This window comes from Danaus plexippus, chromosome 4 (genome assembly GCF_018135715.1).
Source record: "Danaus plexippus chromosome 4, MEX_DaPlex, whole genome shotgun sequence".
Lineage (NCBI taxonomy): Eukaryota > Metazoa > Arthropoda > Insecta > Lepidoptera > Nymphalidae > Danaus > Danaus plexippus.
Genome location: NC_083538.1, coordinates 6270415 through 6413301, shown reverse-complemented (window position 1 = coordinate 6413301; position 142887 = coordinate 6270415). Strand labels below are relative to the sequence as shown.

General features: G+C 31.3%; 4 protein-coding genes across 4 annotated transcripts; 3 read left to right on the top strand and 1 right to left on the bottom strand.

Annotated features, from left to right (window-relative positions):
* Nucleotides 1-35766: 35766 nt before the first annotated feature.
* Nucleotides 35767-80718, bottom strand: LOC116768350 (headcase protein). Its single transcript, XM_032659043.2, has 5 exons — nt 79905-80718; nt 63138-63234; nt 41727-41915; nt 41103-41291; nt 35767-41002 (listed from the first exon to the last, which is right to left on the bottom strand). The coding sequence occupies exons 1-5, from the start codon at nt 80492-80494 to the stop codon at nt 40832-40834; spliced, it is 1236 nt and encodes a 411-aa protein (XP_032514934.2). The 5' UTR covers nt 80495-80718; the 3' UTR covers nt 35767-40831.
* A 23578-nt stretch (nt 80719-104296) lies between these two features.
* On the top strand, nt 104297-107574 carry LOC116768469 (phenoloxidase-activating enzyme 1-like). Its single transcript, XM_061524633.1, has 7 exons — nt 104297-104315; nt 104876-105087; nt 105469-105646; nt 105843-105954; nt 106156-106343; nt 106742-106831; nt 107219-107574. Exons 1-7 carry the CDS (start codon nt 104297-104299, stop codon nt 107530-107532), a joined length of 1113 nt encoding a protein of 370 aa, XP_061380617.1. The 3' UTR covers nt 107533-107574.
* Nucleotides 107575-111186: 3612 nt separating this feature from the next.
* Nucleotides 111187-115366, top strand: LOC116768352 (phenoloxidase-activating enzyme 1-like). Its single transcript, XM_032659044.2, has 7 exons — nt 111187-111368; nt 112243-112454; nt 112853-113042; nt 113183-113294; nt 113553-113740; nt 114062-114154; nt 114654-115366. The coding sequence occupies exons 1-7, from the start codon at nt 111317-111319 to the stop codon at nt 114965-114967; spliced, it is 1161 nt and encodes a 386-aa protein (XP_032514935.2). The 5' UTR covers nt 111187-111316; the 3' UTR covers nt 114968-115366.
* Nucleotides 115367-118231: 2865 nt separating this feature from the next.
* On the top strand, nt 118232-119373 carry LOC116778650 (uncharacterized). Its single transcript, XM_061527163.1, has 4 exons — nt 118232-118355; nt 118431-118601; nt 118852-119001; nt 119066-119373. The coding sequence occupies exons 1-4, from the start codon at nt 118266-118268 to the stop codon at nt 119240-119242; spliced, it is 588 nt and encodes a 195-aa protein (XP_061383147.1). The 5' UTR covers nt 118232-118265; the 3' UTR covers nt 119243-119373.
* Nucleotides 119374-142887: the final 23514 nt, after the last annotated feature.

Genomic DNA, 142887 nt, shown 5'->3' with positions numbered 1-142887 from the left:
TGAAAATATTCATTTTCCACTTTCTTAATTACATTTTGGTTCATGTAATCAAGATCAGAAGTAAGTTTTATAAAAAGTTTTTCTATATTAAGCATCATTGTAGTAATATTATCCTTGGGGTCCACAGAAATATCGAAGAGCTGGCAATGGATGTATTGTATGCACGTAAACAATTTCGTGGCGTCATAAGAAGCATACAACTCATGAAATTTAGTAAATAGCAGATTACTAAACTTAGCAGTATATTCAGCTTCTTTCTCCTCCATCCATTTTACTTGGGTTTCATAGTATTCAATTAGTCCGGTCACTTCATTCGCTTCTGATAATATCACAGATTCTAATTTGTCACGAGCTTTAAGCACAGGCTTTAGAATTCTCGCAGAGTAGTTTTCGATTTGCATATAATTCAAACATTGCCTGCTAATGTTATCGAATATTCGTATAAGTGTTTGTGGTTTTTTAAAACATATTTTGGGTCTTTTATTTTTTACAAAAAATTTTTGATATATCTTAATAGATTCTATTGTATTCGACTGCGCTTCTTCGATCACTTTAAAAAAATCAACTGAATTGCTAAAGTCATTTCTATGCTGCCACCAAATAGGAGATATTTCATGTATGAATTTACTATACCTGAATAATGTTCCAAATGATGAGGCCAAAGACAATATCCTATTATTTAGATTAACGTGTACAAAACTTAGTCCATCCAATTGCTTCATCATATCATTAAGCTCAGCTGACTTAGTTTCGGCACAATCTTGCACCTTTTTTGCATTATTGTAATTTTCTCTAACAAAAGTAAAGAAATTTGTTCTGGTTTCATTATACAATTCTGTTATTTCATCATAAAGTTTCGATTCGTCTACAATATTTGTATCGATTTGTATAATCTGATCTTTAATATAAGCAGCATTTGCTCTATACAGTGTTATATCCCTTAAGTTCCTCATGTAAACTTTAACGTCAACATGCTGCCTTAACGGCCGTCCTTCTATAATCTTATAGAATGTATCATCGACGTCACATATGGTTTTAAGTCCAGGAACAACGCACGATTCTGGGTCCATTTTTTTCATATTGTAATCAGCTATTTGCGAATATTTCGTTAGTTCGAAACGAACTTTTGGGAGTAATTTCTTAATTTTTCTAAAATTATTTACCATAAGTTTTTGTTTGCTTCTACTGAGTGATTCCTGCATACGTTTTTGGTCCATAGTTACTGTATTTACTTCGCTGGTTATTTTACTGATCACAATCTTCAATAACTAACAATATATGTTTATGTAATTCTCAAGATGTTAGCTAAACATATAACATAAATATTAAATATACATATAACAGACCCAAAGTTTTCTTTGACAAAATAATCAAGCGTGACAGAAAGTGATAAAAATAATATTATGAAAAAAGGTTGTAATTATATTATATATTGATTGATTTATATTCGATAATCATTTTAATGTTAATTATTTCGTTGATATTAAAAAATATATTTGATTACATTTAAATTACGACTATAACTATTAAATACTCTTACACTACTGGAGAACATGCCTTATAACAGTGGAATGTAAAATCAAAACGGCAAATTGCATGTTTAGTTATTAAGTGAGCAGCCTCCCTCAAATTATCCCGAGGGTCCTGCAAATAACGCGCTTGTCAGTCAAAGTGACGCCGCAAGTGCCGTGACTGACCGCAAGTGACCGACCCCGGATCCCTTAAGAAGTGTTGCTTCTGACACCTCACATGTTACAAGTTTAAAGCGATTTGATATCATTTCTAACTTTGTACACCGTTTCACATAAGTTTGATAGTAATCTTAATTATTGTTCGTTAAATGTTCTTTCTAACTTTTGTTTGTTCGGAATAAAAAGGATTATTTACAAGTACAATTTGTTATTCAGACTATAATACTGGAAAATTATATGTAGTTTACAACGCATTTAGCTTAATCCTCGTCCACCTTATTGTCCACTAAGTCACCAACCGTCACCCCCATAAGACTACAAGATATTTGTTAATTAAATAGACTCACACATAACTGCACTAAGTTCATACAGCAATAACTCAGAGTTATGATAGACATAAACTGTAATAAAATTTTATTCAAGAGTTACAACTTTTCTTGACTCGTTAGAATTTTCTGTGTAAATTAATTTATTCAAAAGAAAAATTGTTTTAAATCTTCTTTATGATGTAAATTTAGTTTCTAGTTTATAAAACCGTTCACCTTTTGCGAGAAAACAGTTGGCGGATTTGTGATGATATTTTATAATGTTTACTACCTTTTTTTTATTTGACTATATCCATTTTTTTGATCGTTATTGATTACTTTTTTGTTGTATTAACTGCTGAATGTTTTAAAATTCATATCAATAAAGTTTCTGACTAATATATTTTCTTTCTAGAGTACTAGAAAATTCAGTTTTATTTATATATAAAATATTTAAGTACCAAGTTATATCAGTAGTATTATAAGAAGCTACAAAATCTGTTAGAACATTTATTATTTATTGAGATAATATTACCAATTATTAGATGTTGTTGCTCGTTTTAATGTATTTTCAAGAAATTTGTTGTTTTTAAATAGCAAGCGATTTTACAATCATAGTACTAAATTTAATCAGCCCCGAGCGTTTATGCAAATATGCTAATGAAATGATTTGATTAAGATCGTATTAAGATGAAATACATGCAAAAATATCTTCAATATCAAAATATATTTGTACGATGTAAACATTAACTAAGATATATTAAATCTACATATAAAAATAGTTGTTATTAATACATAATATTAATTAAATATACCTTATAACATCTTAAGATATCTTTTTATTTGAATTGATGTTTTTTTCGTACATCAAGTTCGGAAATCAAAATATTAATTATGTTGTATTTAAATACTGAAACTCATTATAGAATAAAGCAGCGGACAACTACAATAATTACCGATGCCAATATGAAGAAATACTAAAATATTCGAGAATTGTTCAACAAAAAATAGGTTTCTGAATATGTTGACATTTAAATGAGATAAACATCTTTGTACGACCAGGTTGTTTGTGAGAAATGTACCTTGGTGACTGACTTATCTCAAGAGATTTTTAGGACCGTCTTTTAAATTAAATACACTGAAAATATACTATATATATTTATAGTGTGCTTTGATAAAACAAGTACTATTTATTCCTGTATATAAATTGCAGTGATGCGTCTCCCGACTGAGCGGGCATGACCACAGCCGAATTGAATAATTCAGAGCAAACCAATTAATATCTGCTTGCTTGCTGACCGCAGACGGTATAAGACGTTCCAATTATTCTTGAGGATGGACGGAATAAGTGACTTTAGGTTCGGATCCTTGACCGTTGAAACGAGGGTCATTTGTTTAAGCTTGCCCTTCTCGTTAATTCCTACTCCCTTCTTGTTACGCTTAATAACATCGAACATTGATAATGATTGTTAAATCGTTTTAGGTGATATTATCATAACCGACTTATATATTAAAAATACAGAGTTATTAACAGTAATACATAGTTAATATGTAATAGTGAAAGCCGTTACTCGCATTGAAATGGAACCATAATCGTTGACAACAGCACGACTTCATCCGATCCCCGGCAGTAAAGAGCGAATAAAAACACTTCTATATCGAAACGGATTTGCTCCGATATTGAATCCAAAACCCTTTGATGATACGGTTATAGCACTCGATGAATTTTATTAAATGTCTACTGCTTGGTTTAGAGTACATATTTCAGTTAAAATATAGTTTGAAAGATATTTATAACGAGATATGTAAGAAAGACGAGTTCTTTCATTTATTCCCTGACAACAATGATAATAATAATAACTTATCTTACATAATTAATGTTTTATTTTATTTAATTACACAGAAAACAAGCAGCCTCTCTAGGACAATTATCGTTTAATAATTCTATAAAGATGTATCTTAATGATCTGGTGAAGAAACTACATTTTTTATGCCTTTTTTACTTTTTGTCAACATTAAATTAGCAGTTACGAATTTACCCAATCCCTAAAGCGACTCTAATGTGATTAAATGTCAAATTATCCCAACCTTTCACATATAATAATGCTATGATATAATCGTAGGTAATATATTCCAGCGTTTATGGTCTATACAAATTGTGATTTGAGTCAGGCCACGAACGAACATGGCACTGCGCCAACTGGTAATCGTCTCTTTAATATTCCTTAGAAAGCTAAACTAGTCTTAAATATTACACTATTAGCCATGCAATATGAAACATTTATATTAGTTAATATATGATAAGTTCTAAATATGTAATATAATGTATGCATATGTATTTCACAATATGGTATAACTTGCAAAACAAATTGACAATTTTAGCATACTTAGATATGCATTAAACTCATTGAGAATATTGTAGTAATGAGAATAACCAGTTATTGTAGGGATTTCTTTTATGGGAACAGGGAGTGGTGCATGATTTTTCCTAATCCGCAATCAAAGCTTTATTTGGGGTGGAGGTAGTTCTTAGCGTAATTTTGTCTTGAGTGTACGCAAACAGGCTGAAAATGAGTGGAGTGACTCCATGTTAATTAGACGAAGAAAAAGGTGACCATGATTTTGTACATTTTGGTTGTTTCTGGCACTTAAAAAAAAATTAAAGTGATAAATCTAATACCATTAAATGCTGTACACAAAGAATAATACAGAATATCATATTTAACTCATATACTTTAATTAGAAAAGCAGATTCTATTGCTGTATTATATTGCGAAAATAACAAAAAACATTACAAGAAATATCCTTATGAATGTCATGACGCTTGGTGCACCCAATTTAAAGCTACCTTTAGTCAGTAAAAGCCGGGACCACTCTTGAATCCGTAATCGGTGCACCCTTTCACGATGTCACCGCTTTTTGTAAGGTCGTCAAGATGCTGTGTCTAATTAGGAGAGAATGTTTGAATTTTGTGTTATCCTCTCGATATTCCTGGCTTCTTTCTATAACTCTCGTAATGTTTTATTTCATTCTATATTTAATTCTAAGTAAATGATCAATTTATTCTTTTTTTTTAAATTTCATTCATAAATATTATTATATATAGGTAAATAAAATTGTATCTTTTGAAACAGTATAAAATTTGGGTAAATTAAAGTGTAACATTGCTACAATACCCTAATACGTGTTATTATGTTATAATTACACATCTATAACAATTTCTCCAAATCTAACCACCCGTTTCGGGTCTCGCCTACATAATTGTTTTATAGTTTGACCAGGCCTCATTAATTAGTAGGCGATTCAATTAAGAATACGATAATCAGATTTTTTTAAGCGCTATTAATTCAGAGATCTTTAATTTAATTTCACCAAAGAATTTTTCATTGATCAATGACAGTATCTTCCCAACACGCGATTTTAATCCACGTAGATTACGAATAAAATTATCCAATATTTAAGTTTAAGTAGTGATAATTTCGTGGGATAACACATCACATATGCTGTGGTATGGCAAAGAACACTCAATGATAGTAATTAAATTGAGTAGCCATTAATGACTTAAAAGTTATATTGGCCTTTAACGACCTTAAAGTTTAACAAACCTTAACTGCTAAGTTATGATACAAATGAAATATTCGATATTTAAATTTAAAGGACAAGGAAATCAAAAATAATGCTCCTTGACAAAGACCGTTATAAAATGTGTGAATAATGTACATACGGCCTTTATCAATTGATAATCAGACAATGAAATTATTTTGTTGGTAAAATTCGGTTTTTATCGCACTTCGCAGTGATAAATACTTCATCAAAATTAAGTCGTCATCCGATGTAAGGATAACAAGTAAAGTTAATAAATTTTCATATTATAGTATTATTTCGTTTTTATAAGAAAATTTAAACCGACCCTTACGAAAGTTTAAACAGTTTTCTATATATAATTTAATTTGATGACGATCATGTTTTGTTTGAATATTGCGTATTAATCAATTTGCTAAGTTATTAAGGAAACCTAGCTCAAAGCGTACAGACTCGAACCTTCATAAATACAATGTGCATAAAAAAAAACGTAAAAAGAAGCTATTTTGTGTTTCTAACTTAATATTTGTATGCATGATGTACATTTTTATAATAATATGTAAAAGCATAGACTCCAGAAGCGGCAAACAATAACATTTTAACAATTTCACAGGTCTCGGGGCAATAGAAAAATATTTACATTTTCTTCATTGTTGTTGAGAGTCTGTGTGAAGGTCTGGGAAGCAATAGACTTACTTTAATGTCAATTCCGAACAAAAAATACAATGTTTTTGAATTCTACAGTTTGTATACAAAATAAACAGCTCTATTTATATTCATTGTTTGAGAATATTTACATTTACACATGATAATTTAAAAAATAATATGTTTCTAGACTTTACTAACTGAAGCATGTTACAAAGCCTGCGACGAGGCAAAGAACTTTAAGTGGTTTTTCATTTGTTACCCAAGAAGCGGTCGTAAGCAGAGCAATACAAAAACATCATTGTTTACAAATTATATAATAAAATATAAATAATACAATTAATAATAATGAAACCGGCTCCATTGAGGTCGTGGGAAATGTTTGATTGAGACAGGCATGTTAAACGATTCCGAATGCTCATTGTTAAATAATAAATAGTTCTAAAAGCATTTTATATATTTATACGTCGGTACCTGATGTATGTAAATATACCGAAACCTTATTCACATGGATGGCTATTCAATTCGATCGAAAGGACCGAAGCCAGCCACTTTTAAATATTCCATGTGCGGTCGAGCATAAAATCTACAAAGAAAATGTATTACCTATCTTTTATTGCATTTCTCCCTATTTTAAAACATCAGTCTGCAGATAACACGGGCTTATCATTTTACTGATACTAAGATTATATTAATATAAATATATTTTTTCATTATTTTCTGTACCACGGTAAATGTTTGGATGTATTCCGTATATAATTAAATAAAAGAAATTGATATAAATATACGTATATATCTGAAAAGGGAGAACTAGACTCGCGAAACAGTCTTATCTGGTTAATTAGACTGGCGAAAGCAAGAAATAAGTAGAGCTCAATCAACATTCCTAAGAAACAACCCTTTTTCCTCAGATGTCACAGAATTCTTTTGGAGTCAATTGCAGACGCTTTAAGGGGATCTCTAATTGAAATAAATATTTGCGTATCTAATTCCTTTGGAAACGACACTTGCTTCACCCGTCAATTAGTAATAAAACCCCTTTCGTTTGACGTTTGTGTTACAATTTTATATAGACTCTTAAACAATCTCGAGCGACATTCAGATTCTTATTTCGAAAGTGGGTATTATATTATGTGTAAAGAATTTGGTGCTTCCAGCAAATTAGATTACCAATGAATCTTCAATGTATATTTCCTTTTAAATGATAGCACGGTTATGCTGTAATTAGAAACATTGTTTACATTTAAGCAATGAAGGTTTTTTTCTTATATAAAAGATGATTAATTTCATCTCTTTCATGAACAAACTTTGGCTTAAAGTAAAAGTAGTTATTATAAAATGATAGAGTGACTATTAATATTTATATAGAAAATCATGCCTTAATTTAAGTATCAGTGTACATGACGCTAGATGGCGTTTGTAAGGCGAATTAGTTTTACAAAATTATAAGATTGTACATGTCATGTAAAAGTTCCATCAAATTTTTGCGTTACATCAGAAAGAAGAGGAAGGAAGCAAATAGACATTGAGGCGAGAAAATCATAAACACAAAGCATTGGATTTATTAGAAAATATTAATGAATTATACTTTATAGAATATATAATCCAAGGCGTTTTAAAAATTTACTATAGAAATTTTTGACTCGTTGTATATTTGTTCTCCACCTTTAGTATACGAAAAGGAGTATTTACCGATTCCTATTAGGTTTTATCGAAACCAAAGGCAATCGTATGCTTCTAATGGGATGGTACAATTGAAATTACCCTGCGGAAAATCAAGCAATAAGTATGCATCACGTAAAAGAGACGGTGGCTGATGCTTTCTAGAGATGTCTGGCTTGACTCAATACCATTACTGAATACATTGCGTTCATATAGTTTTTGAATGTATTTTAAATACAATACAACCTGAGTTGTATATTTTTGTTACGTATATTTGACTTACTCCAGCGTTGTAAATAATTACATACAGACTAAAAATATTTACCAATTTGAAAACTTTGCATAATTCAGTTGACAAAAGAAAGCTTACAGGTTTCTCATTTATCATTTTCTGAGATATTGTTCCAGAAAAATATGGTATATTTTAGGGTTGGATTTATATGATATACAAAAACTGTCAGCCCAGCACGGCAGTTCTAGCTCAGTATTAAATACTGTTAGTAAGAAAACATAACTTCTGGTAGTAATAAATTCGTTCTGAAATATATTCAATAAGCTCTGACCAGTCTGCCAGTCTGTGAATAGCGTGAATTTCTTCCCTCGAGTTCTGTACAAAGCGAAATGAAACTGACAAAGGGATCATACGTAGCGAGCAAGTGTACAGAACGACCACTAGCCCCGCTTTACGATTATTTGAGTGGGCTCAGACACTAACGTCCTAATTTATAACGTTAATACAGCTACATGATTGCGGTCCGGCTACATTACTCCGTTGATATTACTGACAATGGCTCCTCCATCATGAGATTGTGGCCACCTTTATCAAAAAATTTATGTCGAGAAAATATAAATTCTATGTCCAACGTCGCAAGGCACATTATTGTACAACAATGCTATTCAAATTAAATTAATATATAACTTTTAGAATATTTTGTCGTATGAAGTTGATCTTTAAAATATAATGAACTATTATATTGAAATTTTATTAAAAGAACTTTTTTCTAAAGGGTAAGTAAAACAGTAATTTTCATTTAAATTCATAAATGTATGAAGCTGCCTGAAAATTAAATACCCTTATTACATTTTGAATTCAAATATATAAAATAAAGTTCAACATATTTTACCATTGTTTAATGGTTATAGCTTACCTTTTGCTATATTCTATCTTCCAATATAACCTTCTAAATATAAGTGCATAAATTGACGATATAATGTACATGTATCTTTTCGAACTACCTATAGTATCTTACTATCATAGTTTCTATGGTATATATATGGACCAGTAGTCCATGAGAGCTGAATAAATTTGAATGGAAATTGGTCCATAGATATATTCGAGTCGAAAATCGTATAGGTGCAACATTTTATGCGGACAATACAACACTCCTGGGATATTTTCGTCGTAGATAGCCAGCCAAATACACTAAATCCTAAAGCCGTCTTGGACAGCTGTTGTTATTATTTGTCCAGAAAAATAATAAATGTTATAATATTGTAAGTTATTACTGATTGGTTTCTGGTGAATATAGATTTTATTTTATTAAACTATTTAAAAATATATCTAACCACCGTAGCTACATAAAAGCGGCCTTTCCAATTCTCGAACCGGTTTTTCCATGAAATGTTTGACTTAAGGGAAATCAATACGTTGGTAACTTTTTGTGTTTGTTATCAATATTCAATATAAAAACTACAATATTTTTAATTTCGATGTTGCGACTATAACCGAACCACGACATTTACTTTTCTTTTAAACCATGACATTTATTCTTCTGTTTACTGGTTTTGGTAAACTTTTTTTCTTAATTGTAGTGAATAAAAAATTTAACAAACACCACCATTGAATCTAAATGTTTCAAATTCTAAGAATCTCAATCGGTTGACAAACAGCAAATAGATTGGTAATTGTAGAAATGACATCTTCAATTAAAATAAAAGTTTAGGTATAGCCACAGATCCTCTTTAACTAAATAAATATTATCCAAATAGTTTTCAACCAACTTCATGATAGCAGTCTATTTTTTTAGCTATGTATGCTATGTGATATTTTTCAAACAAAAAAATAAATCGTATTTAATTTATTAGATGTAAAAAACATTTACCTTATATGCCCTCCCACTTGTGTTACTTGAGCGTTTCGTTTCCATTCTTATATGTTTACGATTACTCAACTCGTGTAAGAAACCGCAACTACTTCACCAAAACTATTATTTCGGTAAAACTTAAAATTTTATACGATTCATATTAATTTTATTTAATTCACAGAGAGCTCCCAATCAAGTTGTTTGGACGACTTTAGAGTATTTATAGTGAAATTAAATTGAACATTTGATCAAAATGCATATAACATAAAGCGTTTAAAGCGCAGTAAGAATGAGTTTTGTTTGTTGCAATCAAGACTCGCGGGGGATTCCGTCGATTGCTTTAGTTTTGATTGTTTAAAACAGAGCAACGAAGCTGACCGTTACAATGTTCGCATGACGATTAAAGATACTCTAGGGCTTGCGAATTCAAACTATCAACTGTTAGACGCCAGTAATAACGAGTTTATTTGTATCTCAATTAGATAAGTGATTTGCTTATATTATGTATCTTCGCACTTTATCGTCCTTAATTGAAACGTATTCTTATGTCCTTTTAATTGTCAATTTGTCACCAATGAATTGAATGGGTACTTTATTTAAAAAGTTTTTACTGTGTTTTATATTTCTGACGATTCTAACGATGTTTCTATTCATATATCATTATTCATCTTATATTTATATCGTTTATATTGACAGAAAAAAGTGGAATCGATTTTTATATAAGTGTTTTTTTTAAACCATGAAAAATTGTTTGTAGAGATAATAAAATATGTAAAATGGCAATTACGAAATGCAAACTGTGTGAACAGACCGATTATTCGCCGCGTATTATGTACGAAGCATTAAATATTACTTTCTTTGTGATTCACGATGATTCACGCGGTCGAGGTCACTATCGAATCGACTCACCGAATGAAAATAGAAACGTATAATTTGTGTAATCTTAGTCGGCTATTACCTCCACGAATCCATCACGATAGCTTGTGCGTCTAACAGTTTTTTTAATAAATTATAATGAGTGGTTCGCATTGAACATTTTCAAGGTTGCCCCTAATAATGTTTTTTATCATATATGAAGTTCAAGTCGATTTATATAAGACTATTGTATGAGATGTACTGTATGTACCAACCCTGGTATTTTCACGTCGAAGTAATCGAGAGAATAGTCGGAATAACTTAAACAATGCGTCTGAAATCTTGTCTAACTGCTTGACATACCAAACGTTCGATTCCACAACACGTCTGCGGTCTCTACCTATTCATCTTGAGCAAGATTCTGCGATAAATAAAATCTTGAAAATGTTTTTCTATTTGCTATTTTCTTTATTCTTTCAAACTGTGTTTGATTAAGCTGTTTGAGTGATACGATTATATTTGATTAGAAAAAACTTTTCGTGTTCGTTTTGCTCTTTCTTTTTACTTCTTTCCCTAAAGAATATAATATATAATTTAGTCCCTGCTCTTAAATTACGTATATGTGTGAAAGATTTAGTACGAGTGATAAAGCTTTTAAGTCATAAACGAAAACAAACATACTTCAGTATTTGTATATTAGTTTATTATATGTTATTAATGTCACAATACATAAAATAACTTTTAAAAGTACTTCCAGACATTAAGTAACATATACTACAAGGTTTAACGAATACAAAGGATAAAACATTAGTTTCATTTACAAAAAAATATGTTTCACAAAGGAGTAGCTTGTTCATACAATTGTCGATGTGAGGAAAATAATATAAGAAATGAGAAATATTATTTCGCTGCTAGTCATGTTATATTTCTTTCCCTCAACTTATTGCGACATCGGATGGAGAACATTCTAAATGGCTATTATTAATTTTACATTTTAATTACTTACACTACTATTACGTATGAAAGCTAATAGTATTTTATTTCATTAAATTTAAAGATACATTTACCAATGAAACTTGAGGTTTAAAGAGAATAAAATAATATATATTTTATATAATTTTGTGTTATTTCGAAGTTAGTGATGGTTGAGTAATTTTTTTTTATATATAAATGTGCATTGATCGAAACATTCTTTAAAGCGATATATATACTTTAATATCATATTTCAAAATACTCATTCGGAGCAAAATTAGGAACACCGGCAAAAAAACACATAAACCCAGGAAATTAGTATTCCCATCACAAGAACCGCTAATAAAGAAAAATTCGTCTTAACACAAAATGGCTCACCTCTACAAGTAATGATGCCAATCGTCGTAAAGCGACAGAATTACGAGCACTTTATCAAAGGCTCCTAATGACGTTGCATAATTTCGTGAACTTATTAAGCTAATAAAGATTCGGAAGAGAAATTTTGAGCCAAAAATGCATTCGTTTGTATGAAAAACAGAAAGGTGAGGTTTGATACTGAAAAAAGTTGTGTAATTTGTTTTGAACACCAATAAAATATTTTCAACTTTCCATGATTGAAAAAATGTAACTAGTTTGGTTGAAGAAACTATAAATTGATTCTAGGATTTACTGTTGTACCAATAACGATATAGCTCCACGTCTAATTCCACGAACGTATCGCCAAACCACAATAGTTAATTAAACCTTGAGTTATTTTATTTCTATTTGCTATATCCATGTTTTAGTCTGATTGAATCATGAAAGATGTTTTGATGTTCTGGGTATATGTAATTTTCTTGCAATACTTTTTTTTTTAACCTACTAAACGAGTAAAATGTAATGTTAGCAACAATTATCTAAAGCGTAAGTATTTTTCTATAACATTTCTGCTCTATAATACAATTTGTTTGGCATCAAAATAATTAATTTATTTTCATAATCAGTTCATGCTAGAATACGATTTAATTTATGAAATATATGTAATTCATATAGAATTATGTTTATACTTTAGTAATACGGAACACATCTAGTCAACATTCAGAGGTTCACGGTTTGTTTTCCTAGATCGACGTGAATTTTGGCAAACTATTTAGAGCAGCCTTAATGGCGTTGAACCTGCAGACGAGGGAGGAGTCGGCCCCACTCGGGTAATGGCCTCGCACCTTCACCAAACACGTTAGCTTTTCAAATGTTAAATGTCAACTCTTCGTTTTTTGTGTCTGATTTTTAGCATCGACTACAAAAAGAACGGGATACTCTCTCCATTACTTATTATATATTTGTAGCGAAATTTTTAAGGGCTATTAAATTTCTATTTGAAATTTTTCATACGCAAATTGAAATATGTACTCCAAAAGGTCGGTTTGCAAAAGTCACTCGGGCTCGCAACGGAAATTAGCCACACGAAAAAATCCAACGTGTGTACGAAAAGGGGTGAAAGTGGAAAGTGTCACGAACGACATTTGGCATTCAGCCACCAGTGGTATTGATGCGGCAGACGGGGATACTAATTTATTCATAAACCTTTAAAAACTTGTCACTGCCTCCCACCAGACTACACTAACGCAATTCAAATACACACCAGCTCTAAAACCATTTATAAATAATATCCAATTCCACGAATGAATATTTCAAAATATATTTTTTTAAATGTACCTTACCCAGTGGTTGTAGCGCCGTTTCAAAATATAAAATCTACTAATGTACATAATACGTAGAAAATTATTGAAATAGTGATATTATTTATAAAATTTTGATATATAAGGAAGGTAAATATGACTATATATACTTACAAAAGTAATAATCAATTTCCGTTGCATTTTGTCTTCTATATAGCTCAAAAAAAAAAATTATTACAAAGTTAAAACAAAGAAAATACTGGATTTTTTGGATTGCCTCTACATGTGTACAATCACTTGTTTACAAGGCGATCATATTATGGCTTCTCCTTGACCAGGTTCATTCACAATTAATGGCTGTTTCGTGATCAACTCACTTTTCACGGACTGAGGAAAGTTTTATGTCTTCTCGGACTCTGAATTAATGGTATATTTATAGTTAATCTATTAACTTTTATACGTTCAAAGCGTGTCTGAGTGTCGTTTGTTATAAAATCTTAAATAATAGGGTTACACATGTTTGGCTTCCATTTAAATAACAATAACAGACTAGTTTCTTATATTTGACATACATATATTCGATATGAGAATGGATTCTGATAAAAAAAAATTCTTATATCAGCCGTAAGAAAAACTTGTCCACTAAGTTTTATTAATAAAATGTATCAAACTTTACTGCAAATAAATGGACCGTTATCAAAGTCCTAGCAAGTATATTACTCCAGACAAAATCAATTTTCTCGCAATATTATTTATTGCCACATAAATAAAGAGAGAATAATTTTCTTTAAAATTATATCGCTTCTAACTAACGCTTCATCCATCAAGTAGTTTTTCCATTAAATTCAAAAGTAATCTCTTACAAAGTGTATAACTGTAATTTCTATATCGGAGACGAAGTTCAATTTGATATTGAGGTAAAGGTAAAAATTGTGGGACAATTGTCGTGGGACGAAGAATTATAGTGAAAAAGTCACGAAGCCAGCGTTTTGTCTAGACGAGCGATGACAAGGAGCAGTCCGGAGAGCGCCTCGTGACGCTAAGCCGGTGTTATTAGATTTTGATGAGTTGTTGACTGCCATTTTTAACTTCTTTTCATGATTTTGTTGGAATCTTTTCATTTTTAATGCACGTGATATTTTTTACATGATTTATGGTTTAGACTCTTCACTATTTACGGCATCCTCCCAATGGTGTACCGAACTAATGTTTTTTATGCTTTAATTTTTACATAATCTGAATAAATTATGGGTAGTAATGGTGATATTTGATATGAGAATTCCTAACGTTGTTATGATTACTTTAAGAGGCGTACTAAATTAAATAGGACGTAAACATTTTACACTCAGTATTCCTGAGTTTGATACAAGTAAGGCTTGCGCTCACGATATTGATATAATGCTAGACGACCGCACTCAATTTCCGCGTGGAAAATGGCACTTACAGGGGGTTATTCAACAAGCTAAACACCAACGGATTATGAATTGTAAAATGATACGGTATAAAGCGGTTAATAATATTGCGAGTAACAAAATTAATTTCTGTGTTTATAGTTCTTTATTTGATTCGTGTAAAGCTTTTACGTTTCAAGTAATTTGCCAGATTTTTTTTATGATTTGCTTAAATAGGACCTCGACATATAGACACTGGCTGTATATGGTATTTAAAAGTTGCCAAGACCATTTTGTAACAGCAAATGTTGATCCACAAGATGTTCTTAAATTTAACAGCTATCCAAATAATGAAGGTAGTAAATGTGCTTGAAAAACTTACATGTACTTCAAAAAAAATATTTAAGTTATAGAAAATTATATAATATCACAATCTAATGATGATAATGTATAGTTATTACCCTCTTTGCAGTTTATGCTACCGTATTTTCTAAACATACCAGTCAAAAGCATTTGCAGAGAAATCCGCGTTAACTTTGAAATAAAGTAAATTGATCAAGTAAATTGATCTTCAAGTAAATCATATCCGTATTTGCAGGACTTTTACTCGATCAAGTCATTCATGTACACACAATAAATAACAAATATCAATGTAGTAAAGAGTGCGATATTTTATCGCAAGTTCATATCGTGGGGTGCGGTGGTAGCGACCGTCGGCGCCGCCTCTGATATGTGACAGTGCGATATGTTTCGGTTCGTGGCACGTCGGAACCCGCAGCGAAACAATGCGCACCCAAACAGACATGAGACTAACATATATTGAATGTTGTTTTAATAAATCATTACTATTACTGGCAATTATATATCTTATTATATACAATTCTTATAAGTACTTCTTGTATATAGTATTTAATATTTATATTTTATACTACACTATAGTTTGACATAAATGTAAAAATAGTTTTTTCTTTAATTTCATGGCTCACTATCAACGTGCATATTTCGTTTAAGCCTGGATCGCAGTATCCTCAAAGGCTAATCCGGATATCGTACGTGGATAATGTGTTTGCCGTCCGTCCACTGATGCTATCAATAAAGCTCTAAAACAAGTAAAACTTTAAATTTAAACCATTATATATACACGTTAAATAGAAAACTTTTAAAGAATTAGTATTTAGACGCACAGCTCTATTAAGGGATTATATATATTCTATGTGCATCCCATTTCTTTTATTTTATTTTATTTTGTTTGTGACATAAAAAAATATATAAATAAAGTTATTATATATAATCAGTAGTTGTCATTGGCACAGCAAATATGCAGAATGCTTAATGATTGTGACATAAAAATTATACTTGGTGGAGAAATTCTTTCTTGTTGTAGATAATACATCAGAATAAATAAAAACATACACGGAGCACGTAATATTATAATGATTTATGTTTCCCACGTTTAGAAACGCTGACGCACAAGTGCAGTGTACAATTCACACAACACCGCCAAAAGCAATTAAGTTTAAGCAAAATCATATTGTATTACGTTTCAGTGAAAGACGAAATCGCGTATACTATTTATATTTATGCGATGTTGTGATGGCTGCGGCTTATCGGACGCATTGTGTGTGTACGTATACATTGTTCTAACGCGTCCTACCGTGACACTGACAGATTTATAATAAGTCTAGCAAAATCCAATGGCCATGAAATGAAGCAGATTTGACCTGGTACGTAACCTTCACACTGAACATGGAGGCTATGAATACGACTATATTACTTGAAGTGATAAGTCATTTTCTAATTGTTTGTAGATTATATAAGTGCTTTATTTAAATTTAAAATATTTTATTATTATTGTTATATTCAAATAAACTGTTTAATTTTATTTAATGGCGCGATACATTGTATTGAAGCGGTTTTTAAAATATTTACATATAATCAGCCAAGTTATTTAATAAACATTGATATCATCGGTGTTTGTAACATTATAGTACTTTATTTATTGTCAGAGATTATTATTAAATGAAGCTGTATGCATATATGATATACTAAATTATATTTAACCTTCATCGGATGTGCAGTAATAGACATAATTCTCCTTTTATTTTAAATATGAACTAGGCATATTCTGTTGGAAAATGTGAATTATATTTTAAAATATAAAAGTAGATGTAACAAACTTTGTTTCAGATAAGCTATAACAATTTTCCAATCGCCTAATAACAAATTCGTTATAGTGGATACGGAGTCGAAAGCAGATTTTGTTACTAAGAGCTGTCTACAAGCTAAATACTCGCTCTGTTTATAAATATAGCAGAGTATAGTTATTAAAACAGTCAATAAATATTTCAATTAAAACTAATCATATAACAAACAACTATAAATTCAGGAACCGTTTAATAATATTGTTCTATTTAATTGTTGAGTGAAGTTTGTGAAGTGAAAACAATTTTCATCTTCAGAATATCAAAGAAGATATTACTTATATATAAAAAGTGAAACAATCGAAAAAACACAATGCCTTTTAAGTTCTTTGTTAAAAAAATTTGATCTTTTAATCTGTATATCTGTTGGTTCACGCAGGTCTCTTTTGTAAAATGGTTATGGAAAATTACACAGGATACAAACATATAGTTTTTATACGTAAACTAGGTACCAGCCCCGGCTTCACACGGCCTCTTTATAAAAAATATAAAATAGCCTATTTATTTTTGAGAATTATTAAACCTTTGATAACTTTCAAATGGTACGCCCGATTTAAATGATTTAAAAATTAATTTACAGTTACTGATGTAAGCTTATAAACGAAGTAATTTATTTTGATAAGACTTAGAACCGTATTTATGTAAATAGCTTTCCAATAAACGCTTTAGGAATGCCAGTTTTTAAAAGTTGTAAATTGGATATAGTATGTTATCTTTAAGAGATAGACATATGCCAGCGCGGACTTTTCTATAGACCTATATAAAATACACAATTCCACCATACATTGTTTTGTTATATCTCAAAGTATTTTGGCAGCGTTTTCGTTAAAAGCTGACGGACGGCTCATTTTTTCCCGACATCTTTAACAAATATCGTTATTGTACACACAAATAAATACAAAACCTTAACAATTTATATATTAAATCCGCTTGACAATTTGTGCAGTAGTTTTTCTGTTTATTGCGAAAAGACAGACAGACAGACACGGCGACTTCCTTATTTTATAATATATATAGACTATATCTGTCTCGATATGAGATCAATATTAAGCAATTTTAGTTGACCTTTGTAAATTTTATTCAACATTCACCAATTCTAAAAACTCATTAATTTGAAAACCTTTGAATATAAGGAATGAGTAATATTGGTTAATAAACAGTGAGTAAGTTTAAAATTCCATTCATAGCACTGAACGTTCATAAAGCTAAGGAATCCCTTGGAAGTTGTGTTTTAGATAATTTAATACTATACATAGTACAGATAGTAAACAGAAAAATATAATTAAAAATAAGATTGATATGAAATACCTAGTATATTTGTATATATATATATATATATACTATAACTTTTTTATATAATCTCAATAATCTCTCAGCTATATTTGATAGCTAAATCAAAATCCTAACATTCATTTGACTGAAACCCTCATTGTTTAGTTTGTATGTTATCAAAATTATTGTGATAGTGAATAATAATTTACGTTAATTCCTTATCTAGACAGGAGCCGTGAGCTTTTAAAAGTATATAAATAACCCTTTATCAGTGGAGCCCGTTGCGAGTTGTATTTTATAGTATTAAATAAATTTGTGTCGTATGTACGTTAAATTAAAGAACAGTTTCCTATATTCGTTATTTAATTTAAATGTCTTATCTATGTATTTTAAAGTACGTATACACCATATTAATAACGTTGTAAATAAAAGACTCAATTACTCACTTTACATGTATTCTATTGCCGAAGTTGGGATGTTTTTCTAATTTATTTATCCTTATTTTCGCTAGGAATATCATATACCATAGAATCTGATATGAAAAGGTCTCAAGAATAAATTGTACTCTTTATATCTGGGATGCATTGTAACAGCAAACAAAGACATCGCCGCGGGGCGGAGGTTGTAAAAATAAAGATAATTAGTAAAGGCATCCCGTATCCGGACAGCTGACAAATTCACCTGTGTCGGTGAAAGGGTTAAGGGAAAATGTCTCTGATGAGTTTTATATACAGTATATAAGACAGCTGTACATAAGACAGATGGATATTGTTAAGGGAAGGAAAAAGAACGTCATAATAATTTTATGAATTTTTAAGTAACAAATGTTACCTTATACGGTTGGGACTTTTATGTAATAATTTAATCAGGTATATATTGTATTAAAATGTGGAGTTCACTTATTTTAATTCCAAATAAATGTTGTTACAATAAGCGCGAGTCTTTTTTTTTTGTTTATTATTATAGTCATCATTGTTCGAATAGAATACAATTCAGCGGGTATTGTACCTCTAAGTATTACTCAGCTATCGATTCGTAGCCAATACTTAGAAAAAAATAGGGATAAAAAATATATTTATCAAATAAATGTTCCATCGTGCAACTAATACGATAATGAATTCGTTCGTACACGTTTTAACGGCATCTTCAGAACAACGTTGATCGTGGAAGGCGTGAGACTAAGTCACGTCAGGTATGAGGTACCCCAGTCCATTATTGTTCGATAGCTTATCTTCGGATTAAAACTCATAACGTTACAACATAACTTGCTAACCGTAAAGTATCGCTGAGTAATTGACTTCATAAGTTGTTGATAACAAACTTTTGTCTTACAACTTTTCACAAGAGGGCCATTAAATGCTACACGAATGTTCCATGTAACTCATGTTCTTATGAACGTATGGTATTTTAATCATATTTTTTTAAATAAATATTTTTAATGGTACATATGTAATAATGGAAAACCAGACGCGATTATAATATCGTGTATATATCGAAATACACGAGGGCCGCTCGTTAATAAAGAGAGTAGCTACATAAAGATCTTAAGTATTTTAGAAGAATGTCTGTTAGAAATTCGAGATAAGGTATCAAATTAATTTTTAACAAAGCGCCGTAAATACAGTAGCGTTTTTCTTTTGTGGCGCATTACAGTGAAAATTCGTTTTGAAATTCAGCGTAACGTTAAGCCTCCATCCATGGAAAAATAATGATTTATTTATGTCAATGGGCTATAGCTCCGGGCGGTGTTTTGCCGCTCAAATTGGTTATTGTTCGTATAAACTTCTTTTATTACATTGTTAGTAAAATGAGAGCAGGTAAGTCTTTTTCAATTACCCCCTACTTGAGATAACAATGCTGGTATTTGATGACCAATCAGGGATTTTTTTAAAGAAATCCATACGCCGTTGTATGTCTTCGTTTCCTTTTATAATAAAAACTTAAGATATCAGGAGTTTTATTATAAAGGAGACATATTCCAGCGTCTAGACTTTGCCGTGTGTGAAATAACCTGGGAATTGTACACTAATAAACTTTAAATGTAAGGTATAAAACTAATAGCAAGTCACCGTCGTAAACTGCTCCAGTAACAGCGAACGGTAGTGTCCTCTGGAAGGTAAATCGAAACGACCTCACTCTCCTTAGAAATAAACACTTAATTGAAACCTGTTTAAGATTTACTTCAGACTCTAAAATTATAGTAACAGTTTTCATTGCCACATAACGTTTGTTTTGAAATTCCTTTCTAAGCATTCAAAACTATATTGTTATGACATATTTAACTGTAGTTGTCATTGTAAATAATGATGGTATATATTTAACATGCTACAACTTAAAATGGTCATGTTATATAATAATAGAGTGAATGTTTGTTATATTATAAAAAAGAAGGAGGTAATTTAACTGTATATTATTACCATTATATTTGTATTCTTCTTTCCTTGGCAACCAATTTTGATCCTTCCAATATTTACCCAAACGAAGGAGACACAAGTGGAGATAAATACCCCTAAAAAATGACATTGACGGTAGAGTTTTAGGAAGTTGATATATGTATATATTTTCAAGCTTGATACTATCGGTCTCTCATGAAATAGCATACTTTATTTATAAAGAAGTCAGTAATAAAAATCTTTTTAAAAAGTATTTAAGTTTTAACAAATAAGTGTTTTTTTACTTAGTATACTGGGGGTCCCAAAGAAGGCGCTTGATAAACCAAGAACACTTCTCAGTATCAGTTAATATCAACAGATCAAATCCAGGTGTTAGCAAGTAAGCAATAACTGTAACGAGAATCGTATAACACTTTAGGGAGCGGTTAGCGATAAAACCTTTGGCTTAAGGATTCCCGGCTCACGTGTAATGGTCATCTTAGTAATATTAATACTATCTGCGTGACTGAGCTTTGTTCTGATAAAACGCTAGTAAACAACGAAATGAAAGTTAAGAGGATTCTATTTAAAGTGTTAATATTTAAAATCGAAACGAAGTCACAATATGGATTTAAAACCAATCAATCTTCTATTTTAATTAACTAAATTGTTAAGGTTGAAACAGGTTCAGCAGCCAATTGTTTTTATTTATAACAGATATCAATTTTTAATGGGATCGCGTCTGGCTGTGTAATGTAGCACCATCCATTGCCGATACATTTGAATTGGAAGATATTATCACCGGCACTAAATAATGATATCGCTTGTGGACATATCCCCAAATTGAATATCAAACGGCCACCTCACTATTTTACACAATATATTTTGATTAACTCCATTTAATTGGACGCACCGAAATGGTTTTGTCGTATTAGGATCAACTAGATCCCTGAACTGTTTGAAATTTATTCTATGAATTGTGTAGTAATAGAAATAAATGTTTGCAATCATTCAATTCCCGATGTATTCTCTATTGTATAGATATATAATGGTTTATTTAATTAAACTTATCTAACGCGGTTCCATTTGAAATACAATTTCGTAAACCAGATCAATACGTTAGCTGTTTTCTCACAAAGCTGTTAGAAGTTAAATTCAACAATCCGATGATTATTAATTCTGGTAGCTCTTAGCATGTTTCAAAATGTTGTATGTTTGATTGCGTTTCTGTTCCACATAAATTAGTATCCTTGCACAATATTACCTGTAAAGCATTAAGGGAAACAAGAAAATTTATTATACTGACATATTCATTTAAATAAATTGTAGATTATAGCTTTACACTAACGTCTAGTCGGGTTTAGATATTTTAAATTTCACATTAAACATTACATAATATTCTTAAGTTATGTGTATTTTTAATATCTTTTTATATTCACAACCAATCAAGTCTAAGAAAAAAATAATAGGAAATATAAATTTTAATTTAAAAAGAAATTATGAAAAATCACAAGTATCCTAGCAATTTATTTTAATTTCACCGGTGTTATTAATATATATAAAATTATAATCCAGAAATAAACAGAAATTTTTTAGTTATTTTTATAATTTATTTGACTATATTTCTTTAAAACTAAGTGTAACGTGCGACGCCGGCAGATGGCGGGCGCTAATGACGTCGGCGTCGCAGCATTAAATTATTTTTACGATCTACCCGCGCCGCAATCTAACATAACCTTGCTGTTCACTAGATTTAATAATGAATTATGAGTTTTGAAAGCTAATAAAAACTGTTTGTAATTTGTAAACAGATATTTAAAAAAGCCACAACACAATCTCCAACAAAACTATACTGAAAAAAATGTTCTATTGCAAATGTAAGTATTTCATTTTATATTTTCAAATGACCGCCTTTTTGAAATGTTTATGACCTTTATATATGTATTATATTTAATTAAGTTTTGATGTATTTTCACTATTAAAATTAATTTTCCTTTCAATTCATTTTTAAAGGTAATGTAATTTTAGAGTACTTAATATTAATATAAAATTACTGTGATATTATGAATCTCATTGATATTTAAGTACAATTATTTAAATAAAAAATTACCTAACCTAATATGGATGAAATGAGAAGAGTAGATTGTAGGAGCAATATAAATAGTATCTATTAAAATAGTAAAAATTTCTACATATAATACAGGAATCTTTACGTAGTTGAAATTCAAAAGTGTATTAATAAATATCTCCAGGGTCACTCACTAAGTAAAGCAATAAAACCAATATCACGACTTTGCCGTAAACTGAGTTATTAAGTTGGAAACAGCTGCGTCTGAGATGTACATACGTGATCAAGTTTAATGATAATTAGAACTGTGCCGGACCCCATTTTATTTTACAAGTGAATAGATTGAGCCACGTTTTTGTCGTTAAACCGTGCGTAAAAACATTTGCATGAGTGATTGAGTTTTATTTGATGACAGGCTTACGAAGAAATTCTTCTATAAAATATATTATCTGCAATATCGCAGTGGTGACGAAGAAAGTTTTTTGTGAAATGGTTCAGAGCAAAGATCTTCTCTAAGAGGTTTAATTTTCGGTAATAACTATCTGCCTCATTTAGTTTTACAGTCGAAAGCAAATCTTAGGTTTTAATTAAATAGTATGCCAATTAATTATATTTTATATGTATTTATAATTGTTTAAGTCTAAACTTTTATAAAAAATATTAAGCCAGTTGTATCACTACACAGTTTCCAATTTATGATATTTGTAAGTTCTAAAATTCCAATCCTATCTCAAAGCACATGTTCGTCCGCTCCAAACATGCATTGTTCGGAGTAAAAAGCAATTTTGGCAAAGCAAGCTCTACTAATACAATGAAAATGTAATTTTCAAAATAATATTGTGTTAGAGAGTCCTCAAAGGGCTATAAGACTTGCACGAGGAAAGCTATAAGACGACAATTAAACGCTGCACCAGCCAGATAATCGCTACAATAACAACATTTCGTGCTATCTAATTACAGCACATTCAAGTACCAAAGTGCATAAAGACCTGTATCCAAAGATGGACGTTATATTCTCAAGAAAATTAAACGTTGAAATACATCCGAAATTTTACATATAAAAAAAATTTACACCAGCTTTTCCGATTGCAGCACAAGTTTTAGAACACCCCATTACATAAACGTTGAAGAATATTGAAGCAGTTCAGGTTATAATATACAAGAAACTACGAATAGTTTGAGTAAATGCAATTGAGAACCATTTCAAAAAACAAATAGACAAGAACGAGCTCTATCGAAGAAATAAAGGAACGATTAAAAAAAAATTGCTACATAAAACACTGAGCTACGTACCGCCTCTGACCTTTCGGATAATCCGACAATATATAAATATTTTTTTGCTATGGTCAATAAAGTCTTTTTTTGTTTATTTATTGCGTTAAATTTTTGTCTGTATAATTTATCATAAGTCATTAGTATAGAGCCTACACGTGTATTCTTTGTTCTTTCTTACAGGCTCGCCTTGAACCCATCGGTATCCAACCATCAAGCATTTTATAGATCTGATACCCTATCATTAACTCTGCCCCGACACAAAGGCATAGCAACGAAAATAGTTTTTTTTTTTTGTTTACCATCATGGCATAACAATAATTAACCTAATATTTAAATAAGTCTACTTCAATATATCTGTTAACAGTACAAAAAACTGAAGATGTAATTATTAACACAATATTGTTAGTTTTTTGTTTTTTCATAATAAAAAACCATATAAGTATAATAAGGTAAGTTACAACGATATTTTTGTACTAACATACATATAAATTGAGTAAATTTAGTATACGAGAAAAACAAATAGCAGTCATTTGACTTATTAAACTAAGGACCGTACGGTGTACGCGACAATAATATTTTTCGTTTTTCATTCGCCTAATAATATTCCTAATTAGGTAAGCTTCGAACACGTGACATATAAACAAGTCACTTAGCGGCGCTCATACCAAGCGGTGGGTCTTGTCTAATGGTATGTCAAAAATTGATATACGCTTGATTTACGCGTATTAGTAATGTGATCTGTAGAGAGTTGTTATATCAAATTACGATTTTGATTTCCGTATTCTTTAATCTACGCTTCGTTGGTCTGTTTTTTAATGATTTAAAAACTAATAGGATTTGGTTGTTAATTATGTTATTCATATATTTTAGTAACTGGTTCGCTACTTTCAGTATTTGTGTGAAGTAAGACACGATCTTGAAAAATTGAGCCTTGCATTTATAATGCCACGTAAGTATATAATCATTATTTTAGGTTGTTTCGAGATTTAAAACAAAAAAGAATCTATGGGAGGAGGACTCTAATTCTACTAGGAGGTAATACAATATATTAAAAGTATACCTTAATTATATTTAATTAATATAATTAATTTAATTAAAATCTAATATACTATACGCTACGTATTCTCTGTTGCTACACTGGTCTGTAATTCATTTATTTCCTATGTTTTAATTGTTCTTGTTTAGAAATGTTACATTTTTAAATTAAACAAAGGAGGGCGTACATTCGTATCTTACGATTACTCTTTAAAATTTCCAAATGATAAGTATTGTAAAAGATATAATCGAACAATATAACGAGATGTACGTACCCTGGAGCGTTGAAAAAGTTTTTATCAGTTCTCACACGTGAGAACGAGGCCTTATGACAAAACCAAGTAATGTTCCCAAATGCACGTAAAGGAAATAAGAAGAGGCTCTTATGAACTTTAATAGCCTGTTAGATTAAATTTTAAGAATTAAACCCCTCTAGAATGTCTACCGTTCTCCCTGATATATTATAACAAAATTTTATTTAAAACTAGAACTTAAATTATTTCCCGAGCTGAAAACAAGAGCCAGTAATATAAAAAAAAAATACGTTATATTTTTAATTCACTTGTATTTTTATATATGGATTTTGAACTCAAACAGAAGTTGGAGCAAACTTTCCTACGTCCCTGGCGTATAATTTTGACATTTCTATTCATTTATGTTTTCCTGTTACTGCTCGAGTTCGCCAACATGAAAATGTTTGTACCGTTTTTTTATCTAGCCTCAAATGCTACTTCGAAAAGCTATATATTTTAATTTTGTTAGCATTAGGTGATACTGTAAAAATAACAAAAACATTGTAATACAATAAAATGAGAGCACTATTATTAGGTACACTCGGCAGTCGTAATATTTCTTAACGTCTGTTGCAGATAAACAAAGAGGATAAATATGTTATAAATAAAAAAAGTCTAGCGTCTGGATGGATTCAATTCAATGATGGAGGTCTGAAAAGAACTAATTCGGTCTACAAGTTGATACGGGACCATTAGAGTGATTGCCGCATCACATACTTTGCTATACGTACTGCCTCTTAACGGATTGAATTTTATACGAGACGAGTTCATACGAGGATTAGGTGTATTATATCATTTTGATCTGTACGATTTCTGTTATAGTGGCCATTATGAAAATGCGTTCAACTTACTGTATTATAAGTACAAGAGTAAATTCATTAGTCATATATTATTGCTAATTAATTAAATAATTTTTCCTTCTTTATAATTGATAGAATTATTTTTTAAGCAATAGTTATTTCGGCCTTAAAATTTTTAATGAAATAGATGCTATTGTTTTATAAAGTGTGATGTGTGAAAAAAAATACAAATGTATGTACTTTATGTACTCTAAGTGTATTTTTTATTATTCTACGTAGATATAATATTTTCAAAGTGCAATAAGTTCAATTTAAAAGAGAGCAGTCTCCAACACTCGCTCCTCGAGTTCCACTAAGAGTTCTTTACATGCATTTTATGCCGGCGCTCCCTTATCAGGTTGCTACATTTGGCCCGCAGGCGTCGTCAACCTTCGCAAAATATTTACTTGTGAAAAGCATTCTCGCTTTATGCGCAACTTTAACTACAGGTGAAAATTGAAAAAGTTTATGTTACGACCAGCTTTAACATCTCTAAACGGAATGTCGAAGTCTAATTTGGTTGTAAGGTTGTTCGTGGAATTGGACTCGCTTTACGGCCAATTTGATATTCATTTTCTTGGAAATATATCTACAACTACGGTTAGCACTACATTTGCTAGATTTTCTTTCGTTTTCCATTAAAATTATGTAGAACAGCTGATCTGAGATAAATTAAAATTAATTTTTTAAGACTCAGATATGGCGCTTTCACTGTTACCGCGAAAGATGGCGGGCGATAATACAGTTATTAGAACAATTTTTAAGGCGGAGTCACAGACGCATCGAGCAGACGCGAGTTGCTCGTAAAAGTGAATTATTATAACCACGTCCACTGAATTTGAACAATCGCTAGTTTAAGCAAACATTACAATATGAGCTCTATTATAAAACACATTTAAGACTTATTTTCATTCGCATGATATACTTTTCAAGGTTTTAATTTTACTTTTAACAAATTTAATGCTTATATCACATAAATAAGAAGCTAGTATCTGTCAGAGCAATCACATCTGACGTTTATATTCGTTGATTTAAAGACCCTCGACTTAAGCTCGTAGCTATGTCGTAAATTGCTCACCGTATACAAATAAAAATATGTTCAAAAATAAGAAATAGAAGATTACAGCGTAAACTTATATGATAAGTAAGTAATAATATGTCTAATAAAATAAAATATATCAAATTAATGCTATAAATGTTAAAGTATCTGGGAATGAAATTTATTTGTTAATTTTCATTGTATAGAACTACTAACTAACTAGAAAAAAAATGTATGAAATTTAAAAATATTGTAAATTTTATATGTCGTACTGAATTCCAGAAATTAATATACTGTAAGAGCGTCAGAACAGATGATATTGGTTTAGATTTTCTAAAGAGTATGAACAAGCACATATACAAAGAAATTTACTTGAATTTCATCTAAAATATATCTAAAAATATTGGATGTTTAAAAAAAATTCCTTATGCTTCTGTTTGCTTCGTTTTATTCAATTCCTGTCAGCAACAGACGGACACTCAATTTATTGACGTGTCTAGAACCTTCTGTACATCCTTAATAGACGGTACTTAAAGTATTTTTAGTGCACTTGTATTAAATAAATTGGAAAAGTCACAAATGAGCAAAGTCCGGGACACGACATAAAAAATTGATTAAGGACGATTTTTCCTGATTGTTAAATAAACGTAATTAAAACTTTTTGGATTACATTTTGCCTGATTTCTTTTTTAATTTGCTTCCAACTTGGCTAATTCCGTCAGCGCAACGGGGGATGACACTCCCTATTCAAAGCCTGTTATTTAAAAAAAAGAACAATGAAAGGGTAACGGATATTACTTTCGAGAAGCATTTTTTCGTTAATAACAATACGGAGAGAATGCGTCTGGCGATTTTTGAGTATTTTTAGTGAAATATGTTCTAAGATAGTTCGTTCATAGAATTTTAATTTTCATCATTGGATATTTATTGTGAATTTTCTCCATAGCACCAAGTACTAAAAGGTTTGGTGTGGTTTTTAAAGACCATTATACAAATGAAACTCTTTGTAAAAACGTAAGAATTTAACTGAAACTTGTCAGAGATATATCCAAATTGGGGTATTTTTTTATTTCAGCTTAATATATACTAGAATTAATTAAGTTAAGAAGTTAATATAAATAATAAGGCCATAAAATATAATTGGATTGAGGTAAATTATTTCTATAGATAAAAATAGATAAATGTATTATGTTTTCGTCATAAAAACTCTGTTTCTTGAAATACAATGTAAGACCCAATAACCCAAGACATCGCATGTAAAATTTTGTTTTTTCTTTACATATATACTGTATATATATAAAAATATTTTAAAGTAATCAATAATATTAAACAACCTAGTAAATTAGGAGTAGTATTCATCGAAGTTTAAAAAATTTCTCAACTTGTAATTTATTTCGCTGCACTAAAAAAACATTATTCCATTGACACTAGGCAAAAGGAATGGTAGGAATGGCATGTCTTAACAAGATGGACACCACACCTTTCCCTATCATCTATTATAGATACTATGATACAGTGTTATGTTAAAATATATGACCGATATAGACCCCATTTTACACCGTTCAGTGGCTTTACGATATACTTTCGCTGACCGGCCGCGGTCCAGAAGTACGCGTGTATCATAAAAACTTTATAGACAAATATAAAGTCCGGGGTGTTCATCAAGACATGTCTATGGGACCGCTTTTTATTACTTGTCACGCACCATAAACGGCCGATAGTGCAGGCCGAATTTTTTTACGAGTATGAAATCTATTTATTGGCTGAAACAAATGATAACGCGCCCCTCTAAAAGTGCGTTGCCTGCTTTATAGCATGTTAAACGTATTGCGTAATTTAATGACGAAGTAATTGCTCATATAAAGTTTAAACTAATTAAAACTCAGGTCAAAATATCTTTGAATCTTTTATAAATCGAAATATATATATATATATATGTTTTTTTAGATAATATCTATCACAAAAAACTTAATTTCATTTAAATATATATTTTTTCATACAAATCTAAATTAAATGCGCAAACGTATACTATATTTGTAATGAACATCGTGAAAGCTCTTTACTGTGTCTTAATTAAAATATTCTTTTGTTATTCTAATCGAAACCAATCATCGCTCGACGCCACTAAATTAAGAGCTCAATAATTGGAAACTAAAACAAAAACACTTTTGTAAATAAAAACAGCACGTTTCCAATCAAGTCGGTAAACAAACTATAGTGTATGTACGTAAGCAATAAAACTGTTTTACGTGTCTGAAAGCTGCTAAAATACCCGAGGTGTCCTTATCCATCGCCCAGTTTATCACCGGCCTCTTTATGATTCGCAATTTTCTATAAACTCCCTTATTTTTACGTTATATTTGTGACCCGTGGCGATGCTTTCTACTTATGGAAGTAAGAAAAACCCTGTACTATATATGATATTATAAGGTAAACTCATATAACTTTATTAATTTTTATCATAATTCTCGACGATAGGAACGAGTTTTAATTAAATACCAAGAATAAATATTTTAATAAATACGTTTTTTTTTCTATTCTATTGAGTAATCGGCGGCAGACGTGACAAATGTATTGTACGTTCGAATGCGTGAGTAATGTCTTTATATTGAAAAATATTTATAAATGACTAAAGTCATAGGAATATTTTATGGCGCAATATATCATAGTTAGTTGACATTTTCTTCTTATTTCATTAATGAAACGATTCTATGAATACTAAATGTATTGTTTGCTAAATAAATTTAATAATATACAATTAACGATTTGTTATAATAACTTACCATGTATAATGGACTGGAATTGTCTATGCAATGGTCACATTTATACGTGAATAAATTAAAGTCTAAACGATTCTTGAAATTTCATAAATTTATTTATACAACCAGGTAAATGAATTAGAACTGCTATCTATTAATGTATGATAATTTGACGCTAATAAGGAACGTGTAACAAACTGTGTATAGGGAATTTTGGGACAGATTTTAACTGAAGATAAGCTTACTTTTACCTCATATCCAGATGACCTGACAGATGGAAAGGCTGCATTTAAATTAAATAACAATACACATCAACTGTACGAAGTACTCACCATACAACATGTATTATTGAACATATTTTAATAAATTATTAGCTTGAATAACACTATAAAACAGACATCTTGTGTACAAATAACATAAAAAAATATATATATCATTTAATAACATAATATATTTTATGACTAGATTTTGTCTGTCACTTCGTTCGCTTCTACGAAGTTTTAAAGTACATTTCAGTTTCTTCGATAACACTGTGTTTATTCCAGTATAATATTTAAATTTATAACTACATCCATTAGTTATTGAGGTATTACGTAACAAATAGACACACATCATTAGCATTAATTATACTGGTATTAAATTCTAATAAATGGAGTACCCAAGCCCGATCTGTCAAATCATTTGATAAGAATTAAGTTGAAGCCAGACAATTCAGAGATGACTAATAATTTTATGACTAAATTTGAGACCGATAGCGACTTTAACAGGCCAAGTTAGTTATTCGTCTTTAATATTCAGTTTAAATATTAGTTTGATTTAATAACTTTAAAGTGATATCTCGGCATTGCAAACAGATTGCAAAGAAAACTTTGTTCTTTTAGAATAATTTAACATTACTCATTTTTACACTTTATTATATTAACACAACAAATAAAAATTGGCACTACAATTATAGATTTATGTTCTATTAAACTCGATTTAATGCTGTTTTGAATGCCGTAGCCATGTTTTTGCTCACATAAATATGTGATAGTTGAGGTCGGGTGAATTTAAATGTCTTCCATTAAAATCGTATTAAAATCACTTAAAATAATATAGAGTAAAACATGTTTATTATCCTGATTTAGATTTTATATTATTGCTTTTAAATCAATTAGTGATATAATTGCTTAAAGGTGGGTGTGGTGGCCACCTTGCACGATAATTAAAATTTTTTATGATCAATGTTAAATTTATGGTGCATGAAATGAAGGTTTTATTTAAAAAAAAGCTCAAAGTACCCACACCTGTCCCCGGAATATTATTCGTACCTTGTAGGTATATATGTCATGTTTATTTTATTATAATTTTGTTATTGTGAAGTCAACTGTCAAATATTCTCATAGTCACATGTACCTACATACAAATAGAATTTTCGCGAGACTGTCAAAATAAATAGGGAACCAATTTGTTTAGCTTCTATCGACGCAACTATAATATGCTGTAATAATAAAGCGTAATTTATATTTTTTATATCGGCTCAAAAAAGTCGGACTATCATTACGAGGTTATTGTTATTAAAAATATTATTTAATTCTTAACATAACAGGTCATATATTACAATGATATTTGGAGATAAATATGAAATCTCTATAATTTATATGTACGTTTCTAATTTCAATAAATTCTTATGATGCAAATAAAGAAAATCTTCACTGAATTATTTAATCGGACTTCTAGAACGTCCTCTCGAGTGAATTCCCTGGCCTCTGATCACCTAATAGCCTGTACAATGGACATCTAGACGTTATATGATACTCGTTATAACAGAACATACTGTTTTATTGTCATATCAAATTATTTTAAAACACACACCCTCGGATATATCTAACAGTATAAGAATACAAACGGAATTCCATCGTTTCAACCGCTATATTTCTATCACGTAATCACATTAGTACCCGTCTGAATTAGCCGAATCTATCTTCGGTCGAATCTTATCTTAATCCTTTGCAAGGGTGTAAGGTAGCTTGTTTTAGAGAGGCCATTATTTACTTTAGAGAAAGGTTGCGATATTTATTAACCATCAGAGCATAAGCTTCTCTGCTTAATACTCACATTACTTAGATAAACAACATCTGATAATTAACGGGTATTAAAATTTCGTTGTGCTTATGATTGTAGGTACCTTACAATTCTACATAAGTGTAGGTCTACCTTAAACTTACAGGGATCGCAAGAAAGTCAGTGATTTTTAAGATAAAAATCTTTTATTATTATAATTATCTGCTTTTTTTGGATATAAATTATTAATAATCCAAATATTTATAAGTTTTTTTTTAAAGCACATAAGTCTACATTTTTCTATATAAATAATTAATCTGTAATTTAAGCCATGTGTGAAACAAGTTTTATTTTAGATTTTAGTATTAGGCAACCCTTTCCAGTACGTTGCCCCTTATAATAACTGTCAAGAGCTAATCCTTTTAAAATTAATTGGTTGTAAGCAGTGTTTGAATTACTATACTAACTAATTCAAAACACTAGTTTTACCCGCGTCTTAGTTAGCGACTTATCAGCTAAGAGATTACCTGGTAAATCGAAGTTAAACTGTATTATAAATTAGTCATTGTATTGTTATATAAATAAAGTTTAAAATCGCTCAACTCTACGAAAGGACTGCGAATATACACAGCAAGATAAATGTTAAATTCTGAGACCAATAAATACAGACAGTAGGTATGGATCTATTCAAAAATTTCAATGAAAGCCTTCTTTAAAACTTGGCAAAACAATAGCCAAGATTGTCACATTAGAAACATAAATAATGGTTTTGCCTATACATAGTACATGTTAATGTACTTGTAATGTATAGGCACTATTAAAGTTAAGGACTTGAGGGATTGCTTTAAAGAAATAGATTCATTGTCGGAGTAATAAATTACTATATAAAATAATGTAGTCCTATCCACTGGACGTATTGACGGCAGATTTATTTCACATACAAGTAAATACTTTAAACGGATATTTACTTTATACTTATTGATATAAGCCAAGAAAACTGTGTTGTTTTCTTTTGTAAAACGGTCGTATTGAAGACTGTATTCAGCAAAAATATCAATACAGATCCTATAATGTTTTGCTCTAAAATGTTTGAGCCAAATATTATCCGGACTCATTCGACTGTGATAAAACATCTAAAATTCGTTTAGTCGAACTTTTATTTATGATAATAGTAACCTTACTAGTAAATAATGTGATCAATTATTGTTTACATAAAAAAATCTCGAGTTGACAATCATTTTTTATTAATTTTCTTGTACTTCCACAACAAAGGTTTGGGTTTGTGTATAATTAAAACAAAATTGTATATATTTTAAAATTTTTATTATATTTTTATAAAGGTTTTATTGTATTGTAGGTATAGTGTCATTTGAAATATATTTCGATACTAATTAGCATCCCAATTAGATAATGTGTAGTAGGCGATTACGTATATATAACAAAAGAAAAGTTAAAAGTAACGGCTGGGCGTTTACAAAGTTTAAACGAAAGCTTAAAATTAACCAGTAGTTAAGAATTAGTGAAAATCATATAAGTATTGGGTTATTAATTGTGCATTAACTAAGGGCAGGTAAAATAATATTATACTAACATCATACTAAATCAAAGAGCTGCTAGAGTAACATACATTATATGCCTATACGGCACGCAATATTCATATCTACGGAATTGTAAGGATTTATTTGAACTATTTGTTACATAATAATTTTTCTTTGTCGAAAACAACAGCCGTTTTGTACCAAATGTAAGAGCCACTGACTCCGGCCGTGCCATCGATAAAGGTATTAAAAAAACCGAATTAGAAGTTAAATACAACCAACATTCCACGTGAACATAGAAGAGGCGAACTCTATTTAAAATAATTTCCAGTTAATAACAGTTAAACAAAATTGGACTAAACAACAAGGAATTTGTACTTTGGGAGATGTGATATCATAGAGAATCGACTAGGTCCTCATCAAATGAATATTAAATACTTAATGAACATTGTATTAATAATATATAATATAAGCAATATAAAACGTAACATAATCGGAAACATTAGACAATAATATAATTCTGCTAAATAACTGAAGTAATTCAGGTTCATCGCCAGAGTTGTAATGGAGCAATTTGAACTCGCTGACACCATTGATTAGACGAACGATTCATTCGCGAGCCGATGAAGTCGACTAGAAACGGCTTTTATTTCAATGTTAGATCAATACAGGACCGTCCACTACAAAACTGACAACGAGGAATTGTCTAACAATATCATTAATCCAATAGAATAAAACACTTGGCTAAATTTTGTACCGAGAAATGTATCTAGCGTTGTATTAAAATGATATGCTTACGAACAGAGACAGCGACACTTTGGTAAAGATCACAACTACACGATGCTGCCCGCTCCTACGTAAAATAAAACGATATAACCATCTCTTGACCAGTAACCCACTACACATTCAGCTATTGATCAGTGTTGGCCGCTCGCTCGGTTCTGCTTCATCGATATCATATTAATAATAAATGTCACAACATCAAGCCGGTATAAAAAACACTAAGCCTACTAAACCTACTACCTGCGAAAACTCTTTTAAAGAGTGACCTTACATTCTATATTCGTAAAGTAACGCGAAGCCCGCCTCTGGGACGGGCGCAATATCAGGATCCGTATAAAATATAACGATTCTTTTTTAATCTCCTTAGTTTTATTACAATTTTCTGAAACAACCTTAAACACTAGATCATGCTTTACCAACATTACAAAATAGACAATACAACGCTCACTATCATTAAAATCAGCTTTCTCAATACTCGTTACAAAATGGTAGTCATTTCTTATCATAAACATTATAAATCTTACGCGACTCTTATCAATTTACGCTTTCATTGTGCCAATTCCTTATGCATCGTCTGCAAAATTTATAAAAATATACATACAAATGTATTCGAGTCATTTTAAAAAATAATATTAATTTTTATAGTATATAAGTTATATATCATATTTTTAACGATTCTTATATAAAGCGCTTAAACTATACACTTAAAATTAATCAATTGGCGTTTCTGAGCTTCTCATTCTAACCCTCATTACTTTCGAGCCATATTCCAGAAAAATTGTAAGTAAACGAGAGATCATCGTATTAGAATACATAGAAAAAATGATAAGACCACACCCTATATGAATATTAACGTGAAGACGAAGATCACTACTCTAAAAATTAAGATACTTTGATAACACTATCAATATCCATTCGTTCAGACATACACAAAGAAATTATATGCGACGCGATGGTTTATAAATTAAACGCGGAAACTCGCAAAACATTACAGCATCGGTTTAAAAAACGTATCAGAGATTAAATTCATCATTAAAGCGAATCGTAAAAGTAACGGCTTCAATGTTCAAAATGATAAGTTAATTTTAAAAGCAATTTAAACATTTACAAAGCATCTGATCAGAAACGCACGATGGGCGAAGACATCTTAACCTAGACATAAAGGACCTAGCCTCCGAATGTCGAATCAAGAAGTGATCTTAAAATCCCAAGTAATTTAAATTATCCCGGGACCCGAGAGGACTTCTTAAATGACAACCGGGCGGTCTCATACAATACCTATTATCGCTGTGATACACGTACGAATTCACTCGTATTATAAAAATACTACATCTACGATTTCAGTAAAAAAACGTACATTACTTGGTTTATCATAGACATTAATAGAAAAAACGTTATCACTACTTATTTTTATTACGAAAGTACAAAAGTTTTTTTTTTTTTTTTTATTACAAATTATGACACTCATACCCTGATACACCCCGCGCTTTACGTAAGTCTATTTGCCACGCAATAACTTATATTATCATTAACCAATTCGTAGGATTATCACCAATTTTACCACAATTCCGCATTTCATTTTTTATGTTAAATTCTGAGTCGCAAGCTTGGTTTGTGAAATATCGGTCCCACTTCAAGACAATCTGGCCAGCTTAATATCTCTTAAGCTAATGTCTTTAAATATTGAAAATAGTTTGTAAATGTTCAGTCGGAATATTAAACCAGTTAGTTATCTATGATTTTTTGTTTTAATCGAACAGTCTTTTATGTATTGTTCTCAAAGTGGTGTTTCCCGAAAAAAATTCTGTAACGTATTACCCACAATCACATCGCATTCATAACTTTTGTGATACAAAAATAAATTTATTGTATTTATCTCGTGACACTAATTGATAAATGCGATGGAGCGCGACACAAGCCCTAAATACAGTTAGTACAAAAGGTTACACACTACTTTTATGTAGAAAACATCGAATATCAAAATATAATTAACACATGATTTGCTTTCACTAACCAATAACAGCCGTATACTATAATCAGCCAATGCGTTTGAATTATTTGAGCTTTAGTTCTGGGTCATCGAATCTTGACTCTTTAAACTCCCAAATTCTTAATACGACCACATTAACCACACGAGGTGACAATATTACTTATAGTTAAGCGACCCATAATTATTTTTAATCACGGACATTTTTACGTTTCCGTTAAAATTTATTTTAGAAATTACGAGGATAATTTTAGAAACGACCCGATTCTCTTTTGCAAGCGCGACCTTTTAAGATCTATGTCAATTTAGGACCACAGAACTTATTTGGAACAAATTATGTTTATGGTGTGAACAGTAAGAAGTATGGGGTGGGGTTATAGAGTGTATTCAACGTAACGATAGCGAAGTCGTTACTTCCTAAACACGCACGCTGCCTCGCGGCGCCTATGACCAGAAAATACACGAATATATCCTCTCATTAGAGATTATTAGCGATAAGTAATGAAAAGAATATACGATGACTTAATATAAATGTGACCACAAACACGCATCCCATTCGCACACTATTTAAAGGAAACTTACTTAGTGAGAATTATCGATAAAAGTAGGTTAGACTTAAACCAACCTAGGTTAGTGAAGCAAGATAAGACCTAATTCAGCAAGTATTACGCCGATGGTATCTACGGAGTGCTCCTAGACTGTTCTAAAACATGATAAATTACGATAAAATAAATATAAAATGAAAAAATCAATAGGTCTAAGATATAGTTTTATAATAAGTAACAATTTTTGTCCCTAATTTATCAACATAAAACAAAATTTCTTTAAAATAAAATCAACGGTAGTCACACGTTTTGTTGAAACAACCACTGTTCCATATCATATGATTCACAGCAACTATTTTGTAAAGATTATCTAGATCACTGATATTTTTAATATGTATTCGATTTATTATATAAAATTTGCAAAAGTAACAAATCCTTTCTTTGTACTTTTAAGCAATTCACTAAATTACACCACATTTAATTCAACATTAAGAAATACGAATGTCGGTGTCTAAATAAATTGTCATTAATTACAAAATTTAACAAATATGTGCAAATAAACTAAGAAGTCGGCAACGTTGTGTAATTACATTTATTTAAACTGAACAAATAACTAATCGAGTAGAATATGAATAATAAAACGTACTACCTTTAAATCTGAAGTATAATGTAGGAAAAGTCAAACTATTAAAATGCCTCCTATAACCTATACAACCTTCGTTTCGAATCGTATCCATTTAATGTTTTATATGTGTAGCCGGTTATATTAAAACCTTTTTAGTTAAAGGAACCCCAGCACGTTTCTTATTATTGATAAGATGGAAGAACTGTCAGTTGTTACGATTTTTATGAACTGGTGATTCTAAATTTTATAGTTCGACTTAGGAAAATACTTAACAATATTAAATATAAAATTACACGCAATTATATAGTAATTGAAGTAAAAAGGTTGTTAAATTATTATATATTGTACTAAAGAGGGTTAAATCAATATATCATATCACAAAACAAACTCAAGAGGAAGATAAAAGATGTTCAGACTATCCGCTATCCCGTGTTTTGTACTTCACGCCTCAAAGTACTATGTATCGAGTTATTATATAGAAGATATTTGGAAACATATAGGAGCCTTTATATAAATTTTTCTATTTTAGTATCTAGAGAGGTAATGTCATACTTTTCATACTTTATATAATATAAAAAGATCCTTATTGTTTGGGAGGACTCTTTATAAACTCGTAAAAGTGGATATTTCATAATCCAATATATCGTATTTACTTTGTTTTGTACCGGAGTGAGGGTATATGACTTGATGCTTCGCGTCATAATAATCCTTTATAAACATCTACTTAGATGGCTCTGTATTGACTATTAAACAATATGTTTCTATAATTTGTGTCTTCGCTAAATAGCCGAACTGTAATGTCATTTCACTTATTCATTTGTACATGGCCACCATCAGATGATCTGGTTCTTTTTTTTTTTTAATATTTTCCTAAATATACCAACAACAGCTCGTCACTTTTTTTTAATTTTTTTTTTCAATAATTTTTTTTTTTTTGGTTGCGCACATTCATAAAATGCACATTAAACTTTTTAAATATAATTCTATATTCGAACGAGCAAACTTCGATAAAATTAAAATTGATTAACATATGACATGACGCTACAGCTCGGCGAACGTTAAAATAATTAGGGATATTTGATATTGTTGTCTATGTACTATCGATTTATGGCTAAACTAGTTATATGTTATAATATATCTCAATAAACACTTTGTAAGCATCTGCGTGTAGATAAACGGCATTATTTACAATACTATACTGTGCTATCATACTTTCGATATAATTCTCAATCTTAAGAGTAACTTCAAGCAAGAGAGTACAAAATTAAAAAAAAAAAAAAACAAAAGAAACGAGAGGTATTTTAAGAACAACCACACTCAGCGAACTGGTTACTATTTTAGGCCGTACTATTGTACTGAAACTCTCATGTCCAATAGCGAGCCAGTTCGCCGCCACTCAAACGTGCCTGATGACGAATGACAGATGAGGTGTAGTGATGCGGATGACGTGACGTGATGAAGTGTCGTGATAACGTGATGGCGTGATGTGATTAGGTGTGATAGCCGATGATACCCTACGGATCTACCAACTACGCAACATGTATGAACAGTCGTATCAGTCCAAAACACATGCCCCGGAATCGTCCGGGACAGCGATTAGTTTAGAAAAATGTAAATGGCAGTTTTGATTTAGAATAATGCAAAAATTTTTACCTATATAAATCATCAAGTCTTCAAAGAATTATTGCCTACGGTGAACCTTCGTCCACGGATATCACGTTACCCTAAACGTTAAGGATATAAGCGCCTACATCACCGCACCACTTGGTCACAAACCGCTACGCCCTAAACACGCACTATTACTAAGAGTTTTATCACTTGTAATCACTTTGCGAGTAATAAGTATCAAATGTATAAAAAACTTACCTAAACCGTAACTTTAAGACGTTAATGAGTAAATGTGCATTACTTATACGCTTAGTAATATGAAGCGCTATTCTTATAAATAAATAGACATCCATGATAATTATAAGAAAAAACCTTAAGTCTAAATTATGACGTAGCCAAGAAATATCCCAATTAAAGTATATATATATATATAAAAAAAATTGCTTGTTTCACATAAATAAATGCGTTCAGTGATAAGCGGAGGGAGACCTTATAATTTTAACATGCGTTCTGATTATTGAAGAATTTTTTCATTTGATATGGCACGATTCCAAATATAATGATATCACTATACACTCTTCATTAAACTCCGCTGATCACTGAATTGATTAAATCTTTTAAGTAAAAACAAAACAGATACAAACGTTACCTACGATGTAATACATATCGACAAGCTAATCGTATTATTGGTGACACAGCAATCACTTAATATTAAAATCCCCCTACCATTAAGTGAAAATGTATGGAAAATAAAAAAAAAAGTATATATAACTAACATGGCATCCGTAACCCCTTCTGTGAATGCAATGCTATTTGGTGGGAGAAAAGAAAAATCGCGATAAAACTACAAAAATATTGTATAACACTTAAGGTTAAGTTTAAAAGTTTAAAATTTTGCTAAAATAAAACATAACTAATAAACTAAATTGAACTAAACAACACACCACTCAAACCCCTATTACATAGGGTTCATATCAGTATCACTGAAATTGAAGGTAATTTCAAAACAATTTTTTTTTCTCTTTCATCTCCTTCTGAAGGAAACGTCGCGGCCCAAAACTCAATGGAAAACAAAAAGAAATGCAATTTCTGGCGTCACTAAACATACCTCTTATCAATTATTATTTTTATTGTTAAAATCAACATCTAACTATTTTAATCAACAAAGTGCAGAATAAAATTAAAATAAAATCAATAGTATGATCTAAACCGATACATAAAATTATTTTCAATAATACCAACTTAATTTTAACAAAAATTATTCCTAGCGCCTCGACGAGGACGCACAAAAGTTCATAAACGCACTGGTCCACATGGCACGGCTTACGCGATTTGGTTCAGATAATCGATGAAGTCGTTGGAGAACAATTGAAGATTGGAGGGTTCACTTAGAGGTTGGCGACGAGGGGCGCCGCAGGAAGCCAGGGGCACCGGCTTAGGTCGGAGAGCGGCCAGATACCGCTCCGCCAAAGACTCGCCTAGACTCATGGCGAGCGTTTCGGGGCTCAAACCCAACAGAGACAAGGATTCGGTTATACTCGTCAAGGCTGGCGTCAAGAACTTGGCATCATCTATTATCGGCTCCGGCGCGCGGGCCATGCTAGTGTTGACGACGGGGCGCAATGCTGGCGGGGAACGACGCGGCGATGGCGCCACCCACGTGTCAGGGGGGGTGCCGGGAGATGGCCCCGGCACCGCCGTTTGTTATGGCCACTGCTGGAATAACGGGAACACCCGTTTGGTGAAGCAGTAGGACAACGGCTTAACGAAGTGCGTGTCCACCACACGACAGTGCGGGCATGTTAGTGGATGCGAATAGTCGGAGTAGTTCAGCCGCTGGTGTGGATGGAGAAGCGGCTTGTAGCAGTTGTTACACTGATGACAACAAAGTATTCGTTAGTAATTTAAAAGTTCGGATGGATAATATATGCAGAAGTAAAAAAAAATTATTTTCATATATTTGCATGCAATTTACCTTCAGTCTTTCAGCGCAACAAGGTGTCGCCATAAAGATGTCATAAGAGTACATGGTACCGAGCACCAACGAGGAGCCATCCCACTTTTGCCCACAAAAACGACAGCGAATTGTGCGTTCAGGGTCACATCGCTCTAGGCATCCCATGCATACGCAAGTTAAAAATTGCGTGCGTCCTTCCACTTTTACCTAAGAAGAAAAAGCACAAAATTATATTTTCCTTCAAACAATAACTTTATTTAAGTCCTAATTAAATGTTCTATATCATTAATAATCCGAAAGTGGAACATCTAAATCCCATCTCGAAACTGCTTACATCGGGGATGTAATAGCGAAGGGATGGCATGCTAATTTTAACATCAAACAAACACGTAAGTATCCGTGAGCTCACATTCACGTCGTAATTCACTGAATAAACAACACCAGTCGAGAAGTTTTAACTGAGATGGAACGAACGCTCCGGATATTTTGTAGACTTAAGAAAACTTTTACAAATCTCATTTAACTTTCGAACTGTTTCAACTTCTATCATTTAAATGATTCATATACTATTGAAATTGCAATCACTCCTGTTAAAATATGTAGTTTGCCGACGAAATTGAACAATTTTATTTCAAAACTTACCTCAACAGCACTGCTGGTATGCTGTCGAGGGCTAAGGAAGAATGTGCCATCCACTAAAGGATATCGGTCGAAGACGTGGAGGGTTTCCTTGCACAACGCACATGATACACGGGGCTTGTGCTGTCCAGCCAAGGTGGATAGAATGAACAAACGTGTGTCATCGTTGCCATGGTTGCCTTCATCCTCAATCTGAAACAATTACGGATAATACAGAACATGCTTTTTTACTTTCAAACTTATTCTAATACATTGATATTTTTCAATAAACAATCTCGTCTAAAATGTTAATAGTATTAATGTTATCGCCGATTAACATATTAATTAAAATTCTTTTATAAACAATATTTAAAACAAAAGTTTCTAAAGGGTATATATATCAAAGCACCTCAATCTCTTTGCTATATACCAAGTTAATGACTGCATAAAGTTAAATAATGAAAGCTGAAAGTCAATTATGCTGAATTCAGAGTCGAAGTCAAACAAAGGCTCACAAGCACCACAGTGATCGATTGTGAACACAATCCGTTCACGTACGAGCAATTTGTGAAAGCGAATAATAATGAAAGTTTAACAAGTTGCTTCTGCGTCACAGAACTTAATTAAACATATCAAGAACGGCAAACCTGAATATACTTATTATAACATAGGAAATACATTTATCGTGATTTGCCGCGAGGGTGTACGATGTATTTTGTCGCATTATAATGATGTATCGATACATGTGCAAGGAACATTATCGACAAATCGACACTGTAAATTCGCATACCAGCATGTTTGCTGTTAACGTTCCTATTATTCTATTATTAGAATGACGTCGTGACACCAGGGACACATAAAACGTCTCGACGAGAGCGTTGACCTACGCAAACAAACAGAGTATGATTTGCAATATAGGATAGTGCAGTTTGCCAAGAGATGAGGGGCTACCATCCAACCACTGCAAGTGTAAATGCACATATGTATGTACATATGCTAGCAAATTATCAGTACAATAGCCAGTAAGGATCATTAAAGTGACAACTTTAGATCAGTCATAATTGGAACGACAACAAAACAGTGGTGTATTTTATAAATGATAGAACCATTTGCGGCAGGCGCGTATGATTGATTTGTCAATTGTCGTCAAGAGCCACCTGCTAATATACATATCTAGATTATTAATAAGGGAATATGAAAACTTTCTAAACATGGCCCTGTTAGGGTAATGAAATATCTAAGTACGATTCTAATCAATGAAATGGAAGCAAAAGTTGTCGCCTTAGGACTAATGAGTAACAATTAAATTGTTAAGTATCGCGTTTCAACGAAACTTTAGTGAGGTTCCAGGTCGTGAACGGTGAACTCTCCGAATAGATCCGAAGTTGCAAAATTTACTACTCGGTTACTGCAAAATTAATGAACAATCTAAAGGAGACTGTTTGTTCAGCTAATCTAAAATCATCCCATGTCACAACCAATGGTTTGTTCAGTTTTTTACAATTCCACAGTATTCTAATAATTTATATTTACAAAAAGATTTAAAAAAAAACTATTAATATCAATATATTTCACGAATATTCCTAAAAAGCGCTAACGTTATCAAAAGTAATTTATGGAGTTAATATTTTTACAGAATCAGAGACAAACTCACAGTACTTGGACATTTAACGAACGGAAATATTACAGCCCGTTTCGCTCTCAGCGGAAACGGGTGCTTATCAACAACCGCAAAGTGACTGTGTATGTCTCCATATGAATTTATCGTAATGACTTCATATCAGATATCTAAATTTCTAATTACGTTACACAATCAATAGCCTAGACATCTAACACGTTTATGGTAATATAAAGTGAAATAGACTAAAAGGACTCTCAAAGAACGCGCTTAGTAATTTTTTTTCCACTGAAAAGTAATTATAGATTCGTATAATCGTTTTTGTTGTTTAAACAACAAAAGCGTCAAGTGGTCGCTTCAAAGGGAAGACGAGAGGAATAAAGCACTCCAACAGTCCCTGGCATTCAACATGCCACAGAGCGAATGTACACACATTAAAACTTGATAAATTAAGGGAGACGTAATAATTAAAGTAGTATTTGGCAGAGCATAATGAAGACAAATTGTGACCAAATTTAAGAGTAAGCACAAATATCACTTATGAAGATAAACAAGAATTTAATTTTATGCTTTTAATAGAAACAGAGCTTACAACGATACCACTAAAAGTACTACGTTTACAGAATTAAATGAATAAAAATTATACGTGAAACTTAAATTCGTTGATAATAAAATAATGCTTAGGATAAATAATAATATTTTGGACGTTTATAGCATAAATGGTAACGCTGACAAGCGTACAGACGAATTTCATTTTTCACAAACAATATGTCTGCTGGCGATATTTGCGGTTCTCAATAAATACATTTTTCTCTTGATGGTTTCGTTACGTTTCCTCTATTTGTTATTGTCTGAGAGCTTTGCTGTATTTTTTTAATGTTATTCTTTTCTATTGTTATTTATATTATAATACAGCACTTTATACCAAAGAATTCGGACAGAATATAAGCAATAAGCTGCGACATAATTAATATTCGCGTCACATCTCAAGTGTTTTATGGTGAATGTTAGGGATCCAAATCCAGACGAATTTGAATAACGCAGCAAAACGCGTGGATTGAAGTATGTGCAAAAATTCAATGTGCCATATTATACGAGATATTCTCTCGCGTGAATTAGTCTCACGTCCCAAAGATTCCATATTCCAAGAAAGAGGTTTCGTGTCGTAAATTCCATGATATTGTGACTCCAAAATGCGTTTTAATTTTACAACGCTCTCGACTTATTTTATCGAGAATTCCAAAGAGCTTTATATCATATATCTTGCATTTTAGCATCGTAACACTTATGTTATAAATTAATTATGTTTCAAATAAAGCGAATATGTAATAAAAATATTCCTAGTCGGTATTGAGGAGATTAATAAATTGAAAATTATTCCTGTAAAATATTCAAAGTGTTTTGACGCGTCCGTGAGGCGATCTGGCAATTTGCCTGGATCGGTTCAATGACAGCCAGTTTGCGATACCATAATAATTGCGAACCAAGAAATAATGTTCTAAAGGGAAATTTTACCTAAACGACCAGAGATCAAATAATTCCTAACGATATTCAAATAGTTCAGTCTAAGTAACATGAAAAACTACTCAACTCAGCTTCATTTTTAACTCCATTTTGCGTTTGGTTGTTAGTTAAGCATCACATTAGGTAATGGCTTATTGTTAAGTTTTTCTTTGATGTTATTTTTTACGAGTCTTTGAATGCATTAGAAAATAAACCAGTCATGTCATGCAGCAGTGCCAAGAGCGTTTATCAGGGACATAAATAAAGCAATTAATTATTCAACATCATATTTCATATAAAATGTATGTTTTCATGCTAAATATAATTTGTACGTAACTAATTCCTTTGTCCGATTGTTAATATATAAAACAATGTATGTATTGATGTAGGTCAAGGAATACAAACTCATGAGTAATGGCGAGTATTTATGTTGGAAGTTTTAGTTTCAACAATAATGTTATCGCTATTATTTCAACAATAGTAAAATGAACGAAAAATATATTTTATTCAATCAACGTTAATATGAACTAGGCTGGTATAGGATTATCGAACGCGAATGTTATGACAAATATAAATTATGATATAGCACATCTCATCCGCATCTGCAAACAGACCGAACATTTGCTTTGCTTCAGCCTCGAAATTTATTTGTTTTCCAACATCCAATATGTCCCCGCGCTGTGCGTCACTTGCATAAATCAACATTATTTTAATTTTATTAATTTATTTATTTCATAGTTTGATGAAGTTATGTTTTTTGTATATTTATGCATTCGAGGTCCTTCTATCTTATATCTAATATTACACGATTTCTTTATTATTTTTATCATCACAATACCTAAATAAGTTGTCATAATTATGACCGATAACATACTAGTCGTCATAACAGTTCAAAAACAAAAAGATTGTGAAAAAAATCCTTAATTTTCAATGACGCATTTTTGATTTTTCTCTAAAAACTCTTCAATTTAATTCATTCTAAGCTATCAAAGCGCCTGAGGGAATTCACTTGATAAGTGACCACGTGCGTTGCTCAGCTGAATCAATACACATGTGGTCAATAATCATTACACGACAACCATCTTGTAACGTGCAATATCTGCTAACTTCTATTGTATACTAGAAACTTTGGTATTCTCATTAAATACTTGATTTATTACTCACACGCCCTTAATTTCTTTACATACTGAGATTTACCGGGACGTTCAAAATTTAGACTTACTTTACTGTTCACTTTTAAAAAGAACTGGTTTCGATTTATTTAAGAAATAATAAAAACAACTTTAAATAAACTATGCATAAGATGACTATAGGATAAATATCCAATTATCTTTATTTAATTGAACAGTTCGTATTATATGATCTGTTTCTAATCTCATTTTCTCGATGGTTTGAAAGTGGATAAACTTCGATTTACCGAATTAATTGGCTGTCTGCTGTTCTCAGGCAATAATCTTTTATATTATAAATTAAATTATATTACAGCTTTTGTGATTAAACTATTCAAGCTTATCTTATTCTTGATCTTGAGTTGTCATTTAGTAATTAAAATGAATAGGTATATTGAAATGTTGGAAGACGTTTTAGTGTTAACTTTTCTGTACAAGTTGTTATCTTAGTACGCATGTATAGATTACAAATATGTCAGATTGTTATCAGGGACCCCACTTATGTGATAATGATAGCGGTGTTTGGTCTAAAGATTGTAGTATTTTTATGTACATTACTAGACCTTGAAGTTTTCCTTCTTCGAATACGATGAAGATTTACATTTTAAAAACTGTTCCGTTTCTCTTGGTTTCGTAGCTAAAACTACTTTTATTTAGTAAACAGTTTAAACCAACAGTAGATGATAAACTATGAGAAACTTTAGGACTAAAGCCCGGCTTAACCCAATAGACAGTCATTTTAAAATCATTATTATTTACAATAATATGTATGTCCTATAATTTATTCAGTGATTGTATCTAAATAGGTTTTATTAGTTTCCCATAACCTATCAGATCCTGGAATGTTAAGGACTCGGCGCTATATAATATAATTTATTGTCTATTCAACAAACAACATGACTTTATTAGCAAAACTAACACAATAACTTTGAACGGTATGAATAATGCATTTAAATGAATGTCAGATATTTTTAGATTTTATAGTCTGTGATCTTTAAACTGTTTGATGACAGGTTATAAAAAATATTCGCAATTAGTCCGTCAGACAATTGGCTGTCAAAACGGGCGGTAATGAATTTGACAATGACATTGACGTAATTTGATCCTTTACAGATAATAAAATCCGATATTTCATCCACAGCCTGTCAGATTGTTTAGTACTTATGGTAGCTTTACACTATTTAGAAAATTATAGTCTATATAAACGAGACTGAACTATTCATGCATTAAGTATGTTATACTCCTCATGATATATATTTAATATAATAAATTAAACAAAATGTTATCGCTTTCCATACGGGTGTGTTGAGATAACCCTGCACTCTGTTATGTCACCTTCTCTACTTTTATCGATGTTTTGCAATATTGCTAACAAACAGCCTTGCGAAGCTAATATCAGACTAAAATAAAAATGACTGTATGATAAAGTTAAAAATATAGTTTATAACAGTATATGTTATATTAAATTAATGTGGTAGTCGTTATATAAAGAATGTTGTTATGATAAAAGGACTATTGTAATTCATATATCTTTTATCGCGTTTTATTTTCAAGGCAAAGATCAAATGGAGATTACCCTAACGAGTTTCGGCTACTAAAGAATAGAAACAGCTCTTTTCTAGATGCTTCCGTGCCAGCCTTCAACGCTGTCATTGCTTACATCCTAACACCGCACAAAATAGCAGAAAATTATCATTTATTATAACAAAAAATTCAAGCGTTATCAATTAAGAAAGTGGAGAATAAAGGTGATACAAATAATATTATCTTATGCAGTATTACTTATAATTGTTGTTATGATGTTTTTATAAAACAGACCCGACAGGTTATCGGTCGAGATAAAACGCGTTTCAACTATACATACATAGTTACATAAATGCGTTTAAATAATACATCAGTTATGTTTTGTTAGTTGTTTACTAAGCTAGAGCTAATGTTACACAACACATTTTTCTTCCATAAAATGACAAACCGACTAACTATTTATAGAATATATAATGATAAGAATTGAAAATATTTACAATAAATGTTTTATCGTAGCCTCGATTATGAAGCGAAAGCTACGTTATTAATAAATTCGTTTCTTTTAGTTCTAATTTACTTTCAGTCCTTTTTATTTTTGCACGTAAGATTTTTAGATTACGAAAAAATTAACAAATATGTTTATTCTCCCTTTTAAAAATATGACTTGAAAACTATTCATCTAGCAGAAGGTTTTAATAGGCACTAGTAAAGATTTTTTTTTTATTAAATTTTTAAGCCACCTTTTCGTATTGTTAATAGAACTTGGAATTAAATTGAATAAATAAGTATTTTGTTATAATCAAAACGTGCATAATGGACGCATATTATGCGTAGGTAAAGGCACGCATACGATAAGCCAAGTATCGCTGGGGATAACGGCCGCTCCAAGGCGAACAAATACACATGGCAACGCAAGTCTATCGTGGCAATACAATAACATCCTTATTATTCGATGATAAGAGCTAATTTCTAATACGTAATTGGTCGACTGTACGGCCCTTGCATAACACGATACAAGTTGTTCTATGTTGCCCTAGTAAATAACATTACTAACGACATAAAATAAATGTTCTTACATAAACTTATCACAAAAAGTGTTCTAAGATAACAAAATTTCAAGAATTATAAATAAAACTTATTGATATGAATTTCATATTTTATTATAACATCAGAAAAATAATAGCTTAAATTATATAAATAAAAATGAATTGAAATATGACAAAAGTTTTATTTAACTTCATTGATATAAATGAAATAAAATATAGAATTCTAATAATTTGCTAAATTAATTTAAAATGAATCTCGTTTAATGATATAAAGCATATATCTCAATTGTTGATTGATCGTTTGCAATGAATTAATGTATGCAATTACTGGCAAATGTGTATAAAACCTTGAAGAATTATGTGACCTAAAAAATAAAGTATTAAATATTACAAATACTGTCATACGTCCAACGATTTCTATCGGTCATTGTACTAAAATAAAACAATGTTATATAACTTGAATTATCGCTCAGATAAAATATCGTAAACGTTAAATAATATTATGGTTAAATATATTTAAAAAGTTGAATACTTCATAAGGTTACTTGGAGTTTAATAAGTCAGATTTTAAAGCTCGTTTCGAAGATATATATTGATAAAAAAAGAATAATAAAAATGTGATAAATGAGTGTGATAACAGTGTGAAATTAGTTTCTGTTCAAATTACTATGTAATATCATTAAGTGGGTATGCAAATGTTTTGTTAAGCATGACACGGTAAAGGCTGGGAGTTTGTATTCTAATTGTGATATATCTGATTGGAAAATACAGCGATGGAATAATTTTATTTTAACATTTAGTGACAATTTTCTGGGGTGAAACAAACTAATCGTTTGTTTAAGTTTATAGCTCCGCTGAATGTGTTTGCATAAAAACGGAAAAAAATATTCCTTCACTGCTGTCCTATCACGAATTTTTCCGTTTAAAAACATTTTAAATATGCAGTGGAAACGCAGCCTAAAGACATGAAAGTCGTAAAATAGAGGTCGCTCAATCACTGGAAGCAATCATTATTGTCACGAAGAAATTTTATCGATACCAAGTTACTTTAGATATTAATACACATGTTATGACTTTACTTAATGACAATGTATTCGAGTGAGTAGTCTATCTATAATAACTGTGACATATAATCATACGTTTTTGAATTGCATTAATTTTAGTACAAAAACTTTCACATTATCTCATTTAAATATTCAATTTGACTCATTAAAAAATATGTTATTGGTTAAAGGATCACAATATTCTGTCTGAAGATGAGGTGTGAAAGCTTATTTAAAATTTTAGGAGTCGTCGGAGTATAAACTCGCGATGTTTAAACTAGGCAGTCAGATCCCTTTTAGTCGACGTCTGGAGAATATTATTAGGATTTAAAATATCAAAAGAGAGCGTCGCTTATTTCGTTTTACGAACGCCATCAAAGAACGACGATAATTTTAAAGATTAAGTGAATATATCGCCATATAATTTTGCTACAAATAATCCTTTATCCAAAATCTGAAAAGGCACCAACTGCCACAATTCGAGTATTTTACTTTTATTGCTTATAAATTATTTAAGCTGTGTAAATCCAATCGCTGATACGGTATCGTATGCCAAGTGGAATGAAATAATGGATAAGGTCTATGACCTATAAGTAATTCATAGAATGGTTGAGCGCGAGGTTCAGACCGATATGGCAGGTGTGTTATGTAAGCGGGCCGTGCGCAGGCGCACTTATCGATACCAAATGCCACGGTGCTATTCCTAAACCAGCTACAAGTTGCCAAGGTCTCATAACAATTGAAAGTAGATGCAACCCGTTCAAACACGCCCTAAGTTAGCAACTATATAGTTTAAAATGATCAAAAATTTGCACCGAATGGACCAATTACATGTAAGCTACTTCACAATTAGTGCTACGAGCTCATTAGGTCTCGTTTACATCAGGTGCTGTCTAAAGTTAGTGCAGACAAATTTATAATGATATAGCCCATTAGGTATCCCTCATAACGATAACACTAGATAAAGTCGTTACACTCCCGCTTAGAAGTTAAAAGCGAACAATTTAAAACATAAATTAGATAGTGCAGTCTAAATACGGGCGGATACCGGGAGACGGCGACTACCGGGTGGTTAGGGTCTATGAATAACGCGGTGAAAGGGATGGGTTGTTGCCGATGAGGCGGCCGAAAGCGAGACGAATGTCAGAAGTACGAACGCAGTAACCAGCAAGCTGTGTTCACACAGACACCGATCGATTAGTGGACTACCCCGCCGTCGCATACCAATCGACCATTTTGAAACACTGCCTAATTATTTACTGATCATTATATCGAATGCCCTAATATCAAGGCATGGAATTTTATTGACTTTAACAATAAAATAACTCTCACTTATCGCCAGCATCTATTATGTAATAGCAGAATATTGATATATGACAAATAAAATTATTTATTATATTAAATACGTTATTCCATTAATATTATATGGTACTTAAATATTGTTGGCTAAGGACGGTGAATCAGTCAAGTCACGTCTCCGACCGGTGATCACTTATTTAACTTCGAGGTGCCGGGATTCTAAAGAATTCATCGGATAAGCCACATCGAAATTTTATTTATGAAATTCATTTTGTACAGTCTCTTTTATAATAGAATTATTTTTATATTTAATAAAACTAATATTGCCCGTTCCACACAACGTGAACATTTCTATACTAATTAGTTTGTTCGTTCTAAATGGATGCCAATTAATTGATAAAAATAATTATATAAAAACAATGATCCAACTGTTCTCCATGTAATGGTTTAATACGTTAGCTAAATTGCATACCATTGATTCTTCGACATGACTTTTTATTAGTCGTAATCACGCTGCCTTGAATTTATATTGTTTGTAGGTTTATTAAAAAAACGTGTTTATATTGTTTATTGTAATTAAATGGGTTTGGAAAATATAGATAACAGTATCATTAATATATTTTTTAATACATTGTACGTAGATCCAATCAATACTGGCGAGCTGTTCAAACGACAGATTACTTTGTAAGTTGTATACAATTTAAAAAACAAAAAGTTAACATTTACAATTTTATTTCACATATCATATAGTTACAAGCAGAATGGTATGTGTGTTAATAGTCTTATCGTTAAGGCATGGAAGTTTTTATTAAATATTTGTAATATTAGCCAACAGCTGACAACTAACTAGTAATATACCCTAATTAATATATAAACCAGATAATATGAAACAAACTGTTGATGACATTTTTAAAGCTATGTACGGTAATTTTTTTTATCATACTCAAACAAGTCATTAGTTGTAGTAATAGAAAGTAGGATACCACTTAGAACAGGAAGTAACCGTCAGTTGTACTTGTAGGAAAAGAAATATGTTGGAGTTAATGTGAAAAAGATAAGACGACAAATGCATGTAGATGATAAATCGAGCGTCACTTAATTGACTAATTATCAGGCCAACGGAATCGCTCGCATTTAATTTATAAAATAATATATATCTAAAGCAAAGTTAATTCGAAGAAAGTTATTTAATCAAGTAATCTAATCGCATCGACGGCAAGCCAGAACTTCAAGAATTCATATTACATTCTAATATGGGATCTTAGTCCTGGAGAACAAAGCTCTGGCTAACTTAACAATGTGTTTAGTTTCGAGATTAGAACAATCCCGCCCGACACCTAAACACGGATTTTAGATAACATTCAAACTACGCTCACTGAATATAAATGAGATTTTAGAGCTCCTTAGTCCCTTACGGTTAATTACTACATTATATGCAAATACTAATAATTTTAACTATTCGATTAGAACAATTATATAAATTTAATTATATCAAAAGTTTATTGTCAATTAAGAGAATTTTTCAATGCTGATAGGAATTAGGCCGGGTGGTTTGAGCCGGGTGGCACGCACCCGCCTCCCAGCTGTTTGCGTCTATTACGTTTTCAATGTCAAGACCGATCAATACCGGCCGGGGATGTAAAATTTCGGCTGCTTTCGGCGCGTTCCGGAAACCCGGGAAGCATAACCTACCGTAATGCGTCGGTTGCGTGAGTAAACGATCAATATTCGAGTAAGGACCCGCTTGCTTTATAAATAGTCTTGAACTTCACCTACACGGATTTCGTAGGCGAATGTGTACCGTTGGATTGTTTCGCGATCGCGTGCACAATATAATAGAAGGAAACGTTACCGTATTAATAGTTAATACTACGCTAATATTATGATATTTAAAGTTACTTAAATTAGTTTACTATTATTATATTATATAAATTACAATTTTTCAAAGACAATCCGTTCCATAATAACGAAATATTCATCCACCTTGAAGTCACCCTTTATGGCACAGTGGTGGCGATTTTGCAAGGCTATGGCTGGAAGAACGTCACTGAACAGGGGAATTAGTATGAGCATAGCAAATATTTATTCATGCGGTTTAAAAAAAAATTGAGACAGACGAAAACATAATAAATACATGATATATAATAACATAAATTATATATAATATTATAAACCAAAAAGGAAACCGAATTTGCAATAAGACGAAGCTAGTTCGCAGAGGGTGAAGCGGTAATATTGAAGTTGAAAACGAGTGCTTCATTAGTTGAATGCGGTAATAACAATACGACTAATGGCGTCCCGGCGATCGTCTCGATTCCCGCTTCTACTTAAAAATGTCCGTTTACAAATCTGCGACAGCTGAAATCGTTACTGAATATACTTTTCATTTAACATTTCATCCGATCATCCAAACGTGAAGTGCATGAATGAGTAATACTTTAATAAAATATAACACTTTGTCGTATAAATGGATAAAATCTAAATCTAGATCGAATGAAAATGAATAAAAATCGAATATTTAAGCTGCATGTAAGAGATCTTGTTATCAGTAGTGTAGAAAAGTAATATCTAAAATGTTATCTGTGAACTTGTGCTGCCATCTGTGATGGTTTAGTTAACGTCAAAACTACTTTAAATAAAAACGTTAGTTCTGTTCTGCACTAAATAGCGTTGTTTTATTATAGGTTATGGGCCCAGAAAATTAATGAAAAGTAGTGTTTTAACAAGTATTTCGTCACGGTACGAGTGTTAAAAAGACTGTTTCGACACGCGTTTACACTGTGTTGTGTAGATTGGCTGGACATTCGTGAAATAAAAGTATTTTATTCAGAATTACGATGGCGGCAAACTACTTGGTAAATGTACCCAAATTACGCGGGCGGGAAAATTACAGCGAGTGGAGCTTCGCGGCAGAGAATTTCCTAATCCTTGAAGGCATGAAACATTGTGTAAAGCCAGAAGGAGCTGTAGTAGGAGCTGCAGACGACGAGAAAACTCGAGCAAAATTGATTATGACAATCGACCCGTCTTTGTTTGTACATGTGAAAAGTGTAAGAACAACGAAAGAACTCTGGGATAAACTACAACAGTTATTCGATGACAACGGTTTTTCAAGAAGGATAAATCTGTTACGGAATCTAATTTCGATAAGATTGGAAAACTGCAGTTCAATGACGTCCTACGTGACTCAAATTATTGACACGGCTCAAAAATTAAGTGGCACGGGTTTTGAAATAAATGACCAGTGGACAGGCTCATTGTTATTAGCAGGATTGCCGGATCGATTTTCACCGATGATCATGGCAATTGAGCATTCAGGCATTAGCATAACGGCTGATTCTATCAAATCGAAATTGTTAGACATGGAGTCAACCATAGAGGAACGTGATGAAGTTGGCGGCGCGTTCGCAGCTCGTTCGAATTCTAAGTACAAGAAAAATAAAATGGCGTCAAGAAAAAATGTCAATGTTGGTAGCACTGCCGATACGTCAAAGTCAAACGTGACATGTTACAGATGTAAACAAAAAGGCCATTATAGAAATCAATGTACTAATAACGAAAATAACGCGTCGAACTTCAAGGAAAAACCCCGAATGCAGTCTAATGCGTTTAGTGCTGTGTTCCTAAGCGGGAATTTCAGTAAAAATGCATGGTATATTGACTCTGGAGCCAGTGTACACCTTACGGCAAATGAAAGTTTGGTTATGAATGCGTCGTATGATCAGAAACAGGAAATTATCGTTGCGAACAGTGAAAAGTTGTCAGTTTTGTGTTCTGGCGATGTGAAAATTATAACTACAACTGGTGATATTGATTACGAAATTATGGTTGAAGACGTTTATTGTGTTCCAAGTCTGGCGACTAACTTGCTATCAGTCAGCCAACTCATAAGCAAAGGAAACAAGGTATCTTTTTCTGATAGTAGTTGCTCGGTATATAACAAAAATAATAAGTTAGTAGCAACAGCATTACTAGAAAATGGAGTGTACAAAGTAAACTTACAAAACCAGGAACATTTGGCTGCATCAGTTGTATCAGGTGTTACATGGCATCGCAGATTAGGACACATTAATAAAGACTACCTGAATCAGATGAAGACTGCAGTACAGGGTATGTCTTTTGATGAAAAGTGGATATTGGTAAATCTTCATGTGATACATGTTGCGAAGGCAAACAGTGTCGGTTACCTTTCAAGAGTATCAATCAGAGAAGCAGTGACCTATTAGATATAGTCCATACAGATATCTGTGGGCCTATGGAAAATATATCCATAGGAGGATCCAAATACTTCTTGTTGTTTGTCGATGATTGTAGTCGAATGGTGTTTGTTTATTTTCTAAAACACAAGAATGAGGCTTTGAGGTGTTTCAAAGAATTCAAAGCCCAGGTGGAAAATCAAACTAAGAAGACAATCAAAGTATTAAGGAGTGATAATGGATTAGAATACTGTAATAAAGAGTTTGACAATTATTTAAAAGGTGCTGGCATAATACACCAAAAAAGTAATCCATACACACCGCAGCAAAATGGATTATGTGAGCGATTCAATCGTACTATTGTTGAAAAGGCAAGATGCTTACTCTTTGATGCCAACCTAGGGAAAGAATTCTGGGGTGAGGCTACTAACACGGCAGTATATCTACAGAATCGAAGCGTGGCTGCAGCATTGGGTAATAAGACACCGTATGAGATATGGACTGGCTGTCAGCCCGACATAAGCCATATCAGAATCTTCGGTAGTACTGCAATGGTCCATGTAGCTAAAGAGAAGCGCAAGAAATGGGACAAGAAGTCAGAAAAATGCATTCTCCTTGGATATCCAGAAAACATAAAGGGATACAGGCTGTATAACCCAGAAACAAAGAAAATTGACTAGTAGAGATGTGGTTATAATAGAGCAGGAATCAAAATCTGAATGTCAGATGGAAGTTTCCTCTCAGAGTTTTGATTCAGTGGGGGAAGAAGAAGTTAATATAGATGAACCAAACTCGGAATCTGACCACACAGATAGCTCAGAGGACACATTTCTGGATGTGGTTGATGAGACATATAAACCTAGTGATTCTGAAGCTGAAGATATCCCGCAGATTAGACCTCAAAGACCTACACGAGAGAGGAAGCAACCAGACAGGTTCAAATGTTCAAATTTTTGTGCTGGTGAGAGCACATATGATGATGTGACAGGATTGTCTCTTCAGGATGCCTTAGCCGGACCTGAAAAAGAACAGTGGAAAATAGCTATGGCTGAAGAGTTACAAAGTTTCAAAGAGAATGATGCATGGGAGATTAGCAATCCTCCTCAAGATGTTAGAGTTGTAAAGTGCAAGTGGGTGTTACGTAAAAAATATGATTGTGATAATAACATTCGGTTCCGTGCGCGTTTAGTGGCGAAAGGTTTTTCACAAGTTCAAGGTGTGGACTATACTGACACTTTCTCACCTGTAGTGAGGCATACCACATTGCGGCTTTTATTTGCTCTGTCTGTTCAACTTAATCTTGATATAACACATCTTGATGTGACAACTGCTTTCTTGTATGGAATTCTTGAAGAAGACATTTATATACAAATACCTGAAGGTTTTTCTGAGAAAGTAGAGAAAGGTCAAGTTCTTAAATTAAAGAAATCTATGTATGGTTTAAAACAGTCTTCAAGAGTATGGTACAAGAGAGTAGAGGAATGTCTTTTAAAAATTGGCTTTGTTAAATCTAAGATAGAACCTTGTATGTTTTTGAAAACACAGGATAAGTTAAAAACTATTGTTACTCTGTATGTCGACGATTTCTTCATTTTTTCAAATGATATTATAGCTACTAAGCACTTAAAAGATGTTTTATCTGACAATTTTAAAATTAAAGATTTAGGTGAAATCAAGAAATGTCTTGGAGTAAATGTAAAAGTAAATAAATGTGAGAAAACAATATCAATAAGTCAGGAAGATTATATTGATCAGCTGTTACTTAAATTCAAAATGAGTCAATGTAAAACTGTTCAAACTCCAATGGAGACTAAGTTACATGCATCTAAAGATGAGAATAATGTAGATAAGTTATTGTTTCCTTATCAACAAATGATAGGTTCTTTAATGTATTTAGCGGTTCTTACAAGGCCAGACATTGCATTTGCAGTTAGCTTTTTAAGTCAATTTAATAATTCCTATACCAAACAGCATTGTTCATATGTAAAACGCATATTGCGATATTTAAAATTGACCAAACATTATGGTTTAAAATTTTCTGCAGATGGGAACTCTGTCATTGAAGGATTTGTAGATGCTGATTGGGGTGGGAACACTATTGATAGAAGATCCTACACGGGTTTCTGTTTCACTTTGTCAGGTTGTGTAATTTCTTGGGAGACAAAGAAACAGAAGACCGTGGCTTTATCAAGCAGTGAAGCCGAGTACATGGCTTTAACTGAAGCATGTAAGGAATCTCTTTATTTAAGAAATTTACAGTTTGAAATAACTAATAAGAAGTACACTATTGAATTATATAATGATAACCAGAGTGCATTAAAGTTAACTCAAAATCCAATCTTTCATAAGAGAAGCAAACACATTGACATACGTTATCATTTTTCTAGAGAATGTGTAAATAATAATATTGTGAATGTTAAATATTTACCATCAGCTGAGATGCCAGCTGACTTACTTACAAAGAGCTTGTGCTCTAATAAGCATTATTATTTATTGGATAAGTTGGGGGTTCAGCACATATGTTAAAGTTAATAATTGTTCATTATACTGATTTTTATCAATATAACATTGTTAGATATAGTGGGGGTGTAGAAAAGTAATATCTAAAATGTTATCTGTGAACTTGTGCTGCCATCTGTGATGGTTTAGTTAACGTCAAAACTACTTTAAATAAAAACGTTAGTTCTGTTCTGCACTAAATAGCGTTGTTTTATTATAAGTAGGTACAAAGAACACATCGTTTATAGAGAATTCTAGACTAGCATAACGCGGTACGTGTACCTAGGTCACGTAGTCAAAGATAATTTATTTTTATTATAACTTCAAGACGTAGTAAAGAAAGGATATCGCTAATAGTAATAGCCTTCAACATTTAATAACGTTGTTTACATGACAAACGCATTAAAATATCACACCGTAAATTTATTAATATAAAAAAAAATAAACAAACAAGTAAACTACACGTTTTGAGTAAATTGTCGGATACGCTAACTATTCTTCATTCTATTTAGTGCTAAATATCAAACTAGTATAGCTTGCATTTAATACTTAGAAGGTATACATAAATTTTAAAATTACTATGACATTCCTTAGTTAACGTATTTATCAGATCGGAGCAAAAAAACCCAACGTTAACACCTGTCTTAATTAGTGATAAATGATAATTTAAAAAAAAAATTGAACTAAAGTATGAACATTCTCGGCGTTGCGACTTAGAGCAATTTAATGTCATTAGTGGAACCGTAATAAATACGAGATCGTTTGATTTACAAAGACCATGGACGCTGGTCTTATCACGCGAATATCGGGACGGCTTATAATAATTTGTTAAAGCTATAAAATATAAGACCACACCTCACAATTAGATCGAGATTGCGTGATACGCGTGTTATTAAAAGCACTAGAGATTAGTACTGTATAAGAAATACTAGACAGACGTGTAGATATGTTTAAAGTTCATCTATACACCGAGTAGACTTCCATTTACTTTATAACTTGTTAAAATTTACTCTTCACGTGATGTTCAAAATAATAAAAATATGAATCAATGCTCAGATAACACTATATTATAACCTAAATGACACCATGGAAGCGAATATATTAATATGTGGAACAATTAATATATTGTGGCATTTAAAATATAATAATAAAATCGAATACCAATAAAACAAATCAAATAGCTCGGTATTATTTAACAATCGTATGCGCTAGAGATTTGCAAGTTGCAGCGCAGGCGCAGCGCACTCTAAGTAGGCCGTACGAACGTCGACCCCTCGTCCGACTTCAGGGTTACCTTTCCTTGTCGCTAACCATGCCAGCAAAATATTACGTAACAATTTATATAATATTTTGGTTTGATATAAAGCTGGTTTATCCGAATTAATAACGTTATCGAAGATTTAATACGACGGGTTCAATGACCGCTCTATTTCTATTCTAGTAACCAGTCGCTGCATGTTCTACTGTTTTGAGTAAAACTTGTATTTTTAGCGTTAAAAAACTCTGCTCAAAGATAATGACTTGTTTGTTTGATAATTATCAATTATAAAATAGCATTACGATAGTTTGTAATGAAATGGAAATATAAAAAACGTTTGATTTCACATTTTTATTGCTAAACATGCTTAGATTTTTAGTTTATAAATATTTTGATTATTTTTTTTTATTAAAATAAAATATTTATAAATAATAAATACAATAGATTCAGTCAAATCAATTTATAGCAATATAATAGATGGAAGCCCTTTTAAACGGTGGGCGGTTAGTCACGCACGGTCTAATAATTTAATAAATCAGATCTTTAAGGACCAATTAGATACAGATATAAATAGATTTGATTAATATTAGTATTGTAGGAAAAATTCTCTATATTTTTTCCAGGCTCAATATCCAATTAACAGCACAAATACTATTAACTCGACGTGGAAGTGTGTGGACTGTCTACGAATGGTATTACCGTGTGTTCATAATAAAAGTTATTATTCAGTAAAATGATATATTTAAATTTCTTGTATTTAGATTAATATATTGAATTCATATTTAGACAATATATTTTCATTATTTGTAAATTTGATGTAAAATTAAACATTTCATCCATCTTAATGGTCTCACTGATTTATATATTTGAATTTGGTTATAACCGACCCTATAATATAAAAGACCATACAAACAAAAAAATCTCATCTAATATTAGTTATTGTAAAATAACTTACAGCTCTAGCTACATTTTTATATCACAGTAAAATTAGAAAATGATTATTAGATATTTCAAATCAAAACTTATTTGACATCACGATAATATTATGATCTATGATTTATAATCTGTGACACTTATCTTACTTATCTTACAACTCGAAAAAAAAAACAAATCAATTCGAATGTCGTTATATTAATAGAATTTACGGGATCATCAAGTTGTATGTACAACATTTATTTGAATACAGAATCAATATATTTGACTTAACTATTTAAGATATGCAAACGAGGTGCTCTTATCACGATCGTATTCAATGCAGTCTGATGCTTACAAAAACCTGCTCCGAGTCGATACCATGTACGGATGTAATGTTTTGCAACTGCATACTTGCAATAAGTCCGCAAAAAGTTGCTCAGTTCGGAGACACACGAAATGGAAGCTGTAGTAGTTTCCAAGCTAACCATATATAGCGCTAATCGCTGTTTAAGGTGTCGAAAACTTAGAATAACTAGAAGAAAATACGCAGTATTGCACCATCGGGCACACGTCTGGTTATTAAGGGTTAGAAAATATCACATCAGTTAATTACGTGCGAGTCGTTATGAAACGATCAATATCTGGACTATCGCGGAGACTCATACAAACATGATACTAGTTTTTCTGACACAAGAAAGTTGCATTACAAGACCTAACAGGCATCCAACCCTATTGTATCTATTAAGCGGCTACTTTCTTATTTCTTTCCATTTACGGTTCGTTGAGAAAATCGAGACGCACTTGTAATAGGCATTTGTTGCTATGTAAAACGTACGATATCGTAATATTTAGCTTATGAAACAAACGTAATACAGATTTTTTTGTATCGAATATACAAAGCAATACGCCAAAAATGCTGTAAAATCTGATGGGATTAAAAAAGCAATTTGGAATAATTCTCGCTAAAAGGAAGATAGAATGAATCGAATTTCCAATATGTAATACCGAAACTATTATTGTGACCAAAGAAGACGATTTAAAAGAAACAGCTCTAATTCGCATGGGAAGCCTTGAGCAAAATATCAAGTGACCCGCTCGAGCTGCGGATTTTGTTACATGGACGACCGCTTACCGCATCTCTCTGTGCTTATTCGATTATTGTTTTGAACGTAATATACGAAAAATGTTTTGTTTAAAGAAAAAATAATACATTATTAAATAAAATGCTTATTCAAAAAATAAGAAGAAGACGTAGGTAAAAGCAGTCACTGCTGGGACCTAAAATAATGTATCTTAAACGATAGCGCTGATTCAATAAGAATTTGTGAGATTTATACCCTACATCTACTCAGAGGATAATTATCATTATATGTAGACTGGATAGAATGATGGAATTTATTTATTATATATTAAATCAACAGATTTTGTGACCAGTCAGGGATTGAAGCCGAGGGATACGAGGGTACGTCTCTGTATATACAAGTCCAAATATGCATATATATATATATATAGATTATTTAATGCCAATAAACATATCCCAGTATAGTATCAATCGTGTGCATAATCCTGCTATGTGAAAATCGCTTGAACGATGAATTCATAAGCCGTGTTTGGCATGTGGTGTACAGAGAACCGGTCCGATCAATATGCTGGTAGACGACGAACACCATAAATAGAAGAAATGGTCGCGGTTTTAACGACGTGCTGCGGAAAAACGTGCTTCGTTTGTTATCAATCACTATGTAATGTATTTCACCTACTTCAAGTTGCATTAACTAGAGTTGAGAACACTGACGGCGATGAGGTCTCATTAATACGATCCATGTTTTAATTACAGATCCATATTATACTCATATTAATGAATGATCCTTAATAAATACGTCCTTACATATCAGAGATGAAATAATTTGTTTGTTTAATGCATGAACATTTGAATTAATCCAATTGTCTGAACGCTATGAACGTTTCATTATATGCGAACTTCTTTGAAAAAATTGTCTAAGACATTTCAAAATGGAAAAATGTAATATTTTCATGGATATATGGGAACATAAAATTATGAGGTTTCCCCCGGCAAGCCACAAACGAGCCGCTGTCACGCAACACGGAGCGAAACGAGAATACAAGACAATACCCGTCCGTGTTTATGACAACGTAAAAATAATAAAACTATTCAAAATCATATCTTTTCAGGTTTAACAAATCAAAAATGAATAATTTTACAAATAATTTCGAGTATTGCCATGTTTAAATTAACATTTCTTTCACTGTGTCGAATGCGAGCTGCAACAAAAGCTGAAAACAATAACTTAATCGTCGTGGCTGTAATAATATGAACATTACTTGCGAACACTGGCCGGCAATAAATATCAAACAACGGGTAAAAATAGAAACAGGCACGGCGGGCGGGGGAATGACCGGCGGTTGTCATACAAGGCTCAAGGCCTGGCGAGATTAGATATAACTGCCGGCGCATACAAACAAATGTACCCACAGACATTACAATGTACTAAATGATATTTTATTAACATCGAACTAACACGCCATAATTCAATATCAACATCTACAACGAGCGGCTTAAATGCTAATGTAATACGAGTTACATTTTAGCTACGTGCTTTAAAATAAACATTCGCACCACCGAAAGTCGGGAAGGTAGTCGTAAAACACCTAGGAGAGAGATTAAATTACAACTGGGTTATATTTATTTGTAGAAAAGGTCTCTAAATATAGCGAGCGCGTTCGTGACAACATTTTATCCAAAAAAAAACTTGTTCCAAGTGTTCCAAAGTTTAATTTTAAAAACGCCACGAAGTTAACGTCGATGTCAAGTTACTTTAAATTTATATAAATTCCAATAAAATCTCACATGCACATTCTAGACCGTTGTGAATGAAAACAAACACTTCAATTTAAATAAATTGCAGAGGATAGAATCTGGTAAAGAAATATGAACGTAAGTGGTTAAAGTGGACGTGATGACGAGCCTAATGAGTTAAGAGATAAACCACGGCAGCGCTTGTTATAACGTTATTGAAACTATGCAAATGTGAACTACACGGGTTAAGAAAAATAAACTCGACTCGCATATCAAGATTCAAAAAAGAATTTTAACAACTCGCTCTATGCATCTCTACAGCCAGATACGTTCAAAGTGAAACAAAATAAAATTATCACACATATATAGTGTCTAGAAGTTTTTCTCGTCTGCCAATCTCAATCAATTTCCACTCGATGCTTTAGTGACACAAATGGATGTCATTATTTACTTACAATGAATTTACGACCGGGAATTTGTTTGTAGTAATTCGCATACGAAAATTAAATATTGTTCATATTGAAATTAGTTTAAATATCAAACTTACCTTGATCTGATACGAGTTGACTTTATATTTGGGGAGCAGGTTGAATGTGGAGAAGTCTAGTCGTCTTGAAAATATGCCATTCGCGCCAGCACCCGCCCTGTAGACAAACAAAAACATGAATTAGATAATTTTTGATATATTATGTACAATAATTAAGTGCATAATTGTAAATTGAACGTCATAGATATTATTTCACAGGTTAATCAAAATTTCTTTCAAATGTAAATGGGTTCTTGATGGAAAATTTCCAACGAGTGAATATTTAAATTGACTCAATAATTTTGGATAATTGCACGGAAGCATTAATTCAATGGGCTTCGTGACATTTTTTAATCAAATAAATCAATTAACCTTTCCTTGGATTAAAAATGTTGAAACATATATTTTTTTTATTGTAAAAAAAAATATGGATGAAGCGTAATAAAGAAAAAATATAAAACAGAGAGAGAGAGAGTAGGGATAATACTAAAATATCAGTTCTTATTTTATAAAACAATAAAAGCGACTAATAAACAAGTTGACAATGTCATATTACGCTTACAGAACCAAAAAATAATACAGAGAAATTGTTATGTCAAGAATTACATTAAATTTAATGTACAGATAAATAATATACATTACTCATGCTTTCATACTTACCGAGGACAAAAATAATGTAAATCGAGACAGTCTTATTAATAGCGCAATTCATTGCAACCCACAGTTTTATCATTGTCGTTGTGTTTCTAAAACACATATCTCGGGAAGCGATCGATTACACTTAAAACATGTACTTCATTATATAAGTTTAAATTAAAACATAATCTCAATATTCTACAACAAAACCAATTTTTATTCACATATTAAACGATAATATTTTTTACATTCGATTATATAACCGATGCAACAAAAAATAACCTAATATGCAATGCATATCTTTGATAATATTCTGGGAACGTAGATGGCGCCGCAAAAAACAAAATAAAACGTCAAGGTTGTGCGAAAAAACTTGTTTTTTCATTGTCAAGGTCGGAGAATTAGATACCGGCTTCATATCTCGATGGGGCGTGTCACTGTCGACGTTGTTTACATTTACGTACGGAATAACAAATGACTATTATAACGTGTAATTGTTAATATGTACAAAATATTTAACACATTTAAGAGAAGTTGTATTAAAAATGGTTTTTATAATAGTGTGTTACTCGGCAGATGTTTGGTTGACATTTTAAAGCATTGCTATTCGATTCGCAATGTTATATTCAAATGTTAATTTACGGGATCGGAATTTATTACGATGAATCAAAATATATTTCATTACTTGTGACAGTGACTTAGAAGTTTTCTCTTAGTAAAAGGCATTGATTAAATTGTAAGAGACTGTAGACGTGTTTTAGCTTGAATTGAATTGTTTTTGGTAAGCATGATGTAAGTCCTGTTTTCGACGGAACCCTAATTACAAAATGCGTTTGAGGCGTCGACATGCGCGTACACTGTCTGGCGGAAGCATGCTCGACTTAATATGGGTAACCTTGGAAATACAATGACTTAGTCGATGTACAAAAAAAAAAAACATCCAAATAACTAGGTAAGCATGGCGTGGTAGTTATAGAACTTACAATGTTGGCATTTAAGATAAGATCGTTGTGAGGTGTAAGGTCGGCTATGTATTCTAGTCTATGTAACAAGATAAATACGACGATTATATTTAATTAATGGCTCCCAAAATGTCAAACCGTTGAACTAAAATGTCAAACGGTTTTTGGTATTACAAAAAATATATATGTCTATATAAGTAAAGAATAAGAAAAATACCATAAAATATTGTTTACTTGATCTATTTTCAAATGCAGCGTAATAAAAGATCTTGTTTACGAGTAACAAACTTTTTTTAAATCAATACCTACATAGTGAATGCAATATGGCGTCAGTGGCCTTGGATGATGAATAAAAATAACATTGTTTGTCGAACTGTTGGCGCGAATTTGTATCCATGCGTTATGTTATGTTCTTTTACGCATAAATATTTAAAAATATACCAATCGAATGTAACAGAATGAATTGTTGTTAGTTACGTGTATTTAAATAAAATTCAAACGGGATATTCAGATATTTTCAACTAAATCTTAATATTATCCTGACAGCTGTCGGGGAAACGCTAAAAGCATTGCAAAAGATTCATTACATGCTATAATAATGTTTGTGTTTAACAAACAATGACTGAGGTCGTCCGGTCTGTAGTTGTTTTAAGCGACAAGCCAAAAATTATAAAATATCCATTTTAAATTGAAATTAAATATAATAAATGACTTTTTTATATAAATGAATTAATTTATAGTGACCTTTTCCATACAATGTTTACTACCATTTTATTTTGTACATCTGAACTTTGACCAAATTAAGGACTTAATGGTAGTTTTTTCGTCAAAACAATAAGCCTTTTTTAATCACATAATAAGTGCTATAATAAAATGAAACATAAATATTACGTTTAAAAACTATTTGCAATTAAATGCTTGGGAATTGAGCACAAACTTGTGATTACTTCAACTCTAGTTAATTAAAATTGCTATATTTAGCAGATATATCTTTTAAAACGTTAAAATTTAAACCATTAAATAAAAAGAACACAACACGCTATCACAATACGTAGTTATAAAAGTATGTGCATATTAATTAAATTCATTCTGCCATAAACATTAAAGTATGAAATATAAAAATATCATCTATACTGTATACACTATACATGAACAGAAGCGGTCTGTTAAGTTTAGTGCGATAAGCCGTCTATTGTGATTTGAAAGTAGACACTTAGTGGGAGCTGAGAACCGGTATCCGACTTTCTCATTCAGCCCACGACTGGCTCGGTCGGATCGGGGTCCAGTTTCATAGCGATTCTAAAACATTCAATATTGACTGACCCTGACATTGTTCTTTATCGTCAGTGCGTTCTGATTGTTCTTGCTTTATGATCTATGCGATGTGATTTTGAACTGAAATACAATATTTTGTTAGTTAAGTGACATGGCCTTAAAATACCACAACGATTTTTGTTGTTTCAGTAATGATAGATTGGCATTCAAAATATTGATCTACCATGACGCCTTTAATATGGATAAGTAAATATTACTAATAAAGAATTAACTGTTAAATGCATCGTCGTCAGTATAGACTTCAAAATTACACTGCAAATCAAGCTAGCGCCATCTATTATTTAAAGACTTCATACAAAATATAACTCCCATGTCCTATCCCCGCGGGAGCAACACTACTTCGGAACAATTCATCCTGTATCCATATAATGTCATTATGATATGTCGCGCCGACAGCCTTCTCGTATCGAAAATATTCCTTTTCGTGTATTCGTTCATTATAATTGTTTTCAAATTACCCACTTCACCGATGTTAATAACTTTATTAATACATCAGGTGATTAGTTTTTCCAAGTACCCACAATTGTAATATAGAATTTACCATATAAAAGTCAAAGCATAATCGTACTGAATTCATTCTACATTGGTCGCTCTTAGGAGCCACAGTGGTAGAATCTCCGCTATACAATTTTTGACATTCATTGTAAGAATTTGTTAGCAATAAACAAGTATCATTTTGAGTAAAGACTATCTTTGCTTCAAAATGGAAGTCTGTCCATCGTCATCGGTACTTAACGCCCAGACTCGAAAGCCTTTTAAAGGACTAGGGTCTTGGCCAAGGTTCCACGAGGATCCCACCACTCTCACATCAGAAGCAGGGACGTCTTACGCCACACTTTTAATCGCCGGATCGTCTACATGAAATCGCCTGGTTCAACATACAACTCTGCACGTTTTTGAAGACTCAAGAACCGTTGCACCACAATTTTTGAGATGAAGACAAGACATGGGGCATCTTGTTTCCTATTGAGGAACCAGAATCTTTGAACGAGTAGGAAGTTCGAATGAAAATAACTTTCTTTCTTCAAGAAGTTCGAAAACATATGGCGAAGAGTTACCAACGACAAATTAAGTCAAAAAAAAAATGCCGTTTTTGGAAGCTGCTATTGAAAATACAGGTGACAAAAATTAAGAACGTAAGTACTCATTCCTTACCTAAACTGATTTTTCTAGCTGCCACTGCAAGATTAAAAAGTCGAGTTAACGATGGTTATCGCAAGGAACCTCCCATTTCACTTCAAACTATTATTAAATCTTATCATTTTATCATTGGATCGGGCTTATTTTGCTATAGATGCAAATAACGTCACCCTTAGGATGCTACTGCAACAGTAATGTCAATCACTAAAGATATTTCCTAGCAATAAGTGAACATAGCAGTCCTACATTCACCACTATGGTAAAATAAGTTCAAAATTTATCTCTTATTGCCCTTTTTGATAGTGGTACTGGTTGTGCCGTTATTAGAGCATCTTTAAAAAAAAAAAAAAAAAATAAAAAAAAATCCTTGGTCGTCATTTACTAACGAACTAGATGGAGTCGGTTCGGTTCTGGTCATATTCCTTTCGGATAATACTATAATCAGTTTATTTGTCTTGTCAGTTCATGAGCTTTCCGTTGAGATGTTCTTGGGAACAAATCATTTAGAGAAAAATGGCCTCACCGTTATTGTTACATATGGGGCTGGTATTGGTTTCGTTCTTAAATATGATCCATTTAAAAACTTCAACGTAGTCATTCATAAATGTTGATTCAGACTTATAGACGTAATAAATAATACTTAATACCTTAGACGAAAATAAATCATCTGCTTGCTCTTTTTGGACATATGTTCGTCGGTGGCTTCGGTAGTTTTTCGAATAATATTGAGTGCTCTTTCTTCAAAAAAAGTATGTTGAATATCTTTGTAACTTAATTTCAAAGGGAAAAGTGCGTCCCGGCTGACGAAAAGTAAAATATTCTATAAAATCTCCCTATTTCCAGAACCATTAACCAAGAAATACAATTCAACGGTCTTGCAGGGAGTTTTAGAAAGTTTATTCCCAATTTCTGTATACATCATAACGCCTTAACCAAGAAAAGTAAAATTGGAATTCGATTCACGAACAAGAGATGACTCGTAATATGATAATATAATTCCTAACAGCTGAGCTTGTTCTCCCTATATTTCAAGAAAACGCTTCTATAGAAACATATGTCGAGGCAAGGTCTCTTGGTTATAGGGCAGTACTCATTCAAGTCCTAAAACAAAAGACAGCATGCTGTCGATTATAGGAGAATACGAACTACTGATGCTGAAAACGGATACCATTTGTAGGAGCTTTAAACTCGCGTAGTGGTCTTCGTCATTAAATATATTCACTCTTTCTTTTATAGTTGATAATTCAAATCATTAACAAAACTTTGACTCCTTGAAAGCATCTAAGTACAAACGAGTTCTTCTTTCACGTATTCACCGTTGGTGAGATTTCCTTCATAATTTTGATTTTGGTGTTGAATATAAGAAATGTGATAGACTACAGAATGCTGACTTCGGTCCGAATCTTGTCCATTTTAAAGAATCACTGGTGAATATTATTACCCTCGGGTCATAATATGGATGAAAATGTTTAAGTTTGTCAGTATCAAGACAACTCAGATTGCTTCCCATACCAAATCACTCTTCGGCATTGGAAGTCATCCGCGTGTACGTTGCTAGTAAACTTGGTATACCAAAAGAAATATAATCGTTGACAGGGGTGGTGAGTTGTTAGGAGAGGTTAAAACTTTCTGTGATCGTTTTGGAATTAGTATTTACTCCGTATAGCCAGGTATTAGCCGAGCAAATGGATCAGTAAAGTGCTTCAATCCATCTTGAAAAATTGTTTCGTGTTGATCAAGAAATTGGTAACTTCTGAATGGCATATTGCATTGGACTTTAGCTAACGTTAAAATTTTACAAGTCATAAAACATTAGCATTTCTCCATTAACTTTACTGACACGACGTCATCATTGCTCCATTATCATCACTGCTCCATTAGAATATCAAAATTTTATAAACATAGATGGGAATATAACATTAGACCTAGGTCTTGGCGAACCCTAAGAGATTTAATAATAACCGTTATTTTTCTAAGCATGTTACAGGAAGAGGAAAACCACGAAAAATTGCTAAAAGCAACTAACCCACACGAACGGATGGCAGTGTCGCAGATTGATGAGTTTGATGACAACAAGCTTACGAATACCAACTGAAACAACATCTACTAAATCCTCCAAAACTTTACAGGTTCTCATGACACGTGTAGTGTATGCACATCACACCTACAAGATTCTACAAAACGATGTCATGACACGTAGTGCATGCACATCACATCTACAAAATTCTACAAACCGATGGCATGACACGTGTAGTGTATGCACATCACACCTACAAGATTCTACAAAACGATGTCATGACACGTAGTGCATGCACATCACATCTACAAAATTCTACAAACCGATGGCATGACACGTGTAGTGTATGCACATCACAACATCTACAAACTTCTACAAACCGATGGCATGACTCGTGTAGTGTATGCGCATCACACCTACAAGATTCTACAAACCGATGGCATGACACGTGTAGTGTATGCACATCACAACATCTACAAACTTCTACAAACCGATGGCATGACTCGTGTAGTGTATGCACATCACACCTACAAGATTCTACAAAACGATGTCATGACACGTAGTGCATGCACATCACATCTACAAAATTCTACAAACCGATGGCATGACACGTGTAGTGTATGCACATCACAACATCTACAAACTTCTACAAACCGATGGCATGACTCGTGTAGTGTATGCGCATCACACCTACAAGATTCTACAAACCGATGGCATGACACGTGTAGTGTATGCACATCACAACATCTACAAACTTCTACAAACCGATGGCATGACTCGTGTAGTGTATGCACATCACACCTACAAGATTCTACAAAACGATGTCATGACACGTGTAGTGTATGCACATCACATCTACAAAATTCTACAAACCGATGGTAAGATATGTGGAGTGTATGCACATATAGACGTCTCCAAAATTCTAGTCGCATCCTTACATCTGAATATTTCTAGAAATTACTTTAGAATTTCGATTTGATTTCGAAGTCACAATATATTATGAGAACTAGACGTTGGCGCTGAGCACGCACCAACCGTCAGTATGGCCGTGTCGCGCCGACAGCCTTCTCGTATCGAAAATATTCCTTTTCGTGTATTCGTTCATTATAATTGTTTTCAAATTACCCACTTCACCGATGTTAATAACTTTATTAATACATCAGGTGATTAGTTTTTCCAAGTACCCACAATTGTAATATAGAATTTACCATATAAAAGTCAAAGCATAATCGTACTGAATTCATTCTACATTGGTCGCTCTTAGGAGCCACAGTGGTAGAATCTCCGCTATACAATTTTTGACATTCATTGTAAGAATTTGTTAGCAATAAACAAGTATCATTTTGAGTAAAGACTATCTTTGCTTCAAAATGGAAGTCTGTCCATCGTCATCGGTACTTAACGCCCAGACTCGAAAGCCTTTTAAAGGACTAGGGTCTTGGCCAAGGTTCCACGAGGATCCCACCACTCTCACAGATACATGAACTATACTATAATCGATTTATTTATAACTAACTATTCAGTATTTATGTACGAAGATGAAACAAACATCCATCCATTCATATAACCTTTAGCGTTCGCAATGTTAGGATGGGTTTGATAGGTGCTATCAATAAAAGGTACGATCTCCATCGACATGTCATTATATAATTACATTGAATTATCGCCTGCACTTTATGACTACGACTGTGCCAAAGGAAAGCCAGCTCTAAACACAGTAATTATTCTTCAAGAACGAGTTTCCAAACGCGTAGGAGTTAACTTTGTAGATCGTTAAAAATTACATCATTGCGATGTTTACGGATCGTTGTATCACGCATAAATCTGCTAAATAAGACATTATTAACATTATTAACCGACATTAATAACAACAAAAAATTATTATAGCAAAAAAATATCTTAATCTCAAAAGTATTATTGATAAAATTGGCTGATTAAGGTTTAAATACCATTTATTTTAATTAAAATAATATCACATGAATAAAATTTGTATTATAATAGCCCAGAAAATAACAATTCAGTTTTAAGTCATATTATTTCTTTTCCTTTAGCGTGAAACGGTTAAAGCATTTTTTTTATCAGCGTTGTTGTAAACAACAAAGACCTTGGCCTTGGTAACACAATGGGCCCCACCAAATTTGATTATCTAACTCACGACACGATTGCGCCGCTTGCCATTTTTAAAATGACGCATAAGTTTATTATTTGTTTAGGTGTTTATACAAAATGTAAGGAGGAATACCACTTGTTCGTTTTGTTAATGTGGTAGTATTATCATATGTCAACATACACTATACAATAGGGTGTAAACTGGACTAATGGCAGGTTCTATTTTGGCGTAATTATAAATTTTCATAGATAAATGTTTATTAAATTCTGCCCATCTTTGTGGATATTCTAAAATCTCCAAACCTTCATTAAGATTCTAACAGTGTCCCGCATCATGAACAAAGAAGCCGATTCCTCTATCGGATTATTGAAGGCAAAATTTTCCCTCATTAACGATTCATGTCCGAATGTTTCTTTGAAATTTGATATGAGCGTTGGGGACAAAGAACCCGATTATAAAATATCACAATAACTAAGGTTTCATGTTAAGCCTTATGTGATGCATATAGATTTTGGTTACCAGAAACTGGATTGTGTAAGAGCCGAAACAAACGGGCAATAAAAATAATAAGTCAATTAGTGAATAGCGCGGGGGCGTGGAGTTCGAGCCCGTCTCATTGTATATATATTTATGTAGTGCAATCGAGCTTAATTCAATGGCCTATTATTTTTGGAAAGTACACACATGTTTCAATGAATATTTCATTTGTTACGGTTTCACTAATATTTTATCTGATTAAATTGATTAACAATGTATTTATGTAAATAGTTTTTATTATCCCGTGTGTTGTATAGTCCAGGCACTATTATATTTTATTTATCCGATTAATATCTGGTCCAGATTGAAATATCAATCAATCATATAACTGCCATTTAGGTAATTGACTGCAACGATTAAATTTTAAAATAGAACCAATAGTTTTTAGCAAATACATTCTTTATCGTTATTTCATGTAAATATATTCTCACATAAATAATATGATTTACGACGTCAAGCTGGAAAACATTTTAGTTACAAATTCTTTAATTATATCTGCTCATACCTGTATCAATAAAAACTCGATCTCTTTGGATAAGTTGAGTAAGACAGTGTTTGACAGCCGGTTTTAAAGAAAATTATTAGAAAGCAACTAATTTGTAACAAGCCGCAAGAACAAGAATATGTAGAGTATGTATTAATTTTATACCTTACTCTTTGTCGTTTTCATAACTCGCCAGAAAAAAAAAATCATTTAACGGCTTACATCGTGTTTCTTTTCTTTAAAATTAAAAGTTTTGAATGAAATAAGCCTATAGAATCAAGACACAAAATATAAAATTTTTCAACAAGAGTGTTTTTTTAAAAATCGCAAACGGAATTATGATTAAAGCATGTCGTTAAACAGCGATTTAATAATTTTGGCGTGTAAAATAACAAGATAATTTATCACGATTTAGCCATAAATGTTTAAAAGCCCATAGTTTTATTGTCATATGACAAGAGCTGTGAATATAAATTGCATGTTGTATGGCGCAAGCGCAACTGAGCAACTCAAATTACTGAGAACAAACATTTAAAAAGCAAATATCTGCAATATTTATATTGAGACTCATATTTGCTGCTCGCCGTCTCTTTCTTCTATATTAAACAAAGAGCAATGGCTATATTATCCATGGAAAGATTTTGAAATTGTAAGTACGGTATATACATAATATTATCACGATCAATACACAATTAGCCAGTACCATATTGAATGGCGAAAATTGGGGGAAAAAAATGTAGGCTAACACGCATACCAAGAGATTGCAAGAAAAAACGAATGAATCAAATAAAAACTGCAGATTTGTTTCAAAATATAGCAACACTATTCTAAGTAGAGTCCAATAATGGCATTGATTTATCAGCGTGATAATAAGTGTTAAACATTATGCAACCAACTCACGGACAAAAAATATATTGCTGTCTATTTCCCCACCTCGCGTTATATACCTCACATTTTTTTTTCCTCTCTTATACACGGTTATATAAAATATAAACAGAACAGACGCGGTCTTAACGAACAATTGTTAGTTGTTATAACTTACTTAATTATTCATTATTCTTGACATTGCCAACAGACTATAATGGTTCTATTATTGGGACCGCTCATTGCGTTTAACGTATCATGACTACGGTTTATTTACGTGTGACTAATAAAATGTAGATAAGTATATAGATAATGTCGGTGTTTACGTCTCGGTGGTGTGTTGTAGCTGCAATTATATTTATATAGTTCAATATTTATATGTCTCAGCGGCGTATATTATATACTTAGCTATATAACATATACCTAATACATCTCACAAGCATATATTATATACTTAGCTATATAACATATAATCAATATATTACGAATTAAACCATTGAAATATAGCATTGTTATAGCCATGAAATGCATTTACTTTATAATATTAATGTTATTAGAATGTTCTTACAAACGCTTATCGGTAACGTGACAACGCGACCCGATTGTTACATAGTACGTATATAGAAAACACAGACCTTGTAAAACTATGGACGTGTTGAGTGTGGTTAGTTCTTAGAGCGCAATAATGATTATGGCCAACAATTTTATGGCGACACTAATAGATGATGTTTAAAAATACACGGTTGCGCAACCGATACTAGAATGCACTATGCACTTATACCTATCGTTACATTGTGAGAGGAAACTGCGTAGTACGAATCATATACATTATACATAGTTAAAGTTATAAAGATAGCCCATAGAGTATATTGAGGCTCAGAAATAAATTGACATCAGTGACTGAATTGTATATTTTGAATTATTATTATGTTGACAATATATAGTATGTATAGATAAAATTATTTTGATTTTTTATTCAATCATAGGATTATATGTCTATTTTCCCCATTACATGTCTCTAGTTGAGCTGTAAATCTATATTCCTATTTTCATGTGACTGTTGCGTAAACAGCGTGCATTAGGCACTCCGGGATCGTAGTTAGCCACTGTAATATTGTTTTAGATTTATTACAATGCTTTACATAGGAGTGTCAAGTCAACGCAGCGATAAATCAGGATACAGTCATTAGCAGCACATTGCAACTGATATCTGGGGATTAACAAGCGAAGTCAGGGGCTACACGCAAGCGTAAATGAGATTCTTCGGCTACATAGTAAATAAAGGAGATTTAGAGGTACCGAATTAAATCATTTCCTTGTATGACAGGTGAATGGATTGTGAAGCCGCAACCAAGAGGAGAGATAACCACATCGTCAAGTAAATGTCAAATGATTTTAATACTTATCGCTTGTTGTCTCTGTATTGTCTCTATATTTAAATAAAACTTAAAGATCAATAAAAGTCACGTCGATTATTGTTCTCATTGTAATATAGTTATTAACAAAATTATAAAGCGTATAAAGGTCTCTTAACAATTTCCTGAATTGTTTGTCAGATTTAACCTTTAGAACAACATTTGGTGTTGGGTATCGTGAACTACTGATCTTTTTATCGTATCTTACCTTAGCTTTAAATTTCAACATCTACAATACTATGCACTTAAAATAAACATGATTTCAGTAGATGCATTATAATAAACTCAATTCAACCTCAACATGTACTTCAAAGTGTAGGCAATCATGATGCCAAGATATTTGTTTGTGCTCTGAAATGCGGAGACCGGGAGTGACGTTTGACAGCGTATGGAACAGTAACGTCGATGATTTTATTTTTAGAACTGAAAATAAAGCTTCGCTTTCAAATTTAATTGCATCGACGATCGCCCGCCTCGCGACGCAAATAGCAGCATCACGACCCTGAACCTACCCGAACTTACTTCTATGTTGGCTCAGATGATGTAGATAAATTGTTAGGAAAGGAAACAGATCGAAAATCATGACTCGGTTACATCATTTGCCAGGATTTATTTCGATAGGTTAGACCAAATTATACACGACGTATATGATTTTTATCTCCAATTAACCTTTATTACCATTTCTCGATTTGATATTTTACGTAACATCAATTTCACCCTGCCGCCTTTATTAGGCGAGTTCATCGGATAGAATAGAATTTACAGACTGCTTTTAAATTGCTCTGAACTCGTTACAAAGTCGTTTTAGCTGTCTTGAAAGTTGTATTGAATCCTGACATATAGCGTCGTATAAGGTTGGTCAACTACGTCTAGTCAACAAAACTTAAGAGTCATTTCGAGAATTAATGACTGAATTATGCATAGAACGGTCTGAATTGTCGCTGCTTTGCCGGCTGACTGCGTAATGAACTATTGCAACTGCTGACCGGCCATGCATGGATTGCATTAAACCTTAATTATTATAAAAAAACAATACCTAAATACAAAAGATCAAAGCAGTTGACAGCTAGCGGTAATAGTACATGAACTTTTTTAACCAAATTAGTAAACGTTTTGGGCTGTTTTACGTTCTGCGCAAATTGCATTTGCAGTTTCATCAATAAAATTTGATACAGCATTAAGCGAACTTGAACGATGGGGAGAGGGCTTTGTTGCATCGCATTACAGTGAAGCATATTGGTGCGTGCACACACAACTACAACACAGTGCATAAAATGCACACATAAATAAGTCTTTGCCAGGCTATGCATAATCACAGAAATTTGCAAGTAAAATTTCGAGACGCGACATTTTTAAGCCCAGCAAATGTATTGTTGAAAGGTTCAGGATACAACTACATATAACGACCAAAACTCGGTACAAGGTCGGCCACTTACGCGAAGGCGAGGTACGGAACGCACGCTTCGGAGTGAGATGCACGTAGACGGGGTTCGGGAGGATATTGTAGTCAGCTGCAATTTATGCAGGCATGCGCTGTTGCGTCGATCACGCCCTAAAAACTACGTTAACGAGCCCCGCCGCCATCTACCACTGAGGACATGGGAACGGAAATCGCCACCTCGTCTGATGAGAATTTAAGACGTCAGCGACTTTTTAAAACAAATTTTTAGTATCATATTTCGTTTTTATGCATGTGAAAATTTATATGTAATAATAGCGAATGATCATTGAATTTTATTATCGTTTTTCCTTAATGTCCACAATGCAGCCGTCTAGATATATCTATCTAGGTGTTTAAATGTAAATCTATGTGTCTGTATTTATCAATACCCTTTTGCGGCCTCCCCACTAGCGTGTTTACGCGCCACTGACGACTGACTCACAACGGTCGCGCCTCACTCCTCACTTTAAGGCGATTCTCAATGATATTAATGATTTAATTAGACATAATTTGAACATGTATATAATATTAATCTAATGGAAATAGCAGAATGCAATTTAGCTATTTTTTAAGAGACCTAGACTTAGGATATCAGAAATACACTGGGAGAAACTTATATTTAAACTTTACCTCTAGAAATACCTTTAAAAATCTAAATTTTTCTACGTGTACATAATAATAATAATAATAATAGGCAATAGAAAGCCGACAGAATTGTGCTTTTTTATTTAATTGCATGGAGACGTGTTTCCGTCTCAAGGCTACAAATAAACGTGATCAAACTTTTTTGTGTTAAAGCGCAATTTGCACACAAAAAACATTTCCTGCAAAAGTAAACATAATGTTTACATAATCAACGAAATTAAGACAAACTTTTACGGAGGGTAACTGAAATAAATTCTTCGTTGGTGATTATATTCACAAATTAATGCACTATACATATAAGGATAGCAACGTAATTTCCCCAAATCGAATACCTTTTTTTAAAAGATTGATATAAAAACTTTTTGGAATCATTTTCTTTGAATAAAAAAAAAAAAAAGATATGTATTAATCTTGATATTTCTTTATTTCGTTACATTATAATTCAGCAGCCGACACATCCTGCGGTTGTTATTAGTCTACAAATGGATAGTTTAGGTCTAACTTGTCTGAATCACGGACGCTCATATACGATCAGGTACGTATTGAATACTAATGATTCATAATTTTTTATTTTTTTTTATACACAATTGCATTCGTTCACAATTTAAGAACATTACATAATTTTACTCCACTCTTTAAGCACACTGTTTACTATATTTACAGTAGATTTATTCAGCAGTTTTTTTTTTTAATTTAAACGTATTTTAAAGCTGACATTTGCATAATCAATGTACGCGAGGTTAATGAAAATTTGTGTGTTTTTGTTTTTTGTCAAATAAAACAATACATTTCTCATTCCTACATGACAACTTTAATGTTGAGAGTATTAACTGGAGGTCGATCCCCAACTCGTTCTTATAGGTCAAGTTATCAAGTATGTCGAAGGACTTTCGATCGCAGACGGTAAAGATGACAAATTCATGAAAATCAGCTTAAATTACAATGACATATATCATTCGCATTATTTGTTTAAAGTTACTATGCTGAATAACAACAAAAAAATATCAAGGTTTTATATTCAAGATCTTGAAATTGCTTGATTACTCTCATTTTTTATGTATCAGACACTTCCCGAGTATCGTTCAGTTAGAATATATGCTTAAATACTTTCAGTACCCACGTATGTTAATGCAGAGTCAATCTAGATAGGCTTCGAAGACAGAGGCAACGGCTGTTATAAACAAAAATTTTCTTCATATTAAATTAATTTCAATTACCTACTTTGTTGCTTCAATTGATTTAGTATTGCCAATATAATAAAAATGCAAGTGCCATAAAGTAACAGAGAAGTAAACAAATAAATATGGTCTCGTTTAAATATTCAGCGATCGTTAAAATATATTTATAATAAATATATATTATAGTGTAATAAAATCTTTGAACGTCGTAGAACATAAATCGCCTGTTGTGTTTATTCTCAGTTAGCGAACATATTTAAATATTAAACAGATAAACTTCTATTTTAACATGTAGCAATTTAAAACGCATTAAGATAAGAATTTCTAGAAGGTACCACAAATATTGGGGTCATAGAAATCAATTTTCTTCAGCGATTATAACGCTTTATTACGTTCTCTGTGTTGAAAATTAAAAAAAAAAAAAACAAAAATTTCACGGTAATCCGTATTGATTACCATTTTCATGGTTATTTATTTAATGTAATATTTTTTTTCAACATACAAACTTTTCTGTTCACATAAAAACGAAATTGACATCATAATCGTATTAACTCAACGACGTGTGTTGAAAACGGTGTATTTCTAAACGGGAATAGTTTTTAAATAAATATGATGACAATTAGATAAAGGTAATATTAAAGTTCCGCTTCATCCAGCGAAGAAACCGCAACAATTTGGACAAGTGGCATCTGGCGCAATTTGGGGAAAATGCATTTTTATATAACTATGGAGTATGGACGGAAACGGAAACCAGATGTGCAACGAAGCGTGTGTGTGGGACCGGCGAAATTGCATTTTTAGGGCTCCAGTTCGGGATGCGTTTTCCGTGCGAATAAAATAACAAGAATGTCAAAGTGTTTTTTATTTTACTTTTTATGTTCCAATTGCAATTTAAAACTGTTATATTTCACGTTCCGTTTCAACGGAATTATTTTTAATATAGAATGACAAAATGGCGAAGCGGTTGCATGTGTTTGAGATAAGTTAGCAAAACGATTATTGGATAGGTATTCGATAATTGAGGAAAATTATGCATAAATAAAACGTTTATTGCCTTTTTCCATATACTTATTACTTACAAATAATTATAAAAGAAAGTTAAAATTGAGGCATTCGATTTAAAATATGAAAACAGGTGCAACAAAAAATACTATGGATTGAATATTAATTACAATGGACCCGGCGCATTTCAATTTCAGACTCATTTGTAAGTACAGGTGAAACGAAAATTAATAATAATCAAGGGCTTCGTCGGATCCATACGATTTTTGTATCAATTAATGTCATCCAAGCAGCTGCTTTTAATTATGGTAAATTAATTAACATATTTTTTTAAACAGCTGAAGGTGATACGTAATATCTGAAGAGATTCAAATTTGGAAAAGTGACACATTTCTTACAAGGAAAATATAATTAAATGTTTTACAGTCAATTAAAATTAATATTTTTCCCTGAAAATATAATACTTTGTAACAAACGAAGGACGTTATATTTAATTTAAATTTAAGATAGTATAAGATTATTTACTTGACTGCTTATATGATTATTATGTATTTGGTTTTTATCGTATTTAATATCATTTGAGGGTTGTTATTCCAACGTGATCATTTCAATGCATACCAGTGTGGGGCCGGTTTTCGAAGCCGGGCTACGAATACCAGTTCCCAACCAATTATACGTGTCTTTTTACTCGTATTAATATAAACAAGCGGCGAGCACTCAATAACAACGAAGGCAAAGCCACATACAAAACAGTGTGTAGGTGTCGTTGTATTTTATACGGTTTGCAATATTACCGTCGGAACCGGAGCCACTTGTACTAATCCCAGGAATTAAGGCGTGATTTGTTTATTATTTTAGCCGTATGTTTATGCTAAGGAAGACATGTCTCGACTTGTAATACTCCATGCATTTGCCCCCACGTCTACGTACCTACGCCATGAATAATGTATTATTCTGATTACAGTGGTTCTTATAAGTTTCTTACGCGATAACAAAAACATAGTGAAAATAAAAATCCTCACCTAACTCTGTCGGATACTATTTCGGGCTTAGAGTTCCTCTTGGCTGGTGTCAGCGAGTGTGGTGGAGCGTGTGTCGGGCTTGTCGATGGCTCCGAAGGTGCGGATGGCGGCGAGCATGACCCTGAACTTGAAAGACTGAACGCCCTTGAGCGCGTGTCTACCGCCGCCGGAGTCCTGCCAGGACGAGCTCGCCTACGCTTCTTCTTCTCTTCCTCGGCCCTGATAGCTGTTCCCGGTGGAATCCAATCGAGATCTTTCTTTAAATGTCCTCGCCCACATCGGCAACCGCAGGCCTTAAATGCTAGATCGTAGCCCTTCTTCGTCCACAGATTTTGATGTCTTTGCCTCTCTGACCAGGACCTGGCGCGGCCGCACGATTTCAGATAAGCGAGTACCCCGGCTTCCCATTGCTCGAAGCATTCTCTGTGCATGTATCGGCCGGCGGCGCACGTGTCATTGTTGCATAGTACGCGAATTGCGTCCTCAACACGCACAGGTTCTCGAGGTCTGAGACATTCTCCGGGTACACAACAGCCGTGAGCGTCCTCCGACTCCCGTTCCCCGGTGGCGCCTTGTCGTCGTGGAGCCATGCCTCACGATCGACTCGAATGAAATCGAACGTGCTGGCGATGTACTGTAACGCGTCACGCGAGACACATGCTTGCCGGAGCGCGCGCGGCCGACTAATAACCGCGAGTGAACGAAAGCGAAATTTCAAGAGCGCAGCGCGTCGCCGCGCCGCCGCGCCACCCGCCTGCATGCGGGGCTGACCTTGCGGGCGAGCGAGGGGTCGCGGGGGTGCAGCGAGAGGCGGGGCGAAGCGCCCGCGACGACCCGGGTGGGGAGAAAGTGCCTAGCGAATTTTCACTTTCGCGTGGTAGCCGGTAGCCGGGCCGGCGGGCAGAGGGCGAGGCGGTAGCGGTCGATGCAAACACACTACCTGAACACTGCATCGCTGTTGACTTTGCAATACTCGTTTTAAATGTACACCAATTATAAATTTTTTTGAAGTAAATTCCAGCTTCGGATATGGTTATAGCGATCTGTTCTGAATATGTAATGAATGTAATATATATATTGATACCGATGTCGTTACGAAGATCGATTTAAGTATTCGATTAATAAACTATGTAACAAAAAAAAATTACGTTAACTGTAATATTTATAGTTCATATATACTTAAAGGTCTTGGGTATATTGTGCCTACAATGATATCGTAGAATTTACTCGTACTTTAATACGCAACGCCTTTGAACAAGATCTTTGTTCACTTAGCAGAAAACCAATATTATTTTAAACTCTTGAGACATGTACATAGTTGAAAATATCTTAATGGTATATGAAAGCAAATATATCAAGCTCTTTTACGATTTGTTATCTGTCATTTTGACAGACAATATGGCGCGGCGTGGCATCGCGTTAAAACTCAGCACTTTAGATCGCACTAGTTTATGTTTATTGAAATAAACATTCAATTCAGTTACTATTTATTTATTTTAATATATGCACAGTTATTGTATTTGTAACATTTTAATTTGTTTGCTATTTTTTTCCTGTACACATAATATTACTGCGAACATAAACATGTTATTAATTTTAATGAATTCATACCAAGTACTGTTATTTTGTATATAAAAAAAAAATAAATTTTAATTTCTAGCTTAAACTCGTTTACGTAGCTTCAAATTCCATACTTGACCAGTTCCCCTTGACAATAACAAAAATTATAAATACCTTTATTCATGGCTTTTTGAAAACGCACGTGTGTTATAAAAGGAAAGACCGGTTCAAGGCTGAGCCGGGCCCATAAGAATGATAAGTACTCGGCTTTGATTCAGTGGGCAATTAAATCTTGTTTGTTTTATGACTCAGTTTATTACTCGCGGTTGTAAAAATAGATTATCAATTATAGTAAAATGTTACCGATAGTCTGTTACAATGCTATAATTATGATGTATCGATTTACGATTATTGATGATGTATTTGTACGAGTAACACGCCTTTTGTTATATAAAACGAGGAAATTTCAAGAGGGATAATAGAGGGACTAGTAAAATATTGTATAGAGGACTAGTGAATGAATCTATAGAAAACTAGTGGAGCAACGTGTGACCCAATTTTATATAGTTGCCTCACCAGGTGATAGGTGCATTTCATATCGGAGGGGAAAGAACACGTGTATCAAACACCAGTCGAATTACATCCTTACAAGATTTTTTAGCCCACCCCGATAGCAAGTATCTAAAGTAAAATAGTTCTTATATCCATCTGACAAGGATCAACCTCCGAAATGGAATGGTAAAAACATAACTTTGCATACGAATTGCGTCTCAACTACCAAATACGACGTTATTAAAGGCTTTTGTCTGAAGTCCACACATCTGTGTGACCTCCTAAAGAGCCATTGAATTATTGAGATTATTTGGAGCGTAACTCTTAAACGTATTACTGGGAAAGAGTGCACTTTAATCAAACTTTTAAGTCGTGTTTATTTAACCATTACTGTCAAGTCTGTTTATTGCCTTTCGGGTATAATTTAATTTTTTACAAACTGTATCCGTGAATTACGCCTCATACTCATTGTTCAATTTATGTAATCTGCATTATGTAATGTAAATATTGTTACATACTTTCTCATATTTGTCACTTATATGACGATTATATGTTTAAAGCGAACATATTTATTAAATATTTTTTGTGTCTTATAATACTTTGTTTTATCTACACAGGTTATTTGGTTTAATTTATATACATGATGTATTAATGGGATTTTGTATTTTTTTATCTTGAAAAAATAAAGGGCAAGCTGCTATAAAACAATTTGAATTGTATACATGCAGTTGAGCGATGCGTGCAATACATATAGCATTTTACATAAAACCCTCATTTCCTCTGACACCGGGCGGATGCACTAAATGTATAATGTAACCAAGTGTTCTGACTTCGTTAACACATAATAAGGACAGTGTTTTGATGATGTGCCAATGTCTAGACCATTGTTGTGGTTAAAACGCTATTTTGATACATGCATAAGTTATATTATGTAAAATAAATTTGTGGTGGCATTATCATTATTGATTGTCGACCGGTTGCAATAAAAAAATATACATTACATTGACTTCGGCAGACGAATTTGAGTCATTGCATTCGACATTTTTTTTTTAATTAAAGGAGAACATATGACTTTAATTTTTTTGAATAGCCTTAACAATTACCAATATTTATAATATTCAGTCAGCATATTATTCAAGGTACAAAAGGTTTTGTTTGCCCGTTAATATCAAAGAGTGTAAACAGATCTTTATGCATCGAAAAATAATTTTATGTAGACATCGTACACGTGAAATTTTCTGTTTCTCAAAAAGCAATTTATTTCCAGGTGAGGGGATTTTAAATGTTGAAGTAGAGCCACGGGCGGTGTGAATTAATTAGCCCTAACGACTCAAACATCGTTTTTATTTGACCCACATCTAAGGGATAATTGTGAAAAATAAATTGTTTAATTATAACTTTTATAGGTCACTGCATAATAGCAGGTGCATCAGAGCGTACACCTGCTAAGGGGTTGTTCAAGGTTGCGAAGCTTTTTTGTTCGTTCTGTTTGCGCGTGCGCAGGAATTTTTAAACGTTAACTTGTTTTGCATCTTAGCTATAGAATAAATATAAAATATATAAAAATTTTAATTTCCACTTATAATAAAAATTAATCAATATTCACCAATGCTTTTAACGTTTCGTGTTATTCAACATTTTTCATTAATTTAGTAATAATTTATACACATATCGCTTTATGCAACATTAATTTTTTTGCTTATTTAGTTTTATCAGCACTTGATATACCTATCTCATAAAATATAATGTGTTTTATGTCTTCGGTAGATAAAGGTTGATTAACACAGAAAGGAAAAGAAAGATTGTATCACATTATGTTAATGAATTCATATTATAAACATGAATTAATAGAAATTAAATTGAACGAATATAAACACGTTCTTGTATTACTGAACTGTTATCGAAAAAATATATTTGTAAGCACTTATAACATTGAAATTAAATATTGAAACTTTAATTACGTTACATCTGCTTTTAATCTATAGCTTTTTTTATTATAAATTAATGTTAATGTTAAATATCATATATATATAATTATAGTAGGCCACCTTGTTTATATAAAGACGCTGCAAACTCCAAACTAGTTTTGTATAGCAATTAAAATTGTTTAAGTCTTAAAAATATATTTAATATCGTGCCCTGCTATGCGAACTAGCGGCGGACAACAAAAGCAATTGATTACATGCCGGGAATTTAATAGTTCCGTCAACAAATAACCATTAAGAACATTTCGAGGAAAAATTTTAATTATTTTATTTACAGAAATTTCTTAGAAATTGTTCACCGAGCGTACATCTCTCGTCTTATTAGATCAATATTCATAAATTATTAAATGATAACGTTCGGAACTAGGAATTTAAAATTTATAGTTTTATATCCAAATGAGAAAGTAATTAAGTAACAAGAATTTTAGAGGCGTGTTCTTTTGAAAATCACGTCTTACTTGTATCAGTATTCATTTAATTTTTAGGTCATTTCTTATTAGATAAAATTTAATTCGTCCCCGTCAACGATGCTGAAAATTAATTGATTTGTCTAATTTCATAAAAAATATAGTAATTATCTAGAAATAAATAGTTAATAAATAACTCTATTTTCATACTTCATATTTCTTATCAGAAGCCGTTTTGTATTTGTTTTATTAATTTTAATATGATTACCTGACGATCTCAAAGTATCGAGAATTTGGTAAATTTTAAGATAAACACCCACAGAGATACTCCGAGTAAAGCACTCAATGATTTTAACCCTGATTTTAAGGTCAAAGTAGAGCTTTCAATGTTCCCAACAAAATAAGAATATCAACAAAACTTTAAAATAATCACATCAGGCTCTAAAGAAATGGCTGTCCACCTACACTTTTCACAACTTGATATACAAAAAGTTTACGTGTGTGTAATTCATATTAAAAGAATATCAACTTATCAAAAAAATTTTAGTGTATTTTAATGATTATCGAGCAGACAATGTTTATGTATCACCAGACAAGCTGAGCCATCATTAAGTAAGATACGATCTACTCACTACTCGAGATAGCTTCACATTAACAGAACATTGTGGTTATTGGTGGCATCCCACAGAACTGGAAGACCTTGATCTCTCAAAGGGACCCTCGCCGATGTGCCGCCGGCTAACCTTGGGTTATTTTTAAACCACGCCAGCACGAATCCCGTCCGGCAAGTCCTTCCGACTGTTACATAACGCGAAATTATAGTTTCTACTTTTTTCCCCCTCATCCCTGTGAAAAGCGTGTGGTCCTGTCATTTCGATTTTATGGCCTTTGTTTTGGCTGGCACATACTTTATTTCTTTTCGCGGAACCGTAAAAGGAAGAGGCAATGAAGGGTTAGTCGTTTTTGTATAGTGGAGTGGAGTTATTTATGGTTTGGAATAATGGCTGCTCAGCTCGCCGCAAATTTTAGAGACAGCTGTGTGCGCACCGAAATATTTGATTTTACACTTATATCATATCTGACCTTGTTTTGTTTGAGATATCTCAAAAAAATTGTTTTGTAGTAGATTGAAAAAATTATATACCTTCTACTTAAGTTTTTTGGAGTTTATAAGATATTTACTATTATTTTTTCGTTATTCTCAATCGTTGTTACAGCAAGCAGACAGACAGTAGACAACAAACAGACAGCAGAGCCATTATTGGTCTATATACAACTCTGACAACAAAGAAGATTTAATTAAACCGAAGTTGCGGGATTGAAAAGTATTGTATTATTATTGCCAGTTTCACCAATATATCATTATTTCTGGAAGTTTTCCGTCCGTATAAACCTTAGGTCTTTGTTGTGTTTGCAGCTTCGCCCGATGCTATTATCACGGTGGGTTGCATACATCCCTTTATTGTGTTGTTAGTACGTAAGAAATTGGAAACCGTACAAAAAGATACTTTGAAAAGCAAGACCAGTTTGACTTGTTTGTCGCTTTTGCTATGAGACCCTGAGCGAGCTTTAGTTCGATCGCCTTATAGATTTCATTTATTCCAAACACATTTCGGCGACATAATAACATTGATATAGGAAGGATAGTGTGAGTGTTTTAAATACTATTTTATTCATTTGATAAATACGACGACTTTTACCCACAAACATTCAATTTCTGCAGCAAAATGTAAGTATTTTTTCTTGAATCATCGTAAAGAGTTCGCATCGTTCCCATCACTAAAGGTGAGATTATGCAAAACATAAATAATATTTCAGGTTATATTGTTAATGATTTATACAGATTACATTTTATAATAATATATGTATAATTTACTTACTAAAGTTATCTCTTGATTACATATTATTGTTTATTTATACTAGTATAAAATAGCTTTTAAGTATTTATGCATACGATAATTAAATTTATTAAAAATTTAGTTTTTTTTTTTAATTTATTGACTTCGATTGTTCTGAGAATATTTTTGTTAATTAATTTGAAGTTATCACAATGGTTGATGAATCTTAATATCAATAGGAACGCTGAATAATAGTTTTCAAAATTTGTTATAAAATTATCACATGTCTGGGCTGTACTCACATAGTTGAGGTAAATATTAGTAGTTTCGGTAGCGGTGGGAAGTCGAAGACTTAACAGAGCGTCATATTTCTAGAAACAATTCATGACTCTCTTTTCCGTTGAAAAGAATTATTTATTTTTCAATAGAAATACGCTTATTTTATTCTAGATATATTTTACAAAACTTAAATTAGCTTTAATTTCTGTAACTTTCATCTAATTTTAAAAAAGGTTGAGGTGGTAATAATTATTATCTTAGTTTATTCCTTCATTTTTTTCTTTTTTTTACATTAACGTATTTATTTTAATTTAATATCATGCTGAGTCAGTCTTTCAGGTATGATATGATATGTATGTTGTATGTTATAATATGTTTATAATTGTACAATGTTTGTATAAGTGTTATGACTTAAACTATACCGTGTCAAACTTAGCTGTCAGTATAAGTATTGCCTTCGACATGATTTATTTTTAAAAAAAACTCACATATAAAGAAATAATATAAATAAAATGTTCATTTAAATGAAACTAATATTTTTCGGATATACTACGCGCACTTTATTTTTTGCTAAAACTACATACGACGTTTCGGTTACTTTTCAGCAACAGTGATCAAGGCCGGACGAGATATGAAAATGCCCGCAAAAAATAAAGCACGCGTAGTATATCCGAAAAATATTAGTTTCATTTAAATGAATAAAACAATCGAAAGTCAACGAATACAATAGATAGATAGAATAAACAACGAATAGATCTCGAACAAATTTTATAGTATAAAAATCGCATCACCGTCGAATAATTGCTTATTACAATAATAAACATGTTTATTTTTATGATACTAACTAACTCAGTATTCGTAACTGACCTATTTCGTCAGACTATTAAAGCTACGTTTCTAATCTGCCCCATATATAGTATCGATCAAACAATGTTTCTCTTCAAAGCACGTTTCTTAGAAACATAAGTTTGTGTTACTCAAGTTTCATCGCCCTCTTGCATAATAGTGGCTAAAAAACAACAAAACCATTATGCGAATGACTTGACCTTATTTGTTACTCGGAATAAAATGCTATTGACTCTCGAAACCGTCAACTAAAATTAAATTAATGTGCCGATCGTGTATATTTAATTAAGAAGCGATTTATGTAAAACATAACAAAAACACGAAGTTATAATAACGTAACAGTTCAAAACGAAACTGTCTTATCGCCTGTTGGAGTATTAAAAATATGTGTTCAGGAACCCCGAATGAAACCTAACATAAAGAGATAAAAGTAACTGGTCTTTTTATTATAACCATATAAATATGTATGTATATCACCTGGTTACGCTTCGTTATTTAGTGATTAGAATGCTTTTAGTCGTTGTTATCTAATCTGAAATAACTTGCTTCATGAATACGTTCATACGCCGTCATAAAAGCGACTCGTGTCACGCTTTTCGGACATTATTGAGGAAGTTCTAATGTAATATAAACATGTATACGTCTGGTATGTATCTATGTTTATATTAAGCAATGTTTATAATGTTTATTTTATTAATATGTCTTGTTTGTCTCTTATGTAGGATTAGGTTTTTATGTTCTCACGCCGGAGTACCACATGTTTTCGCTGCGCATCTTTTATTCTTATTGGGCATATTCATGACATCATATGACTCGAATTAGAGCACTTTTTGATATATCTCGTGTCGGCAATAAAACTGGATTTATTGTCATTTTTTGCTTCTAACGTATGTTAATACAGTTAGATTTATTAATATTATATTAGCGATTTGTAATAACTACTAGTTAAATTGATATGAAAATGTAAATGAACACGATTTAGTTCATTTAAAAATTCTTCTTGAAAATATTATTAATAGTTGATACTTTCCTAATTTCGGCCAAATAATTAAATTATAGAAAACTCAAAAAACGAACCCGACTGGTATTTTAAAATAAAAATTTGTTGCAAATATAGTGTTCAAGAAAAATAATGTAGAATATCACCTTTACTTCAAATATAAACAGGTTATCGTCGTTTGAATCCGGCGATTAGTCGCAATTTCGGAATTCATAGAAAAAGAAATAAACAAGTTTTAGTGCCACCGTGCGAAATTGAAACGAGAAGTCACAGGGATGCTGTAAAGGGAAGTGATTAAAAAGTAATAAACAATTTTTTTTATTAAAAAATTCCTTTGAACCACCGCTCATAATGATGACATCGAGAAAATATGACGTCGGTAAAATTATAATGGGCCGGCTCGTAAACTTGGCATTTGAATAGAAAAGTTACATATCAAAAATTTTCAGTGATCCGTGCTTTACGAGTGTGTCGTAACGTTGTGCTTAACTGAGAAAATAAAAAGGACCCTTCAGTTTCTCGGTTTAAAAAGCTATGAAAACACGTTAGGGGAGATACCAGTTCAGTTTGCTTTGTGGTACTGAAGTTAGATTCATTGTAAACACATTTAAAGATAAGCTCACACTAGATGAAATTATACAGTGACACATATATGTAGTTTAATTATTATTTTAATATTACATATGATAAAAACATTAATCAAGCTCTTCATTAAATATCGACAGTACTTGATATAGCTTGATTAAAATTGAATCATGTATGTAGTATGTTCATACCGAATAGGAATGTCGTTCTTAAAATTTAACTAGCGGCAGGTTATAAATATAGAATGAGGTCTTACCCCACGTAACTCGACTCCCATTGACGGATATAATAAGATTTACTTATGTTGAACTTAGCAAAGAATGCAGGTGTAGTAACAATGAGGTCCCTCGGGAGTTCCCAGTGGACTATTTTAATAAGAAAAATGGAACTTTTTTCTCGTTGCCTTTCACTGAATTACTTTGAAACGAATAAATGAATCAGAGGATCAGAGAATTGAATTAGAAAAGTATTCGTGTAATAAAGAAATCTGTCCATTGACATGAGTTATGAGGGTTGAGCACAATGAGGAAGTCGAAGGCTATGTTCGTCGCCGGCGACAAAGACGCCAGGTATCAAACCGGAAAAGAGATCAGTTTTCCTTTTGAAGTAGTTCCAAAAGAATGTTCATAATACATGATTTGACTATTATCGTTTGTGTATCACATACATTGCTTATAAATGTAGGACGGTCTTTGATATGTTTATTATAGAGATTTTCACGCAGCATCGCTTACGAAAGTACGACATAATATTCAATTTATCGAGCGATAATATTCATAACTTTAGAGTATATAACTATGTTTCTTATTTTGTATAGAGTCAGACTATTTTATTGTGATCATTTAAATGAACGATTTCCTTGTGTCGAAAATATGATGAGTAATTTTTAATGCGTTATATTAAGTGATAAGTATAATGATAGTACTTTATACATTAAATGTCTACTGTTTACGAGGAAGGTAGATATTTAGAAGCCCTTCTTACGGTCACTGACTTGTGTTCAAGGGCGACATTGTCTTTGGAATACTAAAGACAATACCGCACGCGTAAGTAGGTTACAAAACAGTTTAATTGATCATTTAAATGTATTGTAACATATTGTCGTACTCATAGAATATAAATGAAAAGATCGAAATTGATTTTAAATATCAACAATCCGTAAATATCACGTAGAGATGCAAAAATAACAAAAAATATAAATATATATACATAAGCCTTGACGTAAAGTTGATGCCAGAACTAAAATTTATATATTCTAATAGGATTTATCGCTAGAGGTGACTTGAACGGGCAAAGAAATTTTGGGAATGTCGTAGAAAAAGTAATCTTATTTATCATCTGTTAGGGAGCAATAAATTAGTGGTCTTAAATCTTTTTATCTTTCAAATAAAAAGATCTGTTTTTTTTTAATATATATATAAAAGAAACACGGCCTTAGCGTTTATTGACATCGGAAGCTCTTACGGCGATACATTTAATTAATAAAATATGTTTACAAAGATAAATCACGTTTATTATTCGGCATGAAAAATAATTACATAACAAAAAAATATTATTTCACTTCATTACGGAACGATTAAAATTTTAATATTAATTTAAAACTTCGAATTTTTAAACAGGATTATTGTGTTTATTGAACATAAACTCAGGACACTCGACTTCTATTATCTGCGATACTTCCACGGCAACACAAACTTTAGTGGAAATGTTTTTAAAGTTAGGTTTTACGCAACTTATTTCGAATCAGATCACCACAAGATTACATGTTCGCGTCGATTCCTTTGTTTTAGTGTGTTTTCATTGCTGTCAGTTTACGACCTCGGTACCTCGATACTTTTATACCCAAATAACAGTATCCCGAGGGCCTCAGATCACGTGTTTGTTACTAATTAAATGTCTTGATAGCAACCGAATGTTCGTTAAGACGAATTTACATTATTCATATATTTATCTACTTTTTAGTTAATAAGGGAGATTATTGAAATAAAAAAAAACTTGTTTTTAATCTGAGCAATACCTACATATAATTAAATTTAAATAACAAACACAAACGTACAATCTCTTTTTGTTTATAATATTAGGGAGATTAGAGGGATTTACGTCCGAAACAATAAGGATAATATTGATGTTATTAAAAAGTACTATGTCTTAGTTTTTCAATTCTTTTAAGTATACATTTTTTTAATCTATTTTATGTCTGCTGATCAGTTCAAATACATGAAAATATTGACAGTTTATAACAAATGTATTAAAAAAAAATCATAAATTTTTATTATTGTATCTGTAAAGTTTTTTTTTTTTATTTAAAAACGCGTGCCATAATCATTTATATATTTCATCGCTTTACATTTGATCTGTTTTAATACATATTTATGTGGATTTTATTGTTCTTAATTATACGTTCCGAATTATTTGTGATAGTAATAAAATTTTGATCTTTATTTACTTTTACTGTCTCGTGTTACGGTATAAATATTGAGACGAAATTTATGTATCTTTTGTACCGCGGGTTAACGATTACTTAAACATTAAGTCAATAATCCATAAGTAAATAAAAAAAACAGACAAAATATTCAGAGAATGTATGTTTAGTATTTGAAATTAACGAGCATTAAGGTGAAAAGATATTAATTGGTGTATATTTTTGGTCCTGGTGTGGATGTAATAAATATTTTTGTTCACCTGGGTGGCTTTTCACAAATAGTCGTAATGTCAGTGTGATAATTTTAATTTAAAGCGGATTGTAAATCTTACAGCGCGTTACAGATGTCATCTGTAAATTGGAAACACCGGTTTCGGCTTCGTTGACATCGACTTTGTTCGTTCTCAACGCAATGTGTTAATTTTTATATTTTGTTTTTAATTAAATTAATCTTATACAACTAAAATTTTATGTGAATTTCAAAGCGGTTCATTTTTAACATTTCAAAACTTTTAACTAGTTATCAAATATCAACAAAATGTTAATAATATAGGAGAAAATAAATTGTCCTTGAATATTTGAGTGTATTTATTTGAGATAAAACAATTATGCTATAGTAAATTTTATCTTTACTGCCAGAGTCGCTCCTCCAAATGATATGTGGGAAAGGTTTGGTGATCAACCTATATCTTGGAATTTCCTTAGCAGATATTCAGGAAAAGCATATTCGCCAAACTAGGAATGTAACGAAGCGTCACTAAGGCTAACGTTTTATAGTTAGCACTTTAGAAGAGGTTAGACTGTGAAAGCTAAATTTATACTCAAAAAATAAATCGAGAGCCGGTCTATTTATGTTTCTGACGCGGCCGCGGGCGTCTTTGTCACAGACACCAGATTGTAATTACTTCCACTTATATTTTCCCGTCATCGTGTCAATTAGTTTACGAAACTCCCAAATATGTCAGCTGTCGGAGGATCCAAAATAAACATCGTGAGCAACTGGCTTAACACTTGAATACTTTAATATTTTTTGTTACGAATACTTTGTTCAATAAAATATTCATAACAAATCGCAAGTTGAAAAGATTTAATTTTTTTAACAATAGACGAATGATGAGTCCACTTATATAGAATGCCATAGCATTATGTACACATATTTCAATGATTTATATATCCCTGGTAAGTTAGTCATCAAGTTTTACGCCATTTTAACCTCTGGTGTTGATATTATCGCGCCTGTACAAACAAATGCAGCCGTAATTTCACTTCATTTAGCACGTAGTCATCAGTTCAACTTGAGCACTGACGTAATGTTCTTACAGACAGAGAAATAATATTTTCTCGTCTCAGATTTATACGTTACGCCTGTCAGAAACTGATTTACGCTGTGTCTGTCACGTTAGACAAAGGGGTCTTGTCGAAATCTATGTGAACGTGATGTCATACGTTCAGAAGTTGAACACGTTTCCTAATTAATGGTCTAGCTTTTATGGTTCGGTTAATATTTTAAGATCAACTAAAAAAAAAAAACACGAAACATTCCTGTCAGACGAAATTTACGGTCCGTTGTTCATTGTGATTGCTCAAGACCGAATATTATAGCTGAGAACGAATCGACTGTATTATTTTATTCCACACAACTGTAAAAGTAGCCTTAGTCTCTGTTTATGAACTCCTCGTGCCTCTAACGTTGAGCTATTGTAAGTTAAATAGCCAAAAGTTTTCTCTCGATTGAGCAAAAGCAAAAAACTGTTTTCAAGGTTCTCGAAAGAGATGTCAAAAGATTTGTGGTTCATAACGGTTCATTTATTTTATGGTTTCAATTAAAAAGATATTTTAATATATTTTAAACTGCAAAATATAAACTGGTTTATTTTAATAGATTTATTTGATCATTTCATTGTTATATTGTTATAGTTAAATGAATCAAAGAATTTTAGTATACAAAAAACAAAAACATATTTTTCATTCAACCGAGAAAATAAGAAAAGAATTCGTTAAAAAAAATCACATTTAAACAAAATAATGTCGATTGTCTTATTATATTCTGACAATACAATGTTAGCTCAATTTATAATCGCCTTATTTTAATTATTGTTAACTAACGGAGAGCTTTATCTATTATAATCAGTAATTCAAGATGACACAGGAAAACCTTCGCACATATTGTGTTACATCAAGATTGTCAACGAATTCGTGCTACGGGTATTAAGAGATATTTATATCAGTTATAACTTATAACACATACTGCAAGCACATATCTAATTTAATTTATTAAATGTCAGATCATATCATCAACGTTGTCTGCTGTGGAAACTATCTGGTATTCTGTTTCGAAGTTGAGACAAGCTTACTGAGTGATACATTATGCATAAGTACTCAAAATGTCTTGCAAAAACTTTGAAAAAAATCAAGCAACTTTTTTATGAACCTATTTGAAAAGTACGTTTTATTTGTTCTTAATATAAATTGCTGTAAGCGGCGTCGTCTGCATTTTTTATTATTCTATTTCTTTTCCCTAAAATTATCTCGATTTTTCTTTTTATATTTGGAAAGAAATCTTAAAAAATTTGTTCAACTGTTTGATTTCAACAACACAGTTGATAGCCATTATTTAATTTGAATTACATTACATTTTGGCTTATTATTTTTATTTGGTCAATACGATAGACTCTTAAATTGAACATGTTTTAAGATTTGAGTAGTTTTTGAACTGCTATTATTAGAAAAAATATCCAGGCTATTAAAGGATATCTCTTAGGTCTAAATAAAACCAAAAAGTATAAACTAATTAAAATTATGAAAAACTATACTTTTGCCATTTATAATATAAAAGAAAAATGAAAAATTTTATTACATGTAAAAAGATAAATTTATCGCAGAATTAGGGATAAAAGTTCAACAATTCGGAGCTTAGACGAACTGAAATCCATTTAGAGCATGTTATAGTATAATATATCAGCAAAATGGCCGCCAGTTCGTTCACCTAAGAACAATTGAGCGAAGATGTAAATTAAATCGAGAGGCTGGGACTCGGGAGATCCTAACATCTCAAAGAGGACTTTCTTTTTAGTTCTCTAACAAGTTAATTCACGAGTTGTAGCTTCAACTTGAAATCTCCACTTAGGAAGCGCCGAGTATTCGTTCACACATCCTTGGTCTTTTCGGTTCTTTTCGTTACTTTGAAGGACCTCAAAAACAATTTTTATATAAATACATTTTAGCTAAAATATTTTTTTTGCAAATATAACTTATGTATTCAGTTTTTTATAAGCAGAGCTTAGAAAAATATTTAATTTTATTAACAAAATTTGTATACAATAAAAAAAAATTGATGGTGTAGATTCTAAATCTTAATCATTTTTTATTTTATACGTATATATGTCCGATTATCTCTAAAACTACTAATTCATATATATTCCACAGTTATCACAGGCTGCAACTTTATTTCATAGATTTTAGGAAAACAAACGAAATATAAAGATATTAAAACGTAAATATATATTCATAAAATATTTATAATTACAATATTCTGTTTCCATGAATTGATCTTATGTGCCATTAAGTTTTCAGATAACGGAAGGAGTGTTGGCTATACATAAATTGTTATCTAGAATTATCAAGAAATCTTTAATCTGTTGAAGTGCAACTCGGGCTCAGCAAACCGCGACCTTATTTCTAATAAGTTTAAGATTCAAAATCAGTCAACCTAAAGTATATGGATGTTAAAATATAACTCGAGTCCGCGATACATATAATTGGCTAAGTTTATTATAATATACATTTTAAACACACTTTACGATAATAATTCGTACAAATACAAAATGAATTACGAAATCGGAGCTACAAAGACGCGACCAAGCTTAGACGTCTTAGAAGTATTATAATATAATAAATATACATATAAATAACACAGTAACGTTCAAGATAAATAAAAATATATCTTAATATAGTTTCGCTTCATTATTTATATCCAATTTAATTGTTACAAATGGTTACAATTCGTTCGTTTTATATGTTTCATTTCGTTTTCACTAACGACCGAATTGCTAGACAAAACTAATACCATTACACAGCAATGGCAAACAGGCGAATAAATCATAACAATGTGCTTGTAATTTCTAGTTTGACCCGCTGACTTACTTTCGCTGAGGGGTAGCTAGCAAGGGTGAATGACGTCACGGTTTAGCCCCTACAAGATGAGATCATCCCTACCAAGCGCTGCCACTTTGCTTCATAAAAGTAAGCAGGCGCTTCACAATAAAAAATATTCGAAATATATCGGAACCCTTCAATTACGTTTGTTACTTTAATTAATTTAATTTTTGTTTGATTATAGTTATGTCAATTCAGAAGCTTTAGTATTATTTGATTGAGACCAGGCTATAGCGTTAATGAGAATTTTCAAATTGCAATGTGGTCGTCCTTTGAATTGCTATTTACAGAAGAGCTTTACATTAACTGTTACTGTGAAAGTAGTTCCATATCTCTATATTCCGGATTTAAAATCACATAACAATATCAGAGCGGTACAGATAAAATTAATGTAAATGCCAACGCGTATTTCGGGTGAACACTAATATCTTGTTTTGATCCCCGTCTTAGTTTAGTCGGAATTAAATTATTATTGTGATAGTAAACTGTTACGACATGCGATTAAAACTAACCACGAAGCAGTTAAGACACAAATAATATATAGAACAATAGCATGACATAGCTTTATAGCTAATATCGGCAGTGATGAAACGTAAAGGCGGCATTAGAATAACCCTTACTTCTGCTCGTAATTCTAATACCACCTTAGATTTTAACGACGAAAGGGAGCTATAGGAATAAGGACAAAATAAACGAACCCTTTTGAAATGGCCAATTCTCTTATGGATTTCACTATGAAGGTATAAAATGTGTATTTTTCAAATGGATTTTTGAGTGCTTCCAGTTTTTGATGGCCAAATCTAAGCGTTCGAATTTAGTGACGCGTTGAATGTAGGGCGCGTTTACACTCTTTTTACTTTTATGGTTAGTGCCAGTGATAAAATTGCACATTTGAATATTCTTGCATTCAGGATTTCTACATTTAAACTAAGTGAAGCGACTCGTCGTCGACTTTATTACGAAAATTAGACACATACGTTATTACAATTTCCTTGTACAAGTTTTTTAATAAAATTATTTTTTGATATCTATTTGACTGTTACGAAAAGTATTCATAACTGTTAAATTTTTATTTTGATGTTTATTTACACGTATAAAAATAATTATAATATAATTTAAATTATGCCAAATTTACTGCAATCAATTATAAAATCCCTGTTCATTATGCAACATATTTTATGTTATATCAACCTTACTTCTATCAATACCACTCGCATAGAAATCACGTATTTTAAAGTAATATATCTTCACTAAAACGACCAGGAGAAAGGAACTTTTATTGATGCAGATTCTATAATCGATAACTTTCAATATCGTCTTGTATCTTTGGAATTTTACTTCAACTCTGTGTCTGCCAAATCGCTTTCCGAAATGGCCTTATTAATTCCCTTTTACGTCTAGCGAAGCACACACGACCATATAAACGATTTACGTTTAGTTTACAATGTTAGCTTTTCTTTATGTTACAATAAAGTAAAGAGAATGTAGAGGATTGTCCCTAAAAGTAATATCTTGTTTTAATTGTCGTCGACTTCGCACCTGAGGTCTTAAATAATTGGATGATATTATGTTCCTTTGTTTAAATTTGTTATACGTACGTGTATTTTATGGGACGATGATTCTGCTTGGTTGGATATAGAAGGTTTATATATATTGTGTCACAATAAAATGTATTAAATATTATCGGAATACTAAAATTCATCTCAGCGAGAGAATGTTTTGAATACATGGTAAATAAACAGCTCCAGTGGTTCGGTGGAAGTTGAGCGAGTCATCAAACTTCAATATTGTAGGAGATATGTCTTTTGATGTTCCCCGGTCGCATTATATTGAATAAACTCTTATATTATGTGCTTTATTTTTATTTAAGGATAAATCGAGATTCACCTCCCAAATTGTAAGGGATGGACGCTCTTAAATTAAGTCGCCATCTCATTACGGCCCCATAAAATGTTACTCTTATCTACAAATACGTTGAGCTTTTTTATAGAATAAAGCGGATTTATATAAAAAAGAATGAAAGGATAAATAAATATTTTTTTCGTGTCAATGCAATTTTTTTTAATTTTGATTTTATAATAATATAGTTTTAATATCACAAACATAAACAAATATCATATATCCATAGATATAATGCTTTCAAATGTTGAGTTATTGAATGAAGATGTGAAGCAATTTGATATTATAATTCAAATATTTTTCTCTAAAACCCTTAAGAGTAATCGGTTGATATTTCAAACAAAAAGTTATTTACTTGAAATCAAAAACGCTCAAACTCTTCGATTAAAGAAATAATTAAGATCCAGATTTCTAGATTTTTACAAGTAATTCAATGAACACAGTTTGCTTCCAATAAATTGACGTGAACGAAGAAGTTCACTTAATTTATTTTTCGTTAGTGGTCGCCGCTCTGCGGATCGAATGGATGGATCATTACCGGCCCATTTGCGGAGCAAACCTTGTTAAACATTGACATTAAATAATGATTTCTATTTCCTACCGACATCGAATACTACTGAGCGAAAATTTGTACAGCGAATGTTGATTACAAAAATCTATGTGGGAGTGGAAATTGAAAATGTTTTGCACTTAAAAACTTTTAGTTCAATGTTACATTATGTTTATTTGAAATAGATTTTGACACGTACGAATTTAGCTGGAGACGTTTTTTTATTAAAGATCATTTGATTTTAATATAATTTTTTACTGTGTTAAAATCATTTTGTAAAGATATGACGTCCATGAAATTATTTACAGAACAAAATTGAAGTTTAGTATTTTTTATCACTGAACCTAAGAAGGTTAGTGACCTTATTTGACATTGTGAAAGGCATTTGATTAAATACTTTGGTCAAACAGACATATTATTTTTAAATCGTAATTATTGAAGAAAATCGTTGATAGTTATTGAGTTTTATATTTCGTGATTTTATAAAACTATTAGAAGTATTTTGAAAGGATGAAATTCTCTGTCAGAATCTGTGAGGTTCATAATAAGATCTAAGATTTTCGCGAGTTTTATTAATTTAAATGAAACTAATATTTTTGTAAAAAACTACATACTCTCGACGTTTCGGTTACTTTTCAGCAACCGTGATCACGGGCAGACGAGATGTGAGTATTTGTCAGTTGGCCCTTGTTATTTATCATCTACCGCCATCGATTTCTTAATTTTCTGGCGTACCGCTCTGGATGCCGGCTGAATGCGCTTACGGTGTCTTGAGGTCCTGCGGTGTGGTTACGGTCATGGGATTTTATATTTTTAAGAAGAGGGTCCCAGGTGTTTGATAGATTCCAGCCATCTTCTCTATTGAAATTGGGATGTTTTTTAATTTCAATAGCCTCGCGGATTAGCCTCGGTGACCCGATTGTTGCAAAGGAATGTTACTCTTGATTGGTCTCAAGAATTGGCTCACTTTCTTATGTGGTTTGTAAATAGTCTTGATGGAAACCTTCTTCAAAATGTTGCCTATTCTGTCAGTAACTTCCTTCACTATGGGTGGCTTCAATGGTAACTCACACCACTACCCCATCCAGTTAGCTATCGTTGGCAAATTTTTGTTACAGAGAGCCCAACGCCTTTGTGATGCTGAACACCTAGAGGCCGAACTGCAGCATGTAAAACATGCTCTCACCATCAACAATCTGCCCGTGCCTCGTCAGCATCGCAAGAACCACTTAAAGCCATCCACAGTTGAACGACAACCTGTGATACTACTACTTCCTTTGTATACAGACTCGATTGTGACTGTGGCTTGTTATACATTGGACAGACAAAGAGGAGCATCGCTACAAGGGTTAAATAACACATCTCAGATATCAAAAATAGGCGCGCGTCGAAGTCAGCAGTGTGTGAACTCACAATGGACAAACCAGGCCACTACATTCAGTTCAATAAACCGCAAATCCTCGCTCGTGAAGACAGGTACATACCTGTAAATGTTCGGTATGTACCGAGGTTAATTCGCGAGGCTATTGAAATTAAAAAACATCTCAATTTCAAAAGAGAAGATGGCTGGAATCTATCAAACACCTGGGACCCCCTTCTTAAAAATATAAAATCCCATGTCCGTAACCACACCGCAGGACCTTAAGACACCGTAAGCGCATTCTGCCGGCATCCAGAACGGTACTCCAGAAAATTAAGAAATCGTTGGCGGTAGATGATAAATAACAAGGGCCAACTGACAGACGTTCACATCTCATCTGCCCGTGATCACGGTATCTGTAAATTAACCGAAAGGTCGGGAGTATGTAGTTTTTTACAAAAATAAATCAGACGTAGTTTATCCGAAAAATATTAGTTTCATTTAAATCTGTGAGATTCGTAAGCAAAAACTGTCCTGCAAACTAACGAAGTTTTAAGTTGGGTGATAAGAGTTATAACAATCCTAAGTCTTCTTTTTCCTCATTAACTATGAATCACATTAACATATTTACACGATTATTCTACTTTGTGTCATCACATTATATACTAAGCGATTCCCGATTCTCATTAAATATCGAAGTTAACAATAGGTTAATAGCTACTACAATGTGCGCAGATTTATAAATGAAAAATTGCTTATAAACTACCCTCCGTATTTATGCGTGACGATGCAAAATTAGTATAAGCACACAGATGAGACGTTGGTCGACTAACTATTGTAAATTAAATTATAGTAAAATTAATCAAAACAGACCCTTAAATGTTATGTTCCTTATAAACAGGATGACTCCTTGAATAATTTTCTGTTGGTCGTTTACTAACAGACAAACAACGAATCTCATTCTCTCACAGTGATTTATTGGGGAGTTCAAATCGCAGACGACTGCCATTTGTATCAATACACTCTCGAAAAAACCTTTTACCGATTCTTATTCAAACTGCTCATTACATTGATGTGTGGGTTTCCTAATTACTGTTTTGGTCGGAGTGGGATTCTTTGTTTCTTTACGGTATTGTCATCGTGAGTAAGGGATTCCATTTAACAAAAGTAATATGAGTTTAATTCTACATATGTACTTGTTTTTATATATATATATATATATATTAAGTAGACTCTTATAAAAATACAGCTGATAGTAGCTTGATAAACGAAAACGTTAGAAAAACTTAGATTATGTAAAACAGTTTACTATAAATCTTTATAAATTAAAAGAATATTATTTTTTTATATCTAAATCTTTCGTTTATCATATTTTAAAACTCGCAGGTTATGTAATGTTTATATTAAGGGTTCTAGAAACACTGTTTAACTCTTAAAGTCACTTTTTAAATCTATTTCAAATGAGATTACTGAGATTGACAAAGACATTACTAAGATTATCATTTTCAATGCTATTAATATGTTTATGAATAAACGAAGAGCAAATTTTATTAAAGGGGTTCAAAGATTAAATGTAAACAAATTTTGCCATTCATTTTTTGTGATTTTACCATCAGCGGCATCATATATCACGCAGAGGAAGGCTTAAGAAGGCACCAGATGTGATAGAAATCCAATATTTTCAGATTATGTGTGAAAAATATCACATTATGAGTCGTAAATCAAGGCAGGCGATAGTGTAAACGCAATGGCTACTTGCTCTCGTAAATAATATTAGAGTCATCCATAAAACTTGACACTAGGAGGGACGATCAGCTTATATATGAATACTTCAATAGTTTACTTATAACGAATGTCAAATGAAAATTTGAGGGTTAAATATAGACGTAAGTTTCTTACTTATAGCTGTTGTGTAATTATAATTATAATTATAATGAAAATTTAAATAATAAGATTTGGAATAAAGGAGATATATAAAAATGTCTAAACATACTTTCAGTTTTATATAATAATGACATTGCAATTTATAGATGTTTCTTATAGCTGTTTCCACGTATAAAATAAAATAAACTTCCCATTTTGAAGATTTTCTGACCTAAATTAATAATTATATTTTTTTTTATGTGATGTCATTAAAACTATGTTTTCCCAAATTTCAAATGGTTTATAATATTTATCTGCCATAGTTTTAACTCCGGAGTTATAATGACTTATCGGTTGGATATCTTTATTAGGTAACTTCATTACGATTTAGTTTAAAAGCAATAAGGAAGTGAAATTTTACTCTTATTTTATAGCAAAGTATAGAGCTGTAGGTTGTATAACACTAAATAGATTTAAAATAGAATAACGTTTAAGAGAGTACAGGTGTAGTCGAGAGATATTTATAGAAGAGTATTACAAGATATAAGGTACGTAATCTTGTTACTGTTGTTTTAAAATAGAGCAGTACCCTATCGAACCTCTTTCTAGTTAGAATTATTTAAGTAAGCTTTCGAGACAGTTGGAGAGGCCACCTCTCTAGTGCCTCTGATCGCCAATTTATCATGACATCTCCCCAGGTCCTGTCGCAGAGGGACTATTTTGAAACATTTCGTATAAATAATTCAAATACTCGTAGTACAACAAGCTCTTGACACAACTTAATAGTATGGCTTGATGTTGACGAAACTCAAATTCACCAAATAAAAATAAATATCGATTATTTAAATGGCGATAACTGAGAATTTCTAGATGTTTTTAAATTTAATTATTCTTTTACGTATTTCGATATGATATTCTTTAACAGACGCGTCACTTTTATGTTCTTTATTTTCTTATATCTTTAGAACCCGGACTTTATAAAGAGGTCTAAATATTTGAAAGTATACTGTATACACTTTTCATGTGTATGATTTACCTAACATTTAAATTCTTAAAATATATTTTTAAGAAACTCTTAAATCTTAACCAAATCTAATAATAAAATTGTCAACGTATTTCACATTTATCACGATCATTTTATAAATAATATTGTTTTATAATGAGATCTAAGACTTTCGCGAGTTTTATTCATTTAAATGAAACTAATATATTTCAGATAAACTACGCGTGATTTATTTTTGTAAAAAACTACATAATCCCGTCGTTTCGTTTACTTTTCAGCAACCGTGATCACGGGCATTCACATTCACATCTCGTATGCCGTATATATAATATTAGTTACATTTATGTCCGAAATATATTAGTTTCATTTAAATGAATATTATTTTATATTTATTTTTCTTCAGGTAACTTGACGGTTATTTTCCTTTCCCAATTCATTAGTAATGTAACAATTAATTTCTACGTTCAATAACTGGTAAATGACGTATTTGATGATATAAATTACAATACAGTCATAGCAAGATTAATTTAAATATAATATTTTCTTTTAAAACTATTAAGGCCAGCCAAAGCTTTATTTGGTATCTTTTTTTAAATATTACTATTATATATTTTAAAGACGGTCTATGTTTTTCAATCTTTTCCCCAGCAACAATCCTTTTTGACATACGAACGTTCGATTGAAAACGTGCTGTACCTTAAGAGTATCTTAGACTGATTGTTTTTGCCAGGACCTCTGTTATACAGAGCAATACTTCGTAATTTATATAAATTTTACCTGGATATATAAAAAGTGCAGTGTACTTTTGTATTTTTTGAAATTCTATTATAATTTTTCTGGACACTTATTCTATAGAATATATGCATTTTATTATTACTTATAACTTGTTGTATTTTTGTACTAGTGCTTGATATAAGTAATTGACATAAGATACTTATATATGTCGGATTTTATTACAAATTCATTACTTTAAAGAGAGGACGCCAGCCTCGCTGACGTCACTAATGTCACTTGTTTCAGATATTTTAAAATGAAACTTCAATTCTTCTAAATGTTCTTGTATTTCTCGAAGGTTTTTCATAATCACATTCTTTATGATCCGCACTCGCTGAACTCTGCAGTCCGCTGCCGTGCGTCCAGACGTCATATTTATACCAGAATTCAAACATAGTTCTATTCTCTTTGATTTCGTTTTACTTTTAACAATAGGAACGACGACTAATAAGTTGTTATAATAATTGATGGCAGTTATTTTCATGTTGCATCCGTCATTGAAGCTGCTTGCGCCGATATATATCATAAATGTCAATGGGCCAATATAAATTTTTAATGCAAAAAGTTGCGCCCTTTATGGATGTTGGAACCTTGTCAAAATGAGTATATCCTTAACAATGAAAACAGCAAAAAAAAATTATACAATATAACCTCTATAAGTTAGTGCTGAAAATTATACAAAGACCTACTTCGGTGTATACGTGATAAAATCCTAAGAAAATATTTATCGCTTACTATCTACTTCGTAACGAGTGTATAATCAAATGACGATAGAATTGGGGAAGCGAACACAATTAGCAGACGAGACATGAAAGTTAATGATGTTAATCCTTAAGCGAATTGCTAAGGAAATTGCGCCCTACTTTCTATCGAATTACTTGATTTGGCACTGGGTCGATTAGTATTGGCGACAACCTGATGATTTGTGGACGCATTTCTTATCTCAACCATAGTAAACAAGCAGAGCAAACGGTATTACACATGCTGGTTCTAAACAAATATTATATCTAATGTACCAAACACTTTTTCTAATATTATTTATCCGAAATGTCTGTACACGTCATATATATATTTTATGTTAAATAGGTTAATTTATTTTAATAACCATTTAGATTAATGAATTTGATGTAAAGAGAATAACTGTGAGAGGAAAACTTGAAAACTGTAGTCATAACAGAACCCGGAATATCCACAAATGAGCCAATTTATATATAACATATGCGAGAACATTGTAAATAAGTACGGTTAGTAAATAAAGTTGAAAATTTATTATATATATATATATTTTTCATAGCATTATTTTATTCTAAAGACATGGCGCTCTATTTGGGACGTAACATGTTTAATATTTATATTTATTAGAGTATATGTAATGTAAATAACAAGCATAACAAAGAATTTATTACAAGTACAGCATAAAATCAGTAGAAACACCTTGTTCACCTTTAGGATCCGGTAAGCGAATTAAAAGGGAACACGAGATTGTACTTCTTTCATTTTAAACGTCAGTTTCTTGAACAGTAGTGGTAACAGGTTTAAGATAATTTCATATAAAAAAAAAAATGTTAAAATGAAACACATTTTGTTATTACTTGGCTTGTCGCTGCTATGGAATAGAATACGTATGTATTACAAATCAAACATCTTATAATAAATGCTAAATAATAATTATTTTATGCTAACAAATACAAAGAGAAAAAAGTGAAGTGGAAAAAAAGTTGATAAGGACATGAGCAAAAAAACTGTGTTGCTTTGGATGGATTAAAACGGGTTGTTTGATTAATGAATTGTAATTATTAAGATGTAGTTAGATAGATTTCCAGTTTAAATAAAAAAAAAACACATTTTGTTGATATGTGTACGTGTAAGATTTTATTTTTTGTGTTTTTTCAGTGTCGGATAGCTGTAAAACACCTGTTGGACAAACAAGCCACTGCGTATCTTTGTATGAATGTCCTCAACTCGTCACTGCTTTCGAACAGAAGCCATTAAAAAGTGAAGTAGTTACTTTTTTAAAACAATCACAGTGTGGTTTTGAAGACGATGTTCCTATGGTTTGTTGTGGACGTCTACCAGATGAAATGGTTCAGGCGTCTTCAAATACGGTAAAACGTAATTCTTATAATATAATGATAGTAAATTTTTCTCATCTCTCTTCATATTTTCTATTTGATTTTTCTATAATGTATCTCACATAATTAACTTTAAATTGTTTAGCTATCTATGGTTTTATTTAGGCTGTAATACTTTTAATGTCAATATTTGAAACGGCTCATTAGGTTGAAAAAAATTTTAATTACTTTTAATCTAGGGGAGCATTATAATATTTCAAAAGGTACTACCGTGCTTCGATTTATATTTAAAAAAATATCTCGTTTAAATTTATCGCTGATAGTACAAGAAGGCAAAAAATTATGTTTGAATTTAAAATTTTTTTTAGTCATTCATAAAATATTTTACAAAAATATATTTTTTCCCTATATTAGCCCAAGCCAGTACAACAATCAAAATTAAGGATAAATGCGGATCCCGTATTCAAAGAAGATTCTTATCTAACAGCTCCAGAGCAATGTGCTGTAGACACGAATGGTGATAGAATATATGGAGGGCAGATTGCAGAAATTGACGAGTTTCCTTGCATGGCCTTACTAGGATACAAATCTGGTGAGCCGCTTAAATAAGTTGACAGAATAATTTTTCCCTAAATGACGTTTTTTTAATAAGGAAATATTACTATTGAAACTAATGTGAAAATATTGCTTGAAAATTTATTTATTTTTATAAATTAATATTGTTATAAAATATAAAAGTTTTATCTTTTAAAATTACTGAAAGCTTCTTACAATAATCTCATATTTAGCCACTAAATCAAAATTGGTGTACGACTGTGGGGGAGCGCTGATAAATAGAAGATATGTTCTAACAGCAGCTCATTGCGTCGTTGGAAAAATTGAAACTGAGGTTGGGAAGTTGTAAGTAATATTAAAGAGGATTTTGCATTTCACATTTGACTGTTCATTTTAATTTTTATGCCATATTTTAGTTACTAATCTATTTTGTACAGGAAAGATTTGATAATAGAAATTCATAGTGCTTACTTTCATTCGCATTATGTCGTTTTTAAAAATCTCAATGTTTGGATCCCAAAACACATGACTGTTTTTTTTTTTCAGAAACACTGTTCGTTTGGGTGAATACGATTTACAAGCGGAAATCGACTGTTCTGACGGTGTGTGTGCTGATCCTGTTCAAGATATCTCTGTGCAGTCAGTATATCCACATCCGGGATTCTCTGACCAAAATATAAACAGAAAAGATGATATCGCCGTGATACGACTCGCTCAGAGAGCTACTTATTCACGTATGAAAACATTCTTCTTTTCAAAACCCTTATCATTTTTCTTTACACAGTTATCATTTTATTTATAGCAAAAACAGAAAAATTGAGTAATTAAGTATTAATTTTTATGAAATCCTTGATACCCACCGATTATTATTTTTATGTGATGATTATTTATATATATTTAGTTGTAGTCATAATTGAACTTCTTTAACCGTCAATGTAAATAATTATATTACCTGAAGATAAATCTCGAGTTAGGAAGACGATTGTTTCTTATGCAATTCATGTCCAATTTAAAAATCCATAAAGCTTTTGAGAATAGCCTGTGAAGAGAGAAAAATTGTAAAAAATACACTAACTGGTTTTAATCGTTAAACATTATAACGTTAACTAATTAATATTATGGTAAATTACAGATTATGTCCAGCCAATATGTCTAGCGCAGAACAGTCCTTTGGATACAATCAGTTATTTCTATGTTGTTGGATGGGGAGCTACAGTCGGTGGTAAGATTTATAGTAAATACGTCAAAAGAACATGTTATTGGATGTTATGTTCACTAATTTAAATCGAATTTATAATTTCGATTGTTTTAAAAAATATACCTATTTTAATTTCCCAGGCTATAGTAGTTACAATTTTTATTAGGATAAAAAATATTATAGAATTTCTTTTGTTATCCCAAAAGAAGTTTGTTGTAAATTGTAAAAACAATACAATATATTACATACCACAGAATTTTTTAAAATTTTAGGAAAACATTAAAGAATATCATGAATATAAATGAAATATTCTAAATTTAAAAATAAATTATAAATAGTAATTTGGTCATAAATTTGTCAGCATATCAAATATTCGGGGACTTTAATTTCAAAGAATTTTATTTGTCGCAGGCAAAAGCAGTCCAGTTAAGCTGAAATTGCCGTTACCGATATTTGATAAAACTCTATGTGTTCAGAAATATAGAGCCCTTAAAGCAGAGTTAACAACCGGGCAAATCTGTGCCGGTGGAAACTTTTCTAAAGATACATGCAATGGAGACTCTGGTGGTCCTCTTGCTAGGAAGACCGAGTCTGGGATTTGGGAAGCAGTTGGTGTTGTTTCTTTTGGATATGGATGTGGTAGAGATGGCTGGCCAGGCGTGTACACCTCTGTGCCCAATTACTTTGATTGGATACAAGACACCATACGTGCTACTAATCTGTAAACGTCACACCAAATAGAAGCCATATTACATTATTTGTGTATATTAGCGTATTACTATCAACAGTTGTGAAACTAAAGTAATTTATTTTATCTGCGTCTTGTCTTTTGATTTGATAAATATGTTATCAGCATAATTTTTATTTACAGTAAAGGTTGCATACATGATATATTTTATGACACAACTTTTACTGCAACAAACAATATTAATATTTTCGCATGTTTTATATTTTTGTTATTGGCATTTTTTTGTGAAGATTTCTTAAAAAGAAAAACAGTTTGAAAACTTAAGTATAACATGTCTCAGAATTGGAAGATTGATTGTTTGTTGCAAAATAATAAATTTATCATAGTCTTAATAAACTAACTAAAATTGTCTTGATGACTTCCATTCTTTTATATAAATAATTAATGCTGTTAGCGATGGTATCAATTATAATAGAAAATAATTCGGGGAGGTAAAAAAATCACGCCCTGGGTAGTCCAGCGTAAATGATTACATATGTACATATATAGTACAGCGAACAAAACTACTGGTTTCATATATACTAATAAATAAAGTGGTCAGGTGTACATGACCTAATCTTATTGTAATATTAAAATTAATTACTAGCAGGATTTATGATTACCCAATGTTTTTTTCTGTAAACGGTTTTCCTTGTGATATATTTTAATCATCACAGTTACTATATATAGTATTATAAAAATATATTATTTTATATTTGTTGAAGAACACTTAAAAAAAATTATATCACAGTTCTGTCAGATGACTGTAGGATACAACTTGTCATAACAAAACGTTGTAAACCTCTTTATAAACGTCGTCAAACTCAGTGTTTTCAAAGAAATGCTGTTTAAAAATATCGTCATTGAGTTTTTTAGACATAATGTGGATCTGGTGGAAATGTTCCTAGAGTTTGCTATGGACCTGATCCACTGGTACTAGTATAGAGTTTTCAATTTACAGAATTAAAGGCCTACTTATGAATGGTTTTATTGAAATAAAAAAAAACTTATTAGTTAAAGTTGAGCAATATTGAACACAATTGGTCTGTTATGAGGATAATTTAAAATTTTTACAACACATTTTCGTGGTTTCTTTTTTCATTGTTGTTGACCATTTATCAAAATATCCAAAAATACAAGTCCAAGACATATTTAACTATACAGAGGAGTGTTAATGTAACTTAGATATTTATTAACCGCAGCTAGTTACGTTAGTTCAAACATGAAAATTGAAGTTTATAAATTCTGAATGAAGGACTATATTTTTCTATAAATTTTTAATGTTAGAAAATTTTAAAAATCAATAATTAATGATTGCCGATTAACCAACGAACGTTTTTAATGTTTTGTGTTTCTTGTATGACAAATATTTTGCATTCGCTCTCATTGCCGTGTCGTCACATTTTTTTTAGGTACTAGTGTCGGTTGTAGATTATGAGCCGGAAGATATTTAAATTGCGGGAAGTTAACATTTCCATATTTTTTATTATTTACTTATCTAAGCAACTTATTATATGTAATACCTAGAAAGACAGGTTAATCTAACTGAAATATAAGCTAAATATTTGTTGTTTTCCAGTCTGAACATATTTGATTATGAAACCATGGTGAACTTCACTACCAATAGGTCAGCAAAGGGAATAAAGTAGTCCTTCTGTTGTCAGTTTTAATCGAAACTGCTAGTCTTAATGATGGGAGTTAAAATCATCTCAAAGTCATCACTGGGCGATAGCAAAAAATCGGTATAAACTGTGTTGTCCACACCGGTCCTAACATTTTAGACTGAAGATTTCCTGCTAATGAAAATTATACTCAAGACTTCAACCTGAGTATGTAAGGTAGGCCGTAGCTGTAAGGCCTATAATCTGCGTCTTTGTTAAAAATAGCAAATGCTACTCCGGTGGTATATGACTGAAAAGAAAATATGGTTCGGCACTCCTTAAATGTCAGTGAGGCACACTTTTTAGTAGTAGGAAGTGTAGCTGCAGTACAAACTTACTTAAGCTATTTGAGCCTTTAATCTTTTTAAAATATAAATATGTACTACATTTTAAATCTTTGGGATGAATACCAGATAAGATACCCCCCTCAAATCTGTTAATATTGACCGACCATAAATCCCCATAAAATGGATAGAGAAAATAATAGTATTTTTTTTTAAACTGAGTGCTACTACCCAAATTTGAAATAAAATATAATATGTAATCACCACTGCTATTTTCTATAACAATTTTTCCTTACAATTAGACTTGACATACCTCTCACGCGTACGAAATGAAAATATGTACCATATCAAATACGCCTCTAATTCCAGTACGGCAATGATATTTAGTCTTTAAAAAAACCTGCGTAAATTATTTCCATAAAAAGATTCTTTCATTTTTTTTTGCATATCTGGGATGATTTTATAAAAGCAGTCTGAAGTGCAACCTTATAATATTTATTCCTCTTCTTTTTTGATCTTAGTATAAAAGTAATTTGTACTTCCCCAACTATGAATAGTTATCAGAAATGGAAACGAGTCAGGCCATCTCTGAGGTGTTCTGTTGGTATAAAAAAACCCTGGATTTTCATTAAAAAATTATTAAACTATAATTCTAAAACCTTGAAATTTATTTCGAATTAGTAACCGAATTGGTAACCGAGCTTTGTAATGTTGAAAGTCAGAAATCTCGAGGCTTGCTATTTATATGTTGTTAATAAAATATATTTTTTTAATATTAACTAACTTGTTAAAATACTTAAGTGGAGATATTCGTCCAGTTAAAAATAAAACTCATTGTGAATTGTTGCACTGGCTCACCTCCCATTTGAACTTCATCCTTTGCCTCTTATCGTTTTATTTTTATTTTAAATTGAAATAATTTGACAAAAATAAATGTTATGATAGTTTAACATGTCAAAATGAAGAAAAGTGTTGCAGTAGTTCTGTTCTAAATTCAATAACCATTGAATTTAGAACAAATTTTTATAAAAGTTGTTTTTTTTTATATCTCATAACAAAAATAAAAATTTAATGTGTGGTATCTATTTACTGCTGATGAAATATGCATGACGAACTTAGGTCTAAGATTCTATAGTAAGAAAGCAAAAATCAATTAAAATAAAATAAAAAAAATCCTAAAATTACAAAAATAGTTGACGCTAAAATTCTTATGTTAATTTAATTTAATGTTAATATGAAACTTGACAAGTTATTTCAATAGCAAAGTTTATAAAGCAGTTTCATATAACACGGAAATGTGTTTTTTATGAATATTGCAACTGGTCCTAAATATTAAACACAATTACTTCGCTAAATGCTTATCAAAATACGTATTTGTAATCAGACGAAGAAGGAAAATATTATCAAAAATTGAAGCTATAACAGAAACAGGAAAATCCACAAATATTTGATACAAGTCATAAATGAACACATAAACTTTTGTGATGACAAAATAAAAAGAATTTTATTCTATATCAGTATAAGTTACAAAATTTTTTACGTTTATATAAGTAAAAAAAAAAATACATTTAAATTAATTATCATTACATTTACATGAATCATTGACTGAACTACATTCATATTGTTTATTAATAATATAAATTCATATTTGCCTGCTAACGATACTCAAACGACTCTTATATATATAAGTATAGTGACCTTTAAGATCCAGTATATCGACTCGGACGTTCGAGTGATCTCGTCATTTTACTTCATTTACACTTTAAACTCCGCTCATAGACAGTGATGATATAAACTCTGTGATATAGTTATTTATTTATAGAAAAATATTGTTAAAATGAAGAATTTTATATCATTTGTCACCTTTTCGCTATTGTTCACTAGTGCGTGTGAGTATAACGAATGCATTTATTGTTTTTTACTTCCATTAAAATATATTTAAACTGAACAAATAGGATTTAGATTATCTTTAATCTTGTGAGGTTAAAGATCGAGAATGATAAACAACTGTCATCAAATTATCGTGGCGTATGTTTTAAATAATAAGTTTTTTAATGTGTTTATTCTCTTTGGTTCGTTTATTATTTACGTATGATATTCTAAAGTGGAAAACCCCAAATGTTATTAAAGACGAGACGATCTGTAGAGTGTGTACAGGAAAAACGGCTATAATTATAACAGGTTTATGTGCTTTGAATGAACTTAATATACGAATAATGCTGTTTATATGTGTGTATATTATTGTTTACTTAGTTAAACTTATAATAAAATTATTAAATTACATATGAGTATTTGTTTGTGAGGATGTATTTTCTGCTCTACCAAATCATTTGAACCGTGGTAACACAAAGTAGTCGTTTGAACACATATGTGAACACAAAACAGGTTTTTGCGTTGGTGAGAAATCTTTGGTATTTTTTTTTTACTTCATAACAAACGAGCTAGACTGAGAAGCCAGGTATATGAGACTTAAAATCACTATAAAACAAACAAAAAGTAAGATGTGACTCGAGGACAAAAATATATATTGTATAAATGGTACTTTATTCTCTATGATGTATCTTTATAATAGACATACTTTTATTGTACTTTTATGTAACTGTAATTACACACAGTATCATTGTTGTTGATAACATCAATGTGGGTTTAGTTATTCAAATGAATTATGTGAGTTCTCTAGTAATATATCACGTGTCCCAGACTGTGGTTCAGACATCTCTTACAATTTATTAATTGCCATAGAATAAATGCGTCTCTCAATAGTTTCAGACAACTGTAAGACACCTCTCGGAAGAACAAGTCAGTGTATATCACTCTACGATTGCCCTCAGCTTGTTAGTGCATTCGAACAAAGACCACTAAGAAACGATGTCGTTTCATTCCTCAGACAATCACAGTGTGGATTTGAAGGTTATGTGCCAAGAGTTTGCTGTGGACCATTGCCTGATCTAGCGCCACAAAGACCGACAAGCACGGTAAACAGATGTTTTCACTATAACCAACAGGCCTATTAGAAGTTAATTCCTTATTTCCTTATCCAACTACGTACAAAAAACTACATATATTTTATTCTTCACAATCTTATTCATTTGTTCTTTATATTATAATAATATAGTTCATGCTATAACAAAAACATCTCTTCACGGACAATATGAACTATTTATGGTCATTAACGACATCAAATAACATGACGCTATTATAAAGCATATAGTTTTTCTCACAACGATTTTGAGTCTGTTATGCTATCGAACGCAATTTATTGACCCGCTATGAGAAGTATAAAAATTATCTACTCCTGAATTTGAAATAATCAAAGTAATGAATCATTAAATTTTAATTAAATATATAATGACGTTGTTTGGTTTTGTAATAGGTCAGGCCAACACAACGTCCCAGACCGGATACAAATATCAATAGCAATGTGGATCCTGTGTTCCCTGAAGATTCTAATCTAGCTCCCCGCGACCAATGTGGAATAGATACTAACGGTGATAGGATATATGGTGGACAATTTACAGAATTGGATGAGTTCCCATGGATGGCTTTACTGGGATATAAACCTAGTGAGTTAAACTCTACCTAATACTGTCCATACTTTATTTATATTAAGGATATTCTTAAATTTATTGAAATTTATATTCGTAAATCGTATTAATTTTTTATATTTAGTTATTATAGTATAAATTTATCCAATAATTCGTAGATACCAGTCCACGATTGACTTACCAATGCGGAGGAGTACTGATCAATAGAAGATATGTTTTAACCGCTGCCCACTGTGTAGTCGGAAGTATTGAAACAGCAGTAGGAAAATTGTAAGCAAACATTTCATTGAATGCACTTTAAAATTCCTGATCGTTATTAAGCACACTTCATTTTTCTCATACTTTATCTTTAAAATAGTTCGGAATTTTTTTAAAGTGATAAGACTATGTCATCAAATTTTTTAATTGTTAGCAATTTTTTTTTATTTAAAGTTATATTATCATAGGTTCCAAAAATTATTTATTCTAATAAAGGTTCTACTATAAATTTTCCGTATTACATTTAAGTTTTTAAACTGTTTATCTTAGGAGCACTGTTCGTCTGGGTGAATATGATTTGCAAACGGACATCGACTGCTCTGATGGTCTCTGTGCCGATCCTGTTCAAGAGATCTCTGTGCAATCAGCATATCCAAACCTAGGGTTCTCTGACCAAAATATAAACAGAAAAGATGATATCGCCTTAGTGAGACTTTCGAAGAGAGCTACTTATTCATGTATGAGCAACTTTTAATTTTATATATTAATACGGACTAGCACTTTTTTGCAATCAAAAAACTCAGCGCTTATGTGTTTGTAAAGACTCTTACGCTCAATATAAGAATGTAATTCTTGCAATTTTTTATTCGTCATTTTTCAAAGACCTTTATAAATTACACAAACTTTCATAACAGTCATTGGAATAGATATTTTAGATGAAGCTTTCTTCACAAATTATTTAGAAAGCATAATTTTTCTTGGTTTATTGCTTTATTCAATTACGTTGAACTTTTAAGAAGTGATTATTGTAAAGAATGCATTAATTTTTTATATTACAGATTATGTCCAGCCAATATGTTTAGCAGATAACAGTCTTCGTTTAGACGTCGGTACTGACGTGTATGTCGCTGGATGGGGGAATACTTTGGGCGGTAAGCTTTATCTGTACTAGATTGTAAAGTTTCTTTAGAAGTAGTAGCTGACTGAATTGCAAAATTGTTCTTGTTTTGATAATAATAGTATTAAAACATTTTATTGTTTATTATGATGGAGTAGATATTTAACTATTTCATATTGTCAGGAGTAGTCCTGGTGCCGAATAAGAAATTGGTTTAACTTTTTTAAAATATTTCAAACTAAAAACATTTGTTTAAAATACTGGAAATTTATAATAGTCACTGTATATTAAAGTTTTTGTATTTTAAGTTGAAGGTGTCGCCTTAGACATTAATGAGTTAAATTATGATCCTTCTAAATCATTATTATTAGTTGATATTAAAATTTATTGAATATCACTGAATAATCTTTGGTTCCAAAAACAAATGTGTTTATGAGGTTGTATTTTAGCAAAATTTTAATTTTAATCCGAAAAATTAAAAACAAATTGTTATGTAAATAATGAGAAATGTAATAAACATATACTCGTTGCAGGCAAAAGTAGTCCAGTGAAACTGAAACTGGCCTTACCTCTATTCAGTAAGTCGCGGTGCGTTCAGAAGTATAGAAGTCTGCAGGCGGAATTGACAAGCGGACAGTTATGCGCTGGTGGAGTTTTCGCCGAAGACGCGTGTAGAGGAGACTCTGGTGGTCCTTTAATGAGGAAATCTCCTTCTGGTATCTGGCAGTCAATTGCGATTGTCTCGTTTGGAAATGGATGTGGCAGAGATGGCTGGCCAGGCGTGTACACCTCTGTGCCCAGCTATTTGGATTGGATACAACAAACTATGCGCTCCTCCAATGTTTAATAGATCCAGTTATGTTATTTTTAAAATGTGCAATATCTCAACCTTTTTATATAAATTCATAATATAAAATATAATCTTGCAATGTTCCATTATGACTTCACTACCAGATAACATATTCGGCAGTTTGCTCGGGTCCTCTCTGACTGTTTATTTTGAAACGACGAAATGTATACAAAGTTAACTCGTATGGTACTCTGAAGTCATTGAAAGTCCCAATACTCAGCTGAACAGAGATATTCAATTAATTGTTGCGTATCATTTGCATAGGTGTCACTGGCAATCAAATTAAGTGGGGCGTAAGTAATTCTATGCGCATAACTTAATTACTTACCCTTCTGAAATTATGGAATTACACTTTATTTATAAGACTCTAAGTAATAAATGATATTAAGTATCTTCTTTTTATTGTTATTATTTTCTAAACCTAATGTGATTCCAATTTAAATTGAGATAATTAAATTAGATTAATTTTTATTTGAAGACACTAAATCTTTTTCCAACACTAAAGTATAATATGTCAAGTGGAATACAAATGCATTTTTTTATAAATATAACTTAATATGGTTAAATGAATGGTCACATAAATAATTAATGAGTACACTTTATACCTAATACTTATTCGACTTCATAGCAAAAGATATCAACATTTAACATAAAAATGTTATAAAAAACAGATAATAAATCAGATTTACGAATTCATTTCAGTGAGATAACAAATACGTAAAGGGGAGTTCGAATCGGAATAAAAAAATTACTGCAGTTTAAAAGTAGGCTTCATTTACATAAAACTACTATATCGGAAATGATATACTCCCTATGCGAGTTCTTTCTTTTTTACGAAAAATAATACACACATTTGGAAATATGTATAACTTATGGAAAAAGATTCTTCGATACGTTTTATATTCCGGCATTGTTTACATGTTAACTAAGACAAGTAGTGACATTTGCAGCTTTATATTGAGAGCCCTTAACAATTCCTAATCAATGAAAATAATATGGGATGATATTAACATTTTCGTTTGTAGTAGATGTTTTTCCAAATTTTCCACATAAATTTTAGAATAACTTTCCACTTCTTGTTTTCGTAAGGCATGCATAGTATGAATTTTTATTAACATACAACGATATTTTACTTTGGGGGGGAGGGTGTTGGTAAATTTTAAATGCTTTCAATACTATTATAACAACTTTCATTAAAATAATCGTTATTTATGTTTGAATTAGGCAAATCTTCAAAAATTTTTGCAAATAAAAAAAACATTTAGTGGTCGTTGCGTAACTACTAGAGGAATTGTGTGTACTGACGGGTATTTCCAACCTTTACTTCTTATGTTTGAAATTGTTGTTTACATACAGACATACATACAACATAAATAATGTTCGGTATATCGATAATATAATTATTTATGATTTTTTTTAAACGCATTGTTTATATGCTCTACACAAATAGTTCAGTAGGTGGGTAACTGTCACGATTCAGTATCTAGATATTTCTCATCTTTGCTCTTTAGGGAGATTAACACTTTTCACTCTCACCCTTTTAAACAGTTCTAACCAATCCAGTCCTGGAATGGTTTACCAGAATTCATTAAACCTTCTCCCAACAGAAAAATCTTCAACAAAACTTTGAAAGCGTATTGTTGAAACAATGGAAAACTTATTAAGGATCTTCATTATTAATTTTTTTTTATTTTTTTTGTGTCTTTGTTTTTGGATTAGATAGGTATGTTGAGACTTATATATGTATAGCTACAATTATATATAATCTTGAAGATAAATTTATATTTCACTGATTCTATTTCGTTAAGTTGTATTTGTCGGTTTTCTAATACCTATAATTGTTTTATACCACTGTTCTATACTTTAAGGTAGACTGGCAGAGAACGAGTTAACGTTAGGTTCAGATTTTGTACGTCTTTTGGACACTAATGAATACATAAATAAAAAAGGCTTTATATCATTCCAATATCGCTCCGGCAGTGTACTGTTTAATAAAAATAAATTTTTAATAATGTCACATTTATAAAGTTGGTTTCATATCCGTCATGAAATAGTTTATGAGTTAGGAATATTTTTTTTTTATTTAACGATGTAAACGTTAACTATAATATAGAAATGCAAAAATGCTTTATTTTTGTCATTAACTTTTAAACTATACATAACTAATGACACTTTTTCATTAATAGTTATAATAGAAAATGTGAAAAGAAAATATTATTAGCACTGGCAAGATACTGTTTTGACGGCAACACAATATTACGCAAGTTTAGGTTTATGAATTGACATATCGATGATTTTTAGTGTTCCGTAGCCAAATGGCAAAAAACGGAATCCTTATAGATTCGTCATGTCTGTCTGTCCGTCTGTCCGTCGTCCGTCCGTATGTCACAGCCATTTATTTCCAAAACTTTGTAGTTTGATGTATTCTAGTAATCGCTATTTGAATTTTGAATAAAAATTAATAAATTTAAAGGCTACTTCACGCCAATCTTGTGTGAGAGACTGGTACTTCCCCGGTCGAGCCAGCCCATATACGACCAGCAGTAATTTGACCACAGCTAGGCTCTACCACCCCTGAAAATAATATCATATGATAATAATTATTCTTATCGTTTAGAGATGAATGTAAGAAAATTATATTTTGAATATTTCGAATCTCTGAAAAATTTAAATTTAATTTAATAAACTAAGTTACACGTTTTATTATTTTAAATTAAGATGAAATTAATCTTGAAGTATCCATTTTTGCTTTTTGCTAAGCTTCAAAATGTTTCTTATATTTTCACATTCAAGCTTTAGATAGATTTAATTATTTAAACAACGTCCCTTCTAAGCTCATAAATAAATGAGCCACTTCTATATTGAATTAAGAAATGTAGGCGACGAATTATACTGAGTTGTAACGAACAATACAAATTTGAAAATCCGCAATATGACAAACAAATCATATCTAAACGTAAAGATTAAGACATTCGCTCTAACCATTAATATATTATTTGCCGTTAGTATCCATATATAAAATCATAAGAAAGTAATACTAACTAAAAATAAATATTTAATCAATATTAAACAAAAAATTGCTTCCACATAACATTCACTATAAAATTTATTTATAAATAGCATGATTCTAAATACATATGCCCTTGTTCATAACTCTGATAGTAAAATGATAAAAAGAACGTCACGCGAAGGTTTTTATAATGACAGTATCAGAAATCGTGATACTTATCATATCATATATAAAACCTCAAAATCATATCATTTATATACAATTTACAGGATCAGTGTTAGAAAGATGTCATTTATAAAACGACTTATACGTATTTTAAATATAACTGTACTTCAAATATTTTTATTTCGAATCGCTCCTGTGGATTTAGAGGATGTACGTATGTGATAAATAACTTGTGTAATTTGTGTTGCTTTAAAATCATATATATATAATTTTTATTTGTTCTAGGTTTATTATATAGCGCAATTCAACGACAAAATAACAGACTGCGAAGATTTTGATAATAATTTTTTTAAATGTGAAAATTTTGTACTAGGGTTTGTGAAGGACACAGATGAAAGTGGTATAGGACTGTCGGGGCAGATAAACTTGTTGGAAACTGCAATAGACGACTACAAGGTGATTATAATATATATATATATATTATAAAAGTATATAATCTATGGACAACGTATACATTTGTCTTGTGTTTATAAGAATTACGCTTGAGTAACTATTGTATAAACATTACCTGTAGTCATATCATTTAACAGTAACTGTTGTTGCTCGTCTTATTGGCTTGTCTTTGATTTACAATTCTTTGTGTCCAAAACCTCAGTTCTCATTATTATTTAACTTTATATTTAAGTAATATCTCATTGATTTCAAGGTAAATTTGAATATATACAAGGAAACACCGGTTGGAATGGAGTTTACGTATAGCGTAGAAGGAAATCTATGTAATAGTTTTAAACAAGAGGATAGTCCATGGTACCCCTTACTGAAGACTTTTAACAAATCTTCGTGCCCGGTAGAGCCTGTAAGTAATAAAATTACCTTGTATTCTAAATTACATTTCAATTCATTCGTAAATAATATTACAGGAAATATTTAATGTAGAGCAATTGGTTATTTCATTGGATTTTGCTAAGGATGTTCTGCGTCATGAATATTGCGGTTCCTATATCGTTGAAATGACGACATCAACAAGTTCAGGGGAAGCCTTATCGTGTCACAATATACCAGTGGAGATAGTTGAGAAGAGTTGTGATGAATCTTAGCCGATTTCACCGTCTGTGTTCGTTTTTGGTTTTAACAATATTATTTCAAAAGTTTTTCAGCCATTTTGTTAAATGCTTTCATTTACCCTGTTTGTATTTTACGTATGATATTAAAAGTTATATAATCCAAACCTCTAATCGAATGTTCCTCAAATGTATGAAATTATTAAAATTAATGAATTCACAAAAGTAAAAAAAATTTAAATAAAATATTTTAACGTAAAAGTTACTGTGAATTTTGTATTGACTTTGCAGAGTTAAAAAATACATACATGAAATTTGAACAATTTTTAAGAGCACAATTCAATGCAAATGAGCTGACACCCGACGTTTCAGAATTACAATATTATTCAAATATAACATTTATATTACAAAAAGACTGAACTTAGTTAGTGTATTTGAGTGAACTTTTAATTAAGGTCTTGAATTTGCTGATATGTTAATTCCATTTCATTTTTAACGTCAATTTTACTATAATTAAATCGTTTTTTTGTTATTGAAAGTAAAATAATAATCAGCAATTGTTTAGAATTTTATATCAAAGCTTAAAATACTTTATAGTATCATATAATGTGAACAATTTATGGATATTCATTATCTTTCTCTGACACAATGCATTGAGGTCGACTCTTAGACATAAAGGAAGCAATTTAATTAAGGAGGGTTGTTTGAGATTTGAATTATTTAGGCTGATTGCTATGTTTGAATTATTTTTATTTAATTAATAGCTGTTACGCGCGACTTCGTCTGCGTCAAAAAACATAAAACAAAATACATTGAAAAAACTTTTAAGCGCCCAACCTTCCACTGCGCGTGATTACTCTTAATTTCGGAATCGGGATTCGGGATTCAGTAAAAAGTAGTCTAACTGACGCCTCATTACACAGGCTACATGCCATGCTACATTTCAGAGATTTGCAGGAACAAACAGACCGCCAGAAAGACAAAAATCGTAAAAATGCTATTTTGGTGTATGTACCGTATATTCATATTATGCATGTATTAAAAAATGGTAGTTTCCATATTACAAACAGTCTGTTCAATTTTATTTATATGTATGGATTATATTACAATTCATATCTTTACAAATGATTACAGTGAGTGAAACACGTCTCCTTTTTCTTTCTTTGTAATAAATAAATAGTAAAGTTTTTCGATTTTTTTTTCTCTTTGGATATATTTAATGAGTTAATATTTCAAATGGTTTGTATTAGTAGACAGCAGGAACTATTTTGTAAATTGAAAAACCGTGTCGTGACTCTCGAAATAGTTGAAAGGGAAAATCAAAGCGGACACTCGATGGGACTCCGACAAATTGGGAAAGTATCGGTGTGCTCCAAGATTCGTAGATAAGGGCCTTCGTACGACTACTTTAAAAAATTGCAATTTGTCCGACATTCATTAGTGCTATGAAAAAATTTTTAATTTATTTTTAAAAACACTCCGTATTAGCAGACTAGTTTAAATTAACCAAAAAAATAAATTTCAAATATCTCCAATTTAATATTAATAACTTGAATATTTTTCAAATAATGATATAAAAAAAAATATTCTTTCATGTTCAAATTCATTAAATTGCAAACGAGACACATCCAAAGCCGTAGATACACAAAAAGACGTTCACAATACGGACAAAAAGTCGCACGCATCAAAAATGTGATAACTAGCGTAAGGGAGGTGTGAAGTGCCCTCGACATCTTTCAATAATACGCCACCATTCCGTAATAAAATTGTCAAGTACAGATCTGCTAACGACGCACTTTGAAATCTGAGGTTCGGCTTTCAGTTAAACGAGAGATACGCGGTTAAGAAGATAATTTGAAACAAGTTAAGGGAATATATCCTTTCTTTGACATACATTGTCATTGTCGAAATGGAACTGATGCATGTCGTAAGTATTTAACAAAAAACTTCTCTCTGATAGAAAATAACTTTTTGAAAGATTTCAAAAATTACATAAAGTTTAAGATACTATCTATAATAAAGTTAATAATAATACGATACAACATTTGTTTATAAAATAACAAAGGTATTAGGCTACGGTTTAAAGAGGGCGTCCTAATTATGTAAAATACGCTTTATCTTATTTCTTCAATCCGAAGTAATTTGGTTACGGATAATAAAATTTTCTGTTATAAAAGTATGCACGGAACCCATACAACGACATTTAGGAGAAAGTTAATGATGCTTAAAGCTTGGACGTTGTCCTGTAATTACAAATTAAAAAGTTGGTCCACACGAGCCGTTTTTTCTCATATATTCGAATGAGAAGATAAAATTACTCCCTAAATTCAATCCTGTGATAGCATTTTCGCCTTTATATAAAACTGTATAAGGAAGAGTTTTCAGTGTGTGCATGTTTAATTTTAAGCACTGTTTCCATATACCACATGCTTTAGCCTGACTATTGTAGTATAATAAAAAAGGTGTATTACATCGCATTTATATTTCAGTATATAAAATTGCTATCTAAATGTTAATTTTGTTATATCTGTATTCATACATACATAAAGCATTGTATTTTTTTAATAATAATCATTAGAAATTTCAAAATAATATTTACAGTGCAAATACTAAAAAAAAATTAATGAAGTTTTATTCGTTAATTTTATCATCTTTGCCATGAAATATTAAATTTAATACTGTGAAGATTTGAAGTGTCGCGACGTTGTTATTGAATTACGTTGAAACTGAATTGAATTCCCATAAACTATCTATTAGATTTTGCAACAAAGACGAACATTCGATAAAGAGAACCTAACTCATGAGATTACTAAAAACATAATAATTTTATTACGTCTCGTTTTCATTTGACAATAAAATAACCGCGTGTGTTATAAAAAATGAATTATGCGTAATAAAATATGCTACTGTGGGTGCATCATCCAGATTTGAGAAAACAAGATTATGTATAATAACTATACAATAAGTTGTTTTACGACGGTGAAATAATAAGCATTGTGCTCATGGATAATAAAAATACTATTAAATGCATGTTTGTCGTGTAATATAATAAAATATAATTAATGTTTCGGAATGTAATAATGTACGGAGTATGAATGGTTACTATTGTTAAGATCTTGAATGCTTCGGGACAAAAGATTATTGCTATGTGCGGACATGGCGTATTTCAAAGGTACGGTACGTTCCTGTCAAACGTTACATTTTAATATTAGAAAAAAAAACTATATTAATTATAGGTAACTATAATTTTTCACATGTCAAAGGTATAATTGAAATACAATGGAATAATTATAAATGTGTGTGGTATATAAAACGCTGGGAATATATCCTTGCCCTAGGCATTTGCGATATCACTGGATTTACGGTGCAGTAAGCTGTAAATACGAGCCGTCGGCCACCATTGATCTTCCGGATTCCCCCTTTGTTTTGCCGGAATTACGATTGAAGTGGAACGATGATAAAGAGTTTTTGAATTTTATGCAGATTTTAAGGACCGCTTTTGTGTAAAACTATTCAGGTTTAATAAATGTAACCGTTGAATCTGAATGTTCCTGTATTAAATACAATTTATTTGTTGCTATTCACAGGGATTTTTTAAAACATACAAAAATTTAACTCATAGTCTAGTTATAAGTGCTTGTTTAATATTAATGCTTAATATCAAACACAAAAGTTATATTCAAAGAAAATTATATCAGAAATATATTAGAATTTATGAATAAAGAATACAAAAGTTAAAAGATTTAAATGAAGCTATTTGTTTTGTAATAGTAAATTAAGTGAGGGTATCTGAGGGATATTTTATTTTGAAGAAATACAGTAAAAGGAATCATTTAGTTCGCATAACTTTCGCCGCGGGAACAGCGCAGTACCGAGATTGCTTATGTCTCACTAATTGTTAGCGAGGGACTTATCATATCAACTATTCCATTTTTATATCAAACGTTTATATTTTAAAATAGTATATATTATTTTTTAATAAGATTTTAATAATTTTATGAATGGGAGCTGAGTCAGTAGATGTAATAAGTTCCCTGGTTTAATATTTTTTATGAAGTCAATCGTTTCTAATAGAAAATTTATCCCGTCAGTGTGAATGCTGTTTAGATTTCGCGATCTCTTTGTTAAATAAATTAAATTAATTGCAAGGAAATATTTAGATAGAGAAAATTGTGAAACATTCCCGAGCGTGCAATTGGCAACTAAACTTCCTCTTTGTCTAGACTGCGGGACGTTTGCTTAGCTTCTATAGATATTGTTAGTAGCGTACTATTTCTATATTAACAAATCAATATTCATAAGATGTGTAAAGATTCAAGATCTTGTTATGTGATCTTCTACAAGTAGCACCTGTTTAACAGTATATATCAATTTATGGACGAGGTCTTTTCGAGAAGCATCGCTTCCTTTGAATTTTTACAAAAAATATTATTTATTTATTAATGAATGTCTATTTATTTCCCTTGAAAATAATCTTAGGTAAATATCGTACATTTCTGTGTTTTTTTTCAATTCTCAAGTGTTCAAGTGTTTAAAAATATTCTTTGTGACCTGGTTAGCCCCTCCTGGGATGCCGTCTTTATTTCTTCAATTGCAACCTAGTGGCTCTCAGAAACTTACTGCACCACTGATATTAGTAGAGTCCACCGTAACTTCACTTTATGCTGATATACTTAAGATTTGGAGTGCGTCCGTTCACAAAATTTAGCTTTTCACATTAAACTTTATATAGATTCTTCGTTCCATTTCTCGGAATAGGTAACAATCGACGGCGAGTAAAAACAGGTGCCATTTTGTTGGCACCTGTTTTTGCTCGCTATCAAAACAACTGAACTTTCTGAATTGCTGAATTTGTCGGTTTAATATAGAGGTTTGTATGAAATCCCATGAAAATCAAAACACACGATCCTTTTAGGACAGTTAGTATACTAACACGTGTGAAAATTGATACAAGGTTGTGTAATAATGTCATCAGATGTTTTTTTTTATTTTTTATGTCCCATGATGATTTTTTATGAAATTTATTAAATCTCAGTGTTCAAAGCAGATAGTTGTTATTAGCGTTCAGTTTTTTTGACTACAAATTGATAATGAATTGATTGGTTTAATTTGTTTGACATATAATTTTAAGTAAGCATAGATTTGTCATTATTAGGCTTAATGAACTTTTCCTGACTTAAAAAGCTCTTTGTTTTCCTTGATAAAGTTAGACGTTATGCTCTTTTTTTCAATATCTTGATATAATCTCTCTATAATCAATAAGAAATGCTAAATATCAGCTATACCTGATATTAAATTCGCACACCAGTCTCACAATGCGTCTATAATATGTGTCTAACAAATGTTCACATGTGTGTTATACATATATCTACTCCTCTTACAATGGGCAGAAAAAGTTTGTGACGTTCACTTTCGTTGGGAATTTTTCAAAAAAATTATGGTATATTGTACATATCTTGAAAATCTTATTCCTTTTTCAAAATATAAATTAGGAATTTTTCAGTTACCAGATTAAAGTTGTAGAGAGAAATTGTTTCTACCAAAATAACAAATTACAAAACTTTAGACAGTGGATACATAATATTTATACTTCAAACAAAAGCTATGACACTCGTAACTTTTAACTTTTTCCAAGGTTAGAAAAGTTTGACTTTTGCAACGAAACATTTCAGACGACAACTAATATAATTATAAAAACGTCAGAAATATGCTGAGGAAGATCCCTAGAGTATTGTTATTTCTGTACAATAAATCCAAAAGATAAAACAGTTTAAAACAAGACACACTGGACGGTGAAGTTTCAATTTGCGAGGTTCTTTATCGCGGGAACCGGAGGCGCCGTATATTTTGTATGACGTCATATTTTTTTTTGTATTGTGTCTTAAAGGAAGCCAAAACTTCTTGATATGTGGTTGGCTAAACAATGATTTTTTCCCACCAGTATAGTATTGTTACATTGTACAATCTTACAAGTTCTTTCTTGAATTAAATTTACGTTTATTTTATTGAATGATAAGTGTTGCTATAAATCATTAAAAATATATATAAAATTGGTTTTATAATTTGTATAAGATTTATTAACTTAATTTTAATCTTAAAAAATGTTATATTGGGGACTTTCGTAACACTATTTAGTAATCCATTTTTCTATTTCGTCAAGTAAATGAATAATAATATTAAAAACAAATTGGCCAAATAAAAAAAAATAACTTCTATTTTATGTATAGTTACATATGAACAAATTATTCTTGTATTTTTTTTAAATTTTCAAAACGTATTTACACAAATATCATAACGTTGAAGTTGAATGAAAAAAAAAAACATATTCCTTAATAAAATCACAAAGTCAATTTGCTCTAGGTACATTTTAGCTCCGTCTACGTATGTTCGCACCTGCACATGCTTTGTCTAGGAGTTTCATTTTAGTTTTACTGCTGGTTCAGGACTCGAATACAAATAGTTTCATTGAAATCTTAAAACTCATACATTCTTCTCACTTACTTTACAACATTCATTATTACTTGTAATGATTTAAACTTATGAATGTTTACATAAATTTCATGGATGAATTTAAAAGTTTTATAGAATGCATCTGAGCAATCGTGTTTTTTTAAACCACTTATTGTAGGGATGAGGATCCGATGAGGATTTTGAGAAAGAATAATTTAATTTGCAAAGATTATGTTGTCACAATGGGATATACATACTGTTGCACACAATCATCCAGCCAAAGGAGAACGGACCTTTCATATCCTCTAAAGTCGATGAAAGGTTTCTGATTGACAAATGCTTCGTATGTGAACTTAATCCGCTCGCGAGTGAATCGGACAAAAAAAAATCTCTAGTACTATTACTCTTTTGAAAGCGTTCCTGTGTATTTTCGTTGAGCTGAAAACTTTTGCAATACCAGCTCCCGGCTCAAGTTTAAATTCCCGAGAAAAGAGGGATTCAACGATCATCTAGCTCTGTCTAATATAAAGCGCGGCGTTTGTAAAATATGTTGTCACTGCATAAACTTTATGACTTTAGTTCAACTCCCAGTCTGAGATGCGAGAACTTCGGATGAAGTCTCAGAACACCTTATTACCATATGTCAGTGACAGTCTCATAAAAGTAATAAATAGGATTCGCCGTTATAATAAAAACGTATTAAAAACAATGAAATGTCTTTATACTTTGTATGTCACATTAAACAAGCAATTAACTGAAATTTATTTTCCGTCGGGTGACGTTACGCAAATTTTATTGAAACCAATTTCGATAGTGCTCCGTATCACTTAGATAAAATAGGAGTAACAGTTGATATTTTCGAATCGTGATTTACATAATTCGAATTATATTTGCTGGTGCATACATCAATAGGAGGGGAATCAATACATTTAATTTTCTTAAGCACAGTTAGCGATGTTAATGTTACGAATATATCGTATCCTTTTTATTTCGTATATCAATTTGAAAAGTACAATGCTTTTGATGGGCACTCATAGATAACACAATATAATATTATAGGCAGAAAACTTAAATAAGCTTGTAAAGAATTAATAGTGTTAAAATCTAACTGTACACTTTTCGAACCCTTGATTCTCAATGAACTTTATTTATATAAATTTGAATTTAATTTTATTACTCGTATATCATACTTTCCTTAATAATATTGTTAATTTTTTTTACGGGATTTATATAGGTTTTCTAATGCGTTGACGAAGCCCATGCCTTCTATAGCCACAGTTCAATTTAAACGCAAACAATTTCTCCCCGAATGTAATTTCCAATTTCGCATCAATAGCTATGATTTAAGTATTTCCCGTATCATTTGTTTTTTCCAGTTCCAATATAACATTTTATTTTGTTAAATTGCTTTCCTTTGTAGCGTTATCCCCCTTCATAAAAACATGCGTGTCCCGGTTTTGAACACTGATTCGTTTTTAAGATTTGACGTTTATTTGTTCTTAGCTCACGGCGAAATTGCCGTCTTAAGTTTGGTCTTCTGCCTTGATTGTTTTATGTTATGAAAAAAAAAGCTATTGTGAATATTACAAAGGGGTGAAAAATTCAATGGTAATGTTGGTACATTACAACTATGTATTTGTCAATAAATAATTAATGTGTTTAATTAATTGAATATGTAATATTTTATGTATATCTACATGAAAACATTGCTTTAAAGTAAGTCTTATTTTAAATAATCCTAACGGACAATTACTGTACAAATTATATAGAGAAGAAAATGTTATTTATTTCATATAGTTAACATCCGTATTATAAATTCAATCCCTATGAAATTTAATTTGATGTCGATTTATAGCTCGCGTATTTTTCATATCCGGGGCCTTTTAACAAGCAGAAACACTCATGACGTCAACAACGCAGAGCATTCATTATGCTGACAATAAATAGATTAAACGTCACGAAGGGCTGGTACAAACTTCAGGCACGACCGCTATCAACACATTACAAAGAATATAAGTTTATCAAACCATTATTATATAGATCAAAATAGCTTTAGTTTTGAAATAATAATAATTTAGGAATGTTATTATTTAGGTGTTTTGTCGGTATTTTATTTTTAATGTCACGTCGCCAGTCTGGGTTGGGCTTAAATACTCTTTATACGTCATGGTACAAAAAAGTGCACAGTACGTATTTTATTTTACCCTCGTTCCCTAATACAATAATCAAAAGAATATGAGGGCTCCGCGGAACCAAACATATGCGTATAGCGATAAAAGAAAGTAAGCTCTTGAGGAATCGGGGTCATATAAAGGGTGTGACATAATACTGTAATTATAACTTCAATGTATAAAAGGGTTTTTTTCTATAAGAAATTTGATCATTATTTTTTCAATTTAGAGAAACCTACGTACTATTAAAGTAGTATTTTTGTTGTTTTATCTGTCGTATTTATGAATGTTAAGGATGTATCATTATTATTGATGAAAAAATAACAAGATGTCATGTAACCCCGCCTAAGTACCCGAGCTGTAGTCTCTGAACGACTGTCACGCATGAGATAATCTGCCAAAAGCGGAACGCGGGCCCTCGAATTGTGACTTTAGCCATCGAATCCCTCAGCTCCACCTCACATGATAATGCGAAAAGTAATTTTTTTATATTAAATCTTTGCCAAAACATAAAAGAGAGATATTTGTGCGTCTTACTTTTGCTCGGTGAATGCGCCGCATAAATTAGTTTTTCCGGAGATTGTTTGTCTAGTGGATGCCTTTTTTATTTATTTTGCGTTAACATTTATGAGTTTTTCTACGGGCGGTCGCTGTTAGTACAGTGTGATTTTTGTTTTCCCATCAACAACTTTATAGACATACAACATAATGATATATTTTTGTGCACGATGTAATATAAAATAAAGATAAATTTTTTAAGTACATCGCATGGGGATATTGCATTATCAGTGAATTATTCAAATTATGTTAAAACAGATGAATTTTATAAATTCCGTTTAAGCGCGGGTTGAACTGGTCAGCAATTAATTAAAAGCTTAGGTCGTGCTATTATGGGTTTTATGCTAATAGGCGGCGGCTAATATTGAAGTCTTCAAAGGGCTGTGTGAGGGCGAAACATTAAATTTCATCGGAGCGTTTATCATAAAGCAATATGGGGAGGACTGCTATGCACCTGTATTCGATTACACTGATGTTGTATGAAATATAATACCTAGCTGTTATCATCATGAAACATCATTTGACTTTTCATTAATCATTAAATAATAAATTACCTGAAAAATATTCTGTATTAATCTCAACGTTTTTTTTTTTATTACATTTATATGATTTGTAAAAATTTGTTCTGCGTATCTGAATTCAACAACACATCCGGGCAGTTGAAATGATTTAAGCAAACATTCAACATTAAAGTCCCTAAAATATAAAAGCTTCAATAACATTAAAAAGGATTCTGGAGAGAACGAAATTTTATTATGTTTCTTAATGTAAAAAACCAAAAGGACCTATACAATAATACATTTAGACTTATAAAAGTAGTTATTAAAATTATTAATGAACATTATATTTTTTTACTGATATGAAATTAGTTTTGCCTATTGAAATGGCTACGCATTCAAATTAAAATGGGAGTATCTTTAGTGGTTATTGAGATCACAGCCATCCCCTCTTAGGGTTTTTACACACCGAAAAAAATAACACTAATGGACGAAGATAAATTATAAATAAAAATGAGTATTCCTATTATTATTATTATTTGTATAAAATTCAATGTATTTAAATTATTTTGATTTTTATTTTCATTAAAAGATCTTAAAGTCGCTGACGCTGTCGCTGTCGCTGCGACAAGATAATGTATTATTGGTATTGATGTAAGTAAAATTATTTCATAAGACTTTTAAGACGAGTTGCATTTTTATGTTTACAGACGGCCTATCATTGCCGTTGCGGGCTGGGGGTGCTATGTGCGAGTTAAATTGAGCTCCGACCAGAGCCAGACTCTCATTTCCTTCATCCACCATTGTACGCTACTCACAATACAAAACATTTTTTTTTACGAATTTCTACAAAAAGTGCTTTGAATTTTTCCAATGTTCGCCTCTATTCAGTGTATAACTTAATGTCTCGACCGCGGAGGGCGTGGTCTTTGCAAGTTATGGTTGTCTAATTACACGGAATACTGTACCACCTTTTCATTATATAAAGGTTATTTTTTATTGATCTAAATTAATTTTTTATCCCAACTCGTAATAGTATTAAGGATAAAAATAACTTTCCCATCTATATAATTTTTATAAACATATCTAGCAAAAATTTTAGAAGTAAATTACATTTTGTTTTTTATAAAAAAATTAGCTTTTTTATCTATAATAATTATTTTTTATTTGTGTTACAAAATAGCAACTTTACAACAAGACTTATATAATCTTTATTCTTAGTTAGAAGCTTGTAATGTAAATATCCTCCACCAAATGATAGTTTGTTGATAACTGTACTTTTTATACTCGTATAACTTTTTATGTACTTTTAACGCAAACTTGCACTACATCGCTTAGAAAAGTTGGAAATAGCCTCGAAGGATTTAAAGAATAATCACGCGCTTAGTAATTCTTAACTACAGTTTGGAAGTATCGCAAAGACTCTCTTAATTTTATCACCGCGATAATAAGACATTAACTCTTTAAGAACGAACATAATTCATTTAAAGTTTTCGAGATTTGTATGAAGTTGCTGTATTATACTAATTAATTGTCCCAAGTAAGAACATTTAATAGACGCGGTAAGACTTAGAATATTCAAATTTTACTAATGTTGTTTAATATAAAGAATAGAAAATATTATGACTGGGTACCTACAGATATTTCAAAGATTCATGTGTTTTCACAAAAAAAGATATTAAAATACTTATTAAGTACATACGTCACTAAAATTTCCTCTTTCATGATGTCTCATGAATACTGGTGAGTTATATTTTATTAAAATGTCGTTGTAATAATTAGCTGTCTGGGGCACTTGTGCATGAATCTATCGCATGAGAAAGTCATTAAACAAAATATATTACCATCCCTTTTAGATAGCGAAGTGACAAACTTGGATAGTTACTCGTGGGAGACGCGAAGTAACTATCAGGAGAGAAAATTTATAGCCTTTATAACAGAATTGAAAATTGATAATATTTTGTAACAAAATATATATGATTTATTGTGTTTTAAATCTGTTTGAAATAATATTTCTGTATATTAATCATCACAGTTGAATTCTAAATCTGAGGCCAAATGTACATGGACATATTTTGTTATAGATGTTTACAAAAAATATATATTCGGACCGCTATAAAAGGTGTCTGGTTAAAAAACAGATTTATTATTGTCCCCTTAATTCTTTTAATACATTTTTGTGAACAACGAAAATACTAAGGACATCCCTAACGGAAAAATAATCTGTACTATGGGACTAACTTAACTTTGAAAATGGAAAACTAGTCTTCTTACTTTTGAAATAAATCGTGATTGATTTATCAACTGCAGATAATTTTATGATATAAAAAAAGGTGATTGTTTTGTTTAAGACTGTTTTGGGTTTATTTTTTAATAGACTAATTTTATAATTCTAGGTTAACGGTAATTTTTTTTTTGACATCTTTGAGAGTTTAAAAAAGAAAATATCACGTCTCTACATTTTGTATTTATATTGAGTAGAACCAAACGTTACACTGAGTTATTTTATAAGTTTGTGTATTTTAAATTTAATTCAATACAGAAAGGACCTTTAAGTTACGAAATGATATTAAAATAAATATTGATGTAGGTAATATAAGTTATTTGTAATTTTGTATATTTGTACCTGTTGAAGGTGAGCTACGTTCTGATTAAATCTAAGTTCCCTTGTAACGTTTGATACAAGGCACGTCTGCAGACGCAGCCTGAATTGGGATGCAACATCCAATCCAATAAATCAAACCCGATCAGGTTATCGACCTCTACACGTTCAGGTACATTCTAAACTTCTTTTTTGCTACTGAGAATTTATTTCTTTTCCATCGAAGATGACTTCTATAGAAACGAAATAAATTCTCAGACATAGCTTATTTTTATATATCTTGTACATTAAGTTGAATATATACCTAAGGATTTTAAGCGGGTCAGACTTTATTTCAGCGTTCTTTATATTTACACTGATATGGTAAATTGATATACAAATACTTAATTGGAAAAGAATTAAGTAAATTAAGAAAATACTTTCAGATACGTTTATTATTAACAATACGTTTATGACTAATAAAATATATTTTTTTCTCAATAATTCACTCTTTATCTACATGTATAATTTTTGATATAAGAAACAAAGTTTGGCTGTAACGGAATTTTGATTCATAGTCTTAAAATTCAATTAACTCTTTTAATTAAGACGGTTCGTTGAATGTATATAAAATTAATCAATCTTCTGATGTCGTATGTTCGTGTTCCAATTTATTGTTGTCAGTTAACTCACATAAGCTGTACTGTTAAAAATTTCATTTGACAAAATTGTTATAACACAGGTCATACAATAAACGTAAATATAAAATACTTTGCTATTTAAAAACTTAATCTTATAGAAAACCTTTAGGATTTCAAATTTTTATCACGTAGTAGATTTTCATTAAAAACTTGGCCTAAATCTAATCTTTGTAATACCTATGAACGAATAGAAATATCTGTAAACGAAGGCTTTATTATCTTTTCAAGTCGAGAACTCATATTTTTATAGGCATTTTTGAAGAATTGGAGATATGAAATCTAGAAAACTTTTTTACGGTTTACGTGAACATGGTTTATGACATTTTTGTAATTTTGTAAAATTTTGTAAAAATATTTCAGTGGATTAGGTTAGGTAAGATTCATTTATATCTCCAGCTATAATAATAATATTGTAAGTGGTATCAAAATATATGATACGCACATTTATAAGAAAAACATTAACATTCCAAGAAAAACAGCTTATGTTTTAAACAAAATCTTTCGAATAGAAAATAACGAACCATTTAATGTTAATTACAAAAAAAGCAACATTAACACACAATGAATAAGAATTATAAATAAAAGTTTAATTAAAGACGTTATCTAAAATATGGGGAGTAATTACTTTAATGACTAGGTCGATGTTCCAACTCTTTACGAGCTCTGGCCGCGATAACGTTTCTAATTGTCAAATAAAAAAGGATTATTCCTAATCCTTGTTTAATAAAAATGTTAATCATGAAATCTCCCATTGAAATATGCAAATGTTACGGCACCCGACCCGATTGATGAGGTCTTACTACGTTTTGTCTCTTTATTAGTGACTTTTAGTTTAGTTTTTGCTAATATTAGTTCTTTATTGTTCCATATGTAAATCTTTATTTATGGTATGTCTGTATAAATAGCTATGTAAACAAATTTTATATTTTCTCAATTGCATTCATCTATCTAGGCTTCGATTTGGTCGGAAACATAGAGAAAAACAAAAAGTATTTGTAATTTTAATTAGGATTTAATTTAATATTGCTTATCATTTTTTTCGTAGTATTTATTCCTCACTTATAAAAATCTCATATTACTTTTAGAAGCGCGTGTATATATTATCAAGCAAAGCCTTTCTTAGGAATGAAAATAGAAATAACATATTAATTTTCCTTGATAAAAGTGAAAATAAAATTTAAATATATTTTGAAATCTGTAATATTTGTTTGTAATATTTCATAAGAGGATGGCCGTATCTCTTGAAAAGGTAAAGCAAACATCCTTAATTTAAATGGACGTATCATTAGGGCTAACATTCTTGGGGATTATAAAAAAGGCCGTTTGCTCTAAGCGGGAACGTAATTTTAAATGCGGTTCTGCGATCTACCCACGTAACTAAAGAGTGATGTTTGTTATATCGATAACATAATTTAAAATTTTATTATCTTTTTTGTAAAGTAAAAAATGTTCAAGCAATAATAAAAAAAATATACCATTAATCTTCAGCATCAAAGAAACTTCTTTGCTATTGAAAAATTTACATATAATCGTTCGTTAATCAATATACATATCGTTTTAAATAAAATAATTATTTTTGAATTAAGTATTTTAATATTGTAAAGAAAAACATCGATATATTACAGGTAACATCGCTATATTTAAAGTTGAAAACGAAATTTATTCTAACAATTCATGCGGTGCTCCCACAAGTCGGATTATTGTAAATAAGTATTACGCCCGACACCCGAATTAATCCACGCCGCTTTTTAACGAAATTCGAAAAAGTTAGTTAACTAACTTTTCGTTAAACTCGCCCTGACTTTACAAAACCCGTGGTGAAATATCGTTTTCTCTGCACAATTATTTGTACCAATAGAATGTTTGGTGAAAATTTGCTTGTTCAAACAGAGCCAAGATTGTGGCTGAAATATCGAAAACGGCACAGAGTTTTAAAAGGTGTATTTGACTTAACTAATAAGTATGCGGGTTCAGAAAAAAAGATTCCAACGAAGTTTAACTTTACATAAGCAATTTTGTTTGGAAGTTTGGCCGTAGTAGTGTTAGTGATTTGTTGTTTTCTGTACAATTAGAAAGAGAAAAGTCTGGATCGTTCATATTGTAAATTGAAAGAGCACCCATTCGTTTATAGCGATTTATCGTGACTTGTTCTAATAATGCGCCGAAAAGCTATCTCGTTAATTGACCGTTTGAATAATTTAAATATATTGTAGCCGCAAGCAATATTTTAACTGGTTATTATAAATCAAAGGATTAGAGAACGCTTAAATGGATGATGGCACTAAAGATATATCACGCATGGTTCCTAACTGTCTTGAAATAGGGTATATTATTCTATAAACTGATGTATGTATGAGGAAAAAGCCTACCATTCGCTCGGCAATACTGCATACGTTACAGGGCGATAACGACAAAATAATCGCGAGGGAGGGATCGGGGGTGTCCGGCACAGCGGGGAGCATCGGCCAAAAAGTACTAAGTGCGAGTTAAATACCCTTTGTATTGTGATGCTCTCCTGTTACCATTCATCGAAGTGAGGGTCCTCTCATTATTCAGTCGAAATTTGATTATTTTCCCATTTCACAAAATATCCATATCGTCCCCGGCTTTTAGTCTAATTGAAAATGGAGTATCATTTAGGTCGCCACAATGATAGCTCTCTGTTTTTTTTTTTTACGTTTATTTATAAATAACCACAGTAAAAAATTGACTACTTAAAATAAAATGTGTTAATAACAACGCTAGCTCTGTGTAATTAAAAGTTAAAGTCAACACACTGCAATATTTCATACAAAAAATCCCACCTAGCGAGTTATTAATAAAATAAAATATGAAAGCAATTTGCCATATTTTCATTTTCAGCGAAACGTTTATTAGCTGCAATCATTTACCCGACGAATCCTTTTAATAAGAGGCAGCGGTGAAACAGACGGAAGTAAATATCCTGTCCGAAAATGATTACTCTGCACGCGCAGTTAACCGACGTTATGACCGGCTTATAACCATTCCAAAGGTATTAGTCTCCTAGCCACCAATTTCTGTAATTTATTAAGAGCCTTGCTTACATTGACCGCTCTTTGGTGGCTTCTTTTCCTCGCTCGGAGGCACCCGTGAAAATTGTGATTACCTCAACAGTCATACGACTTATTTTTATAGTAATATAAAATATCAAAAAAATGTTGTATATTTGATAATGTCTTAGAAGCATTTGCTTACCTCAACTGAAACTTGATTACATCCTTTGTCATTGATTTTTCGATTTAAATATTTTTTTTAAGGATTCTTCTTGAACTTTAGTTTGAATGAAATAAAATTAGAACTTAAAAAATATTTACTTTGTAATATATTTGCAACGAAAATTTCTTTCAGTGACTCTTATATATCTGCCTTCCAACAGTCTCGAGACTGCACTGGTCGAAGTTAGCCGCTTTCATCAAAGACCTTCCCTTAGAAGACTGATCCCTAATATTTTACTCATAATTGGTTTATTCTAAGCTCGCAGCATTTCCGTGTGTGCCTTTGATCCGTCCACTGTATTAAGTTGTAACCAGAGACGTATTGCCAGCTTTATTCGTTCAGATCTGAAGCTTTTGTCAATGACATTCGCTGAAAAATATTGGAGAAAACCTTTAAGGGATTTAATGATACGAAAGATAAAAGTAACCTGACATGTTGCTTTATAAATTACCTTGTATTATATCATGTTATGACACATGTATTAAGACCTTTAATACTTTTCATTTATAATTTTTCAGTCGCTTACTGTAAAAATCTTTATTCTTTAATCCACATTAATTAATAACATAATAATGGTATATATTACTTAATAATAATTTAATAAGGGATTTTTATTTGGTCCCTTTAAATATATATACTTCACGGCGAAACGGGATGTGAAATCGTTAAATAAAGAATAAAAGTGATGATCTATCGTGCAATGTTAACTATTCATAACAGTAACTGTGCCAATATAATTAAAAGATTAACATGTTTTTCTAAGATGATTTACGTTGATTCATTTCCTGGGGCTATTTCGAATTGTTTTTGCCTGCGTTTACTTTGTCCCTCCGGAAGCTGTCTGCCCTTGTCCCTTCCATTTCCGGCCGCAACCGTCAAAGCCTGAGAAAATTTTTGTTGTCACAGAGGCTTTATCTAGTCTTATTTTTGACAGTATGCAAACGTATGTTTAAAATAGATATTTTTATTCTCGGATATTAAAAATGAGGATTTGTTAGAAAAATATACTTCAGGTAGGAACTATCCTAATGTTAAAGAAATTATTTTATTATTGATAGATAAAGACTGAAGAGTCGGTATAATTTATCGAAAGTCGTTTATCAATTAAGGTTGTCTCTTTAACCACTTTAAGTCTTGTTGTTAGCGGCCTGTGACCTTTGAGGAAAGTTCAGTTTCCCCGAACGACACTTAACATTTAGACAATGTACAATTGATTCCTTCTAGTATACAAGTATACTGGGTTTATATAAAAGCTCTAAAGGTAACGTCATATTAAAGCCTTTGAAGTAAATCTACATTATAAAATATTTTTCTAACCTTTATATTTATTATTCTCAGCAAGAATAAAAGTCTTTTACATTTGATATACTCTCAATATAAAGGCTTAATGAAAAAAAAAAATACAATTTTGTGTTACAACTATATTGAAGGTGAACAATAATTTGAATAACGACAACGAACTCAGTCTCTGAGGTGTTTCGTTGTTAGTATAAAGTCTAACACGTTCGTTCTAAAAATACTTAGCGCCAGCTTACCCATGATAAATTTGTTCTTGTCAAGGAGACCCGCAATTTATTGTTAAGTAAAAAAAAACAAACATTTTTACAAACGTAGTTATTCGTTGTAGTATGATTACTTTTGAAGTAAAGATTGTGAAATATGCCTCAATACTAAATTTAAAGAAATCAATAACATAAAATTCTTTATCCATGCTGAAATATGTCAATAATTCTATTAAATATATTCAAAAGGAAAGTTCTGTTCGGTTAATAGCATAAAGATGGGAGGAAATCGTAGCCCTTACGTGAAAGGCTATCTTTGTCACGGACGCTGCCTGCAGTCGACTTTATGATAATAGATTAATATCGGGGTAGTTACCCGATAGTTTTCATTAAGGATCTTATTTCGCATTTTATCCGAGCCGTATTGTTAGATATGAAAGGCTCTGATTGGGTGCATTTGTGAAAGGCACGAGTTCCGCTCTTTCTAAACGTTGCTGATTAATGTTTACCAGACGTGGAGCTACGAAAATTGGTCTTTAAATTACTATTCAAACTTTTCAGACTGTAACGCTTTAATGATTAATGTGAAACTTTTAAAAGTTAAACTCATTTATTTTTTATCGCAAAAAGGTTCAATCAGAATATATATTTTTTAATATTATTTATACATCCCAAAGGGTCAGCACAAAAATATATCAATTTTAGTAAAACCTCGTTGTAGTAGTTTGTTACTAATATAAAAAAGAACGAGTCTGATTACAAAAATAGATATTATTTGTTGATAAATAACATGAATGGGATTCTTCGCTTCGTTCGTTTTTAAAAAAATAATAATAATATTCAATAAATATTTACCAAAATTTTGTTTATTAAATACTTCAAGAACTATATTATAAAATGTGAAATAGTAAACTATATTGCGACTCCATTAATATCCTTCGATGTTTTATAAGGGATAGTTGATTTTAGCGGAAATAATAATTATCTCGCTGTAATTGGAACAAAAACCCTTGTTGAAAATGTAGTAAGATCTGTTGGGGACACCATTGTCATACCCCGTGTCTAACTGACCGAGAAAATTATAAATTGTTCGCAATAGTCGACTGATTTGCCATTGTTAGTATCACCCCTCTTGAAATTCGAAAATACTGTAAATGTCTAAATATTTTTCTCACAAATGTATAATAAGATGTCATTCTTTTATTATAAATAACCACACATATTTTAGATAATAAGTATTTAACTTAATGTTATCCAAATTTGTTTTTTTTTTAATGTGAATAGTTTGATTTTTATTATTTAAGTTCGAATACGTTATAAAGATTGCTGTTAATAAATACCTTATAAAAGACGTTACAACATAGAACTTTTCTTTGTTTAAAACCGTGTCGGGCCATAAAAAAAATTAAAAAAATGCAATGCAATAATGCTCAGTGTATATATCATGTTACTTCGTTACGAATTATCGATCCGTTGAGAGGCGGTTCATTGGTTCGAAGTTTCATCGACATCAGGCAGGTCTATGAACGGCCCTTCACTTTCTAATTCACTTAATTTGGCCTTAAATCTCATATTGCAAAATGGACGCGGACAATAATTGCGTTTGGTAAACACCACACTGACTGGAACGACACGAAGTATCCATTAAGGTCTCGCTTGTTAAACGTTGTACACATAACACTGGATCCGTTAGCTTTCAGGTAAAGCTTTATTTCACCTACATATATCCGTCGTCTTAAAGAATGCTGACATAAACCCTTACAAAATATAAGTAATAAAGTGTTTTTGTTTAATGCTATTCCCCATCGCTGTGACTTTTCAGAAATTAATTCATTATAAGTTTATTGATGTAAAAATTTTTTTTTTAGAAACATAAGTTACCAAAAAAGAAATTTGAACATCATCAAAAATAACTTTGAAGCAATAAAACTCATTACACTCGATCAAACAAATAAGTTAATAGTATTATTTAGTTATTATTTTTTACTCAGATATATTAAGATAACAAACTAAACTTTTTGGCGTAATTTATAGTTTGCAGAAACGTTGGAAATATGTCCATAAATTATAGGAGAAATTAATTAAGCTCTCGAATCGCATCACGTGTGTACAAAGTGTGCATTGCTAGCCAGCTTATTGACGTAATTACATTGTCTTGACGGGAACAAAGGTGACTTTGTGTTGAATTAATTTGGTTTCACGGTGACGACTAAATACGTTAGTGAAAGGAATCATTTGCTATGGGTTGGGTGAGAATCGAACAAAATAGTAAATATTTTTTGGACATAAACATAACTTATATATGTTATATATTATGAAAAGTCTTTTACAATCGACAGTCCTTTTTATATTCCATAAAGTTGTTGTTGTTGATTTTGTTTTTAAACAATTAAATTGTTTATATGTATATTCATATAATATTTTAAGATTTCGAAAATGGTTAGGAATACATATTCCGCTACCCCGGTAGTATAATACAGCGTACAGTCATATCAGATTTGTTCTGTACGTTACCATATTTCCATGTTTATGCCTATACAAGTGATTGACATTAATATACAGAGACATGGTTACCAATTGGTAGTGACTATATTGCGTGTAAGTTTACTTGCTACCGAATATAACTTAATGTCTTAGCCTCGCGAAAAATACACGGAGTTTCTTTTATAATTAAAGCCTATGTCTCATTATGATATTGAGGCTACATTATTGTAAAATTTTGTCTTAATATATTAAGCGATTATTTTGTGTTAAGAGCAACAAATATACATTCATTAATGTAATCAGAAACATTTTCATAATTAAACATATATCTGGGGTTGACTCTATAAGAAATTCTCTTACCAAATACAGTCGTAATTTCCGTGTTCAGAAAACATTAAATGCAGGTCAGAAATAACATATCGGATGAGATTTATGTCAAATGTTATTTTTATATTATGATCGGACAAACAATACAAAAGGGAGGCATAGTCCAGTGGCTTATTGGGTCTGGTTAATGTATTTGTCAATAATAATTTTATTACAATGATAATATCTGTAATACAGTTAGAACTTTTTGATAATCCGATGATAATATAACCAGTTGGATGAAAGAAGCTCGATTGCAACTTCTGTCATAAGTTGGGTTAGCTACTTTTCATTGATATAATTAATGTTTCTTTCATATAAATAAATTTATTTGGCTTGTGGTTCCATGCGTATAAACATTACATTATTTTCACGGTTATTGTTTTCCGAGCTTGTGATTTAATCATATTTTGATTAAATTATGACATTTAAAAATAGTTTCATTAATACTCAGTGATTGTGGATTATATTTTGTATGATGGGGGATTCGGGTGTAACTAGAAGAGATTTAAAAATATTTTTTCTTCTTTATTATTTTTCTTTTAATAACTGTTTTATTTTACTCCATTGCTTTGAAGTGACCCTTATCAAATAACAAAGAAGAAAATAAAAGAGCACTTGTCAGAGTTTATATTAAAGCTTTAAGAAGTTCTAAAATTGTCAGAATCTTCGTAATTCGTGTTTTAGAGAATAAAATAAATAAAGGCTATACAAAGATACTTTTGATGAAGTGACTTTGTTGACGCCAGCGAGTCGATGAACTGTGAATGAGGTATTCATATAAATCTAAATAATTAATAATTAATTAACGATTCATCAATTAATACAAAATATAAATAAATCTCTAATAGCGAAGGAAGGATAAGTGACGAAAGTAAAAAAAAATAAGTGTTGCTTTAAATTTTTTTTTAATAAAAAAATAATTTTAAAGCAAACATAATTAAATACGGATTTTTTTATTTTCAAGTCATTCGGAACAGTTTGATGACGATTTTTTTGTTTACATCCAATCATTCATAAAGAAAAAACCTGATTAGGTAACTGATCTTGAAAGGAATATAATAATATACTTATAATAATATGTTTGTAACATGTTTTGAATAAAAATCACTAACCTAGAAGATTATAAAAATCGAAAAACAAATTGGTCAAGCTGTTTTTGAGATAAATTTAAAATGTCCTGTGCACAAACAAATATTATCTAATCTCAAAGGTACAATACTTATTCCTCAATTTGTAAACATTCTTATCAAATAATTGTATCTACTTGTGAAGCTTATCTTTGTGGAGAAAACTCAAGTGCAATAGATGTACCCTTTCAATGATTTCCAACAATGCCAATCAATGAAACATAAAAATCCAAATAAGCAGATTGATTCTTAAATTTCTAACTACATACTACTCTAAACAATGCATACTGAAATAAACTCTGACTGTCTCTGATAGAGTTTACTTTTGAGTGTAGGTTTCGGTAAATGAGTAAGTTTACGATTGGCAATTGTTAAGCTGGCCAATCAGTTCCATGAGCTCTTAAGAAACCAATGAACCTTGCCTAATACGGGGGTTAAGTCTTTGTTGAATTTGCTGTTTTGGCAATGGTTGTAAAACAATAGCATTAAAGACGCATAATTTTTTTTTGAAAGGTTTTGTTTGTAAGCTACTTAAAGATATTTTGACATAAAAATAAGCTTATGTACCTATAACATAATATATAAAGCAACTTAGTTTATTTCATTGAGCATTTTTTCGTTTTCATCTTTTGATAATTTATATCATAATGACATTACCTTTTGAACTTCTTATTTACTATTTCATTGTTTATTTTAATAGAATATTCGGATAGTATTTTCAATTGAAATTTTAGGAATTTGATAAAGTGACCGTGAGTTAAGGTCGCGAAGGTTCTTTCAGAAAATATTACGAATTGTTTACGAAACTTCTATAGTCTTAAAACGAATATTATATTTATAAAAAAATAATCAAATAAAATTACTCATTTCTTTTATAATATTTATTGAATGTATGTAATATGTGATAAAAAAAATTCAATAGGTAAAATTGTATATGAGAGGTTTAATGAACATAACAGATTTTGATCTAAGAAAGATATATGTAGATCTAAAATTTATAAACATTGGTATAACGTATAATATGTGTGCCAGGATTAATGAAACAAAGAGCAAATTGAATATGCTTCAACAAATATTCGAAACGTAGCATAAGAGGCAATTACAGGGAGATTAGTGGTTAGTTGCCTAGAGAAGTCACTCCACCTTAATCCGATTACAATAATTGTTCAAGATAGAAATCTAGTCGTATATATTCTTGTAACAATATAAAAGTAATTTTTAAATACTTTTTGAAAAATTGAATACTTTTTTTTCTTGATTTATTATAGAATACTCGGACTTGGTCGTGTGTTCGTCCATATGAAAATTTTTTTGTTAATTTTCTATATGTGCTTTCGTAATCATGACTTTATTTTTTTCGCTTGTTGTTAATTTTTATTGAATTTATATTTAAAAATTAACTTAATCAGTTTGTTGTCATGGCACATAAAATTTAAATAACATGAACTCTATTTATAAATTCATTCACTTGCCAAGGTATAAGTATAAGGTATAGGTAAGCGACATTTAGGTGTTTCGTAAAAAATCGCAGTAAAGTTAAGTCAGCTTTATTACTAGTTAAGAAACAATTTTAGAAAAGATTTTAAAGTTATTTAAATACAAAAATAAAAACTTACATTTTAAAGTTATACGAATATACAGATATATTGAATAGGATAAATAGTTTACAAAAGCTGACATCTAAAACAAAGGTCGCCATTTATTACACAATTTTATTTTCTGTTCATAAATATTTCAACTAAAAAAAACATTTTTCCTGACAGGTATTTTAAGAAAGAGGTAAAAAGCTCTTGTTAAAAATATAATAATTTTTACCTCAGTTTTGGGAAACAGAATTCTTTTCATGGAGTACTCTATAGAACTACTTTTAAGTCACAGTTAATAAACGATAATCATTATATATTATTTAAAAATAAAAGTATTTAAATATTGTGCATAAGAATTTAAAGGTAACGTGATTTAGTTGCCGAACCCGCAAGAAATATCAGTTTTTTATATTAAACT

Coding starts and splice junctions, on each gene's coding strand:
- LOC116768352 (XM_032659044.2), top strand. CDS start 111,317: ATGAAGAATTTTATATCATTTGTCACCTTTTCGCTATTGTTCACTAGT. Junction 111,369..112,242: donor GCTATTGTTCACTAGTGCGT/GTGAGTATAACG, acceptor GTCTCTCAATAG/TTTCAGACAACTGTAAGACA. Junction 113,043..113,182: donor TTTACTGGGATATAAACCTA/GTGAGTTAAACT, acceptor AATAATTCGTAG/ATACCAGTCCACGATTGACT.
- LOC116768350 (XM_032659043.2), bottom strand. CDS start 80,494: ATGGCTCCACGACGACAAGGCGCCACCGGGGAACGGGAGTCGGAGGAC. Junction 41,916..63,137: donor TCAACTCGTATCAGATCAAG/GTAAGTTTGATA, acceptor TAATTGTTTCAG/ATTGAGGATGAAGGCAACCA. Junction 41,003..41,102: donor GTTGCGCTGAAAGACTGAAG/GTAAATTGCATG, acceptor TGTTGTCATCAG/TGTAACAACTGCTACAAGCC.
- LOC116768469 (XM_061524633.1), top strand. Junction 105,647..105,842: donor CTTACTAGGATACAAATCTG/GTGAGCCGCTTA, acceptor TCTCATATTTAG/CCACTAAATCAAAATTGGTG. Junction 106,344..106,741: donor TCAGAGAGCTACTTATTCAC/GTATGAAAACAT, acceptor GGTAAATTACAG/ATTATGTCCAGCCAATATGT.
- LOC116778650 (XM_061527163.1), top strand. CDS start 118,266: ATGTCATTTATAAAACGACTTATACGTATTTTAAATATAACTGTACTT. Junction 118,356..118,430: donor CTCCTGTGGATTTAGAGGAT/GTACGTATGTGA, acceptor TATTTGTTCTAG/GTTTATTATATAGCGCAATT. Junction 118,602..118,851: donor CTGCAATAGACGACTACAAG/GTGATTATAATA, acceptor ATTGATTTCAAG/GTAAATTTGAATATATACAA.